This window comes from Brachionichthys hirsutus, chromosome 19 (genome assembly GCF_040956055.1).
Source record: "Brachionichthys hirsutus isolate HB-005 chromosome 19, CSIRO-AGI_Bhir_v1, whole genome shotgun sequence".
Taxonomy (NCBI): Eukaryota; Metazoa; Chordata; class Actinopteri; order Lophiiformes; family Brachionichthyidae; genus Brachionichthys; species Brachionichthys hirsutus.
In genome coordinates, this window is record NC_090915.1 from 11,745,415 (window position 1) to 11,863,206 (window position 117,792).

At 49.3% G+C, this 117,792-nt stretch overlaps 4 protein-coding genes across 4 annotated transcripts; all 4 read right to left on the reverse strand.

The window, feature by feature from the left end:
- Positions 1-11,453: 11,453 nt before the first annotated feature.
- On the reverse strand, positions 11,454-36,849 carry brinp1 (bone morphogenetic protein/retinoic acid inducible neural-specific 1). Its single transcript, XM_068752876.1, has 7 exons — positions 36,632-36,849; positions 30,657-30,847; positions 28,502-28,671; positions 25,143-25,248; positions 17,938-18,174; positions 16,552-16,774; positions 11,454-12,594 (listed from the first exon to the last, which is right to left on the reverse strand). Exons 1-7 carry the CDS (start codon positions 36,847-36,849, stop codon positions 11,454-11,456), a joined length of 2,286 nt encoding a protein of 761 aa, XP_068608977.1.
- A 32,219-nt stretch (positions 36,850-69,068) lies between these two features.
- eng (endoglin) lies at positions 69,069-90,000 on the reverse strand. The gene is made up of 14 exons (XM_068753259.1): positions 89,955-90,000; positions 81,459-81,598; positions 78,098-78,211; positions 76,067-76,244; positions 74,655-74,835; positions 74,476-74,578; positions 74,384-74,398; positions 74,137-74,320; positions 73,797-73,948; positions 73,483-73,713; positions 73,338-73,404; positions 70,988-71,098; positions 70,796-70,843; positions 69,069-70,647 (listed from the first exon to the last, which is right to left on the reverse strand). The coding sequence occupies exons 1-14, from the start codon at positions 89,998-90,000 to the stop codon at positions 70,526-70,528; spliced, it is 1,692 nt and encodes a 563-aa protein (XP_068609360.1). The 3' UTR covers positions 69,069-70,525.
- Positions 90,001-91,735: 1,735 nt separating this feature from the next.
- ak1 (adenylate kinase 1) lies at positions 91,736-96,477 on the reverse strand. The gene is made up of 7 exons (XM_068752501.1): positions 96,388-96,477; positions 93,353-93,378; positions 92,857-92,892; positions 92,619-92,782; positions 92,230-92,346; positions 91,969-92,160; positions 91,736-91,892 (listed from the first exon to the last, which is right to left on the reverse strand). Exons 2-7 carry the CDS (start codon positions 93,357-93,359, stop codon positions 91,827-91,829), a joined length of 582 nt encoding a protein of 193 aa, XP_068608602.1. The 5' UTR covers positions 93,360-93,378; positions 96,388-96,477; the 3' UTR covers positions 91,736-91,826.
- Positions 96,478-97,899: 1,422 nt separating this feature from the next.
- Positions 97,900-105,340, reverse strand: gpsm1b (G protein signaling modulator 1b). The gene is made up of 14 exons (XM_068752500.1): positions 105,192-105,340; positions 103,719-103,940; positions 103,095-103,230; positions 102,861-103,003; positions 102,443-102,566; positions 101,727-101,842; positions 101,429-101,584; positions 101,241-101,349; positions 101,051-101,159; positions 100,606-100,676; positions 100,353-100,523; positions 98,555-98,714; positions 98,277-98,482; positions 97,900-98,194 (listed from the first exon to the last, which is right to left on the reverse strand). The coding sequence occupies exons 1-14, from the start codon at positions 105,338-105,340 to the stop codon at positions 97,994-97,996; spliced, it is 2,073 nt and encodes a 690-aa protein (XP_068608601.1). The 3' UTR covers positions 97,900-97,993.
- Between the last annotated feature and the right edge of the window lie 12,452 nt (positions 105,341-117,792).

Here is a 117,792-nt window from a genome sequence, read left to right on the forward strand (position 1 = left end):
TCAAACAGTCTTTATCACTATCACTCAATCACTATCTCTCTTTATTACTCTCAATCTCTCTTTAGCACTCTGAATCACTCTCTTTCAAACACTCTCACTCTATCTCTCTTTATTACTCTCAGTCTCTCTCCAGCAGAGGGGAAGAACGACCGGATCAATCAGCTGATCCAATAAGAACGACCGGATCAATCAGCTGATCCAATAAGAACGACCGGATCAATCAGCTGATCCAATAAGAACGACCGGATCAATCAGCTGATCCAATAAGAACGACCGGATCAATCAGCTGATCCAATAAGAACGACCGGATCAATCAGCTGATCCAATAAGAACGACCGGATCAATCAGCTGATCCAATAAGAACGACCGGATCAATCAGCTGATCCAATAAGAACGACCGGATCAATCAGCTGATCCAATAAGAACGACTGGATCAATCAGCTGATCCAATAAGAACGACTGGATCAATCAGCTGATCCAATACAGCTGCAGAGGAGCAAACAACAAACCTCAAATTATTGTAAAAAACCTGAACGCTGCACGCCTCGGTTTTGAACCCAGGACCTTCTGGCCGGGAGTCAAGTGCACTACCCACTGCACCACCTAGAGGTTACCCCATCAGGCATTAGGATCAATAGACAGTAGCATTGATTACTTTAGACCAGAGGCACTGGTTTAGAATCCAGTACGACGTCACCTGGTCTGAGACACGCCCACTCCACGTAACACAAAAGGAAAAAGCACAACACAACAACACAACAACATAGCAACACAACAACACAGAACAACACGACAACAGAGCAACACAACAACACAGAACAACACAGAACACAACAACACAACAACACAACAACACAGAACAACACAACAACACAACAACACAGAACAACACAACAACACAACAACATAACAACACAACAACACAACAACACAGAACAACACAACAACACAACAACACAGAACAACACAACAACACAGCAACACAACAACACAACAACACAACAACACAACAACACAGCAACACAACAACACAACAACATAACAACACAACAACACAACACAGAACAACACAACAACACAGCAACACAGAGCAACACAACAACACAGAACAACACAACAGCACGCTGTGGTCTGAGAATACCTCAAGCCTCCTCACCTGTACGGTGGCGTGGTCGGTAGGGTTACCGACTCACAGCCGGAGGAACTGGGTTCGCATCCAACTGTGGGAGTGGGGGTGGAGTAGGGGCGGCAGGGCGGGCCCAGGGCCTTACCTGGGCGGAGTGAACTGGACCACCGGTCCACTCCACTCCGCTCAGGTGTGCCCTGGACCTACCCTGTTGCCCCTGCTCCACCTCATTCCCGTAGTGGGATTCGATACCAGGGCCATTTTGCCCCCCCCTACAGTGCTGCCAACCATGCCACCGTGGAGGTGAGGAAACCTGCCCTGTTATTACAAAGTAATTACTATGTAATAAGTTGATATTACAGAGCACCGGAACATTAACTTTCTGGCCGTATGTGACCGTCGTTAAAAATAAAAGGGAGGCTACTCATGTTGTATGGAAAGGAAAATAAGTAAATGTTATTTTGGGTCTCTGGTATTGTTCAGGGGGCCAGGCCAAATGTGGAAAGGGGCCGGATCCGGCCCGCGGGCCGTAGTTTGGGGACCCCTGGTCTAAGGAGACGAGATCTTTTAAAATGACACACCTATGCATACAGTTCTGCTATCTGTCTTTATATTTATAATTCATGTCTTATAATATGAATTATAATTATCCACAATGTACAACGTGACTTTTATTTTGAAATTCAATCTACCATTTAAGCATGACCATTAAAATGAATAGAAATACATTTCCAGAATTTAACGGACCATATTTCCAAGAGCTGATAACACGCACTCATTTATAGATTGGCATTTATATATATGGTATGGATTGATCATTAAATACAGCAATCCCAGCCTCCCCAGGGAAGCTGTAACGACCCTCACATCATTATTACACCCCAGACATTAGCCGGGCCCCAGCGTACGATGTGCTGCCTTCCCTTCACTCATGATCATTTAGCTAGCCTGAACGGCGAGATGAGAGCAGCCATCAGCATGTAGCCCCCCCCCCCCCCCCCCCGTCTACTCCACATTCTGATGTTCTGACAAACAACACGAAAGGAAGCCTATAAATAATGTGGACCGACTGCTGCGTGCGGCTGATGAAGCTAGAACATGAAAGCAGCCGTCCTCATGTCAGACTGTCTTCCTCTGCAGGTAAACTACCTATTAATGGCGCCACACTCAGCCAATCAGACGCCTCGTTTCCATTTGTCCATTCTAGTTCATATTTAGATTTCTGTCCTGACCTAAAACGTTTCTTCCCCCGTCACCTCTACACGAAGCACGTTTTCAGCTCCCTGCGTTTAGTCCCCAGTTCATGCCCGAAGCATTCAAATTGATTACGTTATCACAGAATATCCGTTGGACTGGAGGACACAGCGGCGTTGCTATGGAGATAACAATCCAGAGCCGATGTGGGAGCGAGGAGGGTTGCGTTTAAAGTGGGCCAGCCTGTAAAGTAGACGCCTCTATACAGCCCCTTCTCTCACTGCATAAGGGCTATCAATGCTTCCAAATCAATATCATGACTCATCACAGACGACGGCGACGGCGGCTCCAGCCTCACGTAGAGCTTTAAGCAGCGTGTGTGCTGCCCCCTGCAGGAGCTTCTGTTTTCTGTCCACCAGGAATGACAGGCGGACCCCAGGAAGCAGAGGGACACGCCGACACCGCATTATTCTTTTTAATCAGGGGGCAGATGTTTAGCAGCATGCAGATGTTTAGCAGCATGCAGATGTTTAGCAGCATGCAGATGTTTAGCAGCATGCAGATGTTTATCAGCATGCAGATGTTTAGCAGCATGCATACGTTTATCAGCATGCAGATGTTTAGCAGCATGCAGATGTTTATCAGCATGCAGATGTTTATCAGCATGCAGACGTTTATCAGCATGCAGATGTTTAGCAGCATGCAGATGTTTATCAGCATGCAGATGTTTAGCAGCATGCAGATGTTTATCAGCATGCAGATGTTTAGCAGCATGCAGATGTTTATCAGCATGCAGATGTTTAGCAGAATGCAGACGTTTATCAGCATGCAGATGTTTAGCAGCATGCAGATGTTTATCAGCATGCAGATGTTTAGCAGAATGCAGACGTTTATCAGCATGCAGATGTTTAGCAGCATGCAGATGTTTAGCAGCATGCAGATGTTTAGCAGCATGCAGATGTTTAGCAGCATGCAGATGTTTATCAGCATGCAGATGTTTAGCAGCATGCAGATGTTTATCAGCATGCAGATGTTTAGCAGAATGCAGACGTTTATCAGCATGCAGATGTTTAGCAGCATGCAGATGTTTATCAGCATGCAGATGTTTATCAGCATGCAGACGTTTATCAGCATGCAGATGTTTAGCAGCATGCAGATGTTTATCAGCATGCAGATGTTTAGCAGCATGCAGATGTTTATCAGCATGCAGATGTTTAGCAGCATGCAGACGTTTATCAGCATGCAGATGTTTATCAGCATGCAGATGTTTAGCAGCATGCAGATGTTTATCAGCATGCAGATGTTTAGCAGCATGCAGATGTTTAGCAGCCCCAAACGGTAACTCTGGATAATCCTGAATTTATCAGGCAGATAGCGGCCGCCAGGTTTGCAGACATTTAATTAGAAAAGCCATGAATCTTTCCTCGCCGTGCAGCCCCGTGCAGCGCCGTGCAGCGCCGTGCAGCGCCGTGCAGCGGCGTGCAGCGCCGTGCAGCGCCGTGCAGCGTCGTGCAGCGCCGTGCAGCCCCGTGCAGCGCCGTGCAGCGCCGTGCAGCGTTGTGCAGCGCCGTGCAGCGCCGTGCAGCGTTGTGCAGCGCCGTGCAGCGCCGTGCAGCCCCGTGCAGCGCCGTGCAGCGCCGTGCAGCGCCGTGCAGCGTTGTGCAGCGCCGTGCAGCCCCGTGCAGCGCCGTGCAGCCCCGTGCAGCGCCGTGCAGCGTTGTGCAGCGCCGTGCAGCCCCGTGCAGCGCCGTGCAGCGTTGTGCAGCGCCGTGCAGCCCCGTGCAGCGCCGTGCAGCGTTGTGCAGCGCCGTGCAGCCCCGTGCAGCGCCGTGCAGCGTTGTGCAGCGCCGTGCAGCCCCGTGCAGCGCCGTGCAGCCCCGTGCAGCGCCGTGCAGCCCCGTGCAGCGCCGTGCAGCGCCGTGCAGCCCCGTGCAGCGCCGTGCAGCGTTGTGCAGCGCCGTGCAGCCCCGTGCAGCGCCGTGCAGCGTTGTGCAGCGCCGTGCAGCCCCGTGCAGCGCCGTGCAGCGTTGTGCAGCGCCGTGCAGCGCCGTGCAGCGTTGTGCAGCCCCGTGCAGCGCCGTGCAGCCCCGTGCAGCGCCGTGCAGCGTTGTGCAGCCCCGTGCAGCGCCGTGCAGCCCCGTGCAGCGCCGTGCAGCCCCGTGCAGCGCCGTGCAGCGCCGTGCAGCCCCGTGCAGCGCCGTGCAGCGTTGTGCAGCGCCGTGCAGCCCCGTGCAGCGCCGTGCAGCGTTGTGCAGCGCCGTGCAGCCCCGTGCAGCGCCGTGCAGCGTTGTGCAGCGCCGTGCAGCCCCGTGCAGCGCCGTGCAGCCCCGTGCAGCGCCGTGCAGCGCCGTGCAGCGCCGTGCAGCGTTGTGCAGCGCCGTGCAGCGCCGTGCAGCGCCGTGCAGCGTCGTGCAGCGCCGTGCAGCGCCGTGCAGCCCCGTGCAGCGCCGTGCATCAGCAGTGATTCTGGTCAAATGAATGTCACTGCCAGCACCTGATGCATCTTGTTCTGGGCCCAGAATCAGAGATCAGCTGTAGCTCATCTTCGACAGAGCGTTAGCATTAAACGTAGCGATGAAAGGAAAGTGACTATCAGCAGAATTCAATTGAAGATCTCTACTAGTCACTGCAATTTAAGAACTTCACCATAAAATAACTGCGTTTAGAACATCTTGAATAAAATGAGCATACTTGAATTCTACATCAACAGGTGACGCATTACAGGCCGGTCTGAGGGAGGCACAGACTGAAGCGCTAAAGTGCGTTTTTAACGCATCCCATTGCTCAGCGGTTACAGCACAAACACAATCTGCACCAGCTGATTTCCAAATGTTCCTCCAGGACGTTCTGACAGGCGCTGCGGTTTGCAGTGCTGCAACCACTGACCGTGGACCTGCAGCTAGTTTACCTACAACGCTGGAAATCCTTCACATGCACTGCAGTTTATCTGTAATTTACCTTCGAAGCGGTCCTTTAACGACGATCGTTTAGCATAACGGAGCCTCTAATAACTAGTTTATGGGATCATCCTGTTCTGATCTCGACAACAAAGGCCTGGGAGGACAGAAAAGGGAGAGAAAGGGAGGAGGAGGGGGAGGAGTCAGCGTCCCAGCCTGCAGTAACCTTGATGACACCCTTCATTACATCCTGACAGATGGAGGGGAGGAACACAGCAGCGTCCCTGCCCTTCACGCGTCCTTTGGAGATGAGCAGCAAGAAGGAAGTTGATGGTTGGAGAGAAAATGAAGGTGTAGAAGTTGCATTGCTGCACCGGCTCAGCTCTGCAGCTCTGCTTTATGCGTCGACAGCAGGCGGCCGGAACTCTGGCGTGACCTTGCTATGTCGAAAACCTCAGCCAGGGACACTGCATGAATCACCAGGTCCTTCAACCCCCCCCCCCCCCCACAGAGACGGCAGCGACAACGCACCTAATCAAACATTTAAAGTCACAGCAGGGTAAAAAGCCAATTCCATCCAACGTTAAATATTGGGAGGCTATTCCACCCCCCCCCTGCAGAAAGCAATGCACTAATGATTCAAACGAAATCAGGAACTGAATCCTTTTCAGGGTGCTTGTGAGCAGAACGCTGTGTCCCAGAACGCTGTGTCCCAGAACCATGGTGGACGGATCCAAGGTGGCGCTGCCAGCGAGTCCACAGCCTGCACAGGGCTGTCTCCCTGGCACAACTTTGATAAGAGCCCCCCCTGGGCAATTTACTCGTACTTCCGGAAGAGCACAAGGCTGCTAAGAACGGGATCAGAACAGATTGGGAGGCACGGCGAGGAAGAGCGGCGCAAAGGATGAAGACCGGATACTGAACTGCGTCCCACTGAAAGACAAAAGCCCCTGTGTTTAACAGCCTTCCTGCCCCGCACCATGACGGCGGTGCGGGGCAGGAAGGCTGTTAAACACAGATCAGAGCCGCTCTGACGCTTCAGGAATCTTCCCGGTGCCTCCTGGGGGGCTGTCTTTGTTTGATTATTTCAGTGAACCCATTGCAGAATAGAATCCGTATCCGCGGTCACATGACCAGCTTCGGGCCCCGTCCTGTCCTGCTGATTAGGGCGTGGCCTGAAACGCCCCTCCATGGGGACCCAGTCCTGCAGAGCACGGCCCGTGTCTCGTGCCGGTTTGACAGCAGTGTCGTGTTCCAGCATTGGATTCTGGATGCTGTGTGGAGGTGAGGGATCAGATGGCACACCTGTGCTGTCCCCATGGGGGGGGGGGCAGCTCTCAGGCGGTGACAAGGGTGAACTTTGAATGTACCTGCTGATGTGTATGAAATATGAAACTTTATTCTTTACTTTGTACGTATTGTTCACTAAGTCGTGTCATGAGAAAAGATTCTTTCTGCTGACTTCAAGGTCCTTCAAGGTCATTAAACAGAAACTACCCTCCCCGATTACAAGCCACCCCTGAATGCCTTGTTTGTTGGGACTGTCATTGTGATTTCACAAGATGAATAATACAAATAACTAATTACTCGCATGGCTGTGGTTGCTAGGCGACGGGCTCCTTAACAGCACGGAGGTAAACGTCTCGAGGTGCTGATGAAGTTACTCCGATGTGAGTCACTAAGCATCTTGAATTGGAGTCTCAGTGTGGGAGAAGAATCACCAGAGAGCAAACGTGTGTCCCAGTGTCCCACAAAACAAGGCAAAAGGAAGTCCCATTGATCAGTGTCACGTGATCAGTGATCACGTGACACTGATCACGTGACACTGATCACGTGACACTGATCACGTGCACTCCGCACCTTCCAACGAGGTGCACAGTCCATCTCATTAAAATGTATTAATTACCTTTTGCCACTTTAAACCTGTAAAAATGTGCCTGGGCCACGGGAGGGTAATTGGGCATTTAGCTGCCGGTGCCCCCCCCCCCCCGGAGGAGCTTGTCCCTGAAACGGAAGCAGGTCTTTATTAATAGTAGCCCAGTGACCCGTCCAGAAGACCCCACTCATCCTGATAAATGAACGCACGCAAAGGAGCCTTCATGATCCGACTGCATTCAAGCTGTTCTTGGCTTGTATTTGGAATCGGTGATCTAACCCTAACCCCAGACCGTAATCAATGACAAAAATGAGTAGCATCCCGTCTCCTCCATGCTTTAAACGGGCCGGCATGGATCGCTTAGAGAACTCGTTTGTGATGTCTTTATGAAGCAGCGTCTAAACTGTGCCAGGTCCTGCGGATCCAGGAAGCATTCCCTGAGCCGCCGCCCGCCTTTCCTTCCCAGGTGTTCTCCGTGTTGATTACTGATGAGGAGCATCCGGCCAGAGAAGCACTAACAGCTGCTCTCAATGCCCCCCCCCCCCCCCCCCCCCGGCTCGGATCTATGCTGACGTCTGTGCGGATCTGGCCTATAATCCGTGCACTCTGCTGATCCCTGTCCGGGATCACCGTGCCTGGGATCGATAACGTTCCCAAACACAAACCCGTGATTTCCGACTGCACCCATCCCGTGTTCTGTTTTCCATCGTTATTCTGAATGCAGAATGCACGTTTGATGCACGCCAAGGCTTTCTCTTCTTTTGTGCAGGGTCCAAAAGAACGTAAAGAACAATTTGTTTTGCGCTCCAATATGCTGGAAAGTTGAAAGTTCTCGTCGACGGTTTTGTCTTGTAAAAAATACACATCTTAGTTCTTATTTCAGACCAGAAACCAGATTTTTGTAATCTTTTAAAATCCTCTAATTTAACTTCTTCTTTGATTTTAAGATGCTTGTTGGATTCCTCCTCTTTTCAGGACACGACTGATCATTTCTTTGGGTAATTTGCTTCCTTGTTCGTTGGACTAGAACAGGGGTGGGCAAACTTTTAAACTCGCGGGCCACAATGGGTTCTAAAATTAGCCAGAGGGGCCGGGCCAGGAACAGATGGATGGAGTATTTGTGTAAGCTAATATAAATCACATGTAAAATACATTACATGAAAAGATTTGGCCTTTTACAGGTAGCATTACAGGGGAAAGGTCAAATATTGGGGTTTAATTATAATAAAACTTAATTTAATGATATAATTTGGACAAGTTCGGCGGGCCGGATTAAATAGCCCAACGGGCCGCATATGGCCCCCGGGCCTTAGTTTGCACAGAGGCTTCTTTAGTATTCAAGTCAAACACACCAAGGTTGAGAGACAAAAATGTAAATGCGTTTCCTCCACATGGTAAATATTCCGTGTAGAATCTGAATGATTGGACTTTGCTGCGTGAACCGGAGCAGGATGTCTTCTGGCACAAAAGCAACACAACACACTTTGAGTTTTTAGAAAAGCGCCACATAAATAAAATGTATTATTATTATTATTATTATTACAATGACTCTGCAGGTTTGTGATGCAGCACAGAAACAATGAGTCCAGAGGATTTGGGTTTTTAGGCAGTACATTCTGTCATCACGATGAAGAACTGAATCACGACATCGTACTTAGTACTGGGACATGCTAACAGGCTCATCAGTTCTGGTTCTGTACCGGTACCACTCCTACTGTTAGCTGTGATTGTTCTGGGTCTGGATCCTGGGCCAGACCTCAGGTTCTGTGTGTGCGTGGGTTAAAACAATGAAGCATTGAATAGAGAAGTCCAAATGAGCCATTCATGTTAGCAGCAGCTTTTAGGCTGACAAAGCAGAAGCCTCGCGAGAGCAGAACGTCTGGGTCGACACGGAACAAATCCAGAACCGAGTGGCCATGGAAGCCGCCGCCAAACCATTTGAGAATCCTGCAGCTGAAACCAGATTTATTCCGCTGAACTCGGCAAGTGGAGAGGCCAATGTTCGTTACCAGGACAACAGCCACGCGGAGAACCTTACACAGAAGGACCCGGATTCTGGCGTCCGTGCACCGAAACAGGCGGCGCCTGAAATGTGGAGGGAAAAACACGCCTGGCTCTTATTAAATATAGCCTTTTAATGAGAAATAGATTATTATATGAAACATTCATTGGAAATTAGCAGATATAATGATCCCAACAGAACAGCAAAAAGTACACAAGCAAGGAATTAAGTGTCAAAATACTCACACATGGTACACAGAAGCAATACTGGTAGCAGAATGCAGTACGAGGACGTGTGCTTGTTTTATGGACCTTGCAATGGCTCAAATCTAAATCAAGTCCAGTTTGTTCTTACATGATAAAAACAGGCGTGCTGTTAGAGTTTCTTACTGACTGGCTGCTGACTGATGCTGAGCGCTGCCACGGCAACAGAGTCGGTACTTCCATCCCGGCAGTACAACGGGGGACAGCGTCCCCCGCCGTTCAGGCCGTCCTCTGTTCCGTCCGAACCAACTAGAACGCAAAGGAACATTGCATCGACTCTACGGGACTTTGACTCATCGCTGTAACATGTTCTGATCGTTTGTAAATGTGTTAAAGGGATAGATAACAGGCACTTAATAATAATAATAATAATAATAATTGAATAGTAATAGAATACTCCAGTGTTGATATCGAGCAATCAATCGATTATAGGCTTATTGACTTCAGGATGGACAAACAGCTCCACATCCCCTTTAAACCATGACCATTAGCGGTTAGCGGCTAACGCTAGCAGGCACACAGGAATGTTGTTACCCAGAACCACCGACCCGGATAAAACCTCTGTCCTTAGCAGGTTGACCGATTACAAATCAATAATCACAACAATCATCGTCGTGGACGCTGACGTGGCTAAATGGCGAGTTGAGCGGAACGGCGCCAGCGTCCCTCCCCATGTCCGTTAACCCTGTGGCTGGAAACGGGCCTTTAATAACGGAACCAGCTGCAGCCGATTCGATTTGGAGTTATACTTAAACGACGTATTTATGAAGTACAAGTCGAAGCGCTCGCTAATAAGCAGACGTAAAGGTAATAATGATGATGTCATCAGCAGCAATACAGAGACAACGTTTGTGAATCAGCCATAAAACCCAAAGCAGGTTCATCCCAGCGTCTCATTGGACTCTGTTATCAGAACCAAATCAAGAGGGAACGTTTAACGACGACGGCAGGACAGACGAGAACGAACCGGAGCAGAACCAGAGCAAGACTTTTTTGGTTCTGGCAGTGACGTGACGGACCGGACCTTTCCTTTGTTCACCACAACGGGCTGGCGGCGCCGGGTGACCTGAACGCAGCCCGACAGCAACACGAGGTTCATGATTCTTATCCGACATAATCTCGCTGTGCTCTTATCCAAAACGGAGCGAGCGCCATAAAGACCGGACCAATGCAAAGGACTTTGTGAGGGGGGGCGGGGCTTGATGTCGACCTCGGGGAAGGGTATGGCTTTAGCTTGCCTTGCCGATGTGCCTCATGAAGGATGAATACACTTTTCTCTTGGTGCTGAAAAGCTCCACAAATCTGCAGTCACAACATGTACATTTTGCAAAGCTGTACAAAATAGCATTGATTGTTAAATCTTCAGACCACAATATTGCACTCACGCACCAGGAGGTACTGCCTTGTGAAAAACACAGCTCGAATTTCAACCACGGGAAAGAAGCGCTTCAAATGCGACGTGTCGCTCAGGCCTGGGCGTCGGCCTCACGCGACACGTTCAATTAACCAACAGCAAAAAGCATCAAGCCAGAACGCAGGCGCTCACACCAACACGGGACACACACACATTCACACACACGTTCTGTTACTGCACCTGTTACTGCACCCGGGGCGCGACCAGAACCACGACAGACCGGAGATGAAGTCAAGCGTCTATGAGGAATCCTCACTGGGCCAGTTCACCTTTTACAGCGTATAAACAGGTCCATTATTAAACTGGATCATGCTGCGCCTTTAGCTGACATGAAAGGATGTCTCCTTTAAAAACGCTTTAGTCGCTAAAGAATGGCAGTTTTTGATCCCTTGCAGTAAAATCAAGGCCTCTTATTCAGCAGTACGCACTTTTAATGTTTTTTTTTACTTTTAAGTTCTAGGTAAGGACTGACAGACATGCTGGGACAAATATACAGTTCTGATGGGGTTCTGTTCATCTTCTTCTTGTGCCTGAAACGTCATCGGCTCAGTTTCCTGTTTTCTTGAAGAACAATGCTCACAAAGTTAATATAACATCAAAAAGGCAGAAAAGGTCCAAAAACGAAAACGACAATGCAAAATGAAGATGGCTGTCCGATCACAGGTCCCGGGGGCGCTGAGCTCAACAGAGCTTTGCAGTCAGGTGATCGGACTGTTTTAGGATCTCTGTGCTGTACATGTCCAGGGCGTGGTTGACCCGGATCATCTCGCTGTTGTTGAGTTTCAGCCGATGCTTCAGCATGCAAGAGAACAGGTCCAGCTGGGGCTTGCCAGGTGCCGCTGGAGGGGCGAGGCGGTTAATCCGATCCCTAATGTCCAGCAGCAGGAGCATGACGGATGACGACGAGTAGAACTGGCTTCCCTGCGCGTACGACTGGTTGACCTGCTGGACGGCGCTGCGGAGCAGGTCGCCGTTGAAACGCAGGCTGTAGCCGAACACCTGGATATCAGAGATCTTTATATAGATCTGCCGCTTGTTAGGGTCGGCGAGATCCACCGGACCCTGCCCCGTGTCATTCCGTAGGCCGGTCGGTATCTTGGCACGGCTACGCAGGTAGATGTGGACCGTCTCGAAGAAGGTCTTCCACCGGTTGCCCAGCAGCAGAGTCCAGTTGAAGCACTGGGAGTTCTGCAGGCGTACCTTTTCCCAGCGCGGATAGCCGTGCTCACCGAACGGCATGCTCCAGCCCTCCGAGTGGCTCCCGCTGAACGGGTTGACATAGACGAAGAACATGGGGTCGATGCTGCTGTTCCTCATCTGGCAGATCTTCATGGACAGACCGTTTATCATGTGGAGGTAGTCCATCCGGTTCTTGTTACTTTTGAGCGTCAGGGACATGCGCTTACGCCATCGGGGGTCAAAGAAGGTCTCCAGGCGGATTTCGTTGCTGATGAACGTTGTGTGAATGTACAGACGTGAATCCATCTTCTGCAACAGGTATTTGAGTTCCAGGTCCTGAAAGTCCAGATCGGTTTCAAAGCTGATGAACTGCTCGCTGCGTTCTGAGTCCACGTTCTGGGGCTCGCAGCGCCCGCGGTACAGCTTGTAGCCCTTGTTGCACGAGCCGCACTGCGAGATGTTCGCCAGGCTGCACATGGCACAGCTGTTGTTGCCCCCGATGACACACGGGATGGGCCGCTGGCATAGCGTGACCCCCGTGTGGCACACACATGTCCTCTGGCTCTCCAGGAATGTCCCCCAGAAGCCATTCTCATTGCAGTAGAGGAAGGACTGAACCCTGTTGAGCCACTGCATCACAGACCTGAGGACAGCAAAGACGACACGCAAGAAGGTTCAAGACAATGCTGTGTTCCTGGGATTATCACGGAATATTACTGTTCCTGGGATTATCACGGAATATTACTGTTCCTGGGATTATCACGGAATATTTACTGTTCCTGGGATTATCACGGAATATTACTGTTCCTGGGATTATCACGGAATATTTACTGTTCCTGGGATTATCACGGAATATTACTGTTCCTGGGATTATCACGGAATATTTACTGTTCCTGGGATTATCACGGAATATTACTGTTCCTGGGATTATCACGGAATATTTACTGTTCCTGGGATTATCACGGAATATTACTGTTCCTGGGATTATCACGGAATATTACTGTTCCTGGGATTATCACGGAATATTACTGTTCCTGGGATTATCACGGAATATTTACTGTTCCTGGGATTATCACGGAATATTTACTGTTCCTGGGATTATCACGGAATATTACTGTTCCTGGGATTATCACGGAATATTACTGTTCCTGGGATTATCACGGAATATTACTGCTCCTGGGATTATCACGGAATATTACTGTTCCTGGGATTATCACGGAATATTTACTGTTCCTGGGATTATCACGGAATATTTACTGTTCCTGGGATTATCATGGAATATTACTGTTCTTGGGATTATCACGGAATATTACTGTTCCTGGGATTATCACGGAATATTTACTGTTCCTGGGATTATCACGGAATATTTACTGTTCCTGGGATTATCACGGAATATTACTGTTCCTGGGATTATCACGGAATATTTACTGTTCCTGGGATTATCACGGAATATTTACTGTTCCTGGGATTATCACGGAATATTTACGTCCGTTACGTGTTCTGAGGATCAGCACCTTCACCTACGTGTTCTGAGGATCAGCACCTTCACCTACGTGTTCTGAGGTCCAGCACCTTCACCTACGTGTTCTGAGGATCAGCACCTTCACCTACGTGTTCTGAGGATCAGCACCTTCACCTACGTGTTCTGAGGATCAGCACCTTCACCTACGTGTTCTGAGGTCCAGGAGTATAGAATAACTGCATTGTTTGTTTTTATTAATATAGTTAAAAAGAAGATGTAAATGAGTGTAGAGTATATATAAACCCAAAGAACCTAAAATACTGAAACCATCATCTTGAATGAGTTAGGGTTATATTAGGATTAGGGTTATATTAGGATTAGGGTTATATTAGGATTAGGGTTAGATTAGGATTAGGGTTAGATTAGGATTAGGGTTATATTAGGATTAGGGTTATATTAGGATTAGGGTTTGTCGCTCGTCTCATGAGGTCTGTGTGAGCTCCTTTAGCTAAAGGCCGTTATGGGTTAGGGTTAGGGTTATATTAGGGTTAGATTAGGATTAGGGTTTGTCGCTCGTCTCATGATGAGGTCTGTGTGAGCTCCTCCGTTATGTGCTTTTGCCGTCCTTTGACCTTCTGCGTCGCTTTTATGACTTTAGATTCCAAATATTGTTTTAAAGTAATTTCATGTAAACGTCGAACAACCAGCTTCCGTTTGAATTTTTCTAATATATAAAGTACTATTATCATGATTATAAGGCCTCTCACAATTAACTAAGCCATTATTAATTAATTGATTGACATAGATCTAATAACTTATGAATTATTCATGTTGAAATTACAAATAGTAAATGATGTCTCGGGTGATTTGTGGACGTGACACGCTGAGTATTTAATTATTCAGAGTATTGCAGAACTTTTCAAACACAGCTCATCTTTGATTAAAGGGATGCTGTTCTTGTGCCAGAGGCTGATGCCCATCCAGTATTGATTAATGGTTATTTATTAATTCACTGGACACAGACAGGAGATCATGGATCCAGCCTGCGATAAAGACAGAATGATAAATGTTCGGTGTTGTTATCGCCTCATTTCTCTGCTGCCTGCAAAATGAAACTACATTTACAATTTGCATTTGAGGAAAGAAAAAACAAACTATTGCTAAGGAGGAAAAACTTCAAGTGAAACGTGAAGTAAGCTCTAAAACATTCCCAGTGTGACCTTGGTGCTCCGGATGATAAATCAGGGACACGCGAAACCCATCCCAAGATCAGACAGGGTATAATCTAACAAACAGTGTTTCATGTCATAAAATTATAAAGTAGTTCATCACATAGAGGGCTGGATATGAATACTTAAAGCTGCTGCACAGCCTGGATGACTAATAATATATTTATCCATTGACCAAATTCCTTTTGATGAGTTAGACTTCAGTACCAAAGTTTGCATCATAATAATTTCAGTAATAAATCACTGCCCCTCCCCCTTTTGCATCCATAATGTAATGAAACTAAAGAGGACTAGTCCTGACATGTTATATATTAGTGGCTTTAAGGACAAATAAGACTTGGTTGACAATGAATCACTCCGTGGCGTCCATTGTCCATCGTCCCCTGAATGCAGACGATGGTCCCTCCAACGATTCATCAGCAGGTGAACGTTCACGCCGGCGACATCAGGTACCAAAAGGTCCATGACAGGTGCTTCTTAACTACGTTGCCAAGGCAACAAAGCCCAAGCTGTCTTTGGAAGTTCCACTTCTAGTGTCCCGATGTTAGCCCTTCACCGGAGACTCTGTGACACGTCCTGTAAAACACCCGACCCTATTGAGCACCGATCGGAGACTGAATGTGATTGGGTGATAGAGCGGTCAGCTGGGTGGAGCCTGGAGGATGTTCACTGATGTGACAGCACCTGTCCATGTTGGACAATGCTCTTTGTAGTGCATGACATTGTCACCGTCCCCGTTCAGGGCCTGACATTTGAACTCGAGGGGCTCTAAATGGTGCCTCAGGAGGGATCTGGCATGACTGCTGCAGTTCCCCTGGGCCAGGCAGCACGTGAGTCTCATCGCACCCTCTCCAGCGCGGCTGACACGTTAACGATGAACTGGAAGGCCTCCCTGAGGTGGTCGGAACACAACGGGAAAACACTTTATGGGCCTTCAGCTCAGCCTCACCCTCCTCATCCTCGGATCAGCTGTTATGTGCTGCTGGGAGGAGAGGAGGGGCGACATGATGGGGTCGATGATGGGGGGTTATACTGACCTCACAAATACAGAGAAACAATTAACCGTTTACAAATGAGGTGAAGTCCATCAGTCCCTCCCAGAGGGACGAACAATAAGACGTCTCCCAAAGCAAGCGGCAGATAAAGGCGGCGCCACTTCCAGCGCCGTCAGGCGTCCTTGATGTGAATCCATGCGAGAGGAAACCGATGACAACAGAACAAACGTCTGCCAGCGCTCACACTCGGGCGCCGCTGTGATGCCATTCTTCACCGCTGCTCATTTCCAGTCCACTTAAGTCAATATTTTATGGACTCTGTTCCATTTGTATGGCGATGCCCCCCCCCCCCCCCCCCCCCCCCCGAACCATTTTAGGGGTATTTTTTGTGGCAGCTGGAAACTTTGCACATTTTGTGAGGTTTTCTTTGGTCCTTGCTCAACAGGATGACGGCACTTCCTAGCACTTCCTGCAGTTCTGACACCTCGCCACTTCCGCTGCCAAGCTCTTAAGCTGCAGCGCCGACAGGCGGTGACAGATGTGTGCAATGACCTATCACGAAAACTCCCACAGCAACTTTCTCTTTGCAGCCTGTGAGGGGAAATACATGAGTGAGCAAGAGTGCTTTGGGCATGTGCAGTGCTCAGCACTAAGTCGGCCTGATGGACAGGAACAACAATAGTTGAAATATATAATGGATGGCATCCGCCCTATGTCGGCTCCAAGAAGCCCGAATCCAAATAAAACTCCACCTCGTCTGAGAGCAGCTTCATCGAGAGACGTCCTCTTCAGGAAACAGTCACACATCTGCTGCTTCAGCAGCCAGAAAGGAAACATCCAGATCCGGCAGCAACAATACCGCCGTGTCGGCTTTTTGCTCGTCATCATGATGTAAAGGTCATATCTGTACCCACCTCTCCCTCGGCATCTGGTGGTTTGGGTTGTGGTGACACCGGATGCTGAGGCCGAAGAGCTTGCTGGCGGTGCGCTGAATCTTGAGTCGCTGGATCTCCAGGGAACTCTGAAGGAGCCTGTAACGGGCCTGGAGGTCCCAGTCGCTGCCCCACAGGAGATGCACACTGTTGATGGGCAGGAAGTGGGTCGAGGGAAGCCTCTTGAGGAAGGACTTGAACTCATCTGGATGACAGAGAGACAGGTGAAGTAGAAAGCTGCACTAAAGGAAGTCTCAACACTCATCGCTCAGCACAAATCCAGCAAAGCATCCTGGGTAGAAGCACAAAACCGTCTGTTCAGTGTTTCTACGGAAACGGTTTAGAAACGACCAATAGTTCATGTGACTGAGTGTCGGGTAACCAGATACTGAAGGTGTGCTGGTCCGTTCTATCTCACCTGTATTTCAGAAACCTGGCGGTTTCCTGCAGACTCCTCCTCCGCGGTCTAACAATATTAACCGCACCGTTAAGGAGGTCTCAGCTACAGCCGGGACAAGTCTGAGCTCCCGCCCCCTTTCCTTCAGAAGCCCTACATTGCTTCTCCTCCCTTGTTCTGGACCTCCTTCCTCCTCCTGCTTCTCAGAGATTCTGGTTCCTTTAAAGGAAGTTCTGATTGTCTCACAAATGTCATGCTCTAAGTTAGAGTAGGACATGTAATGATACATATTTAACCCTTGTGAGGTTTTAATATTCGACATGCTCAATTTGTTCCAAAGGTCAAACTTCACTAAACCCCCCAAAACAAGAAGTTTAATTGAATTCTAATCTTAACCTTATAGACCAATAACACATCTGGACATTTTATTGAAAGTGCAGTCAGACGAGACCTTCCATGGCAAAAATACATTTCACAGGAAGTACATGAAGTAAACATGCAAGGGTTAGGGTTAGGTCTTAATTGGGACTGGAACAACCAGATGTTTGAAATAAGACTAAAACATCTACTCTGAAATAGGACGTTAACTAATATGATCAAAACTAATAAGGACATTTAACTCAGGACGACAACTACATAAAAATGAAGACTATTCCACACAGGTTTACTTCATTTCATCTGTGTGTGGGTAAATGGATTTTATTTTCTCTTACACATCTATTTTAAGTACTTCTTCCTAAATCTACTTTCTCCTGTGGTCCATAAATATATTTATCTCATGCAGGTTTTATCAGGATAAGAAATCAAATCAATAATAGATAAACACGGCGCCTTGCATTGTCACGGTTCCTTATGCTTTATTTCCTGCAGCACCAGTCGGCTGCTGCCAAACCTCATGGACTCAGAATAGTGAAAATACACATCTCACACACAAACACACATAATGGATGTGTGTAAAGGTTCCTCCTTACCAGAGTACTCAAAGTCTTTGTAAGAGACGGCCCAGGACTCAGACATCCCCATCAGGGTGTTCTCCATAATCTGGATGTCGGTGATGGGACAGTTGCATTGGGGATACTCGTCGGCGCACTGACAGACGCACTGGTTGTCATGGCACATGTACTCCCCCTCTCCGTTGCACATGATGTAACTCAAAGCTGACTGGACGAATTTCTCCTGCAGGTAATCTGGGAAAATCACCTGAAGACCTGAAGACAGGGAAGAGGTTTTTAGTGAAGCACAGAAAACTAACCAAATTTAAAAATGAAGAAACGCGGTAATGGGATAAGGGGGACAGAAACGTCTGATTGCCCCTCTAAGACGGCTTTGTGCTATTCCACTCATCTATTTTTCAAAAGGATGAACTTCAAAGACGGGCTGTGTTCAGCTTCAGCCATCTGCTGTGCTGCCAGTCAGTCCGGTTACGATGCGGCGCTGCTTCTCTGGGGCTGTTTGTTTATTTGGAATAGAATTCCCTTCATGAACGCACACTGCGGGACAATAACCGTTTGTGTGTGCTTGTGGTGTGAATGCCGACTGTAGCTGCAGCATTCAGCTAATTAAACACTTGTGAAAATAGCTGACTTTGTAGAGGGCTGTTTGGGGATGAAGCTGAATGTAACACACGACCAGGATGTAACGCACTACCAGGATGTAACGCACGACCAGGACATAATGCACTACCAGGATGTAACACACGACCAGGATGTAACGCACTACCAGGATGTAACGCACGACCAGGACATAATGCACTACCAGGATGTAACGCACGACCAGGACATAATGCACTACCAGGACGTAACGCACTACCAGGGCGTAACGCACAACCAGGATGTAACGCACTACCAGGATGCAACGCACGACCAGGATGTAACGCACTACCAGGATGTAACGCACGACCAGGACATAATGCACTACCAGGATGTAACACACGACCAGGATGTAACGCACTACCAGGATGTAACGCACGACCAGGACATAATGCACTACCAGGATGTAACGCACTACCAGGGCGTAACGCACAACCAGGATGTAACGCACTACCAGGATGCAACGCACGACCAGGATGTAACGCACTACCAGGATGTAACGCACGACCAGGACATAATGCACTACCAGGATGTAACACACGACCAGGATGTAACGCACTACCAGGATGTAACGCACGACCAGGACATAATGCACTACCAGGATGTAACACACGACCAGGATGTAACACACGACCAGGATGTAACGCACTACCAGGATGTAACGCACGACCAGGACATAATGCACTACCAGGATGTAACACACGACCAGGATGTAACGCACAACCAGGATGTAACACACAACCAGGACGTAACACACAACCAGGATGTAACACACAACCAGGATGTAACACACAACCAGGATGTAACACACAACCAGGACGTAACACACAACCAGGACGTAACGCACTACCAGGACGTAACACACAACCAGGACGTAACACACAACCAGGACGTAACACACAACCAGGACGTAACACACAACCAGGACGTAACACACAACCAGGACGTAACACACAACCAGGACGTAACACACAACCAGGATGTAACACACAACCAGGACGTAACACACAACCAGGACGTAACACACAACCAGGATGTAACACACAACCAGGACGTAACACACAACCAGGATGTAATGCACAAACTGCATCATTTTGGTGTAAATGAATGTTTTTATTTGAGCAGAGAAAAGAAACTTGTTACAAGTTCATCAGAAATGCCCGTAGAGACGACAGGAACAAAAGGAGGGTCGGATGGATGGATCCCATCCGACCACACAGGAGTTGGCCTGCACACAGCTCCTTCTCCATCAGGGCTGTCTGCAGGCCCAGGATCCAATATTCATTTAGCTTGATGTATTTCTGGGGTTGAAACTTTAATGTGATTTGTGGGAGAATCCAGATGGCGAGTTCACGGATCATCGCAGCTCGCTGACAGAACTGGTGCCAGCGGTCGTGTGCACGATAACGGCGAGCGCTCAGCGCTCCCTCCTCGCTTCTCTTTTTTCCATCGCAACAGTCATCGTGCTCACAGACGCGTTCTGATACCAGCATGTTTGAGGCGATCGGGGAAGGAACCCGGATGCTGAGATCCAGCTGCTGCTTTCCACTCTGTCCTCGCCGTCCCTTCTCCGTCCATGCTTCTCTCACCCGGTCTCGTATGTCTTACTTCATTACACTCCCTCCTCACTTCTGGCTCTTCACTTCATCAGTCCCTCCCCCGATTCCTCTTTCTTCACCTCTTTTGCTCTCGCCTACATTCTCCCACTGAGCCTGTATTGCCCTCCCACTCCAGCGTAAAGATGATGTAATGCAATAAAGGTAAATCCATCAACATTGTTGGTGCGGTGGGGGGTGAATGAACAGAATTGAAGGGAGAAACTAATCAGAGTACAAACATTTATCTCAGGTGTGCTGTGTTGGAACAGTAAGGTGAGAACATCGAGACGGATTGGGCTATAAAGCCTGAGTTCATCACTATCTGTTGACAAAAACACTCTCATTATATTCGACTGTGGGCTTCAGCTTGCCGTTAAAGACTTCTTGATAAAAATGAATAGGTGCATATTGGAATTCTGGGGCCTGCTCTAAATCAAACCCGGCGCTGCGACTCTACACTCAGAAGCTGCCGCCGTGGATTTCCTTCCTGCAGGGTGGAGGATGGAGCTGCACAAACGTCCCATGAGTCCAGAAATGGGCGACTCTGCAGCAAATGTCTTTGTGGAGGGATGTCTTTTAGGTGGTGATGGACGGGGGGTGTAGGCCACAGCAGAGGCAGAGCCACGCTCTGCCTCATAAGTTACACTTTCATTAAAGATTAATTGACCATTGTGTGGCCGCAAATTCACAAAACAATCATTACTTAAGCCACCGGTGCGATTAAGTGCATTACATCCACGGGTGCATTAAATTACTATTGGAGGTTATCGTTGCAGCCATGATGCAAAACCGAAGACCTCTGAACGGGAAGATTGTTTCTTTTTATTCAGGCTCGGCCCGGCCCACCTCGCTGATCTGTAGATACTTAGAACCGGGACGGCGTGCAGTTTTACGATTTGCTGATTGGCCCATTTCGCACAAGTCGACCACTTCCAGATTCCAATTTATCCCCTCCTTTTAAATAAGCCGTAGCCGTTTGGAGGTGTGTGTGCGTGTTGGCTGTTTTACGCTGAATGAGATGTGCTTGTTGGCGCCGTTGTCTGTGCTCAGATTATTGTAGATTACCATAAATGTTGCTGGCACACTTGCAGGTGGCAGAGGGAGCAACCAATCAGGACCAGCGACATCCTGCACAAAAGAACATGCTCTTTTCTTTTCTTTTCTTTGTTTTTCTGTTGAGGGGTTTTGGATGTCTGTGGTACATTGATATTTAGACATGCACATATTTAAGACAGCACAACAGCGGAGATGCACTGAATCCCATTCCGTGGAACATACTAGCATACAAGTGGCTGCTCTGCATATGCGACGCCTCTCTATATCAGTGTGGAACAGGAAGGCTTGCAGAACATAATGCGTTTCACACCACATCAGTGTGAACTTTGAAGTAACGCACATTTTGCTATCGTTTTCACACTATAGCAAAATGCAGTAATCACCATAAAAGCATAAATTACATATAAAAAAGATTGAGGAGCGTCTGCAATCTGGAGCTGCCCATCGAGTCTCAAAGTGAACATACACACAAGTCCAGTGGGAGCTCCTGCCCCCCCCCCCTGTCAGATTGGAATCAGGTGTGTTTGTGCACTACCGCAGCAGGAGGTCCATGGCTGGTGAGACATTACATCCGTGCACACACACACACACACACACACACACACACACACACACGCACACAGAGACTCATGGAGACTCATCTGGAGACATTCCTGTGTGTTGGCTGGATTCACACTGAACAAACAACCATCCAGCCTTTGTTTCGAGGGTGAGTCGTCCATGACTGCAGCAAACACACCAGTGGCGGCCATATTCCAGCACAACGCCGTGATGCACGCCGTGATGCACGCCGGGCTGCCTGGATTGAAATCAATTCAGTTTTCCATCTGTCTCCTTAGAGGACACTCCAATAAAATTCGTGAAACCACCCGAGAGCCCTCTGGAAGGAGGACAGATCGAATAGTACGGAAAGCAGAGATGGCAGATGTGGATGGGCGAGAACAACACTTGACATTCACATGGAAGAGCAAAGGGCAGTGGAGGAACCCGGTCCTGCCTCAGGAAGGGCAGGTCCGATCCAGGGGCCAGAAAAACACCCTGCAGCCGACGAAGAGGGGAGAGTGGTGCAAGAAGGCTAGAAATCCTGCGTGTGTGTAGTCTCAGAGTGATGAGTCGACTGCACCATGTTCAATAGCAGCCTCATAGAGCTAGCTCATTATGCTCAGTATGCATACGCTTAGTGCAACACGCAATTTACCCGACGTGCTGCACAAAGTGAGAACAGAAAGGAGAGGACCCCCCCATCAGTGGACAAAACATTAAAAGAGGAGAGAAAGGAGAGGACCCCCCCATCAGTGGACGAAACATTAAAAGAGGAGAGAAAGGAGAGGACCCCCCCATCAGTGGACGAAACATTAAAAGAGGAGAGAAAGGAGAGGACCCCCCCATCAGTGGACGAAACATTAAAAGAGGAGAGAAAGGAGAGGACCCCCCCATCAGTGGACGAAACATTAAAGGAGGAGAGAAAGGAGAGGACCCCCCCATCAGTGGACGAAACATTAAAAGAGGAGAGAAAGGAGAGGACCCCCCCATCAGTGGACGAAACATTAAAAGAGGAGAGAAAGGAGAGGACCCCCCCATCAGTGGACGAAACATTAAAAGAGGAGAGAAAGGAGAGGACCCCCCCATCAGTGGATGAAACATTAAAAGAGGAGAGGACCCCCCCATCAGTGGATGAAACATTAAAGGAGGAGAGGACCCCCCCATCAGTGGACGAAACATTAAAAGAGGAGAGAAAGGAGAGGACCCCCCCCATCAGTGGATGAAACATTAAAGGAGGAGAGGACCCCCCCATCAGTGGATGAAACATTAAAGGAGGAGAGGACCCCCCCATCAGTGGATGAAACATTAAAGGAGGAGAGGACCCCCCCATCAGTGGATGAAGCATTAAAGGAGGAGAGGACCCCCCCATGCCGAGCCGATGACGACGGGTTTGTTGTTCTCCATGTTCTGCACCAAGGTTTTCCCTCAGCAAACATTCCTCTGGTAACCAAGAAGCTTTCTGTTTACTGCTAATCAAATCAATTTCTCAGCACGTCTGTCATCAAAGACAACTTAATTGATTTTTAGATTTGTTTGTCATCTCCTTGGTGTTTGCAGCATCTAATTCATCATTCTCTCGGGCCGGCGCCATTCATTTCACTTCCCCGCTCTGAAAACTGTTGGCTCAGGCCTTTCTAACTTATTCATAAATCTTCCCAGGCTGTTGAGGACCCGGAGGAAAGACGCAAAGCAGCAAATGAGTTTGCTTTTGTTTCAGTGTTAATTTATGACGGCCATATTGGAGGCAAGGTAATGGCTGGGGGGGGGGGGGTCAGGCCGTCTGCGGTTCTTTGGACCGGTCGTTGCGTGTAACCGATCTGTTAGTATGTGTTGTCTTTACGTCAGATATCAAATCACAGTAGCTTAATTGACTTGCTCTTTGTGGCTGCTGTTTAAAATTACCAACAGTTCAAATGAGACGGTCAATGCTAAAAACGAGCAGATGGTGAGTGATCAGGACATTAAAAGAAGGAACGACTTCCCTTCTACCACCTGGAACATACAAAGCGTCTCATTAAGTAACGACATCCTCACAATTCCACCACCATATGTTAAATCCCACTTTCATTTCATTCTCTTCCTCAATAAAAGTATTTTTACTTCAATGCCCCAGTGCAGAGAGAAAGAAAGAATCCAGCCAAAGCCGATACCATCAGGTTTCTAAGCTTTAGCCTGGAGAGAGGACAAACAAATCGAGCAAATTAATGCGGGAGAACAAAAGTGAATTTAAATCCCACATGCCATAAAGCTAAATTGTGTGGAGCCTTCATTGAGATGGAATTTGAGAGATAGAGCGAGCCAGAGTTCTGACAAAATGTCCCAGCGAGCTGTTGAGCGTCTCCAGACGCCGCTCCAGGCCAGGAACATGAAGGACGGACCGAAGCTTGGACTGGTCATCAATCAAATGGAATTCCAGTGCTGTCTCTCATTCGAGCATGAAAAAGGAAACGGAGGAAGTAGAAGGCGTTGGAGGGGGAGGAGTTACAGACTCTACAACACATGTCCACAACATAAAGTCACACGTGAAAGAGTGCCTGTCCAGGGAGTGATCCCTGTGGTACCCCGGTTCTGACCACGAAGGACAAAGGCGACCATCACCAAATTCACTTGCTGTCTTTACTTTCCTGCCCCCCAACCTGAAGCTAGTTCAAAACGCAGCAGCCTCCTGCTAGCTAAGCGCGAGTGTCCGCACGCCGACACCTGGAATGAACCAGTCAGAGTGGGAATAAACGGCTTGAGGAGGAGAGAGAGCGGGTTCTCCATTATACTAATATGATTATCTTATTTAATTCAAAAGCCGCGCTTCAGAGAACCCAGAATATTGGTGGAGGCGGAGTCAAGTGATAGTAAGCAAGAGCCACACCAACACCCCCAAAAATATAAAGACTGCATCCCGACAAAAGCGTTTCCAGAATCATTCCGAGGCCTGTCATCCATCAACGGGCTAAAAAAGCACAAAGCTAAACTTCTGTTGCCTGATAATAAAACCGTTCCATAATCTAAAGAGTCCTGAGGGGGGGGGGGGGGGAGATGTTTCAGCCCAATGTGTAATTTCCCTGACAAACCACTTAGTTCTCTGATTTTGGAGGGCGAGTAATGATCTTGTGACCCCAGTCTCACAGCGCCGCTGCAAGCCACGCCTCCTCTTAGGCTAATTGTACGGTGCGTCAACGTTTAGGACAGGTGTGCTTCACTGGAGAGGACCCACAGAAGGCGTCTGTGGCAGGTGATTGGTGAGCGACACGCCCTGACGTTAGATTATAGCCAACTGTAAGACTCAGCACAGGGTGACGCCCCCGCAGAGCCCCGCCTCCATCCCGGGGGGCCCATCTATCCCAGTCCTAATGAAACTTTTTAAACACACAGACAGTTCTCTCAGGTATGACTTACCTTGCAGGTGAAGCTTGCTCTCAGGGCTCTGCAGAAGAATGGAGCTAACGGAGTCCAGATTGTCGTAGCTGCTGCATCCCAGCGGGCCGGTCCGCGTCTCCGTCACCTGCAACGGAATCGAGATGAAGTCAAACATGCGTGTGTGCGTGTTCACACACACACGCATGTTGTCGTGCTGTCATTCACACCTCAGGCTTGTGTGTCTTTGTGTTGTCACTGTGCTGTTGTGTTCATCCTCCACCTTCCATCGCTGCCTCAGTCACACACTCAACAAATTCAAAATGTCGTCTGTCTCAGCAGACTCATCGGCCACCAGCACCACTGTCTTCCTACTACAATCCTCACGGACATTCTTTTGTACCTATACGTATCTATGTATGTACTGTATGTACTGTGTGTATCTGTTTATGGTATTTTGCCTCTTGGGTCGAGCAGATAGTGAAAGTAAAGACTTTAAAGGCTCTTTGTTGAACTTCCTTTGTAAACCGTGTCGACATGTTGTCGATGGCGCCGAAGCCCTTTCTAATAAATCAATAACTATTCAGTGCTTTAAAATGAGACCTTGAGGGGGCTGAAAAAGTCAGATCTCTTTTCTCTATGGTCGGGCAAAGAAAACAAGATTGTTATCTGCAAAGAAGATGAAGAGACCAGCAGTCCAAACCGTATCCGGAGTTTTTACTGCCTCAAAAATGATTATTCTATTACATTATCAGGAAATGCGTGCGATGCGAGCTTGAGTCCTCTGCGTGGGCGTCGGCCATCCTGTATGGGCATGAAGGAACCTTCTTTACCTCTGCTGGACTAACGGTCAGCGATACACTGACCATCCGTCCCATGCCAACACATCCACGCTTGATTCCATGACAACAAATCATGTTAGAAAAGCAACAAATGGCCGCCACCGACCCCCAGACGGCGTTCCACCTCACACGCCTGACGTTTTCATTTGCATTAACCAAATCAAGTCAATCAGCGATCCATGCCGCGTTCAGAGAGCCTCCGACACGCCACAGATCGATCAGTCCTCATCAGCAGACATGCAGTCCAGGTAGCGCTGCAGTGTGTGTGTGTGCGTGTCTGAGTGTGTGTGTGTGTGTCCTTCCCAGGAAGCTGACTCAGCAGACTGCCAGGTTTGCTTAATTTCGTCATGGTTGACTTGCTGCTACCTGAAGTCTCATCTGCCACAGCCCGTTAATCTAGTCGCCACTCACAGCGACACACTGGAGGGGGGGGGGGGGCTTATTTGGTCGGTGAAAGTGTACAGACACAGGTGCATGGCAGCAGCTGCGGGACTGGCAGAATTGGAACTTCAACACTTCTTCCAGACCAAGGAGATCAAGAAGATAAGAAACTATAAGAAGATGCTTCGTCCTGCGTGTCAGAAACACGTCCGTGTTCGTCCTGCGTGTCAGATACACGTCCGTGTTCGTCCTGCGTGTCAGAAACACGTCCGTGTTCGTCCTGCGTGTCAGAAACACGTCCGTGTTCGTCCTGCGTGTCAGATACACGTCCGTGTTCGTCCTGCGTGTCAGAAACACGTCCGTGTTCGTCCTGCGTGTCAGAAACACGTCCCTGTTCGTCCTGCGTGTCAGAAACACGTCCGTGTTCGTCCTGCGTGTCAGAAACACGTCCGTGTTCGTCCTGCGTGTCAGAAACACGTCCGTGTTCGTCCTGCGTGTCAGAAACACGTCCGTGTTCGTCCTGCGTGTCAGAAACACGTCCGTGTTCGTCCTGCGTGTCAGAAACACGTCCGTGTTCGTCCTGCGTGTCAGATACACGTCCGTGTTCGTCCTGCGTGTCAGAAACACGTCCGTGTTCGTCCTGCGTGTCAGAAACACGTCCGTGTTCGTCCTGCGTGTCAGATACACGTCCGTGTTCGTCCTGCGTGTCAGATACACGTCCGTGTTCGTCCTGCGTGTCAGAAACACGTCCCTGTTCGTCCTGCGTGTCAGAAACACGTCCGTGTTCGTCCTGCGTGTCAGAAACACGTCCGTGTTCGTCCTGCGTGTCAGAAACACGTCCGTGTTCGTCCTGCGTGTCAGAAACACGTCCGTGTTCGTCCTGCGTGTCAGATACACGTCCGTGTTCGTCCTGCGTGTCAGAAACACGTCCGTGTTCGTCCTGCGTGTCAGATACACGTCCGTGTTCGTCCTGCGTGTCAGATACACGTCCGTGTTCGTCCTGCGTGTCAGATACACGTCCGTGTTCGTCCTGCGTGTCAGAAACACGTCCGTGTTCGTCCTGCGTGTCAGAAACACGTCCGTGTTCGTCCTGCGTGTCAGATACACGTCCGTGTTCGTCCTGCGTGTCAGAAACACGTCCGTGTTCGTCCTGCGTGTCAGAAACACGTCCGTGTTCGTCCTGCGTGTCAGAAACACGTCCGTGTTCGTCCTGCGTGTCAGAAACACGTCCGTGTTCGTCCTGCGTGTCAGAAACACGTCCGTGTTCGTCCTGCGTGTCAGAAACACGTCCGTGTTCGTCCTGCGTGTCAGAAACACGTCCGTGTTCGTCCTGCGTGTCAGATACACGTCCGTGTTCGTCCTGCGTGTCAGATACACGTCCGTGTTCGTCCTGCGTGTCAGAAACACGTCCGTGTTCGTCCTGCGTGTCAGAAACACGTCCGTGTTCGTCCTGCGTGTCAGATACACGTCCGTGTTCGTCCTGCGTGTCAGAAACACGTCCGTGTTCGTCCTGCGTGTCAGATACACGTCCGTGTTCGTCCTGCGTGTCAGAAACACGTCCGTGTTCGTCCTGCGTGTCAGAAACACGTCCGTGTTCGTCCTGCGTGTCAGATACACGTCCGTGTTCGTCCTGCGTGTCAGAAACACGTCCGTGTTCGTCCTGCGTGTCAGAAACACGTCCGTGTTCGTCCTGCGTGTCAGATACACGTCCGTGTTTCTGACACGCAGGACGAACACGGACGTGTATCTGAGAAAATTTCAAAGTGATCCAGAATCCAGGATCTGTTCTGGATCAGCACCAAAATGTAACCATCTGTTCCTGGTATCATTCCCAACATGTCCTGAAAACCTTCGTCCAGAACTTTTTGAGTTATCCTGACTGACCAACACGGCGGCGCAGTGGATAGCGCCGTTGCCTCACAGCAAGGAGGCCGTAGGTTCAAATCCAAGTTGGGGCCTTTCTGTGAGGAGTTTGCATGTTCTCCCCGTGTCTGCGTGGGTTCTCTCCGGGTTCTCCGGGTTCCTCCCACCACTAAATACATGCCGCTTAGGTCCAGGTCGTTATTGGAAATGAGAATTAGTTCTCAATTAACTCATGTGGTTCAATAAAGGTTAGATTAACAACGCAGGTGCAAATGTAACCTGGCAGGTGGGGGTAGTGACTCAACGTGCACAAACCTTGATGCCGTTGGTGGATATCTGGATCTCATGCAGCTTCCTCATGGTGCCGTCTCGGTCGATGAAGTAGGACGAGGCCAGCTGATGAAGGGCTTCCACGTTCTGCGTCGCGTTAACAAGCTTCCTGTCCAGCTTGTTCTTGGCCAGGTACATCGTCAGCGCCTCCTCTCCTGCAGGAGGCACAAGGAGGAGCAAGTGTGACCAGCATCCAACTTATTTAATGCCATGGAAGTTTGGGATAAAAGAAAGCGTTCAGATGTGCAGAGAGTTCAGGTGACCCTGTAAGCTGGACTGGCTGAATAATGTGGGTGGGGCTAGAGGTCTGAAGACCTGGCTGATCCGGCAGCACGGTCAAAAGTTCAGATCCAGCCGGACAAACCAAACGCTCTGGTTCCAAGTAAAAACGTCAGGCAGGGCCAGGAGTGTCGCCGGATGCCCCGTCGGATGTGGAGCCAGCCCCCCCCCCCAGGACAGCAGGGATAGACCATAGATGTCAGCGTGTATTGCACCGCGTCACCATCGGACGGCTCGGGTTCCTCTGTCCTCGGCGCGCTGCGGTTTGAGCTTCCACATCCGAGCCTGGATGTATTTGATTGCTGCAGGTATCAGGTTACGTTCGGTCCATTCATGAAGAGCGGCGGCTTCGTCACTGAGCAGAAACGGATCCTGGACTTCCAGTGTCTAATAAAAAAAGCTGTCCTTCCGTTTGATGGAGATATCTTAGACTTTTAATTATTTAACTGAGCCGTGCAAAAAGACGATCGGATGTGAAAGGTTAGGGTTCCGACACCACACAGACCGCGCTGGCAGGCGACTCATGCTGCCACTCTCATTCTGGAAGCATGAAATGCAATATTGAAATATCCTGTGAAGCTAAAAGCTAATTGGCTGTTTACTTCAGCACACGTTGAACCCGGGTTCTGTCCGTGTGGGTTGTATGACCAGCTCAGGGCCGATGGGGGGGGGGGGGGGGCTGATTGGTTTGAATCAGGCTCATGCAAGGACACCCACAAGGTGACCCTCAGCTCTCCTGCTGATGGCTGTTTGGCCTCTGAGACACTCAAACTATATTAACTATACAGGAATGTAATAAAGCCACACCCACCTGATGTGTGTGTGGGGGGGGGGGGGGGTCATATTAATACTTAATGTAATTCTCCTGCGTTTCCTAGATCGTTTTGGAATCTGTACCGCACGTTTTTAATGTCGTGGTGATCGTATATAAAACGAGACAAACGTCTGTTGGCTGGTTGGACCGGCGCCGTGGACGGATAGAGTTTAATGTCTCCATCAGTGAGCCACACATGAACCATTAACGCCTAACCCTCTCACTCACACACACACACACACACACACACACTCTTTTTCCGAGCCTCTGAGGTATGGCTTTTGATGACTACACAATCCGTGCAGAGGATTTGTGACAGAACTCTCGCCCTCGCGCTAGCAGTTAGCCGTCTTCACGCATCCCTCCGAGCCCGAGACGAGATTCAGCGTCGGAGCGTTTATGTTTGGACTTGGACAGCGGCGCTGATTAAATGTCGTTCCTCCTGCCACGGTGAGCTCTGGGAATCCTGGGACTGTTGCATGATGGGATGCACACTACCGTTCAAAGGTTTGGGCCCCAAACTTGGTCAGACAAAGGAAGGTCAGTCCCATCGCCTCTCTAAGCAGCTACATGCTAACATGATTGCAGGGTTTTCTACTCATCATCAGCGTTCTGACGCAACGAGCAAACACACGGTACCGTCAGAACCCTGGAGTGATGCTGCTGGAGATGGACCTCGATGCACCGATGCAGATGTTGCACCAAGAACTGGATTCCTGCAGCTGGACTAGTCCTTTACCCCGTTAGCAACGTAGAGAGGCTATTTCTGATTAGCCTAAAGTTAGCAGTGAAAATAAAAACAGCGCTTTTCCTTCAGAAATGAGGACATTTCTAAGTGACCCCAAACTTTTGAACAATCGTGTACACGCAGGAGGTTTCAGTACCCGAGGGAGGATAGTCTTTATAGATCGTCCATCCGTCCGTCCGGCCATCAGTCTGTCTATCTATCCATCTGTCCATCCCTCCCTCCAACTTCAGAAAGGCTCAGACGCGCTAACAACACATAGCATTTAAGATGCAGCACAGGCACCCAGGGAGCGCTCTTACCGCCCAGCGTGGCTGAGATGAGGATGTGGGTTCCGTATTTCTTAATGATGGTGTCGATGAACTGCCGGGTTGTGGGTCTGCGGCCAAGCAAGCGGACGCTGCGCTGGAACTCAGGCATCAGTGGCACCGGGTTCCTGATCAGGTCCCTTCGCTCGATCGCTGTGTTCCTCACCTTCCAGCGTGCAAATTCCCTGACAATCACAGGAAGACAGCTTAGCAATAGAAGACGTGGCACCTGCCTGATGAGGTGATGAATGCAGCCAGGAGTCACGCTGGAAATGTAGCATTGAACTCTGTGAATAAACAGGAAGTGAAAGGACAAAGACTGGGCTGTGCATGCTTCTACCCTCAGCGTGTTAAAGACACTCCACAGCGCTACATGTTTGCTCCTGGGGCCACATCAATAAACCGTTCCCATGAATACACCTGGAGGCGTGCAAACGGACATTATTTATCATGGGAAGCAGAGCTCCGGTTTTTGAGCAGTATTACGGAACAGATTACGTTGGAAAACCGAGGTTCCGCTGTAGCCACAGCAGCACAGCGGCCGACGATCAGGAATAGAGCTCTGTGAGTGTGTGTGGGCCACATGAAGCTGCAGAAACTGACAGCAAAGCATCGTCTGTCTGAGAGAACACTTTAGGGCATTAATGGTTGTTTCACTAATAAGTTATTTTAGTTTACTTTTTCATTCGAGTTCGTATTGGACATCAGGACTGATACTGAACCTCCGCTCCGGTATACCCAGCAGGTGTAAATAGAGCAGGACGTCAGAACGATTCCGTCTCAGGCTGCAACATAATGGGCCCAAAAGGAGCTGAAGAATCTTGAATCGTTTGATGTGCAGGAGAAAAGTCTGGCCGGCTGATCCTCACGCAGCCCTCTAGTAGCGAGACGCTTTACTTGAAGGACACAAACATGTAGCAATATTTACTCCTCAACATCGACCATATCAGAAGATTTATCAGGTACAGGATGTCCAATGGTCCACACAGACTGGCTGGAAGCGGCGTCCACTCAGATGTGATGCTGTCGGCGTGGAGAGGACGGCAGACGCTCAGAACTGAACCCTGACAGTTCCTCCGAGCCTCCGGTTTCGACTCTAATTACCATCCCTTGTTTGTCAGTAATTAAGTCGTCCCTCGACGGGGCCTTTTCAGCGCGAGGTAGGAGGAGGGAGGCGGCCTCTGCTGACAGGAACAGCAGAGGCCTGACAGGAAGCGGTGACTCGTCTCCAGGTGTTCAGAGACGGGCTCTAAAAACAGAGCTCCAACAGGAAGTGGTGACTCGTCTCCAGAGCTCCAACAGGAAGTGGTGACTCGTCTCCAGGTGTTCCTCACCTTCACGGTGACCTCACTCTGCTCTGGCTTTGTTTGTTCTGAAACTGAACTCACCAGACCCGCCCCCATGTCCCTCCTGACTTCCTGCCTCGGGATGCGTCCTGCTAAATTAAACATTGCATGAGATTCACCTTCCTCGACTCCGTCCAACGACAGAAGACCCGTCCAAACGAATTCAGAAACCGAGTCGAACAAACGCCGCCCCTCGATTGTTTGTTTGCTAGTTTATTAAAGAATCAACAAACAATATGCACTATGCACGCCTACGAGTTCAGGATGCACGCCTACGAGTTCAGGATGCACGCCTACGAGTTCAGGATGCACGCCTACGAGTTCAGGATGCACGCCTACGAGTTCAGGATGCACGTCTACGAGTTCAGGATGCACGCCTACGAGTTCAGGATGCACGTCTACGAGTTCAGGATGCACGTCTACGAGTTCAGGATGCACGCCTACGAGTTCAGGATGCACGTCTACGAGTTCAGGATGCACGTCTACGAGTTCAGGATGCACGCCTACGAGTTCAGGATGCACGTCTACGAGTTCAGGATGCACGTCTACGAGTTCAGGATGCACGCCTACGAGTTCAGGATGCACGCCTACGAGTTCAGGATGCACGCCTACGAGTTCAGGATGCACGCCTACAAGTTCAGGATGCACGCCGAGTTCAGGATGCACGCCTACGAGTTCAGGATGCACGCCTACGAGTTCAGGATGCACGCCTACGAGTTCAGGATGCACGCATACGAGTTCAGGATGCACGCATACGAGTTCAGGATGCACGTCTACAAGTTCAGGATGCACGCCTACGAGTTCAGGATGCACGCCTACGAGTTCAGGATGCACGTCTACGAGTTCAGGATGCACGCCTACGAGTTCAGGATGCACGCATACGAGTTCAGGATGCATGCATACGAGTTCAGGATGCACGTCTACGAGTTCAGGATGCACGTCTACGAGTTCAGGATGCACGTCTACGAGTTCAGGATGCATGCATACGAGTTCAGGATGCATGCATACGAGTTCAGGATGCACGTCTACGAGTTCAGGATGCATGCATACGAGTTCAGGATGCACGTCTACGAGTTCAGGATGCACGCCTACGAGTTCAGGATGCATGCATACGAGTTCAGGATGCACGTCTACGAGTTCAGGATGCACGTCTACGAGTTCAGGATGCATGCATACGAGTTCAGGATGCACGCATACGAGTTCAGGATGCATGCATACGAGTTCAGGATGCACGCCTACGAGTTCAGGATGCATGCATACGAGTTCAGGATGCACGCCTACGAGTTCAGGATGCACGCCTACGAGTTCAGGATGCACGCCTACGAGTTCAGGATGCACGTCTACGAGTTCAGGATGCACGTCTACGAGTTCAGGATGCACGCATACGAGTTCAGGATGCACGCATACGAGTTCAGGATGCACGCATACGAGTTCAGGATGAACGCATACGAGTTCAGGATGCACGCATACAAGTTCAGGATGCACGCATACGAGTTCAGGATGCACGTCTACGAGTTCAGGATGCACGTCTACGAGTTCAGGATGCACGCATACGAGTTCAGGATGCATGCATACGAGTTCAGGATGCACGCATACGAGTTCAGGATGAACGCATACGAGTTCAGGATGCACGCATACGAGTTCAGGATGCACGCATACGAGTTCAGGATCCAACGAGACGGCAGCGGATTAAAGGGAGACATGGATGCAGGCAGAGATGAGCTGAGATACTGCTGAAGCTAATGCTGCTTGTTCTTCTGTAACAGAGGAACTGATGGAGTTTAATGTGTTTTTAGTAAAGCTACATCCATAGGAGAGAAATTTGTGGAGTTTAATGACAAAAAGCAGTATTTTCTAGGCTCAATATTAAAACGAGTCTGTCAGCTATTTATCTTATCAAACCACCGATTTACATCTCGTCTGACTCGGCACACAGGTTTATATAAAATGACCTTTTCAGGAGACAAAGCGTGTTTTCTTTCATTCACAGTTTTATTGTTCCATTGATCACCGCAAAGCTCACTGATGAACAAGAGCATCTCTATTCATTCAGTCCAGCATGGCTTTTCAAGGTGTGATCAATCAGAGCATTTCATTTTCATAAATATGTTTTTTATTTTAACTAACAGCCCCCATCTTGCCTCTTTGATCACAGTGCAATGCTGATTTGATGCCTTTAAAATGCATTAATGGCGACCGGATTTGCATTTATATTGGTTCTTCACTCTCGAACCTGAGAAAGAGGTGTGAACACCTGATCACCTGAAACACATTCGGCCTCGTAATAGAGAACAAGGACCGGAGAAACAGGCCAGTGAATTTCACCGCTAACCGAAGCACACAGTATTCACTGCAGGTCGGATCCGGAGCAGCCGGGCTCGTTCTGGTGACGGATGTACGTTTAGCCGCTGCTTATTTACGCTAAACCTGCAGGACAACACGCCTGAATCATTTCCTTAAGGTGCATCCTTCCCTTCAAGCAGCTGTGACCTTTCCAGAACCCGAGACGAGAGGATGGCTCGTCCTGAATCTATGTTTACCCTGCCCGTGTTATTACGATGGGGCAGATCTGCTTGCTGTTGATCGGCCTGGCATTGTCCCCCACAACGTGACTCTGAGCTTACCCCCCCTGATAAGAGAACCCAGAAGGATTGGATGCTTTGTCTCTCTGCAAATCTGATTGCACCACTAAATCGTTGAGGCACAGACGGTCCCCGGGGAAATTCACAAAGCGATCCAGTTCTCATTGCTGGTTAGAGCGGAGCACGGCTGGGCAATCACCAGCTGACGAGGACCGGGGGGGTGGGGGGTGCTGGTTAGAGCGGAGCACGGCTGGGCAATCACCAGCTGACGAGGACCGGGGGGGGGGGGTTAAAGCAGATGACGCGATTTCACAGCCTCTTTGGTGAAGATGTAACGATGAGTGGAAATGGATGGAAGACGCTCGCTTCCAAACGGTCTGGACTTCCTCTGTGAGCCCATTGGACCGAACCGGACACCCAAGTCAGAGATGAACCCAGGCGTTCTGCTTCAGGGTCCACCGGGTCCACCCCCCATGACCCCACCTCCTCCTCACAGCGGACCGAACTGAAAGAATCAGCAATCCCTGATTGCATGCATGCAGCTCTGACCCGAACCGCAGCTGTGATTGGACTGTTCTATGCTTTGACCGACCCACCGACCCCGGGGCAGAGCTGGGGGGTCCAGAACGGAGTGAGAGAGGGATACCAACAGGAGAGAGGTAACAGGGAGAGGAGGAGGATGAGCACCACTAGGAGACCAGGTGTTCTCAGAGGAGGTGAAGAGCAGCGCCCCTGCCCTGACTGTGGGGGGGCATCAACCCAGCAGATACCGATCCTGCTGCTGGGCTGTTCAAGGCTTCCTCCGGGCGTCTCCTCCATGATCTTCAGACCTCACTGATGGATGTGCCCTCCCGGAGGTGCAGAGCAACCTGTTGGGTCGCAGGTGCCGCCTCAAGGACACTGTGACCTCTACATGGAAGCATTCTTTGTTTCATACGCCTGTTGCCAATTTCATTTGCACCAGAGCAGGTGGAATTGTTCCGCGATTGATACCCCTGAAGTTTAACTGACTTGGTGTTGGACGACGACTGAGTTCCCCTTGATTTTGGGCAGAGGGGGGGGGGGTTCACAGAGTCCGTCCTGTGGGTGTGTCCCGGTCCACCTGCTGCTGCTGTCAATCAGATGTTAAACCATGACATGAGATGCAACAAAGATCTGTTGCTGCTTCTACTTCTACAAACACCTGGAGACACAGGTGACAGACAGGTGAGGCAAAGGCCATCCCCCAGAGCCCCCAGAGCCCCCGTATGACGGCGACACAGTACAGCTGACGATGGCCTTCTCAAACGAAGAAGCTGATGATTCCGCAGGTTTGACCACGGAGGTTTGACCTCCTGAAGCCCCCCCCCCCCCCCCCTCTATTAATGTGTGCTGACACCCTAACATCATGCACCAAATCAAATACTGCTCATTTATACTTTCATGTTCTACTAACACAATAATCCTGCAGCCAGAAAAGAATCACTCCTCCGAAAGGTAGCTTCGTATTTTTAGGTTGTGAAAATGACTTGTGGTCTAAGTGTGTGTCCAGCGCTGATGGAAGGAATAAACATCTCCTCATCTGGCGGCTGGACTCCCCAGGGCCGGATTCCCGTCCTTGTTTATGTAACTTGCCTAATGGACACAAATCTAGTTTTAATACATTTCACTCTCTAACTTTAAGATGTAATTGTCTTATCATGTGGGAAGGGATACGGGGGCATCTATCAGCGAGGGCTGAATCTGATGCCACTAATGCTCTGTTAACACCAGAACCAGTCTGGGCCCACCAGCATCTGTGCAACATCCCACCCTGTCAACTTCCACATTATGCAAATGCTCTGTTTACTATTCATGTGATGATAAAGGCATGAAAGCCATGGGAAACGGGAACGATGGGGAGGGACCCCACAGAACGGGGTCTGGCTCATCCAGTCTGGACGACACAGAACTCGATTCATAGAAGAAAAGGTCGAGGGTTCTGAGTGAAATGAAAATGCAGATAGAAGCTTTAAAGTCTCCCGAAGAAGAAACAGCAAAAGCCCGGCTGAAAGCGGCTCACCTGTAGATTTTATATCTGGTGGTGAATCCCTGGCGGAATCTCTCCACAAAGGACAGATAACTCCGGGAGTGGTGGAAAGGTCCTCGGTCGGAGATGAGCCAGTCATACTGCTCGGTGACATGCTGCTCAGCGGCCAGCGGGTCCCGGCGGGACGACCGGACTGCTGTACGGTCCCATATGAACAGGACGCAGATGACCTGAATAAACCTCCAGTTCATGCTTTGTTTTAAGCCGCTCTCTGTTCATTCTCGCTCCATGATGTGGAGACCTGGTGGAGAGAAAAGGAGAGCCGTTAGACGGTACGGCCCGTTTCAGCAGTTAGCTTAACGGCGCTGGACGAACCAGCCGGGCGCTTAAACATGTTGTGTCGTTCTTCTTCTGCCCTTTCTCAGTTTGTTCACGTTCAACGCTCTCAGAAAGCCACGGATCGGACTCCCCACATGAAGAGGAGGAGCCTGAAGAACCTCACAAGCTGATCGGAGTCCTGCTAAGTTGTGACGAGGTTTGAAGACATCATGACATGATAGGTGGGGCACGCGTGGGGGCGGGGTTCGAGTGGAGGTGGGGTACGCGTGGAGGCGGGACACAAGTGGAGGCGGGCCACAAGTGGAGGCGGGACACGAGTGGAGGTGGGGCACGCGTGGGGGCGGGGTTCGAGTGGAGGTGGGGTACGCGTGGAGGCGGGACACAAGTGGAGGCGGGCCACAAGTGGAGGCGGGACACGAGTGGAGGTGGGGCACGCGTGGGGGCGGGGTTCGAGTGGAGGTGGGGTACGCGTGGAGGCGGGACACAAGTGGAGGCGGGCCACAAGTGGAGGCGGGACACGAGTGGAGGTGGGGCACGAGTGGAGGCGGGGTACGCGTAGAGGCGGGACACAAGTGGAGGCGGGGTGCGAGTGGAGGCGGGGTATAAAACGTGATTTCTGTTGATGATGGGGGCGGCACCGGCCCGTGGATCTACGGTCGGTGCTTCATGTCTGGCGCCGCTCTGGGAGGGAGGGCTTAGACTTGCAGGCTTGTCCAATCAGGACACTTGAATCAGCGCTAACACCACTTCATATTTAGAGAGTGCTTGTTTGATCATTCAGAGACAAACTGCCCCCCCCCCCCCCATCAAGCCCACGTCTAAACGTCGCTTCCTAATCTCATCGGGTCTTGTTGCTGCGTGAGATTAGAACTCCCGCGGCCCCCAAATCTGAAGCTGCTGCGACTTCAGCTCTGCTGTTGTGATGATCGCTGAGAGCTGCAGGGGGGGTTTAAGAGCAGATCAATAAGCAGCCAAAAAGGGGAGGATGTCTGCCCCAGGAAACCGCAGGACTGGACAAGGGAGGCTTGTCTCCCCCGTCCTCCTTATTCATGGTGCAAGTCCAGAATCTCTATTCTGGTCCCGTCACTCGCTCTCCCTTGGGTGGCTCAGGGTCCCTCTTTATTCTGCAAAGTTCATAAGAATGGGGGGCTTGTTCTCCTTATTTGTATTCTCGATCCCTGGGAGGCAAGAGATCAGAACAGAAAGAGGTCTTCTGTGGGGGAGACAGGTAGACTCCAGGGAGCGAGGGCAGGGACACCCCCGTCCTGTAGCCACAGCTGAAGGACATCTGCCTGCCCGCATGGACGCCGCTAGGCAACACTCAAATGCTGCTTCATTTGTCCATGGAGCTGAAAATGAGGCAGAGTTTGGTCTCTGAGCTGTCACAGTGAAACGGAGCTTCAGGTGAGTCCCGGGCTTCAGGTGAGTCCTGGGCTTCAGGTGAGTCCTGGGCTTCAGGTGAGTCCTGGGCTTCAAGGGAGTCCTGGGCTTCAGGTGAGTCCTGGGCTTCAGGTGAGTCCTGAGCTTCAGGTGAGTCCCGGGCTTCAGGTGAGTCCTGAGCTTCAGGTGAGTCCCGGGCTTCAGGTGAGTCCTGGGCTTCAGGTGAGTCCTGGGCTTCAGGTGAGTCCTGGGCTTCAGGTGAGTCCTGGGCTTCAGGTGAGTCCTGGGCTTCAGGTGAGTCCTGGGCTTCAGGTGAGTCCTGGGCTTCAAGGGAGTCCTGGGCTTCAGGTGAGTCCTGGGCTTCAGGTGAGTCCTGAGCTTCAGGTGAGTCCTGAGCTTCAGGTGAGTCCTGGGCTTCAGGTGAGTCCTGGGCTTCAGGTGAGTCCTGGGCTTCAGGTGAGTCCTGGGCTTCAAGGGAGTCCTGGGCTTCAGGTGAGTCCTGGGCTTCAGGTGAGTCCTGAGCTTCAGGGGAGTCCTGGGCTTCAGGTGAGTCCTGGGCTTCAGGTGAGTCCTGGGCTTCAGGTGAGTCCTGGGCTTCAGGTGAGTCCTGGGCTTCAGGTGAGTCCTGGGCTTCAAGGGAGTCCTGGGCTTCAGGTGAGTCCTGGGCTTCAGGTGAGTCCTGAGCTTCAGGTGAGTCCTGAGCTTCAGGTGAGTCCTGAGCTTCAGGTGAGTCCTGAGCTTCAGGTGAGTCCTGAGCTTCAGGTGAGCAACATGCTGCAGCTGCAGAGAAGACAGCGAGTCCGTGCTCCCGGTTCTAATCATGCTCCTATTGGACCTCCAGAAAACAACAGGATAGCTGCAGGGCTCATCCCGCAGCAGCGAAGCGGGGGCGGCTCGTGAGACGTTCTTAACAAGGACGGCATCTGCTATAAAACAAACTAATTAATAAGGCGTCAGGGGGAGCATGAGAGCAAGCGCTGGAGTCGGAAGCTTGTTGATGTGCAATTCAAATGAAGAACACGCACACACACACACACACACACACACACACACACTCACTGACCAAAGGGCAATTAGACGGAAAAAACTCCTGAAACATTTTATTCATTTGCTTCATGAAAGATTCTGCAGTGAGGGAAATAAAAACATTCAGACGGCTGAATTATTTTCAAGCTTTGATTTTAATGCAGATTTCACCTTTTCGTTTTCCTGGGAACGGAGGAGCGGAACGGTTTATTAGCGACGCAGCCCTCATGAACATTAACAGAACAGATCAGAATGACACAAACGAGCCCGCCCCTTTGACCATCAGTGCCCCCACCGGGCCGAGCCGGGCCAGCAGCACCCACCGCTGCTGCTTTCTGCTGGGTGGCTGCTCACAGATCGAGATTGATCATTTGTCAACTCAGAAATTGGCTTTGAAGTGTTTTCTCTAATGACTTTGAGGTTTCATTGATGAGCAGCCTCTGACTGCTTCCCATTGATTTACCTCGCTGGGCGCTCCGTTTTCATGCTTGGGGCAAAATAAACAATCTAAATGAGAAATGAGGCAGCCTGAAACCCGGGACAGACAGAAGGTTCATTGTCACAGGAACGCACCGGCAGGGCAGATGGTGAACATCCATGAAGAAGTCCACTCTTGCAGACCAAGCGAAGACCAACCGCTGCGTGCCAGGACGGTGCAGGAATATGAATATGGTGAGCATGAGCTGGTCAGTGCAGGTTGTTGGGTCATAACCCACATCTCATTACCTTCCAACGCTCCAAGCTGCTGTTAGTCTATTTCCAGGGAGAATGGACGAGCTCTTTGAGGCGATGCCTCTTCCACGTAGCCCTCAGAGCTCCTTTAGTGAAATGTCCTGCCATGCACGCCGGGTGCACGCTGTGGATCCCCGTGCACAAAGGCATCCTGAGCAGACGTTTCCAGGCCTGATATGACGAAAAGGACGGAAACCTTTTGCTGAGAAAAGCACTTTCTTTTCTGCAGCTGGTTTAGGCTCCTCTTCTTTTTGGCGATTTGCAAAGCATGCCCTTGATAGGGGTTGCAGCATGGGCTTGTGCACTACCCATGCTAGGATTGAAAATAGAGCGCTCTTGACCTCTCGCTTCTGAAATTTGTCCACTGTCACTGCAGTCCTGTCCTGAGCCGTCCTCTCAATGCCAACCCAAAAGGCTTTTTCTTCAGCCCCTTCCTCTCAGCGGAAAAGCTCTTCTGTCTCGTTGGGCAGGTACGAACTGCACTTCTCAACGACGGGACGATGGCGTCTTCTGCTTCACGACTCACAGGCGAGCCGGGGATTTTGTTGAGTTGTCTCGTTCCGTGTTTCAGAATGACAGCATTACAGACCTCTAATCGCTTGCAATGAACAAACATTTATGGCTCATTTACTTGGTGGCAGGACACCTTTTCTCTGGGATAAAAAGCGCTTACGGTGCATCAATCATGAATGAAATCAGAGCTCTGCAGGCGGAGCAGCGTCTGAGAACGGTTGATGTTTGGGTCAAAGGCTAAATGCATGGAAGAATCGGCCCAGGTTGATTTTACAGTCAACATGTTGCTTCAAACACTGACTGCAGATAAACCCTTCAACAATCTCCATTCAGTGTGACTCCAGAACATTAATTCTTACATGTGTAAAAGACTTAAAGGTCAAAATGGCAGCATAACGTTAGAAAGAACAATTCTGGAGGGGTTTAAATGGAATAAGAAGAATGGGCTGCATGAAAAACACAAGGCAGCTCACATCTGTCAGTGACACGCCTCCAAAGAATGACATCAGAAAGGGCTTCTGTCGAAGGACGGCCCCTCAGCTCGTCATTTCATTTTCATCAAAAATGGAGGAAGAACTTCACGGTAAAGTTTTGTTGCGAAGAGAAACGATCCCACAGAGATAATCAGCATTTTCTGGCTTGTAAATATTGATCCGTTTCCTCTTTGCTGATCACAAGGCGGTGTGATTGATGTGTTTGTACGTATGCAGAGTATCTGTGCACGTTCTGTTCCAGTGGACCAAAGAAAGCAGCGGACCTCCGAGGGATTCCTGATTTCAGAGGACGAGTGCATTTTAGATTTACTCGATTGGATGATGAACTAAATGGAGGCTGCCTCTTGAAAACTGATATAATGATGGAGGGAGTTAATGAAAGGAAAGCAGCCAGGAGGAATGAATGAAGTATTCTTTATTCATTTAAAGGCCTGATGCATCTGAACAAAAGAACGCCGGGTTAGCGATGAAGCTCTGAGCTCCACGCCGACGTCACCGTGCACGTCTGTTAACTGTGATCCGTTTCTGCAGCCGCTGCTTCCCGAACGCAGGCAGAACCTTTTATGCTGATGGCGTCTTCCTGCTCAGCGCCGCGTTGCGTATTCTCTGCCCTACATTGGTGTCGTTGGCGTGCTGAGTCTGTAAAACCAGGCTAGCTTCACCTGGCCCGGCCTCTCCAGGCCGACTCCAGTAATGGCGTCGTCATTAGCGAGGCCGAGTAGCGGTCTGAGGGGAGGGCTCACGTGCCTGTGGATGCGTGTAGCAGTCTTTTCTCTATTTTTAACATGTAATGAGATGCTGCTAACGAGCAGCCAGCCACGCAGGTTAGCGTCACGTTAGCGTCCCACATCATTGCAGCCCAACATCCAGAACCCCTCTGTTGGGAGGCAGCTGATGAGATGCTTCCGGACTGACTGCGTGCACCGTGCGTCTTCTCCCACTCAGCATTCCGTCAGCAGTTTGATTCAAACACGGATCTGACTGAAACACAAATCACTTCCTGCCTGGCTCAGGCACGCTTGTCGGATTTGATGGGTTTACGTGCTAAAATGGTATTTCTGCGTTAGGCCAACTGTGGGCAGATTTGTGAGACTTTATTCAGAGATCAAACGCTCCGGATCCGTCTGTGTGTCTTCCTTGTGTAAAGAAAACATAGAAGAAGGATTGAAATAATCTTGGCATCAATTCCACGCTGCTCCAGAATCAGAGGAGGACTCTTAGTGGAGGAAGGTGCCAGGTTGGCACAGCGCTGAGTGCTGCACATGTCTGAGGCTATAGATCAACGGCTGACGTCGGGGTCGGAGGCAGAAAGTCCGTCACCCACTGAAGTGTCCCAGAAATCATTTCATTCATTCTGAGTGGATAGGAGACGAAGACAATAGCGCTCCGTAATTACTGATAAATGGAGCGCAGTGCCTCCTCGTCCCCCCCCCCCAGCCCTGATGTCAATGTGAAGGCTTCAGCAAGGTAAGCTGAGGAGAGAGTTCAGCACGCCAGACACTTTTCCACATTGCTGATACTGCAGTTAAGTTCCAGCAGTTCAGGGCGATTGACTGACTTGGCTTTTCTTCGCCCTCCGCTCGCCTCCTCTTTGAAGTGCGACTCAGCCCTAGACTTGCACGAGTCAGCGGCGCCGGCTTGTAACACCTGGCGAGCCTTCCTGATCAACATAAATGTTGAGGATGCTGGATGTATGATGGCACGGTTCAGGGGTGGAGCTGCAGCCAGCATGGGGTTTCCAGGGGGAGCCCCGATACCCTTCATGGAAACCAAAGAGCGGGTGAAAGCAGCGGCTGAATCCGCCGCAGAGACACGCTGTGTTCCATTCGGACCTGTCTGAAGCGACGGGGTGAAGAACAGAACTCCTGAGATGTGCAGCATTCAAAGGTGACAAAGGGTGAACGTTCAGCAAAGACATGATCTCCAGTGCATTACTGGGGGGGGGGGAACCTTCATTTATTATGTCTAATTATTTACATGAAATAATGAGATTCATGTGTTCATACTGTTCCATCATTAGCCCTGTGTATTCACTATTACAACCTTTCAAGGTCAAAAGGAAACTATATGGTAGCAAGCCTGAACGCCGTCCTTCTCACCGTCGACTTCCTGTGGTGTTTTCTGTACCGTCAGCAGCTCTTACATCTGTAATGTTTGCTCCTCTGCTCTGAAACCACGCCGACAGCTGACCACACCCTCTTTCTTTCATGCAGTATAAGAAAGGAGTGGGTTCTCTGAAGCATCCCAAGACTGAGTATTGATCTTTCTTTAGCCGGGAACTAGTCATGAATGCATTTATGTATTTTAGAGTATGGGCATCAATATTGCAGTATGTGGCTTTCTTGTCGAGTTCTTGATCAGAATTTGTTCAAGAACATCTGCTCCCCGTTTCATCTTCAGTGGCTGCAGAATGTTTGGCAGAGTTTACTTTAAGTTCATGTGCTTGAGAGGTTTCATCCAAGCTCCCTCCCGATTACACTGTTGGTGACCCCATGGCCTCTGGAAAGGGTAACTCCACCCAAACCCCCCACTAATACCAAAGAAAATCAAAAGAAATGCAAACAGGGCTTCACTTGAAAGGAGGACAGAACCATATGAAAGAGGAAAGGCTGCACACACTTCACACGAAGGAAAGGGAATAAAACCTGCATTCACACAAAACAAACCGAGCTTCAACCGCCGCATCGACTCCCTGAAGACACTGAGCAGGTAGCAACCAGCCTCCATGATGTCTTCAGCTGAGGAGCAGCAACCAGGCCTGCCACCAGATCCTGGGATTCACCCTCAACATAAAACTATCAAAGCTCCATTCAAATATGTACTTTTGAAAATACTACAAGGATGTAAAATAAAACAAAATAAACTCAGACTACTGTTTATAGAACGCAGATGAAGCCGGCAGCAGAAGTCATCCTGAACAATCAGGACCTGAAGGCCCAAAATTGGTGGACAAAAAGGACCAACATTAGCGGACACGAAGGAACGACGTTAGCGGACACGGAGGAACGACGTTAGCGGACACGGAGGAACGACGTTAGCGGACACGGAGGAACGACGTTAGCGGACACGGAGGAACGACGTTAGCGGACACGGAGGACCGACGTTAGCGGACACGAAGGAACAACGTTAGCGGACACGGAGGAACGACGTTAGCGGACACGGAGGGACGACGTTAGCGGGCACGGAGGAACGACGTTAGCGGACACGGAGGACCGACGTTAGCGGACACGGAGGACCGACGTTAGCGGACACGGAGGAACGACGTTAGCGGACACGGAGGAACGACGTTAGCGGACACGGAGGAACGACGTTAGCGGACACGGAGGAACGACGTTAGCGGACACGGAGGAACGACGTTAGCGGGCACGGAGGAACGACGTTAGCGGGCACGGAGGAACGACGTTAGCGGGCACGGAGGAACGACGTTAGCGGGCACGGAGGAACGACGTTAGCGGGCACGGAGGAACGACGTTAGCGGGCACGGAGGAACGACGTTAGCGGGCACGGAGGAACGACGTTAGCGGGCACGGAGGAACGACGTTAGCGGGCACGGAGGAACGACGTTAGCGGGCACGGAGGAACGACGTTAGCGGACACGGAGGAACGACGTTAGCGGACACGGAGGAACGACGTTAGCGGACACGGAGGAACGACGTTAGAGGACACGGAGGAACGACGTAAGTGGACACGAAGGAACGACGTTAGTGGACACGGAGGAACGACGTTAGCGGACACGAAGGAACGACGTTAGCGGACACGAAGGAACGACGTTAGTGGACACGGAGGAACAACGTTAGAGGACACGGAGGAACGACGTAAGTGGACACGAAGGAACGACGTTAGCGGACACGGAGGAACGACGTTAGCGGACACGAAGGAACGACGTTAGCGGACACGAAGGAACGACGTTAGCGGACACGAAGGAACGACGTTAGCGGACACGGAGGAACGACGTTAGCGGACACGGAGGAACGACGTAAGTGGACACGGAGGAACGACGTAAGTGGACACGAAGGAACGTCGTTAGCGGACACGGAGGAACGACGTTAGCGGACACGAAGGAACGACGTTAGCGGACACGAAGGAACGACGTTAGCGGACACGGAGGAACGACGTTAGAGGACACGGAGGAACGACGTTAGAGGACACGGAGGAACGACGTAAGTGGACACGAAGGAACGACGTTAGTGGACACGGAGGAACGACGTTAGTGGACACGGAGGAACGACGTTAGTGGACACGGAGGAACAACGTTAGCGGACACGGAGGAACGACGTTAGCGGACACGGAGGAACGACGTTAGCGGACACGGAGGAACGACGTTAGAGGACACGAAGGAACGACGTTAGCGGACACGGAGGAACGACGTTAGCGGACACGGAGGAACGACGTTAGCGGACACGGAGGAACGACGTTAGCGGACACGAAGGAACGACGTTAGCGGACACGGAGGAACGACGTTAGTGGACACGAAGGAACGATTCACGATTCAATATGGGTGAAGTGTCTTGCCACATCTGCCGTTGCTGGGAATCGAACCACCAACCTCTCGATCATAGGATCGTCTCAACGTTAGTTCCGCTTCTCTAAATGAAACGATAAAAGGCTCTTGGATTCTGATTGGATGCTGCGACGGGGATATGGAGCAGGAGAGTTGAGCATCAGTCTGATGATGACAAGAAACAAAGGCTAACGTTTATGTCAGGCTGCTCTTGGCCTTAAATGATGAACCCATTAACACAAGGTCAAATGAGTTTGTGTGTAATGTTTGTTGTTCTGGAGGACAAACTGCCTATAAAGAAAGAAAGAAAGGAAGAAACCCCTTCATTACATGTAAACGTTAGAAAGTTCAACGGTCAAAACCTAACCCTAAACAAACAAGCCACAATCCAAAACCTAAATAAACAACCAAACCCTAACCCTGAACCAGGGGTGTCCAAACTGTGCCATGGAGGGCTGAGACGGTGATTTTAATTACCAACACCTCCTTCAATTTGGGAGAAGGAGCTCGTTAGTGAGATCAGCTGCCGGAGAGAGATGGTTGGAAAGAAAACCCGGAGTGTCTCGGCCCTCCATGTCACGGTTTGGACACCTCTGCCCTAAATAAACAACCCTAACCCTAAATCAGGGGTCGGCAGCGCGATGGCATTTATGTTGGCAGGTAGCAACCCCGCCTTACAGAGGACTGTGTGGAACCCAAAGAGGGAGGGACATGAAGAACAAAGGCGTCCTTTGACATGTTGAAATCATTGACCTCTGCATGGTACCAACTCTGACATCACGGGTGACTTTCTTTCAACAAACATGGACATGCAGCTCATTTCAGTGCAGAGACACTGTTTTCTGTCCTTAAGGACCGTCTTCGTGTCTCGAGGAGATCTCATGCAACTGTGCAAACGGTGAATGCATGAGATCTCATGCAACCGTGCAAACGGTGAATGCATGAGATCTCATGCAACTGTGCAAACGGTGAATGCATGGATTCTGTAATCCGCTCCTTATAATGGCCTTTATGGATGCGTATAGCTACGCCCTCAAAGAATCCAAACACTCCATGGGACCTCTCATATTACCTGCCTTAAAGACCCTCTTTATTTTGGTTTCAGGCTGTCCCAAACACAGTTTTCATCAGAAGAGGGTGCTCTGGAAAAAAGACTTCTGTTGGCAAATGTCCCGAAAGCGTGATCAGCAGGTCGTCCGAGGCCACCACAGACCGAGCTCCAAGCTGCTGCTGGGATTTATCATTCCGGCAGCAAGGAACACTTCTCTGAAATCTCTGGGATTGGATGAAGCATACTGCGTAAAGCGCTGCCGCTGCAGGACGCATTGACCCGCATGCCAATAGTTTAAACATTACAGCTCGGCTTTGGTTCTCATTCAGGAGATTTTCTTATAGATATTTCAGCGGATTGAAATGAAACCATTATTCATGTTGGCACATTCACATCTTCTTCGGAGACCATTTCCCTCATTTTATTTCTGCAGGCTACATCAGGCCTTCCCTGGAAGGACGACTGAGCAACCAGAACCGAACCCGAGTGCCTGTGGAGACGCAGAGAAATGCTTCCGGACCCATTTAAAACAGAAAGAGTGCGTCTAATTCCGCAGGGCTGGAATCAGCCTCGCGCACAGTTATCTTTCCGTTAGCGACAAAATGACACCGGCAGTGAAAGAGCCGGAGCTCCCCCTGCTGTTAGTCAGAGGAACAGCAACCGAAGCGACTTCAAGGCGCACGGAACTACAAGTTTACCTCACCCGTGACACACACGCACACACACACAAATCTAAAACAATCATGTACGCGCTTTACTCCGTGCACGCGCCACGTAGTGCACAGACCGGGCCGTGCGCGTAAACACAGATGCAGCGGACGTTCTGTCTTCACAGAATTCATTGCATGCAGTGAATCATCCATAAAATGGAATCAAACGAAACGAAATGACAGAAAACACGACATCAACGCGCGCAGCGTCCAGCGCGGGCTGGGGCGGCGCTCCTGCCGGCTAAGGGCTAGAGCGACTGGACTGCAATTGGAATAAGGTTGAATACAAATATTGATCTGGAACGCGCTGATCTGCGGGCCAGCCAGCACACAGTCAATGCAATTCGCTTAAGTCGGCGCAGATCTGCGTAAAATACATAAACACGGACAGCGGCTCTCCAAATGTTTCCATGTCATGAGGGAGGCCGATGAAACGCAACGCCGCGCCGCGCCGCGTGGAGAGAAGCCAACGGCATGATGATAACCCCGGAGCCTCCGGACCCCGCGATGACCTGCACGCAGATTATTTAAAAGATGCCTGTTTACAACGGGAAAATCAAACGCCCCCCCCCCCCCCCAACACACTGACCACGCAACAATCGCCATAACCGTGCCACAGCGTAGCCCTGCCTGCCCGCCGCTACCTCGTGGTCGGTGACGCACGGAGAAGCGTTAACACCTTGTTTCATGTTGGACATCCGGCCCGGTTCGATGCGCTTACCTAAAAACGACTCGCCCCTCTCCTCCCTATCTGCGGTCCAAGATTCCTTAGTTGTCTGGCCAGCAGCGTGTGACGGAGCACCAGCATCCAGGGCTCACGCCGGCGGCTCCGGCGGTGACGTTGGGCTGCGGATGATTTGGCGATCCTTCATGCTCAAGGGAAAGAATCCTTCGTTTCTGCGCGGCGTCGGGCTTTGCGCGGAGAGACGTCTAGTCATGAAGCCCATCAGGAGGGGTGAGGAGGAGGAAAGCGAGCCCAGTGCGCGTGGCGTGCGTGAACGCGTTCTGGGATGGATCTCTAGGAAGGGAGACTGAGACGCGCAGACCGAGGGCGAGAAAGGGGCGGGCCAAAGAATACGGTCTCATATTAGAGGACGGTCATGGCAGGTGGGGGGGCAGGTGGACGGAGGGGGGGGGGGGGGGGGGCTGTGTCGTGACTTTTCTCTCAGCGACTCGGATGCGGGCTGCGAGTCGCTGATAGCTGTTACAGGAGATGACGTCATAAAGAACGCCCCTGTGCCCCTCATTGTTTTACCGGGCAGCACCGATTGTCACCGATCACGGGGCTCGGTTCTGATCGCATTTGTCACCGATCACGGGGCTCGGTTCTGATCGCATTTGTCACCGATCACGGGGCTCGGTTCTGATCGCATTTGTCACCGATCACGGGGCTCGGTTCTGATCGCATTTGTCACCGATCACGGGGCTCGGTTCTGATCGCATTTGTCACCGATCACGGGGCTCGGTTCTGATCGCATTTGTCACCGATCACGGGGCTCGGTTCTGATAGCATTTGTCACCGATCACGGGGCTCGGTTCTGATCGCATTTGTCACCGATCACGGGGCTCGGTTCTGATCGCATTTGTCACCGATCACGGGGCTCGGTTCTGATCGCATTTGTCACCGATCACGGGGCTCGGTTCTGATAGCATTTGTCACCGATCCCGGGGCTCGGTTCTGATAGCATTTGTCACCGATCACGGGGCTCGGTTCTGATAGCATTTGTCACCGATCACGGGGCTCGGTTCTGATAGCATTTGTCACCGATCACGGGGCTCGGTTCTGATCGCATTTGTCACCGATCACGGGGCTCGGTTCTGATCGCATTTGTCACCGATCACGAGGCTCGGTTCTGATAGCATTTGTCGCTGATCACGGGGCTCGGTTCTGATAGCATTTGTCACCGATCACGGGGCTCGGTTCTGATCGCATTTGTCACCGATCACGGGGCTCGGTTCTGATCGCATTTGTCGCTGATCACGAGGCTCGGTTCTGATAGCATTTGTCACCGATCACGGGGCTCGGTTCTGATAGCATTTGTCACCGATCACGAGGCTCGGTTCTGATAGCATTTGTCACCGATCACGGGACTCGGTTCTGATCGCATTTGTCACCGATCACGGGGCTCGGTTCTGATCGCATTCAGCACTCTTTGATTCTGATACACGAGACGCTAATGAGGAGCGTGAAGCTGCCGCGTCTGCGTCAAGCAGCGTGACCGATTGACTGAGCTTCATTGATTATTGACATGGCGCCACCAATGGACTGAGTTCTGTCAGGGAAGCGTGGTGGTGCAGTGGTAGTGCTGTTTCCTCACAGCAAGACGGTTCTGGGTTCGATTCCTGATGAATATATTTATTAGATAGAATGTTAAAGTACAAGTACAGTCAAACAGTAGAATGTATTACAGTACAAGTACAGACAAACAGTAGCATGTATTACAGTACAAGTACAGTCAAACAGTAGCATGTATTACAGTACAAGTACAGTCACACAGTAGCATGTATTACAGTACAAATAAAGTCACACAGTAGTATGTATTACAGTACAAGTACAGTCACACAGTAGCATGTATTACAGTACAAGTACAGTCAAACATCCTGTCTCAGAGGAGCATTTCTAAAAGCCCTTGCGGTCTTGTTTCCGTTGAAAGTCCTTTGAACATAAATCATCGACATTTAACAATACAATTTTCACAATACAAATACAAATACAAATAAAACCATATTAAATTACTCAATTGATGCAAAATAACATTAGAAAAATAAAAATGATTTTACACCACTGATGCAAAATGACAATGAATGACAATAAATTACATAAATTACAATAAATTACAAAGACACTTAATATGTGCAACGTAGGTGGACAAAAAAAGGGGGGGGGGGTTGATCCGGAGAGAGTCGTGTTGAGTTGGGATTGGCATTTAAAATAGTCAATGCAGCTCTGCCCCCAGTCCCCTTTCTGTATGTTCTCCAGTTTCCTCCAAAAACATGCATCTTAGGTGAATTCATCTCTCCTCCAGCGGCGTCCTCTGGAGGATCTGTCCGTGGTGCTGAACCACGAGGCGGCTTTCAGGTGACCCTCCAGCGGCGTCCTCTGGAGGATCTGTCCGTGGTGCTGAACCACGAGGCGGCTTTCAGGTGACCCTCCAGCGGCGTCCTCTGGAGGATCTGTCCGTGGTGCTGAACCACGAGGCGGCTTTCAGGTGACCCTCCAGCGGCGTCCTCTGGAGGATCTGTCCGTGGTGCTGAACCACGAGGCGGCTTTCAGGTGATCCTCCAGCGGCGTCCTCTGGAGGATCTGTCCGTGGTGCTGAACCACGAGGCGGCTTTCAGGTGACCCTCCAGCGGCGTCCTCTGGAGGATCTGTCCGTGGTGCTGAACCACGAGGCGGCTTTCAGGTGATCCTCCAGCGGCGTCCTCTGGAGGATCTGTCCGTGGTGCTGAAACCCCGCCCAGGACGCCCGCACCGGAACTGGAGCTGGTACGTAAACCAGTGTGACACCTGATTTATGGTTCACACACCTCACCTCAGTAATTTGTGATTACCTGGTTGGGTCACGAGGTTTCCTTTCTAATAACAGGTGGGCTTTAATGAGCTTCTAAGAAGCTTACAGTGTACAATTACACATAACTGGGATTTGAATTTTTCTCCCACTACAGTTATGCATAATTAAAGGAAGACATTCTGCTTATCTTTACCAGAATTGTTACCTGCATTTTGTTCGGAAAGCTTTGTAAAAACATTTGGTAGGTATGCAGGTGAAGGAATGGACTTTCACCTGAACACACCTGAAGAACCTGGAATGCAAACCAGTCACGTTTTAACAGGTGAGCACACTCACAGTTGCTTTCAATCATTGGTTGACAATTTGTGGAACAAATCAATAATTTTAAATGAATTAGAACTCAATCCTAGCAACAACGGCTCCTCCTCTCAGTCCTACATACAGGCACCATGTTCTGTTTAACAGATCTAGATTCAAGATTCAAGATACTTTATTATCATTATGCGAACATAATAAAATTGTGAGAAGGCCCACGGCTTTAGGCCCTCATCGGAACATAATCAAAAACAAAAAAAATATCTTAAAGCAACAATATATATATATATATATATATATATATATACACAGAGAGAATGAGAATCAGCAAACAATAGTGCAAACAGCAACAGCAGCACAGCAGGACAGACACAGAGCGTCCCCAGTGGGACAGGCTCAGAGCGTCCCCAGTGGGACAGGCCCAGAGCGTCCCCAGTGGGACAGTATCTGAATAGAGTAAACATATACACACATTAAATATAGTTACTGTTTGAGATGACTGAAACACATCCTGACCAGAGTCGCAGCATTCAAACACACAGCTGTAACTTTAACAGGTAATATTTAAACTATCAAAGGATAGCGGAGAGACTCCCAGAGAGACGAAGGATGTCCTCCATGTGCATCAACGTTCTTCGTTATAAACACAATTTAAAAATGGCTGCCAGCATGCAATTGTTGCTCTGTGTCAGTAACGGCGTCCTGAGAAGCTTTCTCTTTCTGTCAAATAGAAATGCACCTTTACGCTGCAGATTCCACTCCGTTATCCACACGATGATAACGATGTGCCTCGATGCCCCTGCAGGAGCTATATTTATCTACCCGCTAATGGTCTCACACGGACCTCCTTGTTGAAAACCACACGCTGAATCTTCCTGGAGCTACTAATGGCTGATCTCTCAGGCTGAGGCCACAGAGATGTCTCTTCTCTGTGTTAGCGCACGCTGCTGAGGAAACCTGTCACACCTTACCCACGTCTATAAGGAGGAAGACAGATGTCCAAATAACCAGCAGGTACATCAGTCACAAAGAGGGGGGGTCATGTGGGAGGTGTGGGAGGTGTGTCCAGGTCTTTGGAGTGCCGGTTCTGCTGGAGCTCACTTTGCTGAGCATGAGGAACAGAACCGGATGCAGAACTTACACAGAACACTAGCGTGTGTGAGAGACATGTTTCACACTAAAGGCTCCTCTTCCTGTGTTTAACTGATCTTATCAAAGCTGATCAACTTGTCGGGTGACATCATCTGCTTACCCCACAGAGGGTAAGCCTCTGTTACCGGGACAACAGCAGCATCATAAATGTGAGCGTTGTCTGCATGACAGCCTCATAAACAGCTGGGATGGGATGAAGTTATTGAGCAGTGGGAGTGCCCCCCCCCCCCCCCTCCCCCCAATGTAATTACTGCGCTTGTCCTGCTTGGTGTTGTTGGATGTAATTAGATCAAAGCAGTAAGTTGAGGCCTGGAAGCTTCGCTAATGACAATCACTTTCATGTCAGATATTTCAGAGCGGCTGGGAATGTGCTGCGGAAGCTTCTCCTTGAAGTGAGGTCGAAACGCCGAACGGGAGCCGACGAAGGCTGGAAGCAAACATATGTGGTTGAAGGTTCTAATCTCAAACTGCTTTTGAGTGTGCCATTCGGGGTTCGGGTCAGGTTTATGGTCCCGCAGGGTAACCCTCCTGTCATTATTTAGCCTTGGGAGCAATTTGACCTCAGAATATTTTCATAATCCAAAATGTCGAGTTAATGTTTCAGGTACTTTCTATTTCTTTGTAATCTACTTTAGATAAAGCCTAACTACATCCAGAAAACCTTCTATGTGCTTTTTATTTCTTCCTCCGTTATCAAAGTGTAATGATGGAAGAAAAATCTGTAACCTCTTCAGAGACATGTTCTCCCAGCATCGGCTTTCTAAAGACTGGCTGCTGCTTTGCTTGGAAGCTGGTCACATCCACATCTGTCCGACGGCCCCCAAACGCCACATCGTCTTCATCCTCCTGAAGCGTGAACTGGGCTCTTCATGTGTAGCGCTCCATTGATGTATGTTAACATGAGCCATGCAGTACTCAGAAGGAGGCGTGTCTAGTGGGACCAATTCCATTCAAAGCAATTTACACTATGTAAAACCATATGGATAGGACGGGCACTTTGGGAAATGAACCGAGTACCATATGGGCGGCTGATGTATCTTTTGTCTCTAAATTACTGCCAGCAGGAGTCTGTTACTTGACATCTTTCCTATGTGTGTGTGCCAGATTCTGCCCTGATCCGGTCCGTTCAAAGCTGTGCAGGATTAATGTGGCTGGTGGATAAACCCAACAGCAACGCTGGAAAGTTAACAGTGTGTGAAGGACGCCATCAACGGCTTCTGCTGGAGTCTGTCCAGGGAAGGTAGGGCGTGATGCTTATGAGGAGCGTTAGCGATGTCTACGTTCTTTATTATAAATAACATTAGTAATAATAAATTGCCCTGCAGAAAGACGGGAACCACTTCAAGGATTATTTTGATCTCCCTAGTCAGGATTTCATGTTATTAATGTTCTTACACCTCCAAACGATGCTACACACTGTCCACGCCCACACCGTACACCCAATCCACGCCCAGAATGACGTTCAGCTGCATGAAGACGGAATGACGTTCAGCTGCATGACGACGGAATGACGTTCAGCTGCATGACGACGGAATGACGTTCAGCTGCATGACGACGGAATGACGTTCAGCTGCATGAAGACGGAATGTCGTTCAGCTGCATGACGACGGAATGTCGTTCAGCTGCATGAAGACGGAATGACGTTCAGCTGCATGACGACGGAATGACGTTCAGCTGCATGAAGACGGAATGACGTTCAGCTGCATGAAGACGGAATGACGTTCAGCTGCATGAAGACGGAATGACGTTCAGCTGCATGACGACGGAATGACGTTCAGCTGCATGACGACGGAATGACGTTCAGCTGCATGAAGACGGAATGACGTTCAGCTGCATGAAGACGGAATGACGTTCAGCTGCATGACGACGGAATGACGTTCAGCTGCATGAAGACGGAATGACGTTCAGCTGCATGACGACGGAATGACGTTCAGCTGCATGACGATGGAATGACGTTCAGCTGCATGACGACGGAATGACGTTCAGCTGCATGACGACGGAATGACGTTCAGCTGCATGAAGACGGAATGACGTTCAGCTGCATGAAGACGGAATGACGTTCAGCTGCATGAAGACGGAATGACGTTCAGCTGCATGAAGACGGAATGACGTTCAGCTGCATGAAGACGGAATGACGTTCAGCTGCATGAAGACGGAATGACGTTCAGCTGCATGACGACGGAATGACGTTCAGCTGCATGACGATGGAATGACGTTCAGCTGCATGAAGACGGAATGACGTTCAGCTGCATGAAGACGGAATGACGTTCAGCTGCATGACGACGGAATGACGTTCAGCTGCATGAAGACGGAATGACGTTCAGCTGCATGAAGACGGAATGACGTTCAGCTGCATGAAGACGGAATGACGTTCAGCTGCATGAAGACGGAATGACGTTCAGCTGCATGACGACGGAATGACGTTCAGCTGCATGACGATGGAATGACGTTCAGCTGCACGAAGACGGAATGACGTTCAGCTGCATGAAGACGGAATGACGTTCAGCTGCATGAAGACGGAATGACGTTCAGCTGCATGACGACGGAATGACGTTCAGCTGCATGAAGACGGAATGACGTTCAGCTGCATGACGACGGAATGACGTTCAGCTGCATGAAGACGGAATGACGTTCAGCTGCATGAAGACGGAATGACGTTTAGCTGCATGACGATGGAATGACGTTCAGCTGCATGACGATGGAATGACGTTCAGCTGCATGACGACGGAATGACGTTCAGCTGCATGACGATGGAATGACGTTCAGCTGCATGACGATGGAATGACGTTCAGCTGCATGACGACGGAATGACGTTCAGCTGCATGACGATGGAATGACGTTCAGCTGCATGACGATGGAATGACGTTCAGCTGCATGACGACGGAATGACGTTCAGCTGCATGAAGACGGAATGACGTTCAGCTGCATGACGATGGAATGACGTTCAGCTGCATGACGATGGAATGACGTTCAGCTGCATGAAGACGGAATGACGTTCAGCTGCATGAAGACGGAATGACGTTTAGCTGCACGAAGACGGAATGACGTTCAGCTGCATGACGATGGAATGACGTTCAGCTGCATGAAGACGGAATGACGTTCAGCTGCATGAAGACGGAATGACGTTTAGCTGCACGAAGACGGAATGACGTTCAGCTGCATGACGATGGAATGACGTTCAGCTGCATGAAGACGGAATGACGTTCAGCTGCATGAAGACGGAATGACGTTCAGCTGCATGAAGACGGAATGACGTTCAGCTGCATGACGACAGAATGACGTTCAGCTGCATGAAGACGGAATGACGTTCAGCTGCATGAAGACGGAATGACGTTCAGCTGCATGAAGACGGAATGACGTTCAGCTGCATGACGACGGAATGACGTTCAGCTGCATGACGACGGAATGACGTTCAGCTGCATCACAGCAATGGCGACACCAACAGAACAGCACGGCTGCTGCTCGTATTGCACCTGCACCTTGTGGTTGGACTCCAGGCCTACTCTGCATAATTGTGAGGAGTAACCTTTAGATAAAGCTGAATGCCCTTTTCCATCCTGGCTAATCTACTCCATCAACATTAAAATAATTTACCATGGGGGGGGGGGGGGGGGGGGGGATAAAGCTTACCTAGCTTTGATGATACCACATGGGGCTGCAGCATTTTGCAGATACAAAGCAGAAGATTAACTTTTTCATTAGCAATCATTCTTAGATATTCGTAATTGCCCCGCAGGATGCAAATAAACAAAATATGATTATTTGCATTGTACTGCACTTCAGTCTGATTAGAATTGAGAGAACATTAAATTTATTTTATTAACAATTGACCAAAATGAAATGAGTATTATTGATCTAGTTGCTGAGGGAAAACATTATTGTCTGCATGTGCAGCTATGGATGATCTGGAATGCTTTCTGGTGGACTGTCAATATGAGTCAATATGAGTCTGCAGAGAGGGGTGGGGGGGCTTTGATCATTTAATGTTTAAGTTATCTGAAAAGAAGACATCTTTTTTATTTAATATTTGTTCATTCCAATCTGAAAGAGAAGGTTCATGATCACATGCTGCTAATGCTAAACAACAGTAGTGGGAGTAGTGGCCAGACCCAAACGGGCTAGAGGTTCTGGGCCAGACCCAAACGGGCCAGAGGTTCTGGGCCTTAGGTTCACTGTGTTTGTTTCCTGTGAAGTTACTATTTTATTGTATTTTATCAACAAATGGTTCTATTTGACCCGCAGTACTGAGGTGAGTGCAGGTGTACATATTTTTATTTATTTGGTACCACATCAAGCTATTTCATTCCATTCTTGTTTTGCTTTTGTAAAGATTTTCATTTTTATTTTTTATGTTCTTTGTGTGCCTTAAGCCATGAGCCTTCACAGAATTTTGTTCTGTTAGCATAATGACAATAAAGACTCCTGAATCTTGAACCTTTATCCAGGTGTGTGTACCTGTACACACGTATACAGCTGTACTGCGTACTGCTTGTATGTTTCGCAGCAACTTACCGAGGCGGTGTCTTTGTTACGTTGGCAAAACCTCACAGGAAAATGGAGCACGGCACAAACGCAGCCACTTTACTTCACCGGCCCAGAATAGCACTGCGCTACTTTAAGAATCCAAACCCAAATGTCAGCAGTAGTGAGAGAACTCCCCGTTTCCCCCTCAAACACTGGTGACTGTCACCACGGAGACAGCAGAACGATGGAAAGCCTTTGACATATGTTGTTAGCAGAGAAGCAGAAACTACGGAGGATAAAGGAAGAACAGGCGGCTGTCGTCACATCCTGGTGTTTCAAAACCAAAACAAGACGCAAGTTCAAGGACGCCTGACAGACTGATGGTGGAGATGCAGGCCGCCGCCAGCAGCTGTGATTAGCGGCGTAACAGCTCAGATAATGAAGCACGCCATGACACACAGCAGCAAAGTCATTTGCTTTGGCGGAAACGCCATCCTGCAAAACTAAATGTTTACGTGTCTCCGACCGATGAATCGCGTGGATGAAACCGTTCACACGGCGGTCGCTGCAGCTCGATCCATCTGCCGTCATCTGAAGGTTTATCCGGGTTTGCAAGAGAACCCAAAGCCCATTAAAAGGGGGGGGGGGGGCACCCCACGCCTTCAAAAGGCTCTGTCAAAGACAAATCCACCAGGTATTACCATGGTTACGGTACACAGGGAAAACCCTCGCTGACTCCATTATATATATATATATATATTTCATAGAGCTTCATGGAGCGCAATGTGGTGAGGTCATTAGCGTGTCGCTGCATCAAACCCAGCGACTGCAGAAAGAAATCAATCGATCAATTACCATGTGCTGCTTGTTGACATGTAGACAAACTCCAAGGCCATTGATCCAGGCTTCAGGAGAGTAAATGTTCTGTTTGAACTCATCTCTTAAACTTGATTATTGAACTTTTTATGTCTGTGTGTTACAACTGTTTTTTCATTTTGTGTGTCTCTTGTAAAAGAGATCTTAGATCTCAATGGGACAAACCTTGTTAAATAAAGTTTTGTTTTTTTCCAAACAATGAAGGGAATGAGAAGCAGGTGTGACAATCAGAGCAGGTGTGAAGACAAGATAGAGGCGGGGAATCAAGGTCAGGCACAGGACAGGAAATGACAACAAGGCGACACCTGATGGGTTGTGTTTCCAGCTCATCTTAGACAAATTCATCTGCGGCATCTCGGCTCACCTCAGGGATTACAATGCGTGCAGGCAAAGCGGACGGACAGACGCGTGGACAGACAGACAGACCACTTATATGATAAAACGAATTCATGCTGGAGTTTGTGACAAAGTCAGCCTCTAAAACAGATACTAAAGTCCTTTATAAAGCTGTGTGGGGAAACAGCTGCCTTCAATGTTATATCTGGAACTCACCACAAAATAAAGAAATGTTAAAGCGTAACGCAGAAGTGTTAGGACACAGCCGACAGATAAGGAAGTGGCAGATAATGTCCCTGCAAAGAGCGGGTGCTTTTATCTGCAGGTCTGGCTTGGGTCTAAACTTTGTGTGCAGCGTAGGCACAAGAAAAGCATTCCAGCGCTGATTAGCTATTAACATGAGCAACTGCAGCCTCATTTATGGAAGCACATCCAGGCCTTTCCTGATCTGGAGCGCCGTCGCATCTCGTCAGCGAGGCCGGCGTGACGTTATAATTTTCCACTGAACACAACAGCACAGATTAGCAGAGTTTAAAAATCCAATTAATCAGGAGTTTAGATTCAAATGGAATCTCCCCGAGGAGGAGGCTTCATGCTCCTCAGTGAAGCATGTCAGAGTTCAGAGTTCAGGGTTTAAGGGTTTAAGGGGTTGTGGGCAGGCTTACCTCATCTGGACAGGGACAGGTATTGAGTGCGCTCATCCTTGGGGTCGGACAAGGGCTTACGTGCAAGTGACGGGTGACAATGGCATTTGTCCCTGATTGCTTCCCATAGTGTTTGCTTTTCAAAGGAAAGAGAGATGGAGAATGGAAGAATGTTAGTTCTTTAGAAGGATTGGTTTATCGATCGGATTTTGGTAAATTCCTTCATCACGGAGGTGATTCTTCCTCAAAAGGCTTCCCCTTGACCCTCTGCTTCACGTTTCACTGACTCGGGTCATCTTCGTCGATGCTTCGTCGGCCTGTTATCTTCATCATGTTTTCCTACTTTTATACGTTCTAGCTCTTTTGTCATCCAGTCCAATAGTCTTTGCTGAATTACCCGCCTTTCGACACACATCTGAATACCTATCCCTTGTTCTGATCCACATTCGGCTCATGCCAGTCCCATCAGGCCAATGAATCCTGTCCTGATGGAGAGACCCGGTCCATATGTTCAGAGTCTGTCCTGCTGTTGAGAGCAGCCAATCAAAACGTGACATTTGGCACAGAGTCAGTAGCGCCAGATGTGTGACATCTGTACATGTGGTTGGACACTGGACATAGGGACCTGTCCTCAGTGACATCATCCATCAACCCACGCAGCTCACGCCCCCTTTGCTTTCATCACACTCCTTCAGAACCTCGAGTCCAACTGAAACGGTGAATCAAGCATGCAGGGGAAGTGCATGCATTCCCTGCATGGCTTCCGTTTTGCCCTTTACAGCAGTGGACTCCCTCCAGACAGCACGCTCTCCCCGACCAGTCATCCCCTCTATTTCGTGCTCGTTACGTGAGGAGCATTGATGCAGCATCCCCAGATGGCGCTCCGGGTTTCTTATTCAAGAGGTATCGGACCTCTAACTAGCCATCTATCAGAAGATTAGAACCACAATCCACTGTTGCTGCACTCCCACTGAACACAAGTGTTGTTTTCAACACCTTCGGTTTCTTTTTGCCTTTGCTTTCTCTCAACTCTGTCAAGGTGTGCCTTTTTCCTCAGCCCATGTTCTGCAGGTTGCAGCGTAGAAACACGACAGCTGGGCAGGAAGCCTGCATCGGACGACTCTGAATAAGACACGTATGGCCAGCATGGCATGAAAGTCATTACTAACCTTTGTTCAAACTAGCAGAACGCTCCACTCCAGACAAACATGGCGTTAGGAGACATTCTGATGGAACAATGGGTCCATTTCTTGCTCTTTCTATACGTGATCTCTAGAGGAGAGAAACAAAACAACTCAGAGGAGCCGATCACCGGCTCCCTTTGGGCTCTTCAAGGTCCCAAACCCAGACCTATTTCACATTCAGCAGTCCGGTTCTGATTCTATTCCTTCAGCTGCAACAGCTGGTCAGTGCTCCGGCGCTGCCTTCCTCACACTCCTCTTTCTTCCTCATATCTCCCCTCGCTCAACGCTTCACCTTGTCTATTTAAGCACATGCTCTCTCGGCCCCTCTCTCACTCCCATTCTACATCAGGCAGAGACTAAATGCTAATGGTCTGCTAATGGGTGTCTGTTTTCCATAGCTTAGCCTGGCGGCGGCTGAGCCCGTTCCAGACTCTGTAATGAAACACAAAGTCCAGCCGGAAGACCGGCATGCAGCTGAAGGCTGGACTGATGAGGCACGAGGTCGATGGATGAAGAGGATACCCAGATGTGGAGGATGTGAGGAAGAGCTCACAGCTGGATGCTGCGATGATTAAATCTGATTTTCAGCTTGATAGCAACGACGCAGCAACATCTGCTTGGTTTAAGTTAAAGAAGAAATACTACTAAGCTGATAAGAGGAAGCAGGAGAAACATGAGGAGGGAGTGGAATGAGAATGAATGAGATGAGGGAACGTGGCGAGGTGGCGGAGACGCAGAGCAAATACTCAACGTGCAGCTTAATGTGCATTTTCATAGACGATTGTTTACTCTTGTGTAGCACGCAGACGAGTCATGATTTACAGAAAGTGACGGGTCGACCACCAGCTCTTTTTATTCTATTTATAATATACAGCACAAAAAGCTCATTTTGTTTCTCGCTGTGTTTTGTCCGCTGACTCTTTCAAATATATGAATCAAAGTCTAAATTTAGGAGGGTATGAAAAAGTAAATCAAAGGCTTTTTACAGTGAGGTAATGAATAAAAGAGCAGCAATGTGGTGGTCGTAGCATAAATCTCCTCTTTTAAGCTCGGCTATATTTCAGAACGCATTACACAAAGATGAGAATGCAAATCTGCAGTCAGTGGAAAAGCCATTCAAGTTGACCTGTCACACCTGAGAATGCAAATGAGCAGGGACTTCTTCTGAAGCTGTGCAGCGAGCATCACAAGAAAAGACGGCAGGGATGAAGCACGGCTTCGGGACTCTTGATTAACCCGTCGTAAAACACTCCAGCAGGCCGGCCGGCGTGTGAGCGGACGCGTGTGCTCCCGGGGGGCGGGCCTTCAGCCCTCCCAAAGCCATTTGTCAGCATCATCGATTCATTCCCTGCACCGTGAACTGAATTACATTCCATCCAATCGGGTTCCCACCTTTCCTCCTCTGCACGACAGGACTCTTATTTGCATGAAGATTCAATTGACTTGTCGAGGAAGAGGAATAAACAGAGGGACAGGAGAGGGACAAAGCCAGAAACGGAATCCTGGAACCTGCATTTCATGAGACCGCGTTCAACAGGAAACACATTTGATTCACTTTTGCAGTTTTGCTGAGGTACAAACGACGAGTCACAGTTTTAGCGAGTGCCGACGCAGAAACGATGGCGGCTGAACCAACCTTTACTTTCACAACAAACGCAACACGTCAAGGGCCACGGCAGATTCAGGACCAGGACTCAATCTGTAACCAGGTAATGATTACCTTCAGCAGGCGTGACCTTTCCCTCTGAAGAAAGCAGCAGCGCCAGTCAGATGTCCTTCCTTCCGCCCATGTTGGACGGCCAAACCGGCGAAAGGAAGGAGAGAACGAGGCGCTGCCTTCAAGGGCCCTTCGTCTTTGTGGGTGTAAAAGTTTTATCTCCTTTCCTCTTTTGACTCCTCCCCTGCAGAATATTTTTTTTAAATTGCATTCTGTACTTTATGTCATACAATTGTGCATGAATGTGGGTCAATATATCCCTAGGACGAAACCTCAGAATTGATTAGATATCTTGACTCCAGCGATGCCGTTATCAAATATTGCCTCCTATCCCGGAGCAGCTCTTAGGAGAGAGTGAATAAATTCACCGTTCAGATTTTAAGACAGTCAAATTGGTTAGCTATCCCCACATCACCTTCATTTTCTGCTGACAACAAACAATCAGTGACAGGTCTTAACGCCGCCTGTGTCTTGAAGGCTTCCTGTGTGAGGAGTCAGGTGATATCTAACACCCCCGCGCCCCATTGAGAGGCAGAACATCACCCCAAGAATATCACTCTTTCATTTATTTTGCTGTGTGTTCAGAGGAGATATCATGGCTGCCACAAGACGTTCAGCTTCGTCTCCGCTGCCGTTTGAAGCTCCTGACAGGCGGCGTGGCCTAAATCTGCCTTCAGGGAATCCAGCAGGACATCGCTCATAAAGAGATCCCTCCAAGGGTCCCGGCGGGGGGGGCTTCTACCTTAAATAGAAACTTTTCAAAATGAATAACCTTCGATTTAGAAAGAGCTTCTTCGACTCCCTGCACATCGGTATGGGGGGGTGTCGTGTGGCCCATCAGGTATTGTTATTTTACAGCAAGTTAGTATTTTAATATTAGTTTTATTGGTATTGTTAAATGTCGATGATTTATGTTCAAAGGACTTTCAACGGAAACAAGACCGCAAGGGCTTTTTAGAAATGCTCCTCTTAGACAGGATGTTTGACTGTACTTGTACTGTAATACATGCTACTGTGTGACTGTACTTGTACTGTAATACATGCTACTGTTTGACTGTATTTGTACTGTAATACATGCTGCTGTTTGACTGTACTTGTACTGTAATACATACTACTGTTTGACTGTACTTGTACTGTAATACATGCTACTGTTTGACTGTATTTGTACTGTAATACATGCTACTGTGTGACTGTACTTGTACTGTAATACATGCTACTGTTTGACTGTATTTGTACTGTAATACATGCTGCTGTTTGACTGTACTTGTACTGTAATACATGCTACTGTTTGACTGTACTTGTACTGTAATACATGCTACTGTTTGACTGTATTTGTACTGTAATACATGCTACTGTGTGACTGTACTTGTACTGTAATACATGCTACTGTTTGACTGTATTTGTACTGTAATACATGCTGCTGTTTGACTGTACTTGTACTGTAATACATACTACTGTTTGACTGTACTTGTACTGTAATACATGCTACTGTTTGACTGTACTTGTACTGTAATACATGCTACTGTTTGACTGTACTTGTACTGTAATACATGCTACTGTTTGACTGTACTTGTACTGTAATACATGCTACTGTGTGACTGTACTTGTACTCTAACATTCTATCTAATAAATATATTCATCATCATCATCATCAGGGGTCGTGTGGCCCGTTAGGGGTCTGAACAGAGATAGTGAGAATTGTAGCATGTAGGCCTGAAATAGAACGCAAACTCATTACTGGTGAGGAGGAAGATGCTGCAGCGCCCGGCTTGCTGTCTGTTTCAGGCTCCGGCTGATCAAAGTGAACATGCATCCTTTTATTCCTCCGATAACTCCCTCAAAGATTGTTTTGCGGTGCTATTCTGGTGGATCTGGTAACGGGTCACTCCCAGTGTGTGCACCATATTTGCATATTTGCAAACCAGTGGCCCTCGAGAGCAGGAATGTCTGCAGAATGCAAACAGCCCGCGTAGGAAAGCAGCCTGTCAACATCTGAAAACGAAAGCATTCACGAGTTCTTGTGTGAGTCTACGTAGGACCAGCCTGCAGTAGTGTGACTTCCTGTAGCGTTAGCATCATGCCCTTTGTAGCACAGAGAGGCTAATCATAGCGACCCTGTGACAGCAGCTTTGTTGGGGCTTTAGACATACGGTAAAACAGTCAGACAAGTGAAGCATCCTGCATGCATCCCAGACAGGAAGGAGTCATCGGTCCAGGAGCAACAGAAGAACAACCATGCTAACCTCCGCTAACCTGAGCCCGGTCTGCATCTCATTAAGAATCCTCCCACCTGAGCTGAGATGCTGTTAATAGAAGCATTCGAGTGGGTTTGTGGTGTCGCTCTTTATTCTGACAAACACTCAAGCTTTACTTTGATCTGCCCACAAAAGCAGGTTTAGTAAATGCTATTATTTATCACAGTCTGTCAGTCAACAAGCCAATTATATTTTACCAACCGATGCCACGAGTAGAAAAACAAATATTTCATTTGAATTAAAAAAAAAAGAATCTGTAATTGGTTTGAGCAACAAACGAGAAGCAGAACAGAAAACCTGAACCTCAACTCGGATTTCATATTTCACCCGTTCCCAGAGCGTTCAGCAGGAAAACGGCTTTGGCATTTTTCATTTTATTCCTGGGCCTCCTGGAGGCGGCAGGTTTTCAGGCCACAGACAGATTTCCTGCGACTGAATTTTTAAGACTGCCTTTAAGGAGTTGCCATCCGCTAACATGATGTCCTATAACAGCATATTTCTTCCCCAGTGCGCTTCTCAGCAGAAGATGTTTGGGGACACTTTGTAATATTAGAGCCTCCCAGACAGTTTCCCATTTCCTGTGAAACGCCTGAAACCATTGCTTCCACAGCAGCTGGAATACTGTCTGAAAGGATATCCATCATTTGCACAAATGTAAAACTTGACATTCCAGTTTGTTAGTGGTCAAAAGTAGAAAGGATCAGACAGAGGGAGAGCGGAGAGGTTTTGGTTTGGGCTACCTCACAAGCCGGGGCTTAAAGACCTGAACGCCTGCCAGGATCCTGGAATGAGGCCTAACTTATGGCCTCATATTTTATTACCTCATGATGAGCAGGCCTGTGGCGCCATTAATCAAATGTGACGTGGCAGGCACATCCTCCGAAGCTTCGGGCTCGGCTCCATCTTCCGTTCCTCGGAGGCACCGACCTCCACTTTGCATTTCACCTTTGAAATGACTGACAAAACGCAAAGTCATTTCTGCATTAAGCCACATCAGAAGTGGGTTTATGAGAAATCAAAGCCCTGGTCCCCCCCCGCCCCCCCCCCCCCTACAGTCAGTATCAGACAGACACGTATTTACAGGACAGACTTCTACAGGGAGGGAGAAAGGAGCGTAATGGAATTCTTACAGCGTGTTGTCGCTACCTTACCTGAACCCAACCAGAAAGGTCAGCCTGTCTGCGGCACACCTTCCTCTGGTGAAGCATGGCCGCTTTCCCACCACACCTCCCTGTATAACAATCATCTGCATTGATCTTAAAGTTGCCATTTATGTCCCAAAGCTGCTTATTTTCAGAGCGTTTTCATCATCAGAAAGACTTTCTCTGCCGCTTCGGATTAGACCTTGCTGACCTCCGTACCGTGGGTCTCATCCCCGTCCCATTAAACAGCCACTGAGGGGTTTTTGTTTTGTTTTATTTCCTTACAATATTTAGCTCTGAACTGGAAACATCTCGACACTGTGGTCTTGTCCAAAAGGTTTAAACGTGAATTATCTATTTGCGTGTGGAAAATATACTTAAAAATATTTGCCATCTGCAGCAACAGCAAACAAACAAAGAAGAATATAATCTGTCATTCAAGAGCTCCCCCTTTCTACCCCCCCCCCCCCCCCCCCTCTCTCTGATGTGTGGATTAAACCCAGATTATGATCAGAATAATGTGATTTCTACACAGTACCATGCATGTTGTCCCCTCTAAATTCATTACGGCTGCACTTTTGGCTGAAAGCCTTGTTTGTCTTTGTCCACTGCTTCACGGCCCCCCCACTAGTAATTGAATCTCTCAGTCCAGCTTTCCCAGCCAGCGTGGCCAAGTCCTGTCTCTCTCTTCTCCCACAGCAAGCGTCCTCTTTGCAGAGCCCCCCTCATTCATCGTAATGAAGCCGAGTGAAACTAAATAGAGCGTTGTTTACGAGCTGCCTCGGCATTCGGTACACGGAGCCTCCTGTTCACGGCCGGCCGGCGTTAATCTGAGCTGCACTTACTGTTTACGCTCATCTATCCTGCCGTCACACTTCAACTCCATCTGACAAAGACTGTCTCCCCGACCCAGAGATAAGGTGCTAATGATTGATCTTATTCAGCTGAAAGGGATAATAAGATCTCAGGTTAATAAAATACTGCAAGGGAATATGAAGGAAAACTCAAATCCAGAAGATCCAGTTGATGACTTGGCACAATGTGGAGATGAGCAGGAAAACAGCGGCATGAGTCCGTGTGAAAGGAGTTCAGGTAGCTACAGGAGATGCAGCAACCGCACCCGGAACCCGGTACCTGGAACCCGGTACCAGAACAGAAAGAGACCAGGATTAGATCACACAAATATGTCTCAGAGAGAACAAAACCCAATACCTGTTAGGTGTTCAGCTCTGACCAATCACAGGTCAGTTTGATCACTCAGAGAGCAAACGATCACCTCCCTCAGTCGATTCCTAAAGAAGCAGCATTGATGGAGCTAAAGTGGGCGTCGTCGTTGTGACGTCATTAGAGTTTCTCCAGCATGCAGCAGTTCTGTGGGACTGGACTCACGTCAGCGAGGAGGTCAGTGTTGGAAGCAACCTGCGTAATCTACCCTCCTGCCCCTCCTGCCCCTCCTGCCCCTCCTGCCCCTCCTGCCCCTACTGCCCCTACTGCCCCTCCAGCCCCTCCTGCCTTCTGTGGGTCAGAACCAGCCATGCGACAGTGACGACTGAATTCATCCCTGAAGGAGCAAAGACATGGAACGATGTGTGCTGGAATTCTGCAACCGAGTTTTCCAGCACACAGTTTACTGAATAATCGTCCAATCAGACATCCGACAAGAACCAGAACCGAGTTCCAAGGGGGAGGAAGAACAGAGATGTAAGGACATCCCAGTGAGGTGGGGGTACTTGTATGAGTCAGTGTGAGCGACACCTGGGGGTTTACTTCATGTCTGCTTTACAGGATGTTGGGAATATTCTATTCCTGGAGAATGTCTACATCCCTGCTCCTCACAATGCAGTCTGCAGCTCCAGGGAAACAGAAGCCACAGCGCCATCTGCTGGCGGCCACCGTTACTCCATCATCACCTCACCTGGTCGGTCCAGGTTGGAGAGCACTTTGTTGCTGTGTGTTGAAGAGCAAAACAGGGGGACAGAAACGGAGATAGTCATCGCGACTCTCTCCGGATCAACCCCCCCCCCCCCCCCCCCTTTTTTTGTCCACCTACGTTGCACATATTAAGTGTCTTTCTAATTTATTGTAATTTATGTAATTTATTGTCATTCATTGTCATTTTGCATCAGTGGTGTAAAATCATTTTTATTTTTCTAATGTTATTTTGCATCAATTGAGTAATTTAATATGGTTTTATTTTTATTTGTACTTGTATTGTGAAAATTGTATCGTTAAATGTCGATGATTTATGTACGAAGGACTTTCAACGGAAACAAGACCGCAAGAAATGCTCCTCTGAGACAGGATGTTTGACTGTACTTGTACTGTAATACATGCTACTGTGTGACTGTACTTGTACTGTAATACATGCTACTGTGTGACTGTACTTGAACTGTAATACATACTACTGTGTGACTGTACTTGTACTGTAATACATGCTACTGTTTGACTGTACTTGTACTGTAATACATGCTACTGTTTGACTGTACTTGTACTGTAATACATGCTACTGTGTGACTGTACTTGTACTGTAATACATGCTACTGTGTGACTGTACTTGAACTGTAATACATACTACTGTGTGACTGTACTTGTACTGTAATACATGCTACTGTTTGACTGTACTTGTACTGTAATACATGCTACTGTGTGACTTTATTTGTACTGTAATACATGCTACTGTTTGACTGTACTTGTACTGTAATACATGCTACTGTGTGACTTTATTTGTACTGTAATACATGCTACTGTTTGACTGTAATACATGCTACCGTGTGACTTTATTTGTACTGTAATACATGCTACTGTGTGACTGTACTTGAACTGTAATACATACTACTGTGTGACTGTACTTGTACTGTAATACATGCTACTGTTTGACTGTACTTGTACTGTAATACATGCTACTGTGTGACTGTACTTGAACTGTAATACATACTACTGTGTGACTGTACTTGTACTGTAATACATGCTACTGTTTGACTGTACTTGTACTGTAATACATGCTACTGTGTGACTTTATTTGTACTGTAATACATGCTACTGTGTGACTATTTGTACTGTAATACATGCTACTGTTTGACTGTACTTGTACTGTAATACATGCTACTGTGTGACTTTATTTGTACTGTAATACATGCTACTGTTTGACTGTAATACATGCTACTGTGTGACTTTATTTGTACTGTAATACATGCTACTGTTTGACTGTACTTGAACTGTAATACATACTACTGTTTGACTGTACTTGTACTGTAATACATGCTACTGTTTGACTGTACTTGTACTGTAATACATGCGACTGTGTGACCGTACTTGTACGCTAACATTCTATCTAATAAATATATTCATCATCATCATCAAGACAGTTCTCCTTCTTCATTTGAACACATCAAACCGACATATGACTGGAAACCAAATAAGGTGATCGTCTGATTATTAGCTGTATTTGGTTAACAGCAGTTAATGATGCAATGTTATTGATTAGCCTGAAGTCACTCTGAATCCACAGGAGGTCCAACACCTGTTGCAGGTGAACCTGTCTACAGAGATAAAGAATGAGCGAGCGGTTGGATGAGATCAGCTTCCTTTGTCCAGTTATTCCTTAATTCTCAATTATCATTTTTATTCTCAGCTAATTATCAAGTTTACATTTTTCTGTGGTACATTACATATCCAACTCATTTAGGTGACTGAACAAGTACTCTTTTCTAATTGCCTAATGTCTCCCACTTGCGTGACTCCCTGCCCTTGAGCGCCTAGCAACACATTGATATGTGATTGGGATGTGATTCCTTAGCAACAGCAGCAGCGCGTTCCTCCAGAAGCACATCTTTAACATTCAGTGTGCGAAACAGAAGAAGTGCTTCGAGCTGCAGCTCCTGATAGCGATGTCTGTCTCTTTCATCACTCCTGCTGTAAACACACACGGTATGATGTCAGACAGAGAAAAGCAAAATCAGTCCACCTCGGTTCTGCCAGAACAGAGCACTGTGGACCGGCTTGGCCCGGAGGTTCACGCACAAATACCACGATGTTCCGTCGGAGGTCGAGTGGGTCCGTAAACGTGTTCTGTGTGTGTTGACTCAAATGACTTCTTAACACTCAAAAGACCAGGACGCAACACCTGCAACATTTACTTTATTAAGGTCATTTCTGACAAAACATACAACAGAAGAAACTAGAAATCATTTGGGTCCACAAATGGACCCAAATAGACCCAGTACACGCACCCTGTACAGAGAAACACGCAGTACACGCACCCTGTACAGAGAAACACGCAGTACACGCACCCTGTACAGAGAAACACGCAGTACACGCGCCCTGTACAAAGAAACACGCAGTACATGCACCCTGTACAGAGAAACACGCAGTACACGCACCCTGTACAGAGAAACACACAGTACACGCACCCTGTACAGAGAAACACACAGTACACACACCCCGCACGTAGAAACATGCAGTATACGCACCCTGTACGTAGAAACACGCAGTGCACGCTCCCTGTACGTATGAACACGCAGTACACGCACCCTGTACAGAGAAACACGCAGTACACGCACCCTGTACAGAGAAACACGCAGTACACGCGCCCTGTACAAAGAAACACGCAGTACACGCTCCCTGTACAGAGAAACACGCAGTACACGCTCCCTGTACAGAGAAACACGCACCCTGTACAGAGAAACACGCAGTACACGCGCCCTGTACAGAGAAACACGCAGTACACGCTCCCTGTACGTATGAACACGCAGTACACGCTCCCTGTACAGAGAAACACGCAGTACACGCTCCCTGTACAGAGAAACACGCAGTACACGCTCCCTGTATCAGGCGTCACCTTGCATGCAGTCTGTCTCTGTTACCATGACAGCAGCTGATGCAGCTAAAGGTCATGATCAGGAAGAGATCGTTAATAGAAACCGCTATTGATCCGTTTGTTGTTCAATCAAACTCAAAAAGGCTTCAGGATGAAACGGAACGTCTGCGTTTGGAAGCAGAGCTCGAGAGGCTCCGCCTCCAACCAGGCTCCTGCTGCTCGGGGTCTGCATGCTAACGGTAGCTCGGCCCTGCACAGCAGAAACAGCTGAGAGGATGAGGAGCGATGACATCACTGAGGTCTCCACGCCGTGGGGGGGTCGGGGTCGGGGTCATCGACTGAAGCAGCGAGGGGGGGGTAGCTGCTAATGCTGGACCTGGACCTGATGGGGGCCTCTCAGTAGCGGCTAACCTTCCACGGTGTCGAACCCTTTGGTGCGTCTGCGGTCTGCGTCACGGCCCCCGGCCCCCGGCCTGGAATGTGCTGCATTTCCTGTTCGCCCTTTGGGGAGGGGCTTTGTTTTTCCTGTTGCTGGGAGCCTCTCATTGACTTCCTGTCTGGGGGGGGCTGCGGAGGTGAGCAGCACCAGCCCAGTTATCCGTCACCCGCTGCCCTCCCTGATCACGGCCATTTCAGGCCTGGGGTGCCACAGTTGTGCTTTTCACTGACAATTTGGGGGGGGGGGGGGGGGGGGTGTTTTTATAAATAAAGAGAATACAAAACCAGACTACCATATACATGACTTTGAATGGAGACGAGGCCGCGACCTCATGCCATGCTACTGGTCGGCGTGCTCTGGGTGCTTCCAATGCTAGCGTTAGCGCTGCTGTTCTCAGAGGGGGAGGGGTTTTTGGAAACGGGTTGTCGTTTTGATCCTGAGCAGGGACATCCTGAAGAAAGACGAGAGAGGAAGCCGTGAGACGAAGAGAAGAGGAGAGAAGAGAAGAGAGGAGAGAAGAAGAGAGGAAGAGAAGAAGAGAAGAAGAGAGGAAGAGAAGAAGAGAAGAAGAGAAGAAGAGAAGAAGAGAAATCCTTTACCCGGAAGACCTGCTGCTGTCGAGCTCATGTCCAGTCCGGTCGGGTAGCCTGGATCAAACAGATCGGTCAGGCAACAGATCAGTCAGGCAACAGATCAGTCAGACAACAGATCAGTCAGACAACAGATCAGTCAGACAACAGATCAGTCAGGCAACAGCCAGAAACTCTGGAAACCATCAGAAATCCATTTACCCGTCTTCGCTTTGATCAACCACAGCGCTCCAATAAGAACGACTCCAATCAGGAACCCTCCGAAGGCGACGGCCAGCACGCCGGGGGGGCCGAAATCAGAGCAGGGAGGGGCTGGAACATATGACCAAAGACAACAAGTCAGGACCGACTCCAACACGGCATGAAAGGAGCACCTGCTCCCGATGCCCGGCAGGTGCAAACATTTCATCTCTGCTCTGATTGGCTGATTTCAACATGTGGCTGCCAGCAGAAGCGTTTTGGAGAGTTTCCTGGCATGCTGGGAATTCTTTTAAAGGTCCTGCTATCGTTCTGTGGACTGAATAACAGACTGATGATGATGATGATGATGATGTGCAGCAAAATATTTTAATCTAACAGCGAGTCAGCGTAATTAGAGCTCAGCCAGACTGAAATTTGAGACAGGTGCGCTCTGTTACTTCCTGTGCTCTAATTATTCATGCGGCTGTAATTTGCACCCCTTTGGCGCCGTTCTTCAGGCGCTAGCTCGTTAATGCTAACAAACATCATGGAAAGCATCGAACCCGGAGCCGGCAGCAATAAATGCTCCTGTTGCCTCCGCCCAGCTCGGCAGGTGAGCCCTAAAGCTCAGTCGAGCCTTTGACTTGCAGGCCCGTGGCCCCGCCCCACGAGGCCGTCCCAAAGCCTCTCGCCGCCGACTGTGGTCAGGAAGGGAATTCCTCGAGACACAGTGGCCGTGCTTCAACCCTTCCAATATCTGACTGCACAAGGTAACTCCACACCTGGGGGGTCATGCGCCGGGGGCTTCACAAAGATCGTTATTTTATAGCAGCTCCGAAGCCGCTGAGGAAGTTCTGATCAAGTTAACGCTTCAGGGTGTTCCGTTTCTGGATTGATGTGAGCCTTAGCCAAACGCAGCCAGGTGTATTCAGTCCCTCCCCTTCTACCGCTACCTGTGGGGACTTGTCTCACCTGCCTCTGCCTCCTGGGGGGCTGAGACCTCTACTCACCTTCACGTGTTAGCGCTGGTCGCACGACGAGCCCAGCAGATTCATTCACGCTTGTATTCTTTAGCGAACGTATGTGTTGTAGCCTCCGGGTGATCAATAGCAGATCAATAACCAATCAGCACAATGCCGAAGATACATGTCTAGATTAAATCCTGTAGCTTTGACGTAGGGAACCGAGGCAGCGCCATCTTGTGGGCATTTGGATGCAGCATTCCCGCGTGTTGATCTTCCTCCAGGGAAACATTCCTCGACCAGAACGGTGACAAACATCACAGCGACTCCGACGGGCTGTTTGAGGCTCCGCCCTGTAGCCAGGTGTGTCCGTTTGAACGAGTGAGGCTTTGACAGCAAAGCTGAGTAAACAGGAAGAGGAAGCAGACGCTCCAGGAAGGGGGAGAGGAAGCCTGTGCTGGGTCCACCGGGGGGCCCCCCGGTTAGGTCTTCGGCCTGGCTGAGGTGTGCTGTCCCGTTGACGCCTCGAGGTCTGATGGGCGTGAAGAGTCCGACGCCACCTTAGATTAGACAGGAAGTAGGGATGAGCGGTCCAGTCGGCTTCCGCAGTCCTCTGGCACGAAGCAGCGCCGGAATGCCGACCTTTGTGTCTTCCGTTGGGAGGCGTGGAGGACAGAGGAAGCGACTGAATAAACACGCTGCTCCAAAGACGTCTGCCGAGCTCCAGGTGATCCCCGTCTAACCTCCCGTCTCTTCAGCCTCAGGCCGAATCCTTAGCTGTCCCTGCCGACGAATCGTCCCGCTGGAGACAAGTCTTTCTTTGAAGACAGACATCTTTCCTCAGAGTGGACTGTGTCTGGTGGTCTTACAATAGCGGCTGTGTTTGGACAGTGTACAGTCAGACCCTCTTGGAAACACAAAGGACTTGGGCCCCCTCCCCTGAGGGCCATTATTTCTGATTGTGGCCACAAGGTCAGCCTGCAGTCCTTCCTAAAGGACGAGGCGCTGCCCCCCTTACCGGCTTCACTTCACATCCTGAGTTCACTGCCATGACGACCGGCGGTGCACAACTTGTTATGCACCTAAAACAACAATCCAGCAGCAACCGGGGCGGAGCAGCCGGCTAGCAACGGTGTCCCGGGGGCCACGGACAGAACGTTCACGCTGCACGTAGGACGCCTCTGAAAGTCTGCTGAGGTGCTTCAGTGTGGAACCGGTCTAAGCAGCGAGGGGGCCGCTCGGCGCTCGGCGGCTGAAACAATTCTTGTTTTATTCTGACTCGCCGGTTTTTGCTTTTTTGAACAATGAATAGTAATTTAATAGGAATTGATCATAAAGTCAGGAATCCTCATGGAGGAGTTCCGTTAGAAGTCAAGCCGTTTGTGTTTTGGAGTTTAAACTGAACTCACTGGGGGGCTGCAGACACGGCCCGGTTACCTCCAGGCTCCTCTTCACTCTTCCCCCATCGCCACATTTCTAGTGAGACGATGACAAACACACCGGATCACAACAGGCTGCGTGGGCGGATCATTGTGCGTCTGTCGGAGCTCCTGCCTCATTGTGGCACAGGTTGACGGAGCATTCCAGGTCCCAGGTGGTGGCCGGCAGCTCCCGGAGGGCGTCGAAGGAGAAGCTGAGCCGGGCGCTGTCGGGACAGGAAGCCACAGAACACGCCAGTGGTACGAAGGGCAGCTCCTTCACCACGGGGCAGGAGCCCTTGGACCGCACAGAGCATTGGACCACCTTGATGCTCAGGACTATGTTCCCTAAAGTATGTCCTGAAATCTGCAGAGACAGAAGACGCCTTTAGACGTTGGACGTCAGCAGTCGAGCGACACTCTGAGAAACGAGGGCGAAGGACCTCTGACCTCTGCATAAACTCTCCTGTCGCTCTGCACCTTGGCGTCCGGGTCCAGAGGAACACGGTAGTCGGGAGAGCCGAACAGCTGCATCAGCAGGGGCATCTGATGGGGGGCATTAGTGGTAACGGGAACCACTGGGTCTGGGAACATTTCTGAGCCTGAGTCAGAAGCAATCATATTCATGAACTTGAATTATTCTTAACACACACGGCATGCTCTGCTATTCAAACGCTCATTCTCAAGTCTGTTTGGCCCCAAGACGAAACCTCCCACATTCACGTCCAGCCGTCACTCAGTGGTGATGAAGAGGAAGATGATCATTAGCTCGTGCTGTTCTTCCTCTTACCTTCGGGGCTTTCTTTTTTCCCGAGGACCAATGAAATAGTGGCTTCCTTTGGTCTGAGCTCGGTGTAGCTGCTGAAAGCGCCGGCCTTGAAGTATCTGAGCGCCTCCAGCTGCACGCTCTCTGCGCTGTCATTGTCAAAGAGCAGTGAGGGCGGGATCCTGAGGGCCATGGCCGGCAGCACGCTCTCTGCGCTGTCATTGTCAAAGAGCAGTGAGGGCGGGATCCTGAAGGCACTGGCCGGCAGCACGATGTCATTGTTAGACTGCAGAGAGAAGGTCATGCAAAGGGTTAAAGCACATTTCCACAGCAACGCTTGGCGTGTGCTGGAGGTGCGCTTACACCGAACTGGGTGTCCGGGGGGTTGAGGAAGGTCCAGCTTGTGCCCCGAGGGCCCCTGAGGAACACGCTGGTCCTCTTAATGTCCACACGAAGAGACACGTTGCTGCAACATCATGATTTCAATTACAGAAACGTCTCAAGCAAAGATAAGAACCTTCTCGCCGGACCTCGGGGCTCACCGGGCGCTGGCGTCCTCTGGGATGTTGATGATGTGAAGCTCAGCTTCATCGCCGCGGCCCATCTGAGGTGGCGAGCAAGACTTGAGTGATGAATCCAAGCCTGCTGTCTTTATGTTCATGAAATGCTTCTCTATAGCATCTTCGTTCTCTAGAGCGCAGTCTGGAGAGCCAGGTCGGGTTCCTGAAAAACACACGGCGGCTGCATCACTTTATAAACTCAAACTACTTCTTAATCGACTTGTTGCCGGGCAACACGAGTTAAAGCTCCTCTTCCTCTAAACACAAGCGATGATCGTATGACGTTCTAGAAACCTGGCTCGTGTGCCGTCGCCGTGTCTATCGGACCGCCTACGACGAGGCCTACGCAAGTTCACCTGACTCGCCGTTATGGGCGGAGGGACACGGCAAAACAGCGACGGATGTCCTGCCCTGCGTGGAGGACCTGAAGGCGCTGAAGGACCTGAAGGACCTAAAGGACCTAAAGGACCTAAAGGACCTGAAGGCGCTGAAGGACCTGAAGGACCTAAAGGACCTAAAGGACCTAAAGGACCTAAAGGACCTGAAGGACCTAAAGGACCTAAAGGACCTGAAGGCGCTGAAGGACCTGAAGGACCTGAAGGCCCTAAACGACCTGAAGGACCTGAAGGACCGAAGGCCCTAGAGGACCTGAAGGCGCTGAAGGACCTGAAGGCCCTTGTGGACGACGCCGGCTGAAACTGAAACGCAGCATTTCACCTCCGTTTAATCTGCACATTTAAGATGACGAGCAGCAGTACGGTGCTGGCAGGGCGTCGACCCGCCGCCGACCGTCACACCTGATAGAAGATAATGGCAGGAGATCAGTCGGAGATTAGTCCATCAGAAATCCTATCAAAGTAACAGCAGGTGTGAAGCCACGCCTCCAGCTCCACCTGCCGGCTCACCTGTGGCGGCGTCCTGTCAGCACGCTGCCTTCACCGAGATGAAGGCTCAAACCAACACTGGGTTTGAGGAGGTGGAGGCGGGGTCGCTGATAATAATTAATTAATCTGCGTTAATCTGGAATAAAAAGATATGAATGGGTTCCCGCTGCAAACCCAAAGGTCCCTGAAGCGGAGAGAAACTTTCTGAAGCTTTTAGCATTTCATCAGCCGCGTGTTTTACAGCTGCTGTAAGTGAAGGGAAGCGGTTCTGAAGCAGGGCTGAGCCGGGCCTGGGCTGAGCCGGGCCTGGGCCTCTTGCTCTTCTGCTCCATACATGTGGTTTCACCGTGAATGAAGACGCACATCCTGCAGGATGTTCTTTCTCTCTGGCGTTCCCGTTTCATCTCGCCCTACCTGTCCAGACCGATGACTCGCACCTGTCGCTTCCTCCTGGGCCCGCCGGCGTTACAGAATGCAAATAGATCAAACAGGATGAAAAGTCATTCTCACCGTTTGTTCCCGTCGATGAGATTGTTTTCAGATTTCTGATTGTGGTGAATGACGTCACCCCCCCAAACGTCTGCGCCGCCCACTGCACCAGCTCCTCATCTCCACTGGGAAAGTCGACCTGGTGGATGTTGTTGCGATGCTGATCACCGTGCAGAACAATGCTGGCGTTCTTGTTTACCTGCGAAGCAAAGGTCAAGTGGTGTCAATCACTTCAGTTCAATTCTATTTCAAGAGACCACAGAAGGATCCGGGAGTCTGTCCGTGTTCCGTGTTCCGTGTTCCGTGTTCCGCGTTCCGTGCCTGCAGCAATGCCCGCCGGCCGGCTTCATCGTTCCATGTTGGACCCCCCCATCACTCCACCCAGCTCTACACAGGGATGTTTATTATGGTTGAGGGTCCACGAGCCCAGTTTCACAACCCGGCTGGAGCCATGCTCTTTCCTTCGCTTCCTGAGTGGGGCCAGGAAATGGACCTTTTTTAGCTTTGTGCGTCACCGCGGTCGGCTGGAGCCGGCTCCATAAAGGTACAAATATATAAATATATGCATCGTCCACGGCCCAGACAGCGCCGCTTGCTCTGGGCCGTGGAGAAGAATGGAGTTTACATCAAGCTTTATGTGAACAAGACAGTGATGATGATGATGATGAATATATTTATTAGCTAGAATGTTAGAGTACAAGTACAATCAAACAGTAGCATGTACTCCAGTACAAGTACAATCAAACAGTAGCATGTACTCCAGTACAAGTACAATCAAACAGTAGCATGTACTCCAGTACAAGTACAATCAAACAGTAGCATGTACTCCAGTACAAGTACAATCAAACAGTAGCATGTACTCCAGTACAAGTACAGTCAAACAGTAGCATGTACTCCAGTACAAGTACAATCAAACAGTAGCATGTACTCCAGTACAAGTACAATCAAACAGTAGCATGTACTCCAGTACAAGTACAATCAAACAGTAGCATGTACTCCAGTACAAGTACAGTCAAACAGTAGCATGTACTCCAGTACAAGTACAATCAAACAGTAGCATGTACTCCAGTACAAGTACAATCAAACAGTAGCATGTACTCCGGTACAAGTACAGTCACACAGTAGCATGTACTCCAGTACAAGTACAGTCACACAGTAGCATGTACTCCAGTACAAGTACAGTCACACAGTAGCATGTATTACAGTACAAGTACAGTCACACAGTAGCATGTACTCCAGTACAAGTACAGTCAAACATCCCGTCTAAGAGGAGCATTTGTTTCCGTTGAAAGTCCTTCGTACATAAATCATCAACATTTAACAATACCAATACAACTAATAATAAATTACTCAGTTAATGCAAAATAACAATAAAATAAAAATAAATTACACCACAGATGCAAAATTAAAATAAATTAAAATAAAAAAGACACATAATATGGACAACGTGGGTGGACAAAGAAGGGGGGGGGGGGGGTTGATCCGGAGAGAGTCGTGATGACTATCTCCGTTTCTGCCCCCCTGAAAGGTGTATTTTTAGGGCCGTTTTGAAGGAGGCCAGAGGCGGCTCGGTGGCGCAGTGGTTAGCACTGTTGCCTCACAGCGAGATGGTCGTGGGTTCGTCTCCGGCTTGTGGCCATTCTGTGAGGAGTTTGCATGTTCTCCCCGTGTCTGCGTGGGTTCTCTCCGGGTTCTCTCCGGGTTCTCCGGCTTCCTCCCACCAAACATGCAGCCTGGGCTGATTGGTGACGCTAAATTGCCCGTAGGTGTGAGTGTGTGTGTGTGGCTGGTTGTGTGTCTCTGTGTTGCCCTGCGATGGACTGGCGGCTTGTCCAGGGTGTCCCCTGCCTCTCGCCCATTGACTGCTGGGATTGGCTCCAGCTTGGCCCGCGACCCGATGACGGAATAAGCGGTTGGCAAATGAATGAATGAATGGAGGAGGCCAAAGAGGTGCGTGTTTTGAGGGCAGGAGTCAAACAGTTCCACCCTTGGGGGGCAGTATACTGAAACAAATGAATGCTGAAGCATGTTGGCGAGCGAACAGCCACTCACATAGACGTGAACGCCAGCGTTGAGGCTGGCGACGCCGTAGACCCTGACTGCCGACCTGAGGATGAGGCTCATGGGCGTGGCGCTGCTCATCTCCAGGATGAACATCTTGGCATCCTGAAAGGAAAGGAGGATTATAATCTCATTATACGTTAAAACATCTGTATGCCAGCAGCGCTGCAGCTCCAACGAGACGGGACCGCCCAGAGGTTCTGGTCTCCAGCGGTGGAAATCTCCAGGTAGAAGCTGGGACTCCGTGTAAATATAAAAACATGCGTTTTACGAACCTCCAGAGACAGAGAGAGAGCGAGAGAGAGATGTAGAAGGAGAGATAAAGAGAGAGAGATGTAGGAGAGACAGACAGAGAGAGAGAGAGAGAGAGAGATGTAGAAGGAGAGATAAAGAGAGAGAGATGTAGGAGAGACAGACAGAGAGAGAGAGAGAGAGAGAGAGATGTAGAAGGAGAGATAAAGAGAGAGAGATGTAGGAGAGACAGACAGAGAGAGAGAGACAGAGAAAGAGAGAGAGAGAGATGTAGAAGGAGAGATAAAGAGAGAGAGATGTAGGAGAGACAGACAGAGAAAGAGAGAGAGAGAGAGAGAGAGAGAGATGTAGAAGGAGAGATAAAGAGAGAGAGATGTAGGAGAGAGAGAGAGAGAGAGAGAGATGTAGCCGGTACCGCTGTATTGATCACCTTGTGCTGGTGAATAGACCTTTTCACTGTGGAATATTAAGTCTTATTAATATTCCACAATATTCCCGAGTACTTCATTCCAATAAATCCTAATTCAAATGACTTTCACTGGTAATAGTCCCAGATAATTGGGTTTGGATGGAAGTGAAATTGGTTCAGTTTTATGGTTTGGTGTGTGTGTGTGTGTGTGGGGGGGGGGGGGGGGGGGGCATGCTCAGAGCCCCGATATTACGCACACGGAGATAACTCAGGGGCCTTTTCCTTAAACGCTCTGTTCTAATGAGCTTCATTGTCTGTAGCTTTGCCTTCCCTTCCGGCTCTTCTTGGTTCTGACCCGGGCCCGTCGCTGACCCTGATCACTCACCTTTGCTACCTTTGTTCCTGCGCTTGCAAGGCACCATTGTTTTTCCTTGTCAGGCGTGTTTTTCTCCAGAACATGTTTCGACCGGCCTTTACCGATGCAGTTTCCAGTTATTCTTTTGGCTTGAATTGGCTCGGCTGGTCTATTCTTGGTTCCGAGCCAGGAGCCTGACGACCCGAGCCGGAGCGTGACATCAATGGAGAGCTCCTCCGGGCCTGCGGCGGGTCGTTGACGCTCTCCTTATAATTCTCTCTGTGCAGTCAAACAGAGTCAACCGTCTCTGGCAGGTTGTAAATCACCAGCAGCAACAAAGAGGATGGGGAAGGAGGCAAGAGCAGAAAAGAGAGAATAAAGAATGTCGGGGGGAGAGCAAACGTCCCACCGGACTGCTACTTACAGCAAAAGACGAGAATGTTCAGCTTCGTCTGTGGTTACGAGCAAAAGTCCGTTCTAAAGCAAGTGTGGTGCTGATGAAGGCTCTGCTGATGAAGGCTCTGCTGATGAAGGCTCTGCTGATGAAGGCTCTGCTGATGTCTGGACATCTTACGTCTACGGTCCTTTGATGACAGTCCTCATCGTCCTGCAGGATGTGACCTCCAAGGCTTCTGATCCGGCTAGCGGTGCAGATTCAGCCATAAAAGCCAAACTTTACAATTTTTGCACGTCACTGACACGTAGTCTTCATTAAATTCTTTGAGTTCACCACTAAGGCAGCACCTACATTTTAGAGACGGAGGAGTGGGACGAGCTCGAAGCTAAAGGCGCTAGCCGGCTCGGGGTCCCTGGACAACAACTGGGCCGTCTGAGACCAGGCTGGAACCGCTGCGTGGCCCCGTGACTGCAGCCATGCAGCTAGCAGGCTAACAGGACCTCCTCTGGGTAAACCGGACCTGAAGTCTTGTTCTTGTTTTGTTTTGTTTGTGATTTGCACTTTCAGTAAGAATACTTGCATCATTGATCCTTTGCTTTTTGCATATGCCGGTTTTCTCTTAATGGAATGCTGATGAATTCCCAGTATTTCCCAATATGCTTGAAAGTTGTTGAGTCATCAATCACTGCCTGTTCTTCTAATTTCCAGAACATTACTATGCTGAAATACTGCGATCTATTTAATGAGAACAAAGATGTGCCAAAGAGTTAAGCAATATGTTTGCTCTTCTCTGAGAACGACAAGGACCTGCGTCCACACCGAAATGAGGAGCTGCATCTCTGCTCTCATAAAGTTCAACATCCTCAAATGTCAGATTAAATGAGCGAATTAAGTAAAAAAGGCGTATAAACTCAAACATAAGTGAAATTAGTTTACTGGTGAAAGTTTCCAGCTTTTAGAACGGTGATGGATGCAGGCGGCCTTCGTACCGCACCCCCACATCTGGTCAGAGAAGGAATGACCAACAGAGAAAAATAAAAGCAGAAAATAAACAGCAGCTCCTCAAACTAGAAGGAGAAGAAACGAAGGGAGCCAACGAGCAGCAGGCCGATAAAGAAATGGCCGATGTGGGCAGAGCGAGAGTCGGACAGTGAAAAATGGAGTCTGGCTCAGCACAACAACAGAGATTACAGCTCTCTGGGATTACATGGAGCTGAAAGGAAAACAAGCTGCGCTACCAGAGCCTGTTCGGCTGACGAAGGAATTCCAAGCAAGACAAAACTCGATGCTCATTTATTGGCCTTTCATTTCAAACCGATAACAAGTCAGAGTTTGCTGATCGAGCACCGAAAGACAAGCGGTTTGCGAAACTGACTTCCACCTCTGACTCTTATTGTGTAAGGATGGTGGACTTCCTGTACGTCAGCCGTCTCCTGCTTGGAGTTTCCTGTCTGGACGCTAAGCTTTCAACGTGCCGTTCTTGTCCCACTGCGTCAGCTCGTCTTGTGACCTCCTGCCCAGCTGCTGCCCAGCAGCGCCAGGCGGGCCGCCAGGCTGCTCCGGACGTCTCAGGCTTCCCACAGCAAACACTCTGACTTAAGAGCCGCATTCCAGTTATAATTTACAACCTCCGCCGTTTAACGAGTTAAACGAGATGCATCAAAATCTCTGTGAGGGTATTTATCCGCTTCCATGCATCACATGACCCCCCCCCCGGGTGGAACGACACAGGTGGGTTTGCGGCCCTGCAGGTCGCTGGACCTTCCACCTTCAGGGTGGCTGAAGCGGATCACGGAGTGATGCGTATGGGATGAAGAGCCAGAGCCCCTCCCAGCTGGATCACTGCTTTAAGAGCATTTTAAAACTTGTTTACTCCTCAACAATCGGATGTTGTTTCCTTTGATCTGATTATCACGAGAAGCTCATTATAAATGCTTACCAGGGGGTCAAAGTTCAGGTTCAGGATGTGGACTTCTCCCTTGTCCTGGTTGGTGAAGCTCGTCCAGCAGCCAATCAGCATCTCACTCAGGTAGATCCTTCCCTCGTGGCCCTCCTTCGGTTCACATGTCTGGGGCGAGGCTGAAAGACAAAGCATGAATGCAGAAGCCGTGTCTATATCCCGGTGCCATTGGGGATCGATCTCCCCCCCTCTGACCAGGCCTCGATTCTGGACCGAGTCTCAGATGATCCATCAGCTTCCACTATGCATGCCTCAACGACCTGCAAAGACCAGGTGCTGAGACAAAAAGCCAGCGTGATCTGACGCATCGCTTCACCGCCATCCGTCACGGCTTCTATCCACGCAGCGGGACACGGTCCCTCAGAGCGGAGACGTGCTGTAGAACCAGCGGCACCAGGAAGAAAGAGCAAGGGGAGGAAAGGGTCAACAGGAAATAGCAGGCTTTGGAAGGTCAACAGGATGTGCCTTATTTAGAAGAGGCATTAGTCAAAGGCTGTGTCATCACGCGCTGAACGGACGGCGAGCGAGGACGATGGAGAGACAGCAAATCAGCGGCTGCTAAAACGCCCGTCAGCGGGGCTGAGAGAACTTTCACTTCCCCATCCTGGTCTTCAGCTCCAGGCACCGGTTATGGTGGGGGAGGATTCCTGGACAAGCGTCCAACTTTATGCTCCAGCGAATCAAGAAGAGCCCCCCCCCCAAGGCTGGCTTCCTGTTAGCCCGACCCTCTCTTAATGTCTGTTGCTCAAACATCCATGAAGTTGTTTGTCTCTGGATCTGCTGAGACAGAGTCCACGGCCCAGAGGTCGGTCCCTCTTTTGCCCTCTTGACCCCGGATGACGCGTTTATGGTTACTGCTTTCCATGTAGTTGTTGTGTATGAGGAGTAGCGTGAACAGAAGGCATCATGGGACACGAGGAAAGGGGCTCCATTCATGAAAAGCACGCTCAGAAGTGAGCATTAATTCTAAAGCACTCAGAATGAAGGACTGATCACACGTGGCCAAGGTCCAGGGCTTTACAGATGGTCACGGTTACACCTGATACTGGTAGGTCTCGGAGACTCTCTGGGCTCGGTCTCGTCTCGGTCTCAAAGACTCTCTGGGCTCGGTCTCGTCTCGGTCTGGAGACTCTTTGGGCTCGGTCTCGTCTCGGTCTGGAGACTCTCTGGGCTCGGTCTCGTCTCGGTCTGGAGACTCTCTGGGCTCGGTCTCGTCTCGGTCTGGAGACTCTCTGGGCTCGGTCTCGTCTCGGTCTGGAGACTCTCTGGGCTCGGTCTCGTCTCGGTCTCAAAGACTCTCTGGGCTCGGTCTCGTCTCGGTCTGGAGACTCTCTGGACTCGGTCTCGTCTCGGTCTGGAGACTCTCTGGACTCGGTCTCGTCTCGGTCTGGAGACTCTCTGGGCTCGGTCTCGTCTCGGTCTGGAGACTCTCTGGACTCGGTCTCGTCTCGGTCTGGAGACTCTCTGGGCTCGGTCTCGTCTCGGTCTGGAGACTCTCTGGACTCGGTCTCGTCTCGGTCTGGAGACTCTCTGGGCTCGGTCTCGTCTCGGTCTGGAGACTCTCTGGACTCGGTCTCGTCTCGGTCTGGAGACTCTCTGGACTCGGTCTCGTCTCGGTCTGGAGACTCTCTGGGCTCGGTCTCGTCTCGGTCTGGAGACTCTCTGGACTCGGTCTCGTCTCGGTCTGGAGACTCTCTGGGCTCGGTCTCGTCTCGGTCTGGAGACTCTCTGGACTCGGTCTCGTCTCGGTCTGGAGACTCTCTGGGCTCGGTCTCGTCTCGGTCTGGAGACTCTCTGGACTCGGTCTCGTCTCGGTCTGGAGACTCTCTGGACTCGGTCTCGGCATCTACAGCGACAGACAGACCGGCAGGGCGAGTTGGAGGGTTTAACGTTTCTCTTGACTAAATGTTGATTTAGTTTCCAGGGACTCAGGTCCCGCTGCCAGTAACTGGATCTACGCCCCCCCCCCCTGCTGCTAAGAGTTCAAATGCAGAAGTAGGACTAACACAACTTGAAAGGAAAGGGAGGTAGAAAGGAAAGAAAAATAGGGGGGGGGGGGGGGCACGGCGTCTGGAGCGACCGTCTCCTGAGGAAACGTTTGTGTCCAGGATCGGACGACGTGATGGGAGGGCGGAGTCAGCGGTGGAGGGGGAGCTTCAAGGTTGGCTCGAGTCTGTCTGACCCCCCCCCCCCGCCGACACCCACACACACACACACCTATTGTCTGGCGTTTCCGCAGCTGCAGATTGAGGTCTGACCATCCACAGGAAGGTAAACAAGCTCTTATCAGTGCTCTGCAGGGGCCCCCACTGTCCCCTGGCCTCTCACCCCTCATACCGCATGCTACACACTGCACGCACACACACACACACACACCTCCTGACTATCTCACCTCTCCAGTCCTGAAATTCCATCAGAAGGAAATTTGTCTTCTCCGCCTAATGGTTCAGGACTGTGCGCTGCTGGGGGGTCTGGAGACGGCCCGAGTTCGCACATGTTCTGTTTTCACCTCTGGGAGCCATTCGCCTGCCGCCTCGGCGCTGACGGAAGTCGGCAGAACAGCGAGTCCACCGGCGCCGTGGGGAAGGCCCATCCCTCGCTCGCTCCGTGCTGCAGCTGCTGCTCGTAATTAGCCGTCCAGACTGGAGATGGATCTGAGTGGAGCAGCAGCTGCAGGCGTAAACCGCACGCCATGGTGTTATACCGGCGCCCAGGCACCCCAGACGCCATCGGTTTCTGGGTGGGGGCGTCAGAGTAAACACAATGAATCATCAGAGCGCTAATTGGCGGCATAATTAGCACGTTTAGTGTTGAAGCGCTTCACTGCCCAATCAGTCCCGATCAATGAACCTTTGCTTCATGTAGCAGCTCCAGCAGGAGCAGGTTCTTACCTGCCCCACGCCCCACCCAGACTGAACACAGACAAACGGCTCTGTGTTACATTTAAAGGGTCGTGAGAATCCTACGGGACGGGCCGCAGAACGGCGATCAGCTCTACAGTGGACCAACGGGAACATTCCCGCTTGGTGCTTCTATCTCGAGCTTCGGTTCTGAGCTGCAGACGGACCGGGACAGACGGACCGGGACAGACGGACCGGGACAGACGGACCGGGACAGACATGACGATGCAGAAACGTTTACGATGAAAGGGTTTCTCAGCAGGTTCGACGCGGTGGAGGAAGAGCATCCTGGTTGGTGGAAAAGCGTGACGTGATGATGATGATGAATATATTTATTAGATAGAATGTTAGAGTACAAGGTACAGTCACACAGTAGCACGTATTACAGTACAAGTACTATCTCCAATTTAATATCTCTAATATTAAATTACTAACTTGATGCAAAATAATACATTAAAAATAAATTACTCCACAGATATAAAATAATAAATTCAAAATAAATTACACCTCAAATGCAAAATTACAATAAATTAAAAAGACACATAGTATGTACAGCGTAGGTGGACAAAAAAGTCTGGCGTTTGAAGCACTTTAGCAGAACATTTTAACATTTAGCAGAACATTTTGTCCATCAGGACCCAGATGAAGTGGGTCGTGCGCTCTAACAACACTCCCCTCATTCCAGCCATCCGTCCGTTCATCATTCGAGGTTCAGTCAAATGAAGGCGTAGCACGGAAAGCAGGGCTGGAAGCCGGCAGGTTAAAGAGGACTCACTGGTTCTACACCGTTTTGGTGGGTTTGGGTCCTTATCAGCCCCAAAAAGGCCAAATAAAGCAGCCAGTCAGTCCTGCGTCCTTTGAGTAGTTCTGTAATCACGCACTGAAACGCGTCTGGCAGAAATGTCTCCCGTCGTGACGTCATCGTGAGAACGTTAGAACAGCCTGTATGCCTCGTGCACTTTTTATGTTTTAATTGTGTGTCTCTGCTGGCTGTGCAACAAATTACCCCTCACGGGGTTAATAAAGTTTTTCTGATTCTGACACAATGTGTGTGTGTGCTCTCCCTGTGTCTGCGCTCCGCACATCCACATCCACGTCCACACACACACACACACACACACTCTCTCTAACTGCTTTAGTGTGTGCTAAACACTTGGAGCCTGACTCGCCCAATTTAACGCTGGACTGGACACAAAACTTTGTCTCTCAGAGGGAGAGACAGAAGTGGAGACGTGTTCTTTGTTCTCTCTGGTCATGAAGCCGCAACCAGCTCTGGTTAAAGCTACATGTTGTCGTGCTAGCAGAATACAAAGAGGGACTCTTAGCTCAGAGCTGTAAGACATTTGTCTCTTGAGGGAGACGTGTAAAGTAAAGCCTTCATGATTCATCACGTCGCCGTGGCGCTCGCTTTTCTGAGAGAGCTGTTTAAGACAGAAAAGACGGACGCTGTCCTGCAGCATCTGTTTGAGACAGAAAAGACGGACGCTGTCCTGCAGCATCTGTTTAAGACAGAAAAGACGGACGCTGTCCTGCAGCATCTGTTTGAGACAGAAAAGACGGACGCTGTCCTGCAGCATCTGTTTGAGACAGAAAAGACGGACGCTGTCCTGCAGCATCTGTTTGAGACAGAAAAGACGGACGCTGTCCTGCAGCATCTGTTTGAGACAGAAAAGAGGGACGCTGTCCTGCAGCATCTGTTTGGGACAGAAAAGAGGGACGCTGTCCTGCAGCATCTGTTTGGGACAGAAAAGACGGACGCTGTCCTGCAGCATCTGTTTGAGACAGAAATGAGGGACGCTGTCCTGCAGCATCTGTTTGAGACAGAAATGAGGGACGCTGTCCTGCAGCATCTGTTTAAGACAGAAAAGACAGACGCTGTCCTGCAGCATCTGTTTGGGACAGAAAAGAGGGACGCTGTCCTGCAGCATCTGTTTGAGACAGAAAAGAGGGACGCTGTCCTGCAGCATCTGTTTAAGACAGAAAAGAGGGACGCTGTCCTGCAGCATCTGTTTGGGACAGAAAAGACGGACGCTGTCCTGCAGCATCTGTTTGATGTTTGGACCAAAGACTGTCACAGATATTTCATATCAGTGTCTGGGAACTGCGTTAACTTGTGGAAAAAGGCCAGAAGATGTGACCTTTAAAGATAGCTGCTCTTAAAAGCGGGTTCTACCGGCGTGGCGTCGGTCTCAGCCATTCATCTGCATCACAAGAAGCACCGGGTCAGACGGAACAAAGCACAAGGTTTCCTAATCAAGAACCAACAATGTGTGCAGGGACCGTGTGGGTAACGGTAATATATGCGCAGCCATAATGTCTATTCCAGGAGCACCGGGACCGCCGGCAGGTCAACCCACGTGGGAAAACCCCGGCGGGAACATCCGCGGCACGGCGCTCCGGATTTAAACAGAGGAAAAGCGGGGCAGTCAGTGGATTGTTGTTTGGGAGGGGCGTCACGCCGGAGGAGATTGAAATCGCTCCGAGGCACCGACAAGTGGTGGCGTCTCCCTGCCCCCCAGTCTGACCGCAGGCTAACAGGGGAAGTGGACTGTTTTGACTCTGGACGCCATATTTAACATGGCGCTCTGCTTATTTTACTACCGCAGGCCTTCAGAGGAAGCTTCGTCATCCCTTCCTGTTTCTTTGGAAGTCTCAGAAACGCGTCGGATCATTCTTCCGTCTCCTCTGTGTCCCGGACATGCGATGGAACTGGGGCGCCGCATCTCCTCGTCTCTGTTCCTATCTGTGTTATTCCGATCCCCTGGTTTCTCTGAGCACTTATCAGACAGTCCAACCCCCCCCCCCCTCCCCCCCCCCTGGCTGTCTGGCTCTTCTCTTTAGGATTCATTTTCAAGCCCCCATTCTTGAGCAGCTCACTAATCACGTTTGTGCTTTTCCTTCAGCCGTGGAGGGAGAGTCTGGGGGGGGCAGCAACGTCGTTGTGGTATTTAACATCGTGCCGGTCTCCCGGTGGGAAAACTGCTGCAGGGGGGGGGGGCATATTCAGCACGGCGTCCCTGCCAGGACACGTCGGGTGCATCACGGATAAATTCACTAAACACAAAGACTGCAGCCAGACGCAGAGATCAATGATCAGACAGAGATCAACGATCAGACAGAGATCAATGATCAGACGCAAAGATCAACGATCAGACAGAGATCAACGATCAGACGCAGAGATCAACGATCAGACAGAGATCAACGATCAGACGCAGAGATCAACGATCAGACGCAGAGATCAACGATCAGACGCAGAGATCAATGATCAGACGCAGAGATCAATGATCAGACGCAGAGATCAACGATCAGACAGAGATCAACGATCGGACGTAGAGATCAATGATCAGACGCAGAGATCAATGATCAGACGCAGAGATCAATGATCAGACGCAGAGATCAACGATCAGACAGAGATCAACGATCGGACGTAGAGATCAATGATCAGACGCAGAGATCAATGATCAGACAGAGATCAATGATCAGACGCAGAGATCAACGATCAGACAGAGATCAATGATCAGACGCAGAGATCAACGATCAGACGCAGAGATCAATGATCAGACAGAGATCAACGATCAGACGCAGAGATCAACGATCAGACAGAGATCAACAATCAGACGCAGAGATCAACGATCAGACAGAGATCAACGATCAGACAGAGATCAACGATCAGACAGAGATCAACGATCAGACGCAGAGATCAATGATCAGACAGAGATCAACAATCAGACGCAGAGATCAAAAATCAGACGCAGAGATCAACGATCAGACAGAGATCAACGATCAGACAGAGATCAACGATCAGACAGAGATCAACGATCAGACGCAGAGATCAATGATCAGACAGAGATCAACGATCAGACGCAGAGATCAACAATCAGACGCAGAGATCAACGATCAGACAGAGATCAACGATCAGACAGAGATCAACGATCAGACAGAGATCAACGATCAGACGCAGAGATCAACGATCAGACAGAGATCAACGATCAGACAGAGATCAACGATCAGACAGAGATCAACAATCAGACAGAGATCAACGATCAGACAGAGATCAATGATCAGACGCAGAGATCAATGATCAGACGCAGAGATCAACGATCAGACAGAGATCAATGATCAGACGCAGAGATCAACGATCAGACAGAGATCAACGATCAGACGCAGAGATCAACGATCAGACGCAGAGATCAATGATCAGACGCAGAGATCAATGATCAGACGCAGAGATCAATGATCAGACGCAGAGATCAATGATCAGACAGAGATCAATGATCAGACGCAGAGATCAATGATCAGACGCAGAGATCAATGATCAGACGCAGAGATCAATGATCAGACGCAGAGATCAACGATCAGACAGAGATCAACGATCAGACGCAGAGATCAACGATCAGACAGAGATCAACGATCAGACAGAGATCAACAATCAGACAGAGATCAACGATCAGACGCAGAGATCAATGATCAGACGCAGAGATCAACGATCAGACAGAGATCAATGATCAGACGCAGAGATCAATGATCAGACGCAGAGATCAACGATCAGACAGAGATCAACGATCAGACGTAGAGATCAATGATCAGACGCAGAGATCAATGATCAGACAGAGATCAATGATCAGACGCAGAGATCAACGATCAGACAGAGATCAACGATCAGACAGAGATCAACGATCAGACGCAGAGATCAACGATCAGACGCAGAGATCAACGATCAGACGCAGAGATCAACGATCAGACGCAGAGATCAACGATCAGACGCAGAGATCAACGATCAGACAGAGATCAACGATCAGACAGAGATCAACGATCAGACAGAGATCAACGATCAGACGCAGAGATCAACGATCAGACGCAGAGATCAATGATCAGACAGAGAGATCAATGATCAGACGCAGAGATCAATGATCAGACAGCGATCAATGATCAGACAGAGATCAACGATCAGACGCAGAGATCAACAATCAGACGCAGAGATCAACGATCAGACGCAGAGATCAACGATCAGACAGAGATCAACGATCAGACAGAGATCAACGATCAGACGCAGAGATCAACGATCAGACAGAGATCAACGATCAGACGCAGAGATCAATGATCAGACAGAGATCAACGATCAGACAGAGATCAATGATCAGACAGCGATCAATGATCAGACAGAGATCAACGATCAGACGCAGAGATCAACGATCAGACGCAGAGATCAACGATCAGACGCAGAGATCAACGATCAGACAGAGATCAACGATCAGACGCAGAGATCAATGATCAGACAGAGATCAATGATCAGACAGAGACAGGGACAGAGAGAGACAGGGACAGAGAGAGACACAGAGACAGAGACAGAGAGAGACAGAGAGACAGAGACAGAGACAGAGAGACAGGGACAGAGAGAGAGACAGACAGCGACAGGGAGAGACAGAGAGAGAGACAGAGAGAGAGACAGGGAGAGAGACAGACAGAGAGACAGCGACAGGGAGAGACAGACAGAGACAGACAGAGACAGAGAGAGAGAGACAGAGACAGACAGAGACAGAGAGACAGACAGGGACAGAGTGTCCTGCAGACTTACCGGCGGCTGCAGCAGCCATGCAGAGCAGCAGGGTGAAGCGCTCCATGCGACCGTCGGGCTAGGAGTCCTGCTTGAAACCGGGTCCGGGTCCGGGTCCGGGTCTCTGTTGAGGTTTGAAGTGTCCTTGTCTGGAGCCAGAGCAACAATGAGTGAGACGGCAGAGGAGCCGGGGGACCCGGGCTGTAAGGTCAAAAGGTCAGAGGGAGGGCTCAGGAGACCGGATGGTGGATTAGGACTCCAGCCTATTGTCGTGCAACGCCATCTACAGACGAGGACCCAGAACCAGAACCAGACCCAGACTGGTGGAGCGGCCCTGCATCTACAGACGAGGACCCAGAACCAGAACCAGAACCAGAACCAGACTGGTGGAGCGACCCTGCATCTACAGACGAGGACCCAGAACCAGAACCAGACCCAGAACCAGAACCAGACTGGTGGAGCGGCCCTGCATCTACAGACGAGAGTCCGACCAGGTAACGACAGATCTGAGGCCAGCCCAGAGGTCAGCCCAGAGGTCAGCCCAGAGGTCGTCTGCTGGCCACCAACATCTGGACGACAGCTTCAGGAAGCGCCTCTCAGCACGAGCAGCATGGCGGGACCAGGCGAGGAGGCGGCTGGGTAAACGGCACAGGAAACACCCGCAATACCCGCAATTCCCGCAATTCCCGCACTCCCTGAACGCGTCTCTGCCGGACAGCAGAGATCCAGCATTCCAGCGCGACTGATGACGCAACACATCCGCTTCACGGCCCGTTAACGGAGAACGCGACTGGCGCGCAGACGGTTAGCCGTCAGTGACGTCATGGACACTAAAGGCGGACTTACCTCAGAGGCGCTGCGCTGCGGGGGGGCCGCGGGGGGGCCACGGAGACGTTGTAATCCAGCCTGAGGTGCGTTCACAGACGTGACTTTAGCAGGACTTTCCGAACTTCGTTCGCTGCTGGGAGGCGCTGACGTACTTTTATACCCCCCGCCCCCATCATCGCGTCATTAGAGGGAAACGACTTCAGGAACACGGTGGACGGGATTCTCTGGAATTCTGTACCTCAAAAAAAGGGGGGGAGAACTTCCAAGATCAGCCGGATCCTCATCAATCTCTCTCCGTGGTTCCGGGAGTCCAAACATGCAGCTAGCATTAACATGGCCGGCTACCGCTCTACAGCGTATAAACTTAATGTTCCAACCGGAGCCATGAACCAATCGATTCCAAGTTCATTCAAGCAATGCTAATTTATATTATTAGCACTATGGTTACGAAACAGAATCAGAAATTATGGATCAACCAATAATGTCGCCAATAAATATGATTTTAAATGAAAGGAGCAGAACCGGAGCAGGAGGAGTTCTGGGCAGTACTTTAACTCATCTTGAATTAGAAACGTTTCAGATACTTTCTGACTCCTAGCGTTTAATTTTATTCAGCTCATGTTTGTTTTATTTACTCGTTTCCGTGGTTCTTCGGGGCTCCTCCCCCCCACCACTCCCGTTGTTTGCTACCTTGACGAGGTCAGACCTGCGTTCCACACACACAAGCAGCATCCTTGGAATCTTTGTGTGTGTGCGCACAAACATCTCTCCTTGGCGGACTTTCAGTGTCCACATCTTGCCCCCTCCCCCCCCCTCTCTCCTAGGAGGGCAGTCCGGATACCCGTGTGTGTGTGTGTGTGTGTGTGTGTGTGTGTGTGTGCCTCCTCCAGCTTCACATTCTGGCTGTTTAACTTTGACGTTCTCAGATTTTAGTTTGAGTTCTGGAGCTCCAGTCAGGGTGGTGGAGGCGGAGCCTGTCAACCTGAACAACGTCAGTATTTATTAGAGGCATGTGTTATTTTTGCTGTCATGAAACACAACAGGAACCGGACCGGACTTGTTGTTCTACAGGGCATCGATGGCCTTGGACACCTGGCCGAAGACTTGGTCCACTGGCAGCTCGGAGTCGACCTGCGAGGCGAGGCGGGCCATGTGTGAGGCAGTCTCTTAGAAACAGGTAGACAGAGCAGACTCCCCGAGCGCTCACCTTACTGACGATGCCTCGGCCCTCGTAAAAACTGATGACCGGCTCGGTTGCTTTGTAGTACAGGTCCAGGCGCTTCTTGATGGTCTCCTCGTTGTCGTCGGAGCGGCCGCTGGTCTCGCCGCGCTTCAGGAGCCTCTGGACCATTGTCTCCGGTTTAGCATCGACGTACAGCAGCAGGCAGGGTTTGCCGATCTGGATCCAAAGAGAGGCTGGTTTTGTGAAGTGGTCGCAGGCGTGAGTAACGTGGGGACAGAAGCCTACCTTCTCCTCAAACTCCTCGCCCTGCTTCACCTCACGGGGGTAGCCATCGATAAGGAAGCCCTTGGACACGTCAGCCTTGGCGATCATGGCGTCCTTAATCATGTCTAAGACCGTGTCCTGAAACACATGATGTTTGACCTTCGTGAGGATTCAGTACTTCATTTGCTTTTGTGTTTTATCAGCCATTAAAATCAATGAGAGAATCAATGAGGTCAGCGCCTCCCCCAGAGCGGATCAGGACAGAACCTTTGGATCATTTACGGCTGAACCGCAGCCTGAGATCAGAGCTGCACTTAAACTCTTATAAAATATACTCTCATAGTTAAGAGTTTATCTCCCGCTAACGTATAAAAGTATTTAAAGTTCCTTAAATAAGATAATAACCTTACCAGGGGCACAAGCTCCCCCTTCTGCATGATGGCCTGGAGCTGTTTGCCCCGGTCGGAGCCGGAGGCCACCTCAGCACGCAGCAGGTCTCCAGAGGAAAGGTGGGTGTAGCCGTACTTTGCAACCACCTTCTCACACTGGGTTCCCTTTCCAGAGCCGGGCCCACCTGCGAACAACCGACACACAGCATGAGGCGGAGGAGCCGCTAAGAAAGCCCGGTTCGGCCCGGACTGTACTCACCCACAACAAAGATGATCTTGGCATCTTTAATTTTGTCTGAAATGAGAATGACCGAAAGAGGTTCAACGTTGAAACACGAGCTGAAGCTGCAGTAAATAATGTTTCATTTAGCTGCTAAAAGCTTCTACAACAAAATAAAGGCCTGCAGAGCGACGTCTGCAAAAGCTGTGCCACACTGACACTGTTGCCACGGCAACCTTTGTCTTTAATGCGCCCAAGTATACAACAAAACGTGGTAGAAATCTAACAAATGAGCAAAGAATGAAAAGAAAAGCGTGCCTTTTCCCGATATCGGGGTCATGTGATACTCGTGTTGTAGTTACACATTAAATATATCTACTCTTCAGTCCGCTTAAACATGCTGGGATGTCTGTTCCAGATGGAGACCACTCGAGGGCAGTAGAAGCTAAAACCGCTGCTGCTCCAGTTTTCAGAATAAAAGTACAAAATTATAATCAAACAACATTCATCAATCTGAGGTGAAGAATTTACTGACCTGCCATTGTGGTTCGTTAGACGTTCCTGCAGCAGAAGAAAAACAAAATTAATTACAGCAAGGATTTGAATAAAAGCATAAAGTCCAATAGAATTTGGTATTTTTATTTGTAGACTAACGCGTAGTAGTTTTTGAAAAGTAGCTGTTTTACAATAGAAAGTTTCATCGTGTACTTCGGGACACAGTAAATAAGGGGAGATATGCGCTAAACTGGAGTGTTCCCGTGATCTAATGTCATCATTTACCTCAGAACTTATTGTTTTTGTTTCCTGGTGACTTGATTTAATTTACTGTGCATGTTATTATTTTTGTTGTATTTATTTCAGTTATTTCTATATTTTAATTCTTAACTTTGTTAGATTCTCTCTTTTCTCTTAGAGCGGAACGAGTGGGCGGTGCGGGGTTACAGGGTTGGGTTTTTGAGTGACGATGGTATGGAGTTATATGAAGCAACTTTATTTTGGATGGTGGTGTATATTTCTTTGTATTTTGATATATTTGATTACAGAGTGCTTGTTATTGTTTATGTTCTGTAACAAAAATTCAATAAAATCTATGTACAAAAAAGAAAGTTTCATCGTAGAAAAGAATGAGTGACGATTTCATTTATTTCGTTTGATTCCTTATAAAATATGAATAAACTAATTTGTCCAAATTCTTGCTTCAAATGAAAGTCTTCCAGCAGGAGGTAAAGCAGAGACCCCGGTGCCGGTGGGGGCGGGGGCGGCTCCCTGCTCGGAGGGGGGCGTTGACAATCGTCTGTCACGTGACTCGCGTAAAATTACAGTTTTGGCTTTACTTACCTTAAAGGTTTGTGAAAATAGTCCAACTGCGTGTATTTAATCTGATAACCGTTTGATGACACCTCGACGTAAACTTCCGCTTCCTGTTTATCAGGAGTCAGAGCGGGCTCGCGCCCTACGTCCGGTGGGCGCGAGCCGCCTCCACCATGGCCCCTCACGCTTCCCGTAGCTGAGGCGCGAGCCCTACGTCCGGTGGGCGCGAGCCGCCTCCACCATGGCCCCTCACGCTTCCCGTAGCTGAGGCGCGAGCCCTACGTCCGGTGGGCGCGAGCCGCCTCCACCATGGCCCCTCACGCTTCCCGTAGCTGAGGCGCGAGCCCTACGTCCGGTGGGCGCGAGCCGCCCCCACCATGGCCCCTCACGCTTCCCGTAGCTGAGGCGCGAGCCCTACGTCCACACTATTTATTCTGGGTTTATTCTCCTTCACAACAGGCGCGCGTCAGGTTGACGTTGTCACTTGGTGACGTCACAGCACACGCGTGGACGCTCACTACGGTTCCAGGAAAGCTGAGAAACGAATGGGTTGAAGCAAACAGCTGACTCATACTGGGCTCAGTGCCGAACACGCGGGACAGGTCCAACCGTTCTCTGTCCTTCCTGGAGGACAACACGCGGGACAGGTCCAACCGTTCTCTGTCCTTCCTGGAGGACAACACGCAGGACAGGTCCAACCGTTCTCTGTGCTTCCTGGAGGACAACACGCGGGACAGGTCCAACCGTTCTCTGTGCTTCCTGGAGGACAACACGCGGGACAGGTCCAACCGTTCTCTGTCCTTCCTGGAGGACAACACGCGGGACAGGTCCAACCGTTCTCTGTCCTTCCTGGAGGACAACACGCGGGACAGGTCCAACCGTTCTCTGTCCTTCCTGGAGGACAACACGCGGGACAGGTCCAACCGTTCTCTGTGCTTCCTGGAGGACAACACGCGGGACAGGTCCAACCGTTCTCTGTCCTCCCTGGAGGACATTCTGACCTTGTGACCCGGGGCTGGTTGCTCATTGGCTAACGCTGTTGTTTAGGGCTCATTTCCCTGCAGTGATGACGTAGCAGCTTTTATTTCTGGAGTCAATCTATACTTAACGACACGCTGAGAACGCCGGCGGCTACTCGGGGCGGTCGCTCCGCTTCTCAGGTGTCTGTCTCCATGGTGATGGACATTCACCCTCTTTCCTGGTAAATGTCACTCAGAGGCTGACTCAGCGGAGCCTGGCCTCTGGCCTGTTATGGGAGCTGCGATGAGACGCTGCTCGGCTGCGGGTGAATGGCTGAACTGGGCTGCGATGAGACGCTGCTCGGCCGCGGGTGAATGCCATGTTGGGGTGAATGGCTTAACTGGGCTGCGGTGACTCGCCGAGGCTTTGCTGCAGGAGGTATTGTTCATTTCCCAACGTGAGAACATTCCAATCTGCTATTCGGTACTTCAATTGAAAGAGAGAAACTTCAGACGCGTGTCGCCACCCCGGTGCGAGTCCTTCCCGCGTGCCCCACCCCGGTGCGAGTCCTTCCCGCGTGCCCCACCCCGGTGCGAGTCCTTCCCGCGTGCCCCACCCCGGTGCGAGTCCTTCCCGCGTGCCCCACCCCGGTGCGAGTCCTTCCCGCGTGCCCCACCCCGGTGCGAGTCCTTCCCGCGTGCCCCACCCCGGTGCGAGTCCTTCCCGCGTGCCCCACCCCGGTGCGAGTCCTTCCCGCGTGCCCCACCCCGGTGCGAGTCCTTCCCGCGTGCCCCACCCCGGTGCGAGTCCTTCCCGCGTGCCCCACCCCGGTGCGAGTCCTTCCTGCGTGCCCCACCCCGGTGCGAGTCCTTCCTGCGTGCCCCACCCCGGTGCGAGTCCTTCCTGCGTGCCCCACCCCGGTGCGAGTCCTTCCCGCGTGCCCCACCCCGGTGCGAGTCCTTCCCGCGTGCCCCACCCCGGTGCGAGTCCTTCCCGCGTGCCCCACCCTCATGTCTTATTCCTGCTAAAAAAAGACTCGGTCTGCAGCTGTTAGGTTAGCGTAGCATCGTTCTTCATACGCACATGGACACTCGTATAGCGCATGCTCTGTGTGCACCATGGTTACCATGGAAACGGGCACAGACAGATCCTTCTACTGTTAGCGGTCTATGTTCCTAACTATTAGCTTTACTGTGTAGCATCCAGAATCAATAGCGCTCAGCCTGGAGCGAGATGTGCTACTGGTGCCAGAAGCAGAGGTGGACCCCCCCCCCCGGAGCCCCCGTCCTCGGCACTGACCTGTCTCCGGTGCTGTGAAGGGGCTGCTGTCCCTCGGTCACCGAACGTGTCTGCACAGTTCCTGCTGCACGGCAGCTCTCCCTCCCCCACGCTACGCCCTTTTATAGCTCAGCTGATCCTGCAGTGCATTCTGGGTAAGAACAAGGGAGGGAGGGAAGGAAGGAGAGAAGGCGATGGACAGAACACACTTTAAACGGTTTGTTGTGGAGACTGGTTTGAACTTTGTTTTCTTTATTTGTTCTAAAGCCTGCCTATAAAACTGACTTTGAAGTAAACAAACAGGTTTTGTCAGATTTTCTTTCTACCTCAATAAAGATTCCAGTTGAAGAAATCTGATCATTGATCTCTGATCTGGTCTAAATTGAGCCATTTAATCAATCTAATGGAAATAAAAAGAACCGATGTGTAAAAAAAGAAACAAAAAGGAGTTCCATTCCTCATTTAGTCAGCAGTAAAATAAGAATAATCCCAGAGAAACATCTGAAACATTTTATTAAAAGTATGGGGGGGGGGGGGGGAATATCCATATCCTCAACTGGAACATAAATACAAAGTCTATTTATGTACAAATTATGGCAGAGTCAAGTAGAAAAAAACGTATTTCTCAAACAGCAGGAAAATGATTTATTAAATGTATCTCCCAATGTGTTGCTTAATCAAAGGCAGATGAACCCAACAGAACCGCCGTGGTCTTCACCAGATCTCGGGTTCACCAGCTTTGAGGTACAAAATGCAAAACAGGATGACGGCTTTTCGTTATCCTGGAATGACGACGCAGTAAATGAAAAGATGGAGCGATCAAAAATCTCCACATTCATTGTACAAGTTGGTAAAACGTTGTCATGGTTTCACTGTTTATCCTGCAAACAAGCCGCGCAGACGACAGCGCTCTCTTTCAGAGGCAATACAATGTTTGACCACAAGGTGGAAGCAGACCACCAGTACAACCAGGACAAGCGCTTCCCTTCATTCCCATTGGCTGTTCAGAAATAACAACAACCGCCATTGCTGGTTTCAGACGTTCATTACGTAACTTTAGAAGTTAAACAGTCTTTAATTGGAGCTTGATTTTTAAAATATATATTACTTGAATTTTCTATCTATAAAACAAGCAGCTAATTCGACATTTGCCAGGTAATTACTTTTACTGCATACTGTAAGGAAAGCACCTTTATAAGTGCACAAAAGCACATTAATAACTGTGGAAGGTTAATACTGGACGGCTCTCTAATACTGGTCCAGGAGCCAGACCAGCTGACTGAGGACAGCAGCACCCGTCAGACGCATCCTTATGGAACCGGTTCCGGTTCCGGTTCCGCTGCAAATCTGTCCCGGCTGCTGTTTTCAGCAGGAAAAACAATCTGTCTAGAGAATGCTGATTAAGGCATTAGTTTGAGGACATATGTCATGTTTCTACCGTTCCGCACCTTCGTCACCAACATCAACTCCGTGTTCCTGCTGTATTTACACACGGGGGGGGGGGGGGGGGGCACCTATTGCACATGGGATTCATCTTGCTGTTAAACATTTTGTTAGTTCACCCTTCAGTGTCATCTTTGAGCGCCGGATCACACTTCCTTCACTTCATCCGCTATTTTCTTGAGTCCTAGCTGGAGGGGGGTCCTGGTGGCTCTGGGTCCGGGGACTGGGGGCCGTCCAGGTCCTCTGTGGGCAGCTGGACGCGCTGCTCATCCATGCGCTTGGCCTGCACCCTCTGGATGAGACTGAAAAAGTCCTCATCAGGCACTGTGGGGGCGTGGGGGCCAGCTTCTGGTGGGGAGCACCGCTGATCATCGATCCTGGAGGACTACAATTACAGAGATTGAGAAAGTCAGGGCATGAAGACATCTAAAGTCTAAGACCCTGTCCTGTGGGGGCCGTGGCCTAACCTGGCACTTGATAAGCATGTTGAAGAAGTCATCGCTAGGCTCCTGATGATCCCCCTCACCCACCAGGTGTCCCAGGTTGTTGTGGGTGATCCTCAGGCCTGGGAGGTTGCCCACATGAACCCGCTGATCATCCAGACGGCGGCTCTGAGAGTTCGCTATCAGATCGAACAGCTCCTCGGTCTGGGGTGACGTGGTGACAGCAGGGTCTGGGGGGAGGAGGTTTCTTTAAAATCCCAGACAAAGAATCAATAAGGACAGGAACACGCTTCTCAACCAACCAATCATGGCGTTCAGGGATGACATGGCGGTTGCAGTTCCATCTCTGTCCCCGTTCTGCTGCTCGTCCAGGTGGCAGCGCTGATCGTCCATTCGGCTGCTCTGGAACTTACTGAGGAGGTCGAAGAAGCAGTCTTCGTCACACGGGTCCCGGCTCAGCTTCTGGGAACAGGGACAGAAAAACGTCAGCTCAGGCTGACGGAGCAACAAATTACATCGAGCAGCAGCTAGAGGACGCCAAAGACAAGCTGACCAAGTGAGGAGGGACGTCCTCCTGCTGAGGTTACCTTGTCCCAGATACTGAGGATATCAACGCCAGCGTATTCCCACCCAAAGAGTCTCTAGAGTCCAGAAAAAGAGTTCCCAGAGTCCAGAAAAAGAGTCTCTAGAGTCCAGAAAAAGAGTCACTAGAGTCCAGAAAAAGAGTTCCCAGAGTCCAGAAAGAGTCACTAGAGTCCAGAAAAAGACTCCCTGGAGTCCAGAAAAAGAGTCACTAGAGTCCAGAAAAAGAGTCACTAGAGTCCAGAAAAAGAGTTCCCAGAGTCCAGAAAAAGAGTCTCTAGAGTCCAGAAAAAGAGTCACTAGAGTCCAGAAAAAGAGTTCCCAGAGTCCAGAAAAAGAGTTCCCAGAGTCCAGAAAAAGAGTCTCTAGAGTCCAGAAAAAGAGTTCCCAGAGTCCAGAAAAAGAGTCTCTAGAGTCCAGAAAAAGAGTCACTAGAGTCCAGAAAAAGAGTTCCCAGAGTCCAGAAAGAGTCACTAGAGTCCAGAAAAAGACTCCCCGGAGTCCAGAAAAAGAGTCACTAGAGTCCAGAAAAAGAGTTCCCAGAGTCCAGAAAAAGAGTCACTAGAGTCCAGAAAAAGAGTCTCTAGAGTCCAGAAAAAGAGTCACTAGAGTCCAGAAAAAGAGTTCCCAGAGTCCGGAAAAAGAGTTCCCAGAGTCCAGAAAAAGAGTCTCTAGAGTCCAGAAAAAGAGTCACTAGAGTCCAGAAAAAGAGTTCCCAGAGTCCAGAAAAAGAGTCACTAGAGTCCAGAAAAAGACTCCCCGGAGTCCAGAAAAAGAGTTCCCAGAGTCCAGAAAAAGAGTTCCCAGAGTCCAGAAAAAGAGTCACTGGAGTCCAGAAAAAGAGTCACTAGAGTCCAGAAAAAGAGTTCCCAGAGTCCAGAAAAAGAGTCTCTAGAGTCCAGAAAAAGAGTCACTAGAGTCCAGAAAAAGAGTTCCCAGAGTCCAGAAAAAGAGTTCCCAGAGTCCAGAAAAAGAGTCTCTAGAGTCCAGAAAAATAGTCACTAGAGTCCAGAAAAAGAGTTCCCAGAGTCCAGAAAAAGAGTCACTAGAGTCCAGAAAAAGACTCCCCGGAGTCCAGAAAAAGAGTTCCCAGAGTCCAGAAAAAGAGTTCCCAGAGTCCAGAAAAAGACTCGCCGGAGTCCAGAAAGAGTCACTAGAGTCCAGAAAAAGAGTCACGCGTGGTTGGCGGTTGATATTTTGGCGTGATGTTAAATGTAAAGCAATCTTTCTCCACATTCCAACTCCCAGCAGGAGAGAGCGACACTCCAAGTGAATTACATACTGATGCGTTAAAACATTTACGTGAACAATCATTTAGCGATCATACATCACACGTGGAACAATATATTGATTATATTTGATACATCACCCAGCTCTACATCACTGTTAACAAATCCAGGCATCACACGGTCCTCGACACAGCGTATGACGAGCTAAACGTCTGCACGGCAAGAGGGCGGAGTCTGTCCCGACTGGCACCAAATCAGAAGCAGAATAAATAAAGCTGCAGCTACTCACCGGAGCTTGAGGCAGGGCTTCCACAGTGACGTCATCCGTGTCGACCGGCGAGTCCGACCACGGCCTCTCATCTGATGACTGACTGTCGGGATAGCCTCGTCTCTGGCCTGGCTGTAACAGATGACTCTTGGATCTCCTGGAGATGCTCTCCAAGTCCTGGTTGTCGCCGTTCTGCAGGAAAGAAAGAGCAGAGGCTGAAAAGACGAACGTAGATCACATTTGCAGGCACATTTATTCCAGAGAGAGGACTCGCCTTGTCCAAGGAATACTTCCACAGCTCTACACTGTCCATGCTGTTCCTCTTGGTGAGTTTGGGTCTCGCCCCTGTGGAAGAAACGCTTCAGAACATAAGCATGACTCCAAGTTTGTACTAGAACAACTTTCAGTGTCACATCGAGTGAACCAGCAGGGTCTCCCGTCATTGAAGCGTCGACCCCATGATGCTGCGAAGCAAACAACATGGATAAGAGTCTGTTTGCTACTCTGCACGAGAGGAATGTAGGACATGGGCTTCTGCCCGCAGGTTGGCATGACAACGCTAACATCCCACTGACTGGAACACCGATCTATCAGAAATATCATCCGAGGGTGTTTCTGAAATAACACGAGACGACAACACCTTCACTTCCTGCACTTTAACGTCTGTTCAGAGCCAACATAGACCCACACGGCTCACAGATGAACACCCCGCATGTCACCTTGAATTTCAAACTCTGAACTGGAGGGTGACAGCTCTCTGACCCCCAGAGCCTCCATCAGTTGCTCCACATTCATCCGGGCTGTCAGTTCCCCATTTGGGTCTCCAATCTGAGGAAGAACCAGGAGTCAGCTTGAATTGAAGAAGCCACGAGGCTGCTTCAGGTGCTTTTAGGATGAACCGGTTCTTACTTCTTTTGAGATGTCCAGGTGCTTCCGGGCATAGTGGAGAGCCTGTTTGTGGTCCCCGAAAGACACATAAGCATTTCCCAGGCTCCAGCAAGCACGGCCCTCCCCAACCCTAAGGAGACATCAACACCATGAACAACTCCCAGCCTTCTCATGCATGCTTGTGTCAGCGCAGCTAATGCTCTCGCTACCTATCGGTGAGGTCCTGGGCTATGTACAGGTGTTTCAAGTGGTAGTCTATGGCCCGCTCGTATTGCTGCAGCAGTGTGTAGGTGTTCCCAAGGCTGTAACAAGCCTGAGCCTCCATCACCTGGTCCCTCAGCTGCCTGGACAGCTGCAACGTTTTCCTGCAGGCAAACAAATGCCTGATGTGAAGGAAGCATCCTCACGCATCAGGATTATTCTTCTAGCTCACATAGTCACTATTTCAGGAGCTGGGTGGGAGTTCTCCTTCCCTCTACTAGAGGTCTGCCTCCCTTCTTGTCTCACCTGTAGTACTCTGTGGCCGAGTTGAACTGGCCCAGGAATATCAGGGCATTGCCGAGGTTACTGTAGGCCCTCCGCTCTGCTGCTTTGTCCCCAAACTCTTTGGCTATGGATAACCGCTGCAAAAGACAGTCACGGCATGTAAAGCCCCAGTATTGTATTAATCCAGATCCATCCAGCAGATGGTCTTGGTCTAATTTAGATCCATTAAATTCTGAGAGCGATCCGGATTCCCGTCTGGATACAGAAACATCTGGATTTAAATCCGCATTAAATTCACTTGTTAAAAATCAGAGTCATAAAGGGGTCCGATATGAACCATCATGAAACACGTCTTCTGGTTCTGATCCAGAATGAGGTCAGGAACAAATATTACATTTTAACATTAAACCCGTTTATGGATTCAAGAATCAGTTAAAAATAAACATCAGCTCTGATTCACTTTGACTTTTCATGTTGGTGTGTAAAGATACAAGAACAATCTAGAACCTCCTGGTGCTGATCCAGATCACCATGTGGACGGTGTAGATCCAGTTAGAGGGCAGCGAGCTGCTTGGGGGAGGTCTGTGCTCTCTGAGTGCTTTTCTAGTTCTGACTGTACCTTCAAGTTTAACAAGCAGCTATCATGTATCACATGGCTTGAGCCCGGCCCACAAAGGTCCACAAAGGTCCACAAAGGTCCCTGAGGTTCTGCTGCTGATAAACACTGGATGCCTCACCTGCCGGTGAAACTTGATGGCTTCCACAAAGTCTCCCAGCAGGTAGTGGGTGTTGCCCAGGTTTCCGTAGGCTCTCCCCTGAGCAGCTCGGTCTCCCAGCTCTTTGACCAGACATAAGTTCATCCTGCAGAAATGAACAAACACCACCTGAGCAGCGTTTCAATCAGAATCCTTGCTATTTATGTCAACATTTGGTTTGACCTTCCAGTGAGCTCCTGACATCAGACAGCAGGATGTTTCTAAATATGACGATAAAACACTTCTATATCTTTACTGTGATTGATTATGGAAGATGCAGAAAGCTTCATGTACTTGTGTACCACTACTCGTGAGAGAGGATGAGGAGTCTGCTCATGCTCCTGACTGAATGCTTGTGGCCGCCTCATTAAATCCATTGCGTCGGCCGTGGTTTACGTACTCATAGAAGCCGGTGGCCCTCTGCAGCGTGTCCCTGACGTCGGGGGCCAGGTCACCCGGCTCCCGGCTGCAGCCCCACAGCTGCTGTTTGCCCTTGGCGTGGAACACGTTCCCCACGTTGTACAGCGCTCTGGCCTCCCCCACCTGCAGCCGGACAGCAGAGACGGTCAGTTGTGTTCTACTGCACCAGTGTATCGGTGCAGCCCCCCCATCCACAAGCATCTCTCGTTGGTACCTTGTCGCCCTGCTCCTGAGAAATATCCAGGTGTCTCTCACAGCACACGACGGCTTCATCAAAGCGCCCCAACACTTTCAGGGTGTTCCCCAGGTTTCCGCTGGCTTTCCCTTCTCCAATCCTGTCTCCTATTGTTCTGGTGAAAGCACAGATGTCTTCACTGCGGTACTAGAACTGATTGTGCCGGGTCCAAATGGTCCTCATCAGATTAGAATGAGGTAACTACCCCCCAGAAGTCAGGTCACCCCCTGCTGAAGAGCCAGCTGTCTCAGAGAGAGGCTGGTTTACTAATTACAATTCTAATTGTGTAATTTAGGGTCAGTATAATGAATGTGTCTGATGTTTAGAGCTAATAAAGACACTTTTATTATTCAATACTTAAATATTCTAAACGTTGTTGATTTGTGCAGAAAGCAGAAGCAAAGTGATTGATAAGTATTCATGTGTTTTAACATAAAGTCTGACATGACAGGATCAACGTTCTTCTTCAGCGGAATATGGTGATGATGGAAACACGTTTCTGAACACCTCCTATTTGATCCGTCCTCCAACCGTCCTCAGAATGTCGTCAGACACCGTCTCCCACCATGTAGTAGGTGTCAACTCGTCAAAGGTAAAGCTCACCTGGCTAAGGTGAGGTCATGTTTGTGATACTCCAGGGCTTTGCCGTATTCCTTCAGGTAGAAGTAGGCGTTGCCCAACTGGCTGTAGATGGCGCTGAGAGTCTTCAGGTCCTCTGTCCCCACCTGGACCGCCGCTTCAAAGAACGATGTCCCCCCTTTAAAGTCCCCTGCTTTGCACAGCCGTTCTCCTTCCAGGGCCAACTCCAGACAGGAGGCCTCCATCCTACGGCAAGACACCAACACACAGGGTTACACACAGGGTCACACACACAGGGTCACACACAGGTTACACACAGGGTCACACACAGGTTACACACAGGGTCACACACAGGTTACACACGCGTTACACACAGGTTACACACAGGGTCACACACAGGGTTACACACAGGGTTACACACAGGGTCACACACAGGGTCACACACAGGGTCACACACGGGGTCACACACACAGGGTCACACACACAGGGTCACACACACAGGGTCACACACAGGTTACACACGCGTTACACACAGGGTCACACACAGGGTTACACACAGGGTCACACACACAGGGTCACACACAGGGTCACACACAGGGTTACACACAGGGTCACACACACAGGGTCACACACAGGTTACACACGCGTTACACACAGGGTCACACACAGGGTTACACACAGGGTCACACACAGGTTACACACGCGTTACACACAGGGTCACACACAGGGTTACACACGTTGTTACACACAGGGTCACACACACAGGGTTACACACACAGGGTCACACACAGGTTACACACAGGGTCACACACAGGTCACACACAGGGTCACACACAGGTTACACACACATGATCACACACAGGGTCACACACACAGGGTCACACACACAGGGTCAGACACAGGGTTACACACACATGATCACACACAGGGTCAGACACACAGGGTCACACACATGATCACACACAGGGTCACACACAGGGTCACACACAGGGTCACACACATGGTTACACACGCCGTTACACACATGGTCACACACAGGGTCAGACACAGGGTTACACGCACAGGGTCACACACGTCGTCACACACAGGTCACACACGTCGTCACACACAGGTCACACACAGGTCACACACAGGTCACACACGTCGTCACACACGTCGTCACACACAGGTCACACACGTCGTCACACACAGGTCACACACAGGTCACACACGTCGTCACACACAGGTCACACACAGGTCACACACAGGTCACACACGTCGTCACACACAGGTCACACACAGGTCACACACAGGTCACACACTTCGTCACACACATGGTTTTGAGTCGAGCCGGTTAGTGATTTGATCTTCCTGTTGACTATAAATCAAAAGAATACTGTAACAAGAACAGCAACACAAATCATCAGTGTCATCAAGTCTACTTTTCTAGAATCAGTGAGCCCACCAAATACAACTGCTTGGTTTCCATAGCAACACAACAATGTGTCCTGGCAGTACCTGCGTTTCTGCCTGGTTCGTGTTTTATTCGCATACACCTGCAGCTCCAGGTGCAGAGGCCCCAGCATAGCTCGAGGTCGCGGCCCGTGGTGAACGAGTCTACACATAGCGCTCTCAGCACTGGTCAGAGGGCAGGGGTCAGAGGCCATGGGTTCGAGGGTTAGCAACACCAGCTACATCCAAACAGAGCCGTTAGCAACTCGTTAGAAGGTAGTTTGTGATTCATTCATGCAGAGGCTACCGAAATAATCACTAATAATGATCAATAATCCATGAAGTCTGCAGCAGCTCAGTATGAATCCAATTGAAAAGTTGAAGTCCTATGAAGTCCTATGAAGTCCTATGAAGTCCTGTGAAGTCCTATGAAGTCCTGTGAAGGCCTGGTGAACTCTGCTGCTGTCGTCCTCAGCTGGGGTGACGCCAGGAAGGCAGTCAAGAGAAAGGGAGTGACATTATTCCAGGTGTGAGGCGGACAGGAAGGATGAAGAACAAAGACAATCCCTAATCCAAGGAGCTGCACCCCTCCTCTCTGAGAGGGCCGTGATTGGCTGGGACTAATCCAACTATCTGCTGACACTGGAGAAGCCCTAAACTGTGCCCGTAGGCAATTGTGCCTTCGCACACAGAAAATCTAGGCTGCACACAAAAGAAAAGCCACTCCTGCTGGTGTGGAAAGAGGACCTGGTTTCCACTTTAGATAAGAGCCTCGAATACGTTCAAGGTTATCTCCTCATTCTTCAGCAGCACAGTCCTGAAACAGCAACGACAACTTCTGCCGGAACTCCAGGTTCCTTCATTGGGAAAGAGCTGAGTCATCGTTCCAGTTCCAGTAGCCATGAAGCAAACGGGAAATTGGAGCCGCCGCTAACAGCAGCTTCTGTGTTACTAAAGATTAGAAGCATCAGCCCACAATCCAGCGACGAGCCGACGGCGTTAACGATGACCTTAAAGGCCCGTCGACCTCCAGCGTCCTGATGCTGCACCATGTTTATCCCATTAAATAGATTTTACATTCAGAAGCATGAGAAGCTAATCTTTCCTCTCTGGTTGGTAATTTACGACATCATCAGGATCAGCTGATCAGAGACACCATCAGGATCAGCTGATCAGAGACACCGTCAGGATCAGCTGATCAGAGACACCATCAGGATCAGCTGATCAGAGACACCATCAGGATCAGCTGATCAGAGACACCGTCAGGATCAGCTGATCAGAGACACCATCAGGATCAGCTGATCAGAGACACCATCAGGATCAGCTGATCAGAGACACCATCAGGATCAGCTGATCAGAGACACCATCAGGATCAGCTGATCAGAGACACCATCAGGATCAGCTGATCAGAGAGACCGTCATGGATCAGCTGATCAGAGAGACAGTGTTATGGATCAGCTGATCAGAGAGACAGTGTCATGGATCAGCTGATCAGAGAGACAGTGTCATGGATCAGCTGATCAGAGACGGTGTCATGGATCAGCTGATCAGAGAGACAGTGTCATGGATCAGCTGATCAGAGAGACAGTGTCATGGATCAGCTGATCAGAGAGACAGTGTCATGGATCAGCTGATCAGAGAGACAGTGTCATGGATCAGCTGATCAGAGAGACGGTGTCATGGATCAGCTGATCAGAGAGACAGTGTCATGGATCAGCTGATCAGAGAGACAGTGTCATGGATCAGCTGATCAGAGAGACGGTGTCATGGATCAGCTGATCAGAGAGACGGTGTCATGGATCCTTTTATTCTTTTATAACTGTTCAGAACTAGTTCCATGGAACCCAAAGAAGGCCTTCTCCCAACGCAGGGTTACGTTTTTGGGCCCCCTAACCTGCAGAGAGGTGAGGGCGCTGCTGTAGTCCACATGCCTGGGGGGGGCTGTGCCTTGCTCAAGGGCACCTTAGCATTGGCCTTGATGTAGACTGACTCCAGTTCCCAACACAAATGACAACTGACTGAGCCCCTGTAGCAAACACACACGCACACACGCACACGCACACGCACACACACACACACACACACACGCCTTGTGGTGGAATCATCATGTATGGATCAGTTAGGAGGGTAGACCTGGCAGTATAATAAACAGGCACGCTGTGCTTGTGTGTGTGTGTGTGCGTGTGTGTGCGTGCGTGCGTGCGTGCGTGCGTGTGCGTGTGTGTGTGTGTGTGTGTGCGTGTGTGTGTGTGTGTCCTATGGCAACCTTGCAGGCCATGAATGTCATTTCACAAATCAACATTCCAGCCGCCCTTGAAAACATTCCGTGAACTAATAACTTCTATAGCGCCGATCACCATGGCAACGCATATTAGACATACTACACTGACCTCAAATCATTCCTTAGTCCTTAGATAATCAATAGGTGATCTCAATGACAGTGTTATATCGTTTCCAGTTAAAGTGATCACTCCTCATCACCACCAGTCACATTGACCGATCAATGGCACTTCAAAACATCAATATTTTACAATACATGAATCAATACGTTGACAGACAGAAATACACAGCTTTCAGTAAGTCAACTAATTTATGATGAGAACCAGCGCCTCTACCCCGCACAGCCCGCACAGCCCGCACGCTGTGATCCAGCTGATCTGCCCGTGACCATGGCTCCTGTGAGCCCGTCCGGAGAGTCTAAACCCCGGCCACGTCCCTGTCGGAGCGTCCGCCCCCCTAACCTCTCAGGCTGGGCTCCCGGCCCCCGCAGCGCAATGACCCGAGCCGCGGCCCGGCTTCACACCGGACCAGCGACCCCCTCCATAGGGCCAGCTACGGGGGCGAGCCCCCCTCCCCCTCCCGTCCCGCCCCGCCCCGCCCCGCCCCGCCCCGCCCCGCGGGTTCTACCTGGAGTGTAGCCTCTTGCTAGCCAAATCCGGCTCCTCACTGTTAGCAGCCGACTGAGCCATGGAGCCGCTGCTAGCTGCTAGCTGCTAGCCGCTAGCTTCCAGTGATGTCCTCCGGAGGCTGCGACCCTTCTCCGGGACGCCCCCCCACTCACGTTCTCTTCGTCGCCTCTTTTCTCACCCGCTACGGGAATGGCGGCTGCTGGGGAAGCGAGCTAACGTGCAAATACACGACGTGCACGTCCTGTTCCGCCCCCGAATTACGTCATAGGTCAGAGCGTCGTGCGTAAGAGTGGCGAACATGTGAGCAGCATTAGCATGCTAATACTCAGACAACGTGTTTTAGTCAACATGCTAATGTTGTTGAACCAAGCTGCGGGGCTCGGTACGTAAAAGATGAACCTTCATTTCACAGGTTTACATCCGGGTTTGACCACACCCACCTGCTAGACGCGTCACCACGTTTTTTCAATTTATCCCCAAAACATCGGAAAATGACGGCAGCGTATTGCTGCCACAAAGAATAGCTCATTAAGTAATAACGAGATAAGTTTCACGTATTGTATTATATGCAAGTATTATAACGCAATACTGATATCTTTGATTGGGACCGGATGAGTGTGAAACTATTATTATTATCAATATATTATATAAATTATTATAATATAATATTTAGTCATTAGTTATTGAGAAAAACGATGACAACACTAAGAACATTCAGTTTGATTTTTGATAGAACAAATAGTCGCGACTGAGGAATGATCTGCGAAACTCTTCATTTGGTGCCAGAATTTGGTTTTGGACTCTGGACGACCCACATATGCGTCCCAGGAGGTCTCTGTGAGCGTCTCTGCAATAGCTACATCTCACCACTGGGGGGAGGCATTACACCAGTTGAAATAAAATATTCTTACGGCTTCAGAATCAGAAACCCAACCATCTGCATCTCCTTTTCCTTATTAATTATTGCGTACTATTCAGACGGTCACCGTAATTATTTAATAATTCATGTATGTGTAAATATGAGAACAGGTTTTCCGAATTTTTGTTTCTTTTTTTTAAAGCTGGGTTTATTGCTTCCGGTCTGGGCGAGGACTCCTTCGGGATTCTCCTTGAGAAATAAAGATTAAATATAAAATTAAAATGAAATCATGATAGTGTATGATGAAATTCAGATTTAGAAAATACTATTAATAGGAAGAAGCACATCATTATATTTATTTCTCGGTTGGCCACAATCACTGGATGAATTAGAAGTTTAGAAATCATCATTCCTGCATTACTGTCTTTTATAACTGCTGAAAGAACATGTCTTAGCCTCATGTATCATGGCGTACGCTCAAATCCAGAAAATGGCATACGCACAAATAAATCCAGATGTATGAAACCGTGCGTACGCATGAATCAAAGCACATTTCCTTTGTACACCCCAATCAATGTGGAATTGAACATACATGTTGGAGTAGCCAACCCCGCCCTGTCCACGCGCACATATTTACATACGTAAATCATATTTAAATGACCCCTGCACCTGAGATTCCTTTGTCTGCGCCATCAGAACATTAAAACAAAAGGACGAGTAAGCCCGGAGAAAAGAAACTTCACCGAAAGCGAGTTGGAGACGCTTTTAACTTAAGACACACTGTTTGGCACGCTGAACTCCTTTTTGCGACACCAGTCATGTTGCCGCTGTTAAAGATCCTTTTTCGTCATTTGCAGGCATGTCTTCTTCCAAAAAGAAGAACAATTGATCTGTGTTCACAGCTGATTCCCTGCTCCTCCTGCCATGCAGGCGGTTTATCGGATATGATGTTGCACAATCAAAGAAAGTCACGAGATAGGCAGATCATGCACACACCGCTGAGATCCGCCTTCAAGCTTTCATGTCGGACAGCAAAAGAGGCTAATGCAGGGGTGGGCAAACTTTTTGACTCGCGGGCCACAATAGTTTCTAAAATTTGACAGAGTGGCCGGGCCAGGAACCGATGGATGGAGTATTTGGGTGAACTAATATAAAAGGAATTTAAAAGCCATTACATGAAAGGATTTGGCCTTTTACAGGTAGCATTACAGGGAAAATGTCAAATGAATGAGGTTTAATTATATTAAAATTTCATTTCATTATATAATTTGGACTTTGGCGGGCCGCATTAAATAGCCCAACGGGCCGTATATGGCCCCCGGGCCTTAGTTTGCCCATGCCCAGCTTGTGGCATGTGTACCCACACTGTGTGTGTGTGTGAGCCCTCATGAAGCTGCTTGCCTCTCTTGTTGTGGCTCCTTGTTCTTGGCCTACTTTGTGAGAGGTGAATTGAGGGCAGTTTGAGTCGATGGGTAAGGGGATTAGGTCTCAAACATGCTACTCTCCAGTTTGGGATTTTGTCCCAATGCCAGACACTTAAAGTCTGCCAGGGATTAAGATAAAGAGAGAAGTAAGAGCGTGTTTGTGGCGGGGGGGTCAACAACAAAAAAGCAAGAGGAGGGGTCTGTGCTGAATAAAATAATAACATGCACTATGGTGACATGATCTAATGCATCAATGCAGCATTTGTTGACCCATTTGCCAGAGGCTCATGGCAGGATGTCGGTCAGCCTGATTTCAGGGGATAAGACACAATAAGGAGAGGCTGTTCTTTTCTTTTCTCTTCCTGGATCATCTCTGCTTAATTTTGTGATTTAATTAGGAAATGGTTCGGATCTCAGTTTAATATTTCTTAAAAATCACAGCTCCCTGATTTTGAGTCTTAGTATTGCATCTGAGCATCCAGCATCAGAGCATCCAGCATTATACAGTAGCATCCATCATTATACAGTAGCATCCAGCATTATACAGTAGCATCCAGCATGATACAGTAGCATCCATCATTATACAGTAGCATCCAGCATGATACAGTAGCATCCATCATTATACAGTAGCATCCAGCATGATACAGTAGCATCCATCATTATACAGAAGCATCCATCATTATACAGTAGCATCCATCATTATACAGTAGCATCCAGCATGATACAGTAGCATCCAGCATTATACAGTAGCATCCAGCATGATACAGTAGCATCCAGCATTATACAGTAGCATCCAGCATGATACAGTAGCATCCATCATTATACAGTAGCATCCAGCATGATACAGTAGCATCCATCATTATACAGTAGCATCCAGCATGATACAGTAGCATCCATCATTATACAGTAGCATCCAGCATGATACAGTAGCATCCATCATTATACAGAAGCATCCATCATTATACAGTAGCATCCATCATTATACAGTAGCATCCAGCATTATACAGTAGCATCCAGCATGATACAGTAGCATCCATCATTATACAGTAGCATCCATCATTATACAGTAGCATCCATCATTATACAGTAGCATCCAGCATTATACAGTAGCATCCAGCATGATACAGTAGCATCCATCATTATACAGTAGCATCCAGCATTATACAGTAGCATCCAGCATCAGAGCATCCATCATTATACAGTAGCATCCAGCATTATACAGTAGCATCCAGCATGATACAGTAGCATCCAGCATTATACAGTAGCATCCAGCATGATACAGTAGCATCCAGCATGATACAGTAGCATCCAGCATTATACAGTAGCATCCAGCATGATACAGTAGCATCCATCATTATACAGTAGCATCCAGCATGATACAGTAGCATCCAGCATTATACAGTAGCATCCAGCATGATACAGTAGCATCCAGCATTATACAGTAGCATCCAGCATGATACAGTAGCATCCATCATTATACAGTAGCATCCAGCATTATACAGTAGCATCCAGCATTATACAGTAGCATCCAGCATGATACAGTAGCATCCAGCATTATACAGTAGCATCCAGCATGATACAGTAGCATCCATCATTATACAGTAGCATCCAGCATTATACAGTAGCATCCAGCATCAGAGCATCCATCATTATACAGTAGCATCCAGCATTATACAGTAGCATCTATCATTATACAGTAGCATCCAGCATGATACAGTAGCATCCAGCATGATACAGTAGCATCTATCATGATACAGTAGCATCCAGCATTATACAGTAGCATCTATCATTATACAGTAGCATCCAGCATGATACAGTAGCATCCATCATTATACAGTAGCATCCAGCATTATACAGTAGCATCTATCATTATACAGTAGCATCCAGCATGATACAGTAGCATCCAGCATGATACAGTAGCATCCAGCATTATACAGTAGCATCTATCATTATACAGTAGCATCCAGCATTATACAGTAGCATCTATCATTATACAGTAGCATCCAGCATGATACAGTAGCATCCAGCATGATACAGTAGCATCCAGCATTATACAGTAGCATCTATCATTATACAGTAGCATCCAGCATTATACAGTAGCATCTATCATTATACAGTAGCATCCAGCATTATACAGTAGCATCCAGCATGATACAGTAGCATCCAGCATGATACAGTAGCATCCAGCATTATACAGTAGCATCCAGCATGATACAGTAGCATCCATCATTATACAGTAGCATCCAGCATGATACAGTAGCATCCAGCATTATACAGTAGCATCCATCATTATACAGTAGCATCCATCATTATACAGTAGCATCCAGTATCAGAGCATCCATCATTATACAGTAGCATCCAGCATTATACAGTAGCATCTATCATTATACAGTAGCATCCTGCCCAGTGAGTGGAGCGCTGAGACCCCGGCCCCCGGCCCCCGGCCCCCGGAGGCCGACACTACAACAGCATCCAGCCCCAGAGGACAGTCGTCATGAAGCTCAATGAATAGTTCTCACCTGGAGTGCTCTGAGTTGGAATCTTTTGTAAAACAGAACTTTGTCTGCATAAAATATGGGGGGGGGGGGGGGGGGCGCTCAGAACAGAACAGGGTGGTGCGTTCTGTGAACGATGTATCAGCTGTAATAATAAGAGCATGTTGAGCCTCTTATTTGGCTTTTGGGAGTTTTCATAAGAGTCTGTCTTGTCCTTTGTGTGTGTGTGTGTGTGTGGGGGGGGGGGGGGGGGTCCTCCACCCCTCCACTCTGTCTGGAGGCTCCTCTTGGATGAGGGCTCGATGCTCCATCATGCTTCTCCAGAAAGTGGGTCATGAGTCTGAGACTGTGGATTACCGTCCGTCCGTCCGTCAGGCAGGCGTGTGCCGGGCCTGCGGTGCAATAAAAGGCCAAATGCCCCCACCCTGCAGCACCATCATCCAGGCTGAGGGGCACCTGCTCCACTATAGCTACTGTCATTTATCACATCTAAGATGGACGCTGACTTGTCGCCCCCGGGGGGGTGATTTGTGCTGCATCCCCAATAAACTGAATCCCAACCAGTTCACCAATAATAGCATCATGATCATGATCAGCTGACCCAGGTCCAGTCTGATGATGACTCATCACCAGAGTGTAAACGCTAATAAATCATATCAAAAGCGCTCCAGATCTCCTTGTGTACCTGCTAGACAATCACTATAAAGGCTTTCTACTCCTATTCTATTCTTTCTCTTTCTACTCCTATTCTATTCTTTCTCTTTCTACTCCTATTCTATTCTTTCTCTTTCTACTCCTATTCTATTCTTTCTCTTTCTATTCCTATTCTATTCTTTCTCTTTCTACTCCTATTCTATTCTTTCTCTTTCTATTCCTATTCTATTCTTTCTCTTTCTACTCCTATTCTATTCTTTCTCTTTCTACTCCTATTCTATTTTTTCTCTTTCTACTCCTATTCTATTCTTTCTCTTTCTACTCCTATTCTATTCTTTCTCTTTCTACTCCTATTCTATTCTTTCTCTTTCTACTCCTATTCTATGCTTTCTCTTTCTACTCCTATTCTATGCTTTCTCTTTCTATTCCTATTCTATTCTTTCTCTTTCTACTCCTATTCTATTCTTTCTCTTTCTATTCCTATTCTATTCTTTCTCTTTCTACTCCTATTCTATTCTTTCTCTTTCTATTCCTATTCTATTTTTTCTCTTTCTACTCCTATTCTATTCTTTCTCTTTCTATTCCTCATCATGTCCCGTCTTTATTTGTCACGTACACCTTTCAGGGGGGCAGAAACGGAGATAGTCATCACGAGTACATATTATGCGTCTTTCTAATTTTAATGTATTGTTATTTTGCATCAATTGAGTATTTTAATATTAGTTTTATTTGTATTGTTAAATGTCGATGATTTATGTTCAAAGGACTTTCAACGGAAACAAGACCGCAAGGGCTTTTAGAAATGCTCCTCTGAGACAGGATGTTTGACTGTACTTGTACTGTAATACATGCTACTGTTTGACTGTACTTGTACTGTCATACATGCTACTGTTTGACTGTACTTGTACTGTAATACATGCTACTATGTGACTGTACTTGTACTGTAATACATGCTACTATGTGACTGTACTTGTACTGTAATACATGCTACTGTGTGACTGTACTTGTACTGTCATACATGCTACTGTTTGACTGTACTTGTACTGTAATACATGCTACTGTTTGACTGTACTTGTACTGTAATACATGCTACTGTTTGACTGTACTTGTACTGTAATACATGCTACTATGTGACTGTACTTGTACTGTAATACATGCTACTGTGTGACTGTACTTGTACTGTCATACATGCTACTGTTTGACTGTACTTGTACTGGAGTACATGCTACAGTCTAACTGTACTTGTACTGTAATACATGCTACAAATATAAAGGAAAATATGTACAGTCTGTGCAACAGTGCATTCTGTGGTTGCTATGGTAGCATCTCATGAGTATCGACATGTGGATATATCTATTTGTGCTCAATATTGATTCTTTTTATCGACTGCAGATGTTGGAATATAAAAGCATGAATCTGGGATGAATTTAGCTGGAAATAAAGAGATGACCACATCCCACCTCAGAGGCAGCCTCCTCGGTCAAAACGAGTTAATAAAAATATCCAAACTGCTCTGCAGCCGTAAAGCTCACAAGCTCCTCCATCTTTCTCACGATATGAACTATTTCCTCAGAAATGCAAAGCAGGCAGACCCCACAGCAGGCCAACATGTGAATGTCGGTGGGGGTCAGGAGGACTGATGGCTCAGATTGGAGCCTCGCCCCCGTCACCTTACCAAGTATGGAGTGAATGAATAATGTAATACCATGTAAAGCGTCTTTGAGTACCTAGAAAAGCGCTATATAAAATCAATGCATTATTATTATTATTATTATAACATCTGCAATGACAAGCAGGTCAAGTCTCAGCTCTGCCTGAAAGGTTTGACCTCTGACCTCCTAGCTCTGGGTGGCTTATCACTGCTCTGAAAAGCGGATATTTCCCACCCAGGACAAAGACGGCAAAACACAGCGTACCCCAACGGGTCCCCAGACGTTGTGTCGGAACTGAGTCAGAGTGTCCTCCTTACAAATAGATGGACTTTTGTTGGCTTTTATTGTCTGTGCGTGAAACCGGGGACACATGTTGGGTGGTAAAAGTGTCGGGGCGGCTGAAGGCCCATTGTGTTGCTTCCAGTGGTAGCAGTCGGGCTTTGTTCCTGTGTTGTTTGTCATTAGCATACGAATATTCAAAGAGGATGCTGCCGGGCGGCGCCTGGAGGAGACCCTCAAACACATAATGAACGCCGGAGTGTGACCGATCGCAGCTGCAAACAGGAAGTCGCTGCAAATCACGTGTCTGGTTCACTTTTTTAAGTCAATAAATTACTGTACACAAGAAATGCCTTTGAACCAGCCCCCCCAACAGAAGAACAATGGATAAAATGCTGTCACCCATGCTAACCCCCTCTGCTGGGCTCAGGCCAGCTGACCTCAGGACTGGCAGGCTGGGGCAGTTAGCCTTGTGTTATTGTGTATGAGGGGCAAAGTGTCGGTTACTCTGAAGGCCAAACAGAAAAGCAGTTGGGCAGTTCAGCCAGCTGCTGGGGGGGGCGGGGGGCAAGTCCCGGCCGGCGGGTCACTGAATCCTCACCAGATGGAGCCGCTTCCAAACAAAGAGAGCTGGAGGCTGGTTGGTCAGAAGACTCAGAGGGCGGGCCTTCAGCTGCACCACATGATGAGATGGTTGAGCCGGTCTGGATATATTCGTATTTAATAATGACTGACAGCATTATTCCCATTCTTTAAATCTGATTAGATTGAAGTCACATGATGCTTCCTGCGCTCGTTGCTTGCTTGGTGGGCAGCGGCGTGCTTCCTGTGGAATCGTCCTCCAGACAGCAACAGGCTGAATTGTCCTGGGACCACTCCGCTTAAGAGCAGCCAAGCCTGGGTAATGAGGCGTGTGATTGGCCCCCTCCCTCCTGAACAAGGCCAGTCTTTGGAGGACATGATTGATCATGACAGGGGCACAATGGCAACCTGGTGTCAGAGGGGTGGCATGGGTGAACCCGGACCCCCCCCTGCAGTCACACACACAAACACTTAGAAGTCAGCACAGCGGCAAGCATGTGGAGCGATACACACAGAAACAGCATGTAAGACACGGAAGCAGAATCTCTGGAGAAACGAGTCGCAGGCCAGAGCTCAGACTGTCCCTTCTTCTGTCCTGAAGTTCAGCTTTTACTAACCCTAACCTCCCCTAACCCTAACCCTAACCTCCCCTAACCCTAACCCTAACCCATTCTTCTGTCCTGAAGTTCAACTTTTGGATGGTTCGAGAGGAATATTAATATTTATTTTGAAAAACTCATAATTTAAAGAACTGAATTGTTTAAATATATTTTACATTATTGGGTATATGCTAAAAAATAAAAAATACAAATTCAGTACATACTGTGTATTTTTTATTTTTTTACAAAAAGTGAAAATATTTTGTCCGGTCATTTTTGTCTTTTTCACATATATAAGACATATTGTTGAGCAGCATGACTTGGATGAAGACTGCAGTCATAATAATACCCCCCTTGCGTGTTCAGGTTAGTGCCTCACTTGCTGCAGAAGTAGAGGTTTCAAACAGAACCCTGTTCTTTGAAGTGATCCATAAGGGCTGGGCCCGTCTCATCCGGAGGACTCTTGAACCAGTTCAGTCAGCTCATACTAAAGGTGAAAAATCAGGTTGTAATGGTGCAAAAGGCTGAGACTTGATGGAGGACCATTACTGACTGATTGCAGCTGCTTCTCAAGGAGGACCCAGCTGTGGTAACGCTTTACCAATTTCCTGTGAGGATGCTTTCTGTGTCGCAGAGGACAAGCAAACAGGATAAAAGCCTCTGTGTTTTAGGGCTTGCTTATCATAATATTCAAGGACAACGTAGAATACACAGAAGAAACGGTGACCAGAAACGGAGGACAGATTTTGTTATAGGCATTCCTCGTGTTAAATTCGTTACCTTGGACATATAAGTGACATTTTGTTACATGATGTCAAAATAATAGTTTAATAATCCATCTTTAAAGCATCATTTAAATCCATATGTGACAGCGGACCCTCTGAACCATGACCATGTCCCTGTAAGGACTCTCCGGTTGTAGTTTAAGCTCCTCTGACGCTGCCTTGGCTTTAGGTTACAGCTCCTTCCACATTTACAAAACACGTCTCCCATAATCTGCATAAAGACCCCCCACTGACCTATGCTGCAGAGATTATTGCACACAAAAACACACAAATATATTTTTCTTCTTGTCCGGAAAACAAACATCCTCTCAGAATTGCGTTGTCCATCCGTGACATCACGCAAGAGCGGGGTTGTTGTCGGATGGAGTGGTGTGTCTTCAAACGTAGCGTCATAATTAGCCTGGGTGGACTAATGAAATGCTCTAATTG

Coding starts and splice junctions, on each gene's coding strand:
- brinp1 (XM_068752876.1), bottom strand. CDS start 36,849: ATGAACTGGAGGTTTATTCAGGTCATCTGCGTCCTGTTCATATGGGAC. Junction 16,775..17,937: donor CAAAGACTTTGAGTACTCTG/GTAAGGAGGAAC, acceptor TCTGTCATCCAG/ATGAGTTCAAGTCCTTCCTC. Junction 12,595..16,551: donor CACCAGATGCCGAGGGAGAG/GTGGGTACAGAT, acceptor TGCTGTCCTCAG/GTCTGTGATGCAGTGGCTCA.
- eng (XM_068753259.1), bottom strand. CDS start 90,000: ATGGAGCGCTTCACCCTGCTGCTCTGCATGGCTGCTGCAGCCGCCG. Junction 73,714..73,796: donor ACAGGAGAGTTTATGCAGAG/GTCAGAGGTCCT, acceptor CTGTCTCTGCAG/ATTTCAGGACATACTTTAGG. Junction 73,405..73,482: donor TCAACCTGTGCCACAATGAG/GCAGGAGCTCCG, acceptor TCGTCTCACTAG/AAATGTGGCGATGGGGGAAG.
- ak1 (XM_068752501.1), bottom strand. Junction 92,161..92,229: donor GCGAGGAGTTTGAGGAGAAG/GTAGGCTTCTGT, acceptor CTTTGGATCCAG/ATCGGCAAACCCTGCCTGCT. Junction 91,893..91,968: donor GCCGAGGCATCGTCAGTAAG/GTGAGCGCTCGG, acceptor CTCGCCTCGCAG/GTCGACTCCGAGCTGCCAGT.
- gpsm1b (XM_068752500.1), bottom strand. CDS start 105,340: ATGGCCTCTGACCCCTGCCCTCTGACCAGTGCTGAGAGCGCTATGTGT. Junction 103,231..103,718: donor CATGACCTCACCTTAGCCAG/GTGAGCTTTACC, acceptor TGCTTTCACCAG/AACAATAGGAGACAGGATTG. Junction 101,160..101,240: donor ACCTGGACATCTCAAAAGAA/GTAAGAACCGGT, acceptor GTTCTTCCTCAG/ATTGGAGACCCAAATGGGGA.